This window comes from Monodelphis domestica, chromosome 1 (genome assembly GCF_027887165.1).
Source record: "Monodelphis domestica isolate mMonDom1 chromosome 1, mMonDom1.pri, whole genome shotgun sequence".
NCBI lineage: Eukaryota > Metazoa > Chordata > Mammalia > Didelphimorphia > Didelphidae > Monodelphis > Monodelphis domestica.
Genome location: NC_077227.1, coordinates 308166105 through 308282451, shown reverse-complemented (window position 1 = coordinate 308282451; position 116347 = coordinate 308166105). Strand labels below are relative to the sequence as shown.

The window sequence follows — 116347 nt, the reverse complement described above, 5'->3', positions numbered from 1 at the left end:
GACTTCGGTTTTTGGAGCAGAGGCGTCTCTTCCATGATGTGAGGTTATTTTGTCTAGGCCTCTGGCCTAGGCACATGTTTCTTACTTGTATATTCTTAATCTTTAACTTTAATAAACCTCTAAAAAATATATATTCCTTGCAGAGAGAAACTAATTTCTACCTGCCTCAGTCTCCCCCTCTCCCCTAAATTTTAATCTTTACATAAGTATTTACTAAAAGTTGCTTGTTGAAGGAATATTTAGAAGTGTAAAGGGTGAAATTATGGCTAAGACTGAATATATAATTAATTTAGGTCGCCAAGGATTTTATTTATAAAAATCCTAATGAAAAACCCAAATAATAAAATACCCAAGTCCACTGCCAAATTTTATGGTGATTTAATTGATATAGTAGAGAAAATTAAGAAGACGAGAGAAGGAAAGAAGGTTCCTTATATGTACGTTTTTACATCACTTTTCTGCGTCTCATCTGTACCAGTGAGGACTTAGCTTGACTTAGGACAGCCCAGAAGTCTGTTCTTTTTTTGCACATGTCTGTTGAAAGCCATCTCCTCATATAATTAAATCTTGAGTTTGATACAGACCTTAAAAATCTTATTGAGTAGGGTGGAGAATGTAGAGTTTCCAAGACCTGATTCTGTTATTCCAAGTATCTCTATTGTTACTGATTAGGAAATAGCTAAATCACATCTTCTAAAGAATGGTCTGATTAGGGTGGAATTGTTTTAAAATTCACAGAAGTAAAGGTTGAAGTGATTCGGTAAAAGCCATATTCTTTAGAGACTGGCAGCTTTCTGTCTTCAGTTCCCAAAGAAATCCAATTTTGGATGAAGCAGAGAAAAGCCTCCCATCTATGGACCTCTTAGGAGTAGGGGTAGCTGGTTAGCAGGAATTTATATGAATAAAGTATTTATTAAGTGTTTACTATGTGTAAAATTCTATGTTAAGAGCTGAGGGTACAAATACAAAAGTAAGGCAATCCCTGCTCACAAGGAGCATTCAAATGAGAGACAATATTTGTGGAACACTTCAGCTCCAAGTTATGGACAGGCCCTCCACTTGTTAGGGCAATGCAGATGGCAATGCTTCTTTTTAAATGTCATTTCAGCTGCTAAAGTCACATTGAACAGTGCCAAAGACTTTGGTGACATGAACTTTCTTTTGTCTGGGGACATTGGACTCACAGCACTGCTATTCCAAAGCCTCTTCTTTTCAGAGGTTAAGGAAGAACCCTCCTGGTGGAGGAGGCGGTTCTCCTAGGAGGGCCTGCCTGCTTGGGTGGGGGTGGGGGTGGGGGTGAGGGTGAGGTTGGAAGTAGTGGAGGGTGGGGCTGGGAGGTAGGCTGGGGTGGGGGGACTCCCTCCCTGCTGCTTCAGTTGAGGCTGCCTTGGAGGGTAGAAAACCAAAGTGGAAAGAGATTTATCCAGGTGAACCGAGGCCTCGCCCCCCCAGTCCTCAGCCCTTTCCCCCTCGACACCACACCGCCTCCTCGTGGCCATGCTTAATACTGTAAGAGCTCGATCCCTTGTGCTACCGTGATATCAGGCGCTGCGACCGAAGCCACTCACTTTCATTGTGCTCACAAGCCAAGAGTGGGCTTAAATAAACACGTTCTTTACCTGGCAGGGATTTCCCCCACCACCACACCCAAGATGGCGGCTGGGGATACCGGCCAGCCGACTTCAAGATGGCCGCTAGTTCTGTCAGCCCCTCCCCTCGCTTTCCTCTTGGAGGCTTCAGAGCGAGCTCGGGTTTAGAGCCCTATGATGCGGCCGCGCCTGCGCATTGGTTGATCAGTGTGGCGGCTGCGCGGCGCCGCCGCTATGCGGCTCCTCCTGTGGTGGTTTCTGTTGCTGGGGGTTTTGTTCCCTGAGACACTCGGCTTAGTTGGTGAGTTCCAACGGAGAGCTGGGCAGAGGTCTGGGAATAAGAAGCAGTTTGTCCTTGGGAGGGAAGTCAGCGGCCGGGGCCAGGGTCGGTGTTCCCTCGCCGTCTAGTCTTCGAGCAATGGCTCTTGAGCGACTGGGAGGAAGCCGCGGCCAAGCTTGCTTGGGGCACTTCCGCTGAACTCAGTTTCTCCAAATGTCCAATGAGGGCTTTGGACTGGGAGACTCCGCGACTTCACCCAGGCTTAAGCGCCCTCAGATATGAGCGGGATGGAAGCTGGTGCCGGGTCCCTGCCCCCGCCCCCTGCTCCTGGCTCCTTGGCCTTTATTTGGAATTGCTTCTAGACGGTTCTGCTAGTTCAAATACAGCCACGGATTCAGCTAAGTTAGAGAATTTAAAATACAGAAACGCTAACATGTTTGTTGTTGCTGCTATAAGTAGGAAAGGTGGTTTCCACAATCACACTAGGGATCGAACAGCATTTGAGAATAGGATCATAGAGTATAGAGTTGAAAGTAACTTAAGTAATCATCTAGTACTATTAGCTTAGGTGAATTTTTTTTTTAAGTTTAAATTACTTATACAAGGTCGACTTTAAGTCATTAGCTTTGAACTTTACAGCAAATCCAAATTTCAACCATATGGATTTCCCTGAGTAGATTGCCCCTTCTCCACATAGCTTGGTGTGTAAAGTACTGGATTTGGAGTCATGGAACCAGAGTCCTGACCTTGTCACCTTAATATTAAACTTTGGGCAAGTCCTCTTACTGGAGAAAGAGCACTGAGTAGGGAGCCAGATGACCTAGATTGAAGCCTCATCTCTGAATCAACTACCCTGGGGACCTGAGTCACAGTTTCTTTATTTGTGAAATAAGGAATTTGAATTAGATGGCCTCAAAGTATTTTTCCAATTCTGGGTCTAAGCCATTTAAATGTTTCTTTTTCTTCGTTTGTAAAATGAAAAGCTGGGGGAGTTTGGAATAGATAACCCATAAGGTTTCTTCCTAATCACATTTTTTTCATCATTTCTGGATGGAGACCCTTATGTGTAAAAGACCTCATCTGTGAAATAGATGGTGGGGATTGAGATAAATGATCTCTCTGATCTCTTCCAGGTCTAAATTCTATGATTCATGAATCTTCTGAGCTACTGCATTAATATTTGGAGGCTCTTGGCTTGTAGAAGTAGAAACTTCTACCACTGTTGAAGATGAACATTTCCTTTGTAACGTCCTTCATCTATGCAGATGGGCATCCTGTTAGAGAAATGCCTGAGTCTCTGAAAGATTAAGTGATTTTCTTATGGTCACATGTGACAAAGGCATGTCTTAAACCCACCTGTTCAATACTCCAGTGTTAACACTTTCTCCACTATGCTTGGTGTAAAATATTCAACACTGTTAGCAGTCAAACAAGAATCACTTTAACCAGGGCAGAATACAGACTCTTGGTGCCTTAGTAATCTCACAGCAAGGTGCCTTGAATGCCAAACTTTCTATTTTGAAATGTTTTGTTTATTTTTGATAAGTGCAAAAACAGTTTATGATTTTGAATTTTAGAACTATGCTTATTTATGGTTAACATTTTTCCAGTGAGAATTTAGGTAAATTAAAATGCTCTCAAAGAAAATTTATTGCTCTGAACCCAGGAGGGGGAAATGATCAATTTTAAGTTCATATGGGAATAGAATTTGTTATTTATTTTTAAATCATCAAAACCCTGGGGAATCAGACTAGGGCTGGGACATTATGTGTAGAAATTGTGAAATATAAGCATTTTTTTTGTTGGTTTCCCTCAACTTCTCCAAATGTTTTGGCACTGTGATTATTGCTTCTGTGGAATAGGAAAGAAAAATGACCTTTGTGTTTGAGTTGATGAGAAGTAAGAAGAATTAGAGAACATAAAGCTTAAAAGCTTTAAATGACAAGACAAGTAACAGTTATCTTCAGACCTTATTCCATATTTTTGCTATAAATTATCAGTTGCTGATTTTAAAGATTTGTTACCTGAAATTTTCTTTACTTTGTAATAGCAACTGAATTAGAGACTTAGGTAACATCTTTTTAAAAATGCAGCTATTTCTGAGAAGCTTCTACTCATCTATAATATTGTATAAATTAGTTTTACTCTGTGGCTTTTTTTCCCTCTGAAACTTGGGCAGTACCATTGAACTGATAGGCTAGTCACTTTAGAAAGGAAATGAGAATGCTTGAGTATTACTGCTCAGAAAGATAGGTCTCTGGGCAGCTCCGGGGCAGCTACTAAAATATGGTAAAAACATGAGGGACAAGAAAGATGAGGCCTTAAACTCTCTATGTTAGGATCTTGAAGGAGGTTGAAACTTATTTAAAACAGTATTTTCATGTATTTATCTCTTTAAAAAGCAGATAGTATAGTGGACCTGTATTCAAAACCTGTCTTTGATGTGTCACTGTAATTTTTGATAAGTCACTTAACAAGGTCCCTTCAAGTTCCAAATCTGATCTTAGAATGAAAAGAGCATAGGATTAGTAGTCAGAGTAGGGATCTGGGTGTAACTCTTCTACTTATCATGCAACCCTTGGGAAGTCAATCTTTATGTAAAACATCTGGACATACCTTAGAAATGATCTAGTCCAATTTCTTCATTTTATAGATGAGAAGATCGAAGCCTGGAGGGCAAAACAACTTGTCGAAGGTCACATAGCAAGTTAGTATTAGAACTACTATACATGTCATCCATTTGTCCAGTGTTCTTTCTCATAATTCTATTATCTTTTTACTTTTCTCCTCTTTCAAATGGAAATAATCTTTACTTTTCTGTCTGCTTCACAAGGTTTTTGAGGGGATCAAGCAATACAGTATTTGAAAATGCTTTCTTGGAATGTAATGATTTTATTGGTACTAATTTTATTTATTAAAAATCTAATTAAAAACTGATAATGAAGTATTAAGTAATGGGTATTTTTTCTATTTGGATAATGAACAACTATGAAATGTCCTTTAATCAGAAAGCAGGGTATATATATTATCTCATTTGATCTTTACAATAATCCTGTGAGGTGGTTGCTGTTATTATTTCCATTGTTCAGATGAGGAAACTCAATCATTTAAAGAAAAATAATTTAGTTTTATGTTTTTTCCATATTACATATCAATACAATTTTAATAGTTAATTTTCTGACATTTTGCAATCCATGTTCTCTTCCTCTCTTAGAGGACAGGGAATATGATCTAGGTTATACATTCAGTACATATTTTCCATGTTCATCATGTTGTGAAAGAAGACATCACTTACAAGAAAAAAACTCATGAAGGAGATAAAATGAAAAATGGTATGCTTCAATCTGCATTCAGATTCTCAATCAATTCCTTCTGTGGTGGTGGATAGCTTTTTTTGTCATGAGTCTTTTAGAATTGTCTTGGATCCTTGCATTGCTGATAATAGTTAAGTAATTCACAGTTGATTATCATACATTATTGCTATTACTGTGTATAGTGTTCTCTTGATTCTATTTACTTACTATGCATCACTTCATATAAGTCTTTCCAAGTTAAAAAAAATTTTGTAAAAACAATTGTCCTGTTTTTCATTTTTCATTTCATTTCATTTTGTATGGCATAATAGTATTCCATTACAATCATATACCACAATTGTTCAGTCATTCCCCAAATGATGAACATCCCTTTAGTTTCTAATTCATTGCCACTACAAAACGAGCTGTTATAAATATCTTTGTACAGATTGGTCCTTTTCCCCTATCTTTGATTTCTTTGGGATACAGACTTAGTAGTGGTATTATTGGGTCAAAGGCTATACTCAGTTTTGTGGCCCTTTGGGCATGGTTCCATCAACTCACAGTTCTACCAATAGTATATTAGTGTTCCAATTTTCCCACATCCCCTCCAACATTTATCATTTCCCTTTTTTGTCATATTAGCCAGTCTGACAGTTGTGAGGTGGTATCTCAGGATTTTAATTTGCATTTCTCCAACTAATAGTGATTTGGAACATTTTTTCATATGAGTAAAGATAGTTTTATTTCTTCTTCTGAAAACTGCCTATTCACATCTCTTGACTTTCACTTGAGGAATGACTTGTACTCTTATAAATTTGGTTCCATTCTTTGTATATTTGAGACATGAGGCCTTTGTCAAAGATACTTTTTATATTTTCTCCCGTTTGTTGTTTCCCCTTTAATCTTAGTTGCATTGGTTTTGTTTGTGCAAAGCTTTTAAATTTAATGTAGTCAAAATTGCCCATTTTACATCTCTTATTGTTCTCTATGTCTTACTTGATTATAAATTCTTCCCTTATCCATAGGTCTGACAGGTATTTGGGCTGTACTGATTTGTTCATGGTATCACCTTTTATTTCTAAATCATGTATCCATTTTGAGTTTATCTTGGTATATATGAGAAGTTTGTCATGACTAGATTCTTTAGTCTGTTTTATCGTTTTTGTTGAATAGTAAGTTTTTTTTTCCAGAAGCTTAGATTTGGGGGTTTGTCAGATACTAGTTTGAGTTAAATTACTTGCCTATGGTCCCACAGCTAGTAGGTGTTTGATATAGGATTTGAACTTAGATCTCCTTGACTCCATGTCTAGCACTGTATCCTCTATGACAAATAATATGAATATATTTGGAACTCATTTATTTATAATTACATTTTCATTGTAAATGTAAATTTTTGTTGTTGCAGAGGAGAATGAAGGCTCACTGTCTGAAAATCACAGACACACTGAAACTGAAGTACCTCTTGGTCCAGAGGCTGTCTATTTAAGTAATGAACAACATGATCTTGGACAGACAGAACTGTACAACACTGGTGAAGCAGTTTATGCAGCCCTGGGAAATGAAGTGAATGGTGATCATTTAATGTCTGTGTTTCCAGAAGAGACAAAAGACATGCAAATTTCAGACCTCAATGCTGGCAGTTGTGATGCTGGAGTTGAAGGCTCTAAATGCAATATCCAAGAGAGTCTTTTTTCTTTAACTACATCTGGAACAAATATTCCTGATAAGGGAGAAGAATATAATTTGGTTCTTGAAGCTGTGCCCACAAGCCCATCATCTAAAGAAGACTCTAATAGTACAGACAATGTAAAGACTCCAAAGGTGAATTGTGAGGAGAGAAATGTTACTGGCTTAGAAAGTTTCACTTTACAAATTCTAAATGTTTCACAGGTAAGTAGCATATTGTTTTAACCTTCGTTTTGCTTCTCCCATCCCCCAAGTTTTCTTTTTTTACTTGACTAGTAGTCATGAAGAAAATGCTTTATTCTTGATTTTTAAGTGTATTGAGCGCTAATTGCACCTGTGTACATATGAAGAAGGAGGAATGAAGCCACTTAATTGAATCTGAATTATAATATTAGATAAAAAGTCAGGGAAAAAACTCAACCAAAAAAAAATCTGTTCTCTGAATCTAGCCACTTTAAGGTGACAAGGTGAAATAGTATTATATCCTAGATAACCACTTAGTCTAACACTTTTATTTTATTTTATTTTTTTTTAATTATATTTTATTTGAAACACTTTTATTTTTAAAAAATGGAAACATGAGATACTTCCTAGCTAGGTGACTGTGGGTAAGTCACTTAATCCCCATTGCCTCGCCCTTATTGCTCTTCAGCCTTGGAATCAATGCTCAGTGTCAATTCTAAGACAGAAAGTTAGCGTTTAAAAAAAAAAGAAAAAGAGGAAACATTTAAGAGATTTGCCAAAATGATAAACCAAGTAAATGGCAAAGCTAGGATTTGCCTCAATATCCTCAGACACGTATCTCTTTCACTATACCTTGATGCCTGTGTCAAATTATAGATAAGTTGTCAGCATCAGAATTATACTAGGAATAAGTTCTCTTCCCAGCTGACTGAATTTTTTGAAATATTTGGCATTACAAAAGAGCCATAATTATAACCCATTTACACTATTAATAGATAGTTTTCATGAGTTGCTGTGTTAAAATATTAATCACCTTTTAGCCAGTCACCTAGTGATGAGCATTTCTATATGAACTGTACAGATATATAGTTCATCATTGAGCTGGTATTTGAAACATTTTGAGCTTGGGGAAGATCTGCCAGAAGTCAAGCACAGAGATTCACCTCCAAATCCCAAGGCATAGGAAAATGTTTTTAATGAAGGCCTGAATTCTTTCCATTTTAACATGTCTCATTCATACATGTTAACATGGCATAATTAATCTCAGGGGAAATAACATCTCTCTCTACATTTTTCACAGAGTATCAGAACAAATATTCCATTTATAGTGGTAGGTTAAGATTATGTAAGATAATTGTTTAGAACATATCTGTGTTATTGGTGAACCTAGACTTGTGGAAAGTAATGATTCTAAAGAGAAAATCAGCTAGTAGTTTATATAAGAATTTTTTATTTTGATGCTTTAAAAAGAGTTAAGAGCTGGATATAAAAATGAACTAATTTCAAAGGCTATTCTCAGCTGATATAAAGGTGAATGGGAGAGTACATTGCTTTATATTTTCCACTGTGTGGATTAGTAGGGACATATTCCATCTGCTACATGACAAGGAAAAATTCTGTTTTATTTGATGACTCTTAGTAGCCAGAAAGAATAGTGCAATGTGGATACGGATGGGATATAAAAATTTTACTGTCTTATCTGAATGATTTCAGGGCTCCTGGATTGGAATAAATTTTTATCAAAATAATCTTTAGTAAGATGATCACCTTCTCTATCCATATCAGCTCAGATCACCTGCTATTGAATCTGAGAATTGATTAAGTGCACATTAATTTTGGTGGTTAGGATTATATAATCTGAAAATAGATCTCTATAGTCTGGAAATGGATATTGATGGATTTATGCAAAATTCCAGAATAACTTAATTGGAAAAGGCTTAAAAGGAAGGTAGGTGTATCATTTGCATTCTACAGCTGACCTTTCTTACCAAATCCTTTATACATATATTTTCTCTTGTCATAGGACCTGATGGAGTTTTTAAACCCAAACAGTAGTGATTGTACATTAGTCTTATTTTATACTCCTTGGTGTCGCTTCTCTGCCAGTCTGGCCCCACATTTTAATTCTTTACCACGAGCATTTCCGTCTCTTCATTTTTTGGCATTGGATGCTTCTCAGCACAGCAGGTAATCTTTTATCAAGTGCTTTTTATATTTTATGAATTAAGCTGATAAAGACAGTTTGTCTTAGTGACAGAGAAATGGCTTTGGAGTCAGGAAGACCTGGGTTTAAGTTCTGATTCTGATACATCCTTGCTCTGTGACTCTGGGCATGTTTCTTTACCTCTCAGTGCCACAGACAACTTCAAACTCCTAAGTTATAGAACAGTTGTCAACAGTAGTAGAGGGAGTTATTGAGTATTCTATGTCATACGAATAATAGATCTAACACCCTCACCCTTCTACCTGTTCTTCCTAAAAAAAGTTTGCTTTAATGATTATATAAAGGATATTAACTGGTTAAGGACAGAGAAAAAAGACATGGATATAAGTTGTAGCATAAGGTATAATAGAGAACCAAGTTTACATTTTTTGGGTTGAATTTGTGAATTAATTGGTGTAGGAAACTTCTGGTTGAGAAAATCTCCACCCAAGCAGATCAGTAACTTAGAGCCTTGGAGTGTTGTCTGGAGCATTTGTGAAATTAAAATATTTTCCCAAGGTGCAGTATTGTCAGAGGTGAGATTTGAACTTAGGTCAGATTGACTGAGTAAGGCTCAATTTTTCATTTTAATATTGAAGGTTGTTGAATATTGAAAAGGTTAATTAAGAGATTTTACTCTTTTTGATGCCATTTAAAGCTGTAATTTCTCATCTGTATGTTATCCTTTTAAGTTCTTTCAAGACTTAATTTAAGAAATAATTAGAAATGTGTCATCTCTTATAGTTGAAAAATTGAACCTAAAAATATCTATTTGTTAATATTTGGATGCCATAACTACAGAGATATCTAATAAAATATGTATTTAGTAGATTTTTACATAGATTATCTTTAATTCTGTCCCCTTTCCCCTAAATTCTAGCATTTTGGGTGTATTTCATATTGCTTTGATTTTTCAAAGAATAAAATATTCAACTGCTCAATAGTCATTGCATTTTTGACTTAATAAAATACATGATTAACTTTTCAAGTGTTAATATATTTTTCCTTAAAATTTTTGAATTAACAGAACTGTTATTTTATAAGTATAAATAGTATAATCTCCTGATGAATAAACTTTCTCTACCAAAGCAAATCAGCACCTGTTGTGTAATTCATTGCCTGGGGACCCTGATAAGTGAAGTGACTTATCTGACTAGGTAGGGTTAAATAGCTAGAATGTAGCAGAGGGAAGCTTTAAACCTAGGTCTTTCTGACTTATAGGCTGGCATTCTAGCCACTATACTGCCTTTCACACTGATGATAGCTGACATTTATAAAGCTCTTTAAGTTTTACAAAGTGCTTTGAAATTCACGTCTCTAAGGTCTAGTGATAAAGCATTTTGAAAACTAGAAAGGGTGACAAAACTTTGCTAATTTGATTGTACTAGTTCTGAATTTGTTATTAAGCTTGGGCTGAAGTTTGTCTTATACTATGAATGAAGAAGAAGATTCTTAAATAATGAATTAAACAAAAATGCAGATTAAATATTTGGCTTTAAAAGATGAAACTAATTTTGAAAATCTGTTCACATTAGTTGTTAATGTATACAAATAAATCTTTATTTTTATTTCAAAGATATTTTCTTAATTACATACATAATAATTTTCAACATACATTTTCCAAAATTATAAGATCCAAATCATCTCTTTCCCCTTCTCTCTCCTCACTTGGAGCAAGTTGGGCAAGCAACTCAATCTGGGCCATACATTGTAATAATAGATCTTTAACAACTTATTAAGAAACATTAAATGCTTACTGTGTATTAGTGCTTTAGTACTAGAATTGGGTTATATAAAATTAGATAAGACATATTCCTTGTCTTTGTGGATCTCCTAGTCTAGCAGGTGGATAAAAAAATATACAGATAATTGTAATGCACAATAATACATGAGAAATACATTAGAGATATAGAAAACAAAGTGCTTATTGATGAGGATTAGAGAATATGTAAGAAAATTTGAGTCCGAGACTTTTTAGAGTTCATTTAAGAGTTGGAAGAGACTCAAAGGTGTCAAACTCCCCATGGCCAGCAAAACTCCCAAATGAGGCCCAAATTAGATTAAAATTGGTAAGGAGGGGAGGAAAGGGAAGCAAAGTTGCACAGTGGATAGAGAGCTAGGCTTGGAGATAGGAAATCCTGAGTTCAAATATGGCCAATGACACTTTCTAGCTCTGTGGCCCTGTACAAATTACTTAACCCAAATTGCCAAGCCCCTTCTATTCTTCTGCCTTGGAACTAATACTTAATATGGATTCTAAGACAGAAGGTAAATTTTTTAAAAATGTTACTGGGAAATGTTTAACAAAATAAATAAAAATATAGTTAAAGAAAGAAGATAATGTTAATTTTTGGTTTTCTGAATATGTGGCCCGTAGGAGTCAGTTTCTAATTGAGTTTGACACCCCTGATCTAGTCTTTATCTCCTCATTTTTACAGATGAGGAAATGAAAGCTTGGAGAAGTTAAGTGTTTACTCAGGGTCATAAGGTAGGTAGATCTTAAGGGACTTAAAGCAAGTTTTAAAGAGGTTGTTGATTGGTGGATTGGTAGAGAAATGAGCTGCAGTGATAAAGTCCCTCATTGGAAGCTCCCTAAAAGAAAATAAAAGCTTCGATCTATACTTGATAATACTTTTGTTTGTAATTATTGCCAGTTACATTCTGACTTGAAAAGAGAGGAAGGTAGATTTCTTGTAAAATATTCCATAATGAAAGTTTTTTTACTAATTCATACTAGCCTATTTAAAAATTGATTTTTAATGAGCATTATTTAATGAGATTATTAAAGTAAAATGTAATTTAACCATGCCATTGCCAGTTCTGCAAGAGTTGTGAGTTAACACCTTTATTTCAGTATCTTGAGTTTTGATTCCTGCACTATTTAGTATATTACTATTTGCTTTTAGTTATCAAATTCTTAAATAACAAAAGAATTCTTGTAACTGAAGGAGTCAGCAATTAAGATGATGAGTTTGGTGATAAGTGTATATATGATATTTAAGTTGCCACAACTGATGCCTCAAAGAGCCTATACATTTATAAATTGAATGGAATGAATTTCCTTTATCAGAGGAAACTAATTCTACTTCTTTTGGGGGGTAGATGGATCTAGACCAGTGTTGGCGAACATTTTTGAGTTTGAGTGCCCAAACTGCAACTTCAGGGCTGCCTATGAGCCCTGCTCCTGCATTACCCCAGAGAGAGGAGAGAGGAGGGAGGAAGGGCTCACTTTGGGCAGCTGGACAGAAGGGTGGGGCATGTAAAAATTGTCCTTGGGCCTTGGGAATAGGGGAAATTGAGCAGCTTCTCCCCATGTGCCAGCCTGACACACGTGCCAATACTTTGCTAATGCTGGTCTAGACTTTTGATAGTAGGGAATTCCAGGTGGGGAAAAATCCCTCCACCAATAAAGATCAATGATTCATATGTAACTTATTCATAGTCAAGGCAACACGCATTTGTTCTAGGTACTATGTTAAAGTATATAGAGAAGGCAAAAACAATCCTTGCCCTCAAGGAGCTCACAGTCTAATTGTCACACAGTCATAAATATGAGAGATAAGACTTGATACATTCTTATTCCAAGAATGATCTTCTATCCACTACTCTAAAACAATGGTTATGGACTGCATATGATCCACAACACTCCTGACTGTGGCTTCAGATTAAAATGTAATTGGGAAATACTTAACAATAAATGAATGAAATACATGAACAAATGTATTTATATATTGATTGAATGAATGAAAATACAATAAAATTAATGAAATACATGAATGAATGAAATAAATGAATATGAATGAAATGAATAATAAATTAATGAAATACATGAAAATACAATAAAATATAGATAATGTTAATATGTGGTTTTCTAAGTCAGTTTGAACTTGTAGAAATCCTTAGAATGTTTTTATGGCTCCCATTTTTATTTAAATTTGACACCAATGTACTTAGCCTTTTTACCTCCTCTTTATTTCCATCAGATTCTTGAGATCGTATTTGTAAAGTCCATTATTCATTCTTCTTTGTGAAATAATCCTTTTTTAAAAATAGTCTGTCTACCCGGTTTGGTACTGTGGCTGTTCCCAACATCTTGCTATTTCAAGGAGCTAAACCAATGGCGAGATTTAATCATACAGATCGGACTCTGGAAACTCTAAAAGCCTTCATTTTTAATCAGACAGGTATGTAAGAATAATGTATTCTAGATAAATCTCTTTAATGACTGGTTTCTGCCTCCTTTGCTCAACCTTTCTTTTTAAAGGCTTTGTTGAATTATTTTTTGAAAATATTTAGTTTTCAAATCCTTTAACAATTAAAATTTTCAAAACTCTTGTAATTTGGATTCCTCTTATGATCTCCTTTTACAGACAAGCTCCTGGGGATGTGGTTAATAGAGCCTTTAAATCCGAGAACAATGCTCATTTAGAAAACTTCACTGCCTGTGTATAATCATAGTCATCATTTAAAGAGGGTGTCCCAAAAGTTTTAGTTCAGTTTTAAGCTGTTAAAGCTTAAAGTTGGGGATGGAGTCAAGGTGATGGAATAGTAAGAAACAGTACAGATGAGCTCTTCTCCATAAAACTCCAAACAAATCTAGAAAATATAATAAGACTGAATCTTGATGGGGGAAATTCAGAAAACATCACAGTGAATCTAGCCTAGTTCAGCATAGGCAGATAGAGGTTTGTAGATGCTAGACAGGTTGGACTAGGAGCACTTTAGCACCCAGATTGTACACCAGAGCAAGGGGAAGACTTAGACTTATCCTGTGATACCACTAGACTGATACCCTTCTGAGGCAGATGCCAACTGGCAATTTTGTTCACCATCCAGTTTCAGGTCATAGATTCAGGGTTAATTTAGAAGGTGACCTGTACACAGAGGCATCCTTCCTGGATAGAGAGATCCTGGATCAATGGATCATGCACCAAGAAAGGAGGAAGTTCAGAAGCAAGCAGCAGCAATGAGCAAGCTTAGAATAATCAAGCAGCTTAGAGTCCAGGAGCAAAGTGCCATTGGTCTCAGTTCCAGCATCTAGCCCAGTCTGCAGAGGAGTTAACTAGGTCAGGAGGCTTGGACTAGTGGAGCTTCCCATTTGGCTGATAGGGATGGAGTGCAGCAGTAGTTCTAAGGTTGCACAGACTGAAACCCAGGTCAGGAACTTGTAGATCTTAAGGTCTAAAAAAGAGGGATGGGGAAGGGGAGCAATCATACTGTGCCTTGGATCAGACCACTTTTGGAGCACTGAATTTTTGCAGAGCTCCTTCTTGTCCTTGGGGTCCTGGAATAACTCAAAACTCAGTATCAGAAGAAAGCAGTTTCAGGATGAACCTAGAACTAATCTTCAGAAGTGCAGAACCTAGCCCTAATATCAAGTCCAAAGTCAGAAAGTAGGCTGGAAGAAAAAGTTTGGAGAATCAGTATTACTGAGATATTCAAAGAATTTGCTCTACTGTTTCATGCTCCTCTACAACGGAGATGTTTCACTTTTTGTTTTTATATTCTTTTTGCCAAGTACAGTTCCTAGTACACTGTGAACACTTTAAAAATAGCTTATCAAAGGAGTTGTCTTGATGGTGACCTTTTTGTAAATGCTTATTATGAGCATTGTAATACAAGGTAATCAGGTGTCTTGTGAAATATTTCTTGCTGCTGTTTTATATGTAAAAGAAATGCCAAATCCTTTCTTTGTTTCTAAGGAGTACTCTTGATTTAAAAATTATTTTATTTGGTCAATTTCAAACATTATTCATTGAATACAAAAATCATTTTCTTTTCCTCCCTTCCCTCCCGCCACCCCTTCCATAGCCGACGATAGTCGACACATAGTTCCACTGGATATCACATGTGTCCTTGTTCTGAACCCATTTCCATGTTGTTGGTATTTGTGCTAGGATGTTCATTTAGAGTCTCCATCCCCAATCATGTCCCCTTGGTCCCTGTATTTGAAGCAGTTGCCTTTCTTCGGTATTTTTGTTCCCAGTTTTTCCTCTGAATGTGTATAGTGTTCTTTCTCATAGATCCCTCCAAGTTGTTCAGGATCACTGCCTTGCCCCTAATGGATAAGTCCATCACCTTTGATTGTACCACAGTGTATCAGTCTCTGTGTACAATGTTTTCCTGGTTCTGCTCCTTTTGCTCTGCATCACTTCCTGGAGGTCATTCCAGTTCCCATGGAATTCCTCCACTTTATTGTTCCTTTGAGCACAATAGTATTCCATCACCAACATATACCACAATTTGTTCAGCCATTCCCCAATTGAAAGGCATCCCCTCATTTTCCAGTTTTTTTCCACCACAAAGAGTGCAGCTATGAATATTCTTGTACAGGTCTTTTTCCTTATTATCTCTTTGGGGTACAAACCTAGCAATGCTATGGCTGGATCAAAGGGGGGGGCAGACAGTCTTTTATCGCCCTTTGGACATAGTTCCAGATTGCCCTCCAGAATGGTTGGATCAATTCACAACTCCACCAGCAATGCATTAATGTCCCAACTTTGCCACATCCCCTCCAGCACTCATTAGACAACTTTGTTGTCATGTTAGCCAATCTGATAGGTGTGAGGTGATACCTCAGAGTTGTTTTGATTTGCATCTCTGATTATCAGAGCTAAGGAATACTCTTGAACTGTCCTTTTGTTTCCTTTCATTTCCTTTTGTGTTCTGGTTCATTTATAATAAGAATATGAGAGCCATAAAATTACCTTTTTCCAGTTGAATGCCTACTATATAAATGTCTCATATTTATATTGACAACAGTTTAGCTAATGCTTATAGGTAGTCTAAAAATTCTGCACCCTCTGCCCACTTGTCTTCCATTCTGTGACATTCTATACATACCATGTAGGAAGAAACTATGTTTTTTAATTCATGGATTTAATTTTGGATTTAATTCAGTAACCATTTTCCTTCTACTAATTAATTTTTCTGTACAAAGCTAGGCTTGTCCTTGTTCAGTTACTGCAGCTTTCCAGACGACTCGACTCTGGGCCAGTCTGCTCCTACTGCAGATAAAAAGAAAGCTAGTGACCATTGTGGCAAAAGGCGACCAGGGAGCCACCATATCTACTGTGGGAGGAGAAAGAGAAAGAGGAGGATTTTTTTTTTAAACCCTTACCTTCTGTCTTGGAGCCAATACTGTGTAAAGAGTGGTAAGGGCTAGGCAATGGGGGTCAAGTGACTTGCCCAGGGTCACACAGCTGGGAAGTGTCTGAGGTCAGATTTGAACCTAGGACCTCCCGTCTCTAGGCCTGGCTCTCAATCCACTGAGCCACCGAACTGCCCCCTAAGCAGTCTCCTATCAGGACTATACTTAATCCTTCCAGTATCATAGAACCTGTCAGGCCACAAATTTAATTAGTGTTGTCTTCTAGAATGTTAGGGTCATTTCTATGCCACAGTAAAGAATTGGAGTAGGACTTTGTTGGGGTGGTAGTAGATAGTTTTAGTCTAGTGGTTATGATGGAGAACCAATTGAAAATTTTTTCTTTTTTCTTTGATATTACATCACATTAATTTCTAGTATATTTCCTCCTCACCTTCCCTTGTAATAAAGATTAAAAAGGAAAGAAAAAAAAAGAGTTCAGCAAAACTGACCAACATATTACCCTATGGGACATTATGGTATTTTACAGTTATGGTCCCTTGCCTCTACAGTGAAGAGAGGGACATAATTTTTTTTCCTTTCTTCCCCTTCTCCCCAATTTTATCTTCTTTTTTTATTCTGAACACCACCAAATAAAATGAATATTTTCATATACGTTATGACATATAGGAAGACGATTATACATGAAACTGCCAATTCTATTATGCAAAGTTCACTTTTCTTTTAAATTAGAAAATAGATTCGACATGTAACTTTCAAAGCTGCACTACATGTTTATGATTTTTTCTGATCTTCTATTTTCTTATTTTGGTGGAGGGAGACAGGAAGATCCTATTCCTATCTCCCCCACATGACTCCTATTTAAAAGAAAAAAAAAATCCTCATTATATGTGTAGTTGAGCAAAACAAATTACTGCATTGTTCTTGTCCAAAAACATATGTTTTGTTATCTTAAATCCATTACCTTTTAGGAGGTGGGTAGCAGAGATAATATCAGCTCTGTGGATTCATGGTTGGTCATTGCACTGATCATAGTTCTTAAATCTTTCAGAGATGTTTATGTTCACAATGTTGTAATGTAAATTATTCTCCTGGTTTTGCTTACTTCAGTTGTATTTGTTCATATATAAATCTTTCTAGGTTTCTCTAAGACTGTCTCAATTAGTAATTTTTTAAGCACAATGTTTCATTATATTCAATATACATAATTTGTTCAGTCATTTGTGAGTTAATGGGTACCCTCTTGATTTTTAGTTTCTTGCCCCTACAAAAACTACCACTTTAAATATTTTTGTCTCTAAGGATCCTTTTCCTTTTTTGGAATATAGTCCTACTTATATATGTATATATAGTTTATGTAGATTATTGACTTTTGAGCATAGTTCCAAATTGTTTGCCAGTATGAATAGACAGGCCTATCAACAGTGTACATTAATTGCCCATGTTTCCCTTGCACATTTGTTATCTTTGCCAATCTGAGGGGTGAGAAGGAACCTTAGAGGAGCTTTAGTTTGCATTTCTCTGTGATGTTGCAGCATCTTATCATTTATTGTGTCTCTTCCTTTGAAAACTTTCTGCTCATATTCTTTAGTCATTTATTTACTGGAGAAAAGCTTGTGTGGAAACATGATTATAAGGGTGGAGAACTGAAAGGTTGAGGAGGAAGTGGGCAGTGAAACATGAGAAAAGAAAATATCCCCTGGAGAATATTCCCAGAGTTCTGTGGTGGCCAGAAGATAGGTGAACTGACCCGGGATGATAGGATTATAGCTTTAGAACCAAAAGGACCCTTAGAAATCATCTACTAAAATCTTTCATAATTGGTAGATTACAAAATTGAAATTTTCATTGAAAAAATAACATTTTTTATTAATAGGAATGTCATATACTTTCTAAGCTTTAATATGATTATGTCTGGCACTTAAAAATTTTTTTTTATTATTTTATTCTTTCCCATTTGAATTAGTTTAGTCAATTTAGAACATTATTCCATTACAATAATCACATTATTTACCTCCCTCCTCTCCACCCACCCTTTCCGCAGCCAATGCACAATTTCATTGGGTATTACTTGTGTCCTTGATCAGAACCCATTTCCATGTTGTTGATGTTTGCACTAGGATGTTCATTTAGAGTCTACATCCCCAACCATATCCCCTTGACCCATGTAATCAAGCAGTTGTTTTTTCTTCTGTGTTTCTACTCCCATAGTTTTTCCTCTGAATGTGGCTGGTGCATTTTCTTGTAGATCCCTGCAAGTTTCACTGCATTGCCAGTAAGGGAGAAGTCCATTACATTCGATTGTACCACAGTGTACAATGTTCTCCTAGTTCTGCTCCTTTTGCTCTGCATCACTTGCTGGAGGTTGTTCCAGTCCCCATGGAATTCCTCCCTTTTATTAGTCCTTTGAGCACAATAGTATTCTATCACCAACATATACCACAATTTGTTCAGCCATTCCCCAATTGAAGGGCATCCCCTCATTTCCCAATTTTTTGCCACCACAAAGAGTGCAGCTATGAATATTTTTGTACATGTCTTTTTCCTTATTATCTCTTTGGGGTACAAACCCAGTAGTGCTATGGCTGGATCAAAGGGCAGATAGTCTTTTAGCACCCTTTGGGCATAGTTCCAGATTGCCCTCCAGAATGGTTGGATCAATTCACAACTCTACCAACAATGCATTAATGTCCCTACTTTGCCACATCCCCTCCAGCACTCATTAGTTTCCTTTGCTGTCATGTTCGCCACTCTGCTAGGTGTAAGGTGATACCTCAGAGTTGTTTCAATTTGCTTTTTTCTGATTATTAGAGATTTAGAACACCTTTTCATGTGCCTATTAATAATTTTGATTTCTTTAACTGAAAATTGCCTATTCGTGTCCTTTGCCCATTTATCAATTGGAGAATGGCTTGATTTTTTGTACAATTGGTTCAGCTCTATAAATTTGAGTAATTAGACCTTTGTCAGAAGTTTTTATAATGAAGATTGTTTCCCAGTTTGTTGCTTCCCTTCTAATTTTGGATGCATTAGTTTTGTTTGTACAAAACCTTTTTAATTTGATGTAATTAAAATTACTGATTTTACATTTTGTGATTTTTTTCCTAGCTCTTGCTTGGTTTTAAAGTCTTTCCCAAAGATCTGACAAGTATACTATTCTGTGTTCACCTAATTTGCTTATAGTTTCCTTTTTTATATTCAGGTCATTCACCTGTTCTGAGTTTATCTTGGTGTAGTGTAGTAGTCTGGCATTTTTATCATATGCTTTATATGAATATCAGAGCCTCATTTTTATACCTGACCTTCAATGTTTTGGTACACAAATTTCAGCAATTCTGTCCTTAAGAAAGATGTCTTGATTCCCCGTGCCCCAAGAAGATTTTAATTCCTCAATATCACAAAGCTAATAATTCTTAAAAAAATTTTTTTTCAATTCTACATTTCACTCTGATATTCCTTCCCTATCTCTCCCTTCGTTGCGGGTTAGGGAAAGAAAACAAAACCCTCGTAATAAATAAGTACGGTCAAAGCAAAACAAATATTGATCATGTCCAAAAATATGTATTTTATTTTACACAGTAGTCTATCACCACTCAGGACTTTTTGATCCTCTGGAATCACTGCATTTATTTCCCCTTGATTCTTTATGAAAAGAGTACACATGTTAGATTCTTAGAACTTTGTATGTCTAACTGAAGAATGAAGAACTGAGTTTTGCCTTTTTTGGAATTACAATGTTTATTTGTAGGCTTTTAAAAATATCATACATACTAATCCTTGAGAACTTGACTTTTGGGCTTAAATGGAGAAAAAAACCTTACAAGTGTTGTTCAAAAGTTTGAAAACACTCAGAACACAGTTGTGAGAATAGAGAATCCTACAGGGCTAGCAGACTAGTCTAGCTGAAGCAGCAAGCTACTCTGAGGAGGCAAATGAGCCAGGCAAGTCAAACTCTGGATACCAACTCTACTACCACCTCTTCTCAAACTCCAGTGGAGATTGTCCAAGACTCCAAGAGCTTTGGAATATCAGTCTTACTTACAGTCTTGAGCACCTCTAGCAATCTGGAGAAGGGGGTCATTTTCCTTGCCACCATACCATCAACTTCCAAGCAGATGACCAAGAGGCTAGGAATGGCAGTCCCCAAGACCATTAGTCCTGCTTTTCCAGCCTAACCCTCAAAGCTAAGGAAGCAACCCCAGTAGAAGTATGTCCTGGCAAATGCTTCTCTGTGTACTGTAGCTCCTTCCTCCTTGGCAGCCACAGCTAGTAAGGATTTGGTAAATAAAGTTCTTGGTACTGTTGGGTCAGAATCAGAAACATCAGCAATAGAAATGATATTAAAGAACATGCATTGGTATCTGTTTTTGCTGCCACATACTAAGGACCATAGGATAGGATCTTTGCCTCTGACTTGTAGCTGAAGTTTTGTGGTGGTGTTTTGCCCATTAGAATATGAGGGCTCTTTGTGAGCAGGTACTTTCCATATACTCTTTATATCCCCTGAACATTGTTTGGGACATAGCAAGTGCATATTAAATGTTTTTTCATTGATTCATTCATGAATACCTTAGAAGTCATCTGATTTGACAGTCTTCCATCCCTATGCTGTCCCCCCTCTTCCCCCCCCCCCCCCCCCGTCCCAGAATTATGCTTAGGAATACAGATGAAAAGTTTAAAGTCTTCTGGGAAATTCATTTAAAAAAAAACAACCTTTATCACCTTTCTTAAAATCGATATAAGGTATTAGTACCAAAGTAAAAAAAAACAGTAAGAGCTAGGCAATTGGGGTTAACTGACTTGCTCATGATCACAGAGTTAGAAATGTCTGAGGTCAAATTTGAACCCAGAGCTTTCCATCTCCATCCACTGAGCCATCTTAACTGCTTTGCAAATTCACTTAAAAAAAAAAAGAACTTACATATTTGCTCAAAAAGTGAAAAAAATGATATTTTTTTTGAGAAGTTGAATTCATACATAGATTTATTCATTAATTATGCATTAAAGAGAAAGGATAGTTACTCTAATGGAAGTTTTAAGAATCACAGAAACAAGAAAGGAAATTATGTTTTGTCTTTTTTTTTAAAGACAGTCTTTCTTTTTTTGTGTTTTTTTTTTGCATTGTTGGTGGAATTCAGTTATGGGTATTGTTTTCATCTGTCAAATACTGACTTACTGATTTTGCTTTCAGGGATAGAAGCCAGAAATGATGTGGTAGTGACTGAAGATGACCAAATAGGCCCTCTTCCCAGCACCTTGGTGAAAAGTGTGGATTGGTTGCTTGTATTTTCTTTATTCTTTTTAATTAGTTTTATTATGTATGCTACTGTTCGGACTGAAAGTATTCGATGGCTCATTCCAGGACAAGAACATGAACATCCTGAGTAATAATAGGCTGGAAGGTGAAATTGGAAAGATTAATTTCAATCTTTGTCTTCAGAAACCTGTATTGTTTTCCCCAGAGATATAGTATATTTTAACTTAGGTTAAAATAATTTTGCATTTGAGCTACTGAATGTGCAGAAAAAATCATACACTAGTGTTGTATATGAGTGTTTCAATAAATATGAAAGATTCAGAAAATGTATTATTATTTTCAGTGCTTGCACTTAAAATTTCAAAGAACTGTTTTAAAATGTGAAAAATGTATGTATGCAGATTCAAATGAGTACAGTGTTTGATAAACACAAAGATTCCAGCTATTGGGGCAAGAACTCACTACTTGGCAAAAATATTGGGAAAACTGGAAAATTCTCTGGCAGAAGTGAGTCATAGACTGATATATCATACTGTATCAAAGTAAGCTCAAAATGGTCATGATATAGATATATCAGAAGAAATGGATTATGGAAGAAATTACCTGTCAGATCTGTGTATAGGGGAAGATTTTATGACCAAAGAAGAGGTAGAGGGTTTCAAGGAACTCATAGGAGGTAAAATGCATAATTTTGATTACATAAAATTAAAAAGATTTTGCACAAACAAAACAAATGTTGTAAAAATTATAAGCAAAGCATCTTGGTAGCAAGTTTCTCTCATAAAGATCTCATTTCTAAAATATGTAAGGAACTGAGCCAAATTTGTTAGAATTAAAGCCATTCCCCATTGACAAATTATTAAAGTATATAAATAGGCAATGTTCAGAGGGAAGAAATCCAAGTTATCAGTAACCATATGAAAAAACTAATAGAGAAATGCAAATTAAAACAGTTCTGATGTTACCATCTCATACCCATCAGATTGGCTAAGGTGATAGAAAAGGAAAATTACAAATGTTGGAGGGGATGTGGGAAAACAGACACTAGTATACTGCTGGTGGAGCTGCAAATTAATCCAACCATTCAATTTTTTTTTAAACCTTTACCTTCTTTCTGTCTTAGAATAAATACTGTGTATTGGCTCCAGGGCAGAAGAGTGGTAAGCGCTAGGCAATGGGGGTTATGTGACTTACCCAGGGACATAGCTAGGAAGTGTCTGAGGCCAGATTTGAATCTAGGACCGCCTGTCTCCAGGCCTGGCTCTCAATCTACTGTACCACCCAGCTGGCCTCCCCACCCCCCCAAACTATTCTTGAAAATAATTTGGAATGATTTCTCAAAGCTCTCAAAACCAAATAGATCAAAGAAAAAGGAAAAGGATCCACATGTTTATAGTAGCTCCCTTTGTGGTGACAAGGATTTGGAAACTCAGGGATGCCCATCAATTGGAGAATGGCTAAACATATTATGGTATATGAATGTGATGGAGTACTATTATGCTGTAAAAAAATGAAAGGGTTGAGAGGGGGTGGTTTAAAAACAACCCCGAGATTTGTTTAAACTGGTACAAAGGTTAAGTGAGCAGATCCAAGAGAACAATTTATACAGTAATAGCAATATTGTAAAAATAAAAAACTTTGAAAGACTTAGCAACTCTGACAATGGCCAATCATACAATGCCATAGAATTCATGATAAAACATGCAATCTGCCTCCAAATAGACAAGTGATGGACTCAAGAGTACAAAATTGAAGCAAACTTTTTAAAAAAAATATAACTAATGTGGAAATTTGTTTTGCATGATTACATGACTAAATATTTGTAATGGGTATTACATGACTAAATATTTGTAATGGGTTTTATTTTTCTTCTCAATATATAGGGAAGGAAGGAGGGAGAAAATTCAGAACTGAAAATAAAGGTGAATTGAAAAAAATTTGAAACAAATGAGTTAATGAAAAAATTCCTAATGTCTGTCTTTTTTTAAACCCTTACCCTCTTTTCTTAAAAGCAATACTTGGTATTGTTTCTAAGGCAGAAGAGTGGTAAGGGCTAAACAATTGAGGTTAAGTGACTTGCCCAGAATCACACAGCTGGGAAGTGTCTGAAGCTAAATTTGAACTGAGGGCCTCCAATCTCCAGCCCTGGCTTTTTCTACTAAGCCACCTAGCTAGCTACTCTGACAATGTATTTTACTGGTAAAAATTCTATGGCATGGTTTAAGAAAATTTATGATTCTAAGAATTTAGATTTTCTGTCCTTTTAATTTCTCTTTTAAAACAATTTCAAAGTCCACAATTGGAGAGCTTTTTTTTTTTAATGATAGAATTTACCAGGGTTGGAAACCTAATTGTAATTTCCCAAGTAGCATTGTATTGTTTCATGTCTTTCCTTCGGGAACAATAAAGAGTTAATTATGTCCTGATTGTGTCCTTTTCTTTTTGTCATCATTTTTCAAGTTCAGTTGTTAGTATTCATCTGCTGAAAAATAAAACAAAAAGTTAGGAGAATTTCTTTGGGGAACGCAAAAGAGTAAACATCTGATCTTCATTGCCAGATCATATTTATTATTAATTTTCAAACATGATAAAGTAAATTAAATCACCAGAACCCCTTCTTTGTGCTAGTACTAATTCTAGTAGTTTAGTTTCATGATTTAGCTTTGGTACATGGGCTCCATGATTTTGTAGAAGTGGGTAGTCTGTCCCATGCAAGCTTTAGTTCTGCATCTCCTTTGAGATATCGGATATATTGGTCAGGTCATTTGTCTTGTTGCTTTTTACTTTCTAGTTGACCAAACCAACTTTATTTTTTGACTTGCATGATTTAGCAACCTAATGAACTAACATATGGTTAAGGAGAAAAGTAAACTAAAAATAATTGTTAAAGATGATGAGCCAATAATTTAGGATCATAAGATTTACAATTGGATGGGACTTCTTTAGAGGCTATATTTCCCTACTCCCTCATTAGGGGGACTAGAGAGGTTAACTATCCCAAGGTCATAGTGATAGTTTAGATTTGAGCCTAGATGCCCTGAATAGATCCAGCATACTTTCTACTGCCTTCCACATTGCCTCTTTTAACTCATCTGTACAAGCTTTATAGTAAGACCACGTGGTAACAGATGGGTAGTCGATATTGCCCTGGTTTCCATGAAATATTAAAAATCAGTGGAAAGTTCTGTAGGGGAAGGGGGAGAATTCCAAGTTTCAGAGAGACGGCCAGGTTCTCCTGCCCATTGCTCAATTCTCAGTGGCAAATGCTTTCTAAGTGAATAGTTATGTGGCAAGCATTACCTTAGTACTATTTTTAAGGTTAAAATGAAACAATGCATATTCATTCCACTGGGATATATTGAAGGATTTTGTAGCTTATTAGATTTCTTATGGAAAGCAAGTGAAGGGAATTTAAATGCACACTGGGAAGGTGCTGCCTGATTCAGTTGAACTAATATTAAGTGCCTACTATGTGCCAGGCCTTGCAAAGTACTTGGGATATTAAAGGAAGCAAAAATTAATAAAGGAACTCACTTTCTAGTAGAGGAGACAATGTGCAAACAACTGGACAAACATAAGGGTTAAAATGAGACAGTGCCTGAGGGAAGGCATTAACGTTAAAGAGAACTAGGAGAACTTTCCCACAAAAGGTGTGACTTGACCTGAAACTTAAAAACTAGGAGGCAGGGAAGAAGGAAAATGTACCTGGCATGAGAGACAGCCAGCAGGGATGCATGGAGTTGGGTTGAGCCAGAATGGCAAAGCAGTAGGAAGAAATGCTGAGCTCCACCCCCAACCTCCAAACAGATCTAGAAAACAGATTATACTGTATGCTAATGGGGAAATCGGGGGAAAGCCACAGTCATTTCCCTACACCAGGTTGGCACAGGGATTAGACAGGTTTGTTTGTGGACTGGGAGGACAAGACTCAGCCAGGAGCACATCATGTAGAGTTCCAGGGCAGAGAGGGGCTGTGCACCATGACAAGAAGGGGTCCAGATCCATCCCAGAGGGCCCAAGATGTCAGCTCTATTCATATCCAATTCAGGATTACAGATCAGGGCTGATAGAAGAGACCTGTGTCTAGGTATGGCTTTCCTGGATGAGGAACAGCATGCTCTGTGTACCAAGAAGGAAGCAAGTATCTTTTTGTGTTGGCAAAGAATTGGGAACTGATGTCCATCAATTGGGGAATGGCTAAATAAGTTGTACTATGTGATTGTATAATTAGGATCTGTACCCTAAAACTACAACTTCCAGGACCCCACTCTCCTCACATTATGTGGTGATATAGGAAGGATATAAATTTTGTGTAGCCCTGTCTCTTGCTCTCTGCTTCCTCTAGTTGGAGTGGCTGCCAGTGGTTCTTTTAAACAGGCAAGGAGAGCTTGGTCACATGGTCTTATTTTGTTAGACAATTACCTTTTTATTCCTTTGCTTCTAGTGATTATGAATAAACTTTATAAAATATAATACTTGCAGTATTGGACATTAATTTAAATCCTACATTATAACTGAATGCTATTGTGCCATAAGAAATGACAAGATCACAAAAATTCCTGTGATGAAAAGTGAGCTGAGCAGAACCAGGGGATGTAACAATAATGTATTGATTGGCTGTGAATGACTTAACTATTTTCAAACAAAGCAAGGATCCAGGATAACTCCAAGGGACTCATGATGAAAAAGGATATCCACCATCATAGAAGGAATTGATGGAATTTAAATGCAGATTGAAACATACCATTCTTCACTTTGTTTCCTCCATGAATTTTTCTCTAGTGTCTTTTTTTCCAGCACAAACAGGGATATATATATATATATGTATATATATATATATATACACATATATACATATATATAAAATGTAATAATATATTTACAGCCTGTATAATATTATTGGCCTTGGGGAGAGGGGAAGGGTGAGAGGGTGAAAAAAAAAAGAATGAGACATAGATTTTTGGACATAAGCTAATGTGAGAACTTGTTTCTCTTCAATAAGCATATTTATTATAATGGATATATTATAATAAATGAATTAGGTTTTCCTAAGGAACATATTAATAGAACACTAGAAGAAAGTTTACATAGTGAGATGTTTATTGCAAAAGAATTATTTTCTTTTACCTTTTCTCTTCATAAAGGACAGTGATTCATATTATATGTTAATTTGAAAGCATAAACAAAAACTGTGTTTGAAAAACCCCAAAGTAACAGCTGTGTGGCTTGGACTCTAAGAACAGCATAGTCTCAGTTTTAGTTTCTAGGCAAGTCTAAGCCTTCAATGCAACACCCAGGGGAAGCCTTGCAGGTCAAAGGGAAGCCTATTGTTCTGTAATTTTGAGCTATGAGAGCTTTCTAGTTGTCTGATAGGGCCTGAATGAGTCTAGTAGCAGTCTACTGTTGATCAGATCTAAACCCAGATCAGGAACTTGGAGAGCTCAGACCATGCGGCTAGTGATCAGACTTTGCCTTAGATCTGAACACTGAAAGCTTGCAGGTCCCCAGATTGATCTGTTCCTGAGAGCCTGGAATAGCACAATACTTAATAACCCCAAGAAAGTAGCAGCAGATCCAGTCTAGACATTCCCTCCAGAAGTAAAGCAATGAAGTCCAATGTAGGCTAGAAAAATAAGGAAATTTTAAAAAGCATCCCAATATAAAAATCTATCATGGTAAGAGGGACACTTAAGACAAAATCTTTAAGAGAATGACTCTATGTGTATATATACACACACACACACACACATGTAAAACCTTCAGAAAAAATATACAACTTGAGAATAACTAGATTTCCTGAAAGAGATGAAGAGTTTAAGAATTAAAATAATTTTTAATAAATGAACAAACTAAAGAAATTAGAAAAATAAATAAAAGCTATAATATACATATATAATCTATAACATTATATATATGTATGTATATATATATATGTGTGGATATATATATATATATATATATATATATATATATATATATATATATATATAATAAAAAACACTGGGGACAACTAGGTGGCAAATTTGGCCTTAAATACTTCTAGCTGTATGACCTTGGGCAAGTATTTGGTCCCCATTATCCATCCCTTACTGCTTTTCTGCCCTGGAACTGATACTTAGTATCCTAAATCAGAAGGTAAGAAAGAAGAAAGAAATTGGAAAGAGAATTAACAGCTTGGCACAAGTGGTATGAAGATTTGTCCAAACAAATTTCCTGAAATATTAGGATGGACCAAATAGAAGCTAATGATTACATCAGCAAACAAGAAATATGAAATAGAAAGTTTGAAAAAATCAACAGATAATATTATAAGGCAGAGGTGTCAAACTTATGGCCTGTGGTCTGCAAAATTCTAGAGTATAGCTTGAACCAGATTTCAATGTCACTGAATAATTATTTAAGAAAGTAAAAAAATATAATATTGATAATAATAATTTGTGAATTTCTAAGTAAGTACTGAAATAGGTGGGTAATATGTATGGAAAAGGTTGCATAGGTGATGTATCAAGTTTGGATACACCACTCAGAGGGTTGGCCTGACAGGGACTGTGTAGGCCAAAAATGCTATCTGACTATTTGAAAATTGGTAAAAACATTAAAGATGAGATTTATTAATATTCATATAGAAGAGAAGAGGACGAGGAACCAAGGAGTCCCTAGCTATAAAGTCTGGATACTCCACCCTCCCCTTTCTATGGGTCTTGTAGGAGACAGTCTTCAAAGATCTTCTGGCTGCCTTTCACTATTCTCTCTATCTATAAACTCAACACTATCTAGCTTTCTGACTTAACTGGTCTTCCAAATTAAAGGTAGACAAGTTTTATAGTTCATCAAAATTATGACAGCTCTGTACTCTTGGTGAGTTCACCTAGGCCCAAGCCAAAGATTGCTCATGGCCTTTCACATAGATAGACTTTACTGGGTACTGGTAGTTCTCTTTTAGCAGGCAGGAAACACTCAGGACATAGGATCTCACAGATGAAAATGTGGAGAGAAGGTTGATTGGATCTCAGGATAACAGGAAAGCAGGAACTTCAGCTTCCCAGGGACAGGTAGGCCAACTCCCACTAGGCTCAGACAAAACCAAGTCAGGGTAAGTAACCTCTCCAATTCCCTTGAAAGATAGAAACAATGGCTTCCCAACTATCTCTTTGTGCCTGGTTTTATCCCTTCCTCAGGCTCTAGAATACAGTCCATAAAAGTTTTGTGCATGTGGCAAGACCCTCTTTGTAAACTTTTGTATTGTTATTTCTTTTGCAAAGTCTTTTTCACAGTATGCAGGATTCTGTTTCTCTTTGAATTTGACACTACTGATAGAAAGTATCTCATAGAAAAGACTGACCTAAAAACAGAACAACAGGATAAGAATCATTGAACTGCCTAACAAACTTTAACCCCAAAATGAACTGACATGATATTTCAATAAATTTTAAAAGAAAATTGCCCAGATATCTTAGAACTAGAGGGCAAAATAAAAATAGAATCCACCAGTCATCTCAAAGAATGAAATCTCCAGGGACCATTACAGCCAAAATCCAAAGCTTCCAGATCAAAGAAAAAAACTATAAGCAGACAGAAAGAAAGAATTTCAAAACAATATTGTATAGCCAGGATCAAACACAATTTAGCAGCTGCCATTATAAAGAAATGGAGAGTATGGCATAGGACATTCCAGGAGACAAAAGGCCTAGGCTTACAACCAAGAATAATATACCCAGTATAACTAAATATAATGCTACAGGGGGAAAAAAGTAGATCTTTAATAAAATAGATTTCCAAGCATTCCTGGTGAAAATACCAGAGCTGTGTGGAAAGTTCGAGGTGCAAATACCAAAGTTAAGAGAAACATATAAAGGTAATTTGTTGTCCAGTCATTTCAGACTCTTTATGACCCTATTTGGGGTTTTCTTAGCAAAGAAAATGGAATGGTTTACCATTTCCTTCTACAGCTCACTTTACAGATGAGGCACTGAAGTAAATGGGGCAATAGGAACTTAGGCAAACAAATGTCAGACCAGATTTGAACTCGGGAAGATGAGTCTTATAGACTTCAGGCTCAGTACTTTATCTACTGGACTACTTAGCTGACCCATAAAAATGTAAACATTGAAAGAATAAGTGCAAAAGACTAATAAATAAGGATAAACTATTCACATTCTAATATAGGGACATAATAGATGTGTTGTTCCCCTCTGAGTCTTATAGTCATCCCAAGTCATAGAGGGAATCTAATTAGAAGACCTGGGAGCATTTCCGTTTTCTCCTGATAATCTAAAAACAATAGAAGGAAGTTGAGGAATAAACTGAGGGAGAGGAGAGGAGGGAAATGAAAATTGGGGAAAATTACCTCATGTAATTGGAGAATAAGGAGGAAAGCTAACACTGACTGGTCAGAAGAGGGAAGAATATTTTACCATACAGTTGAATTTATTTTACTCAACAGGGAAATAGGAGATGAGAAAAGGAAAGGAGCATTTAGAGGAAGCATAAAGGAGGGATTAGTCCTAAGCAAAATGAACTCTAAGGATATATAAACATATTTATAGTTATTTTTTGGTTGCAAAGAATTGCAATCTGAGGGAATTCTATCAGAAATGGCTGAACTGGTTATGGCAAAGAAATGTGACGCAATATTATGGAGCTGAAGAATTGATGAAGGAGGTGGTCTCAGGGAAATCTGGGAAGACTTGGCTTAACTGATATAAAGTGAGAAACAGAGAATAATTTGTAAATGACAATAATATGGTAAAGACAGACAATTCTGAAAGATGACTTAGGAATTCTTATCTGTATAACCAATCAAAATTCCTGAATAAATGCCAAAATATGTTATTGACCTCCTGAGAGATGAGACTCAGAGTGAAGAACAAGCCATGTGTGTTTGTTGGTATATGTGCCTATATGTGTGTGTGTGCATGCATTTAAATACTGAACATGTTTTGCTTGCATCTATCTTTGCAAAAGGTGCTTTATTTTTCTTTTATTCTGGAGTAGGAGGGAGATTGAGTGGAAGAGAAGTCAGATTTTTGGTGATTGAAAAAAACAAATTGTATTAAAAATTCATGGAGTCAGGAAATGGAATGTTTTGTATTGAAGGAACAGTAAGGAGGCCAGTGTCACTGGACACAAAGTGCATAGGGGTAAGTAGAGTGAGAAGACAAGACAGGTAGGGGCATCCTCAATTTATCAAGGGCTTTAATAGAGAAACAGAAGATTTTATATTTCATTTTGGAGGCAATTACAGAGCTATTGGAATTTGTTGAGTAAAGGGGTGACCTAGTCAGACCTGAATTTTTGGAAGATCAGTTTGACAGCTGGTTGGAGGATGGATAAGAGTGAAAAGAATTTTGAAGCATAAAGAGAAAATCTGCAAGCTATTGCAATAGACATGGTATAAGGCAAGTTTCATTTTCTTTGTCAGATTTTTCCATGATAATATAAATGTTTTGGGAAAGCCTATTCAAACTTTTGTAAAAGGTTTATTGTAATCTTTTTTTGCTTGCATGTTAACAATTTTCTTTGAATTACAGCCAGTGATAGCTTTCCAAGTTTGCATTTTGGAAATTCAACATTTTCCCTTATACAAAACTTATACAAAAAGTTTTATCCTTTTCCACTCTAAAATAACTAGCTCCTGTCATGGTCATTCTCAGGGTATTTACTGGTATCCATTATAAGCTGGTCAGACCACTTATTCTGATATATCTACTAACTGGCAATGCCAATGATTATATATAACACCTGTGGCTTAATAATAAGAATCAGCCAATTATAAATGAACTCTTTTGGAAAACAGGAACCTATGTGTAAGGATGACTAAGGGCTTTTATGGTTAGTCTTCCTGCTTCAAGTCTTTCCTCATTCCAGTCCATCTCACTCAATGCCACTTGGTTGCCAAAGTGATTTTCCTAAACCCTCTGTCTAAATTTGTCATATATCCCTTAATAAACTCCAGTGTTTCCCTAGTATATCTAGGATTGAATCTCATCCACTGCTGGGCATTTAACCCTTCACAACCTTGTTCCTTCCCATCTTTTCTGTCTTTTTATATTTTTTTATATTTTATTCCTCTCCACATATTACAATCTGGCAATACCATATGTCACAATGCACTACACACCCATCTCTTTTCAGTTTCTCAGACTGGAATTTTCTCCCTCCTCAACTCTGCCTTCTTGATTCTCTTGCTTTCAACATTCAGCTCAAGTCCCACCTTCTGCAGGAGAACTTTTGAGGTTTCCCTCACTGCTAATGCTTTTCCTCTGAGACTACCTTCTATTTACACTGTATGTTATTTGCACATAGTTGTATATTATGTTCTCCATTAGACTGTGGGCTCCTTGAGGAAAGAGACCCTCCTGTTCTTGCCTTTCTTGGTATCTCCAGCATTTAAAGCACAGTTAAAGTTTAAGGAATGCAAGTCAAATCTATATAAGTTTATGTTTATATAGTATACTGTGGAGGAGAGAAATTATAAAGCATGCAAAAGGACAAGAAGCTGGAGATTGATCAGCTGTCAATCAAAGGAAGATTCCATTTGGAATGTTACCTGGAAACAGTTGAAGGCCAACTGTTAACTGGATTTTCTGGGCTTTTGGCTGATGGTGGTGACTTTGAAAGAAGAAGCTGGGTTTATCTCTGGGATTTGGGATAATCAAGTTGGAGGTGGCCTGGCTGATTTGAAGGCAGAAGAACAATAGTCCATATATCTCTCTCTGACTTGCTCTGTTTCATGGCAGTGATTGAATTGCCATTTCTCTCAATATCCTCCAACCTAAGGCTCCCGGTAGATAATAGGGAAATCCCAAACCTCTTACCTCCATTCTCCATCTTGTCCTGTTTCCCCCAATAGACCCTTACCTGAGATAAAGATGAGAAAATAATATTTCCTCTGAGACATCATAGCTCACCCTGAGTGACTTAGAAGGAGGCTGAAGAAGAAGGAGGAAGGGGAAACGGAAGGGAAGTATAAAAGGGAGGAGGGTAGGCAAAAGAAGATAACTAGCTGATCCATTAGTTATCATTTATCCATCTAATATAACCCCCTCCAAGATTGTCTATTACATATACTTTATATACATGGAATTCCATAAAAGTATATTTTCTATATAAACACAAGTATATTAAGAATATCTATCAGTATATGTAGTATAAGTATAGAATTCTACATAAGCATATTTTACAATAGTATATTTATATAGGTACATATAGGGCATACTATATGAGTATATGACTATAAAATACATATTTCTATAGAAACGTTTAGAATACACATATGCACGTATTTTATACAAGACTATATATGCAAGCATATATTATATATATATAAATAATTTTATAAAAGGATACATAGATTAACCATAAAGAGAATAAACACAAATATACACCAAGTATTTCATTATACACCAAGTGACACTCTACTCCTAGACCTGAATGAACCCAGACCGAATCCTTAAACAATTTTTCTAGGGCCGAGTTGTGGTGCAAGTAGGAGAAGAGAGTGAGAAAAAGAGCCTTCTGGGACTCCGCAGGTGCAGTGTGCGGGATCGGTACGTGGCACTTCGAGACTGTAGCGGTTCTTTAGGTCCAGAGATAGACACGCTTGCCCACTCGCCCAGCAGAGACCTTGTTACTGAAGAGCACTGGTTTTTCCTGAATTGTCAATAAAGTTATTTCTATCCGTGGTCTCTGCCCCCGAAGGGTCCTTCTTCAGGGTCCTTCTTCTGCCGCCAGGGCCTCTAGGCCTGAGCAGAGTCCAGGGACCCGCGGCTCAGCTCGAGCGGGCCTGGCGGCGGGAGACCTGCAAGGGCTCGGGGAGCGGGGCCAACCCGGCGAGGCGTAGCGCTAGGGGCTCTGGTTGTGGGCACAAGGGGTTAGGGACGGTGCCGGCGGCAGCGGCGGCTCAGGCACTGCCGAAGCTGCCTTGGAGCCGTGTGGGGCGGGGCTGAGAGAACTCATGTCTGCGGCGGGGTCAGTGGCGGCGGTGGTGCTGCGATTCCGGGGCCGGCTTATCCCCGCGCTCCTTGGGTCGCCTTGGGTCGCTCCGGGCAAAAGCCGGAGCCTGTCTGTCATGGTGCGTGAGTGAGGCAGCGAGGGCGGGGGAAGGGGGACCGGCTTCCGGGTGAGCTCGCTTTGGGTGCGGGCGTGTCTGGAGGGTCGGCTCTATCTTCCCAGAAATCCTCCGGGAATAGAGCTCCGGTCCCCTCCAGCGGAGCCCCGGAATGTCAGGCGCGCGAGGCGCCGCCCATATTAGTACTGATTTACTCCTGACGGCGGATAGCAGGACCTAAGATTGCCGGACTTGGAGAAAGCAGAGACCCGGGTTTGAATCCCACATTGTCCTAGGGCCTCTAGGGCTGCATCAGCCGAATTTCACTGGGCAGTTACCGAGGTCAGGTCAGAAATGATTTATCAAAGTCTACTGGGCCCTGCAAACTCCCCTCTCCCTAATCAAATTCAAGGAGTTTTGAAGGGTAATTCATTTTAGATGTGGGCGTTTTGAAGCACTTGCTATGAAATTGTTTCGGAAACATATTTTTCATCAGTTTTGCTTATCTTTTTGTGCAAAATTACAAATTAGAAAACGCCATGTCAAGATTTATGCCTTATAAAAGCAAGAACTTTCTAAGGAGTCTTAAGTATTTGGACATTAGAGATCATTCATTACGGTTAAATTCACTTGTGTTTTTTAAAGCATTACCTGGGAAGTAATATAAATATTGTTTAAATGATATTTATACACATTACCTATCCTTACATTTCTGTCTACGTACTTTCAGTTATCTAAAGCTGTTCTTAAAAATTTCCTGTTAATCAGTTAAATAACTGTTAAACAAATAAAGCTTTAGCTTATACCACCACCTAGTGGTGATAAATAACTTATACATCGCCTATTTCGTGCTATCAGTTTCAGAAACTATTCTACAAACTTTTTACACAGCAGATAGAAAGGTAGCGAGAATGTAAGATTCTATTATGCTTATTGATTGTTAATTGTAAAAACGCATTCCCCTGTTTAGAACAAAGTGCCAACATGCCTCATATGTGTTACACATGTTAAAATTATATATCTTGAAAGATGTATTTGAAGCCAGGGACACATGTGCTTGCCACTGTCAAAGAGAATATCCTTTAGAGTCCAAATGGAAAGAGATTAACTAGAGATGGTTGGTTAGTTGGTGGTTCTTTTTCAGACTAAAAGAAGACCAAAATTACATAACTGGTGATGTCTTGACCCCAGGATAAATGGGATTTAAATGAGGCAGAGTTGCACAAAGTCTGCAGCCTCACTATTGGTTTCCAGAGTCATCAAAGTCCAGTGGCAAGCCAAGATAATTGGTGATGCTTCAGAATGCAGTGGATGATCTTGGCTTCTTTGATGTCTAACCACAGCACCTGCTTCAGCCCTTCTTCATGGCTATTAGAACAAATTGTTCTCATTAACCCTGTCCACTACAGGAAATTTTCACATGCTTAGGGTAGACTTCTTCCACTCCCTTCTTCCCCCCAAACTCATGAATGAGTTTGAGGCCTGTTGATTGTCCTCAACCTAGTTTGTTGAGCTAGTTTTATCAGGGTGTGCCTATTGTGCAAGCTACAGCTTCTTGGAGTCACAGCTGGGTAGCAGGTGAACACCAAAAGAGGGAAAGCAGCCCTGAAAAGGTTCCTGAAACCCTCACACCACAGGTACTAGTCTTCCCTTAACACCCTGAACACTGGAGGTGGTGAGGTGTTACAGATATACCTATTTTGAGATCACATTGTGCTGGTTATATCAAGCACCAGAAAATTGCAGAACTTCATAATTAAAATCATAATATCTTAAGAGAGTTTGGCTTAACTATCTCAGGAAAAAACAAGAGTATGAAGAGTTGTTTTTGTCTAGACTATGATAAAAAATTAAATAACCCAGTTCTTGTTAAATGGAAAACCCATTAGTTGGACAGACACTATTTAAATAATAAACTGGGCCCAGAATCAAAGAGAAGCAGAGGGATTGAAGGTCAGTCCTTTAAAAATTTTTTAAAAGATTATTTAATAAGATTTTTTTCATGTCATTTGTCTTGCCTAGATCCTCTCAATGCACTTATCCTTACTTCCTCCCAGTTAGTCAGTAAGCATTTATTAAATGTCTTCTATGAGCTAGGCACTGTGTTAAGCCCTGGAGATAAAAAGATAGACCTTGCTCTAAAAGCTCACAGTTCAATATATAGGGTAGATAACATGCAAATAGATCAGTTTATTAAAAAAAAAATTTACTATATGTAAGGTCTCTCACTTGTGTATTCTCTCACCTCTGCAAAGGAGTGAGAGGGAGATTCTTTTCTTTGGGGTCAAGTTTGTTTTTTTAAATTTTGCAACATTCATTTTTGATTATTTTGTTATTCTTTCCATTTACATTGTTATAATCTTGTATATTTCCTGGCTCTGCTTACTTCACTTACTATCAATATTCATGTAAATCTTTCCATGCTTCTCAATAGTAATTGTTTCTTATAGGAAAGTAATATTCCATTGCATTCATATACTGTCACAGTTTTTTAGCCATTCCATAATCAATGGGCATCTACTTTGTTTCCAGTTGCACAGTTGCTTTTTTTTTTTAACCCTTACCTATCATCTTGGAGTCAATACTGTGTATTGGTTCCAAGGCAGAACAGCAGTAAGGGCTAGGCAATAGGGGTTAAGCAACTTGCCCAGGGTCATACAGCTGGGAAGTGTCTGAGGTCATATTTGAATCCAGGACCTCCCACCCATGGGCCTGGCTCTCAATCCACTGTGTCACCTAGCTGCCCCTGAAGACTGGTATTCTTTATTCTGCCACAACTGCCTTTCGCGGGCTTTAATAAAAATAATTACTAAACATTTGGTAAAGTGTTATTTGTTACTGGGCATACTACTGCTATTCTAGTTAAGCTTCTATGTAAACTTTTAGCTTTAGATGGGGGGAATCTGTCTGTCAACAAACATTTATTAGTCACTTAGTAAATGCCAGGGATCAGAACAAGTTCTGGGAATTCAGAGAAAGGCAAAAATATAATCACTGCTCTCAGTGAACTCAAATTCTAATGGGGAGATAATATATAAACACTTATGTGCATACAACATATATACAGTGAAAATGGATTGTAATTTAAAGGGAAGACGCTATGGCAGTGGAGGGAGTGACTAGAAAAAGACCTCTTGCAGGAGGTGGGGTTTGAGCATACTGTAAAAGGAAGCCAGAATCCAGAAGGCAGAAGTGAGGAGTATAAACATTCTAGGCATGAGGGATGGCTAGTGAACAGGCATGGAGATGGGAGAGAGAGTGTAGTGAACAAAGATCGGCAATTGCATGGAACAGCATTGTAGATTATGTGGACAGGAGCAAAGTTTAAGATAACTGGAAAGCTAGGAAGGGGCTTCAGAGCTTAATAAGAGATTTTCTATTTTATCCTGAGGTAATAGGAAGCCACTAGAATTTATGTAATAGGGAAGTGACATGATAAGACCTGTGCTTTAGGAAGTAGTTGGGAGAGATGAGGCAGGGAGACCAACAGCTTATTGCTGTTAGTACAGGCATGATTTGAGGAAGACCTGCACCATAGTGGCGGTGATATGAATGGAAAGAAGACAATACTTGGCAAAAGATATGGATATGTGTGATGAATGTAAGAGAGGAGTTGAGGATGAAATTGAATTTGGGAGCTGAAATTAGTGATGCCAACCTCAAATAGAAACAGGGGCCATTAAACTGTACATAAAGGCCCCTGAGGCTGTATATTTACTTTAAAAATCACATATTAATTTTATCCATGCTATATTATTTTTCTTTATTTTGTTAACTATTTCTTATATTTAAATCTGATTGGGGCATGTTTGACACCTCTGGCCTGGATGACTGGGAGAATCATGATGCTCTAGGAACTGGGAAGAGAAGAAGGTTTCCAAGGAAAGATAATAGATCCGGTCTTAATATGTTGATTTTGAGATGTCTATGGGACATCAAATTTGAGAGAAGGATCACTGATTTCTGCCACAGTGGTATCCCTAACATTGAGTGGCATCTAGAAAGTACACACCACTCCTGGCAGTGCACAAGGGTCTAATGGAATATATTCATCCCCATGCCAGGAAAACCAATTAAAAATATGTATTTTGATGAGAATAGATATTAAGCATTATATACTAAGAATAGCACATTTATTAAAGAAACATGTAACTTTTGAAAGACTGATTTAAGTTTTAGCCGCTTCAAACTTGAATATGCATCATTTCCCAATACTTTTAACATTTAAAAAATAGGCTTTTATTGATAACTTTTATTTTTACATCACTTACATTTCTTCCTTTCCCCTCTTGCTCCTCTCCCCAAATGATTTTTTCAAAAAAAGCAGAAGACAAAATTAAGCAAAACCAGTCAACACATTGCAAAACTTCACTTTATATTGGGACTTTATATGTTCCACAGCTGTGGACTCTCATCTCTGTACAGGATCAAGGGACAGGAGAGAAATATTTTCCTAGAGCTCTTCTTCAGAGCCAAGCTTGTTCTTTATAATTTTTGTGCTATTTAGTTTCATTGTGGTTGCTATTTCCAATTACATTGTTGTAATCATTGTATCCATTGTTTCCCTGGTTCTTATTCACTTTGCATCATTTCATGTGTTTTTCCATGCTTCTCTATTCATTGTATTTTTCATTTCATATAGCACAGGAATGTTCTGTTTCATTCTTGTACCACAGTTTGTTTAGCTTTTCCTCAATTGAAGCTCATTTACATTTCTAGTTCTTTGCTACCACAAAAAGCAGCACCATTAATATTGAACCAAATGTTGGAACTTTATTATGTTTACTGTCATATTGTTTTTATTTGATAAACCACCTTGATGTATCTTTAAAAATTTTATTTATTTAATTGATTAATTTAGAATATTTTTCCATGGTTACATGATTCATGTTCTTTCCCTTCCCTTCTTCCTCTCCCCTCCCATAGCCAGTGAACAATTCCACTGGGTTTTTTACATGTATCATTGTTGATGTATTTTTATATATATATATTTTCCCCCTTATTTACTTGCTCTGAAGAAAGGACAGGAGAAAATCATTTTTTTGAGGTATGGATGATTGATTTGAATTTAAAGGAAAAGTCTCCATTGTGGAATGTCACTCATCATTGTATAGGTAGAAGAGTAATTATTGTGAGTAGAAAGGTCTTTTGGAGCACCTTTGAAATTGTGCCAATTGGGGAGTGCTTAATTTGCCAATAGAAGGCCATACAATCACGTATAAATGTATCTTACTTTTGACCTGTATACTTTTTAGAGGAGTGCTGAATGCTTGTGAAAGAGGAAATTACTAAGAATTATTTTCATGAATATTCTATTCTTTTGTACATTAGAGGATACTATTCTTTTAAGGCTTCTCAGCTAATTGGAAATGAATTTTTGAAAAAAACTTCTTTGTAATGTCAATACAAAATGTTATAAATTTGACTAGTAAATTAAAGACATGTCTGAGTGTTCATTTGTTCATATTTATTCTCTCCTAATAGTCTGCAGAATCTCATTGGTTAACAACAGAAGAAAGGAATCAAGTTATACATGACCTCAAAGCCTCAGGATGGTCAGAATTAAATGAAAGAGATGCTATATATAAAGAATTCTGTTTCAAAAATTTTAATCAGGTAAGTCTTGGTGTTATGTTTTTGTCATTTTGTACTGTAAAACTTTCAAATGCCATTGCTCTTCACCATATATCAGTGGAGATAGAGTTGGGAAATCTCCTCCTGAGGATTGGGTCAGAATTGGTCTTTTTAAAAATTTAACCTCTTACCTTCTGCCTTAGAATTGGTATTGAGTATCAGTTCTAAGGCAGAAGAATGGAAAGGGCTAGACAATTAGGGTTAAGTGACTTGCCCAGGGTCACACAGCTAGGAAGTATCCTATTTCAGATTTGAACTCAGGACCTCCCATCTCCAGGGCTGCAGAGTTGTTCAGTCAGGATGAAATCAAAGCTGGACAGGGTCAGTTTTCTGGAGTACTACAATCCAGGGAAATGAACCTACTGGGAAACAAGAAGCAAGCTGGGGAGGTAATTTAGGCCCTAAGGAATGTTGAAGATTTGACTCTTTGTCTTAGCTAAAGCCTTTTTTGGTGACTGTGTTCCTTTCCTGATCTACGCTGACTTGTTAGCATTTTTCTTAGCTGAAAACATATTCCTTCTTGAATCATTTGTTTATCAGGCACTTAGTAAGTGCTTATTGTGTGTTCTAGACACAGTGGGGCCTTGTTTTATGTGACCAATAGGTTCCAAACCCTTTGCATTACTTGAAAATTCCTTATAATAGCAAATCCCATTATTTAATAAATATTTCTTATATGAACATACCTAGGTACCTTATAAAATGTTCTTAGGCTTATTAGAGCTATCAGCCTTATTACTCTTGTTCTTTGGGGCCATTATTAATAACTAAATAGTGAAACAAAGAGAAGCACTGCTCTGATGCAGACATGACTTGTTATAAATGAGGACTCTGGGCAAAGATTGTTGCAGGAGATAATGTTTGGCACAAAACAATAACTTATACTCATGTTTCTCAGAGAAATGAGCATGATTGGGCAAATTGCTGTGAAACATGCAGTTACCTGAATTCATATATGTTGAGTTTGGCTAAAATGAGGTCATATTGTATTAGATATATGGAGACAAATCATCATTGTCCTCAAGGGACTTATGTTAGATTTTCTTATTCATAGATAAGTAAATATAAAAAAATATGGAGAGTAAATTGCAAATAGTTGATTGGTTAGTCTGTGGGCTCAGTTGCCTGGCCTCCCATTTCTTCTTTCCAGAGTCAGTATCTTTTCTTCAAAACCCTGTTCTGGGGGGGAGCTGGGTGGCTCAGAGGATTGAGAGTCAGACCCAGAGATGAGAGGTGCTGGGTTCAAATTTGGCCTCAGACACTTCCTGGCTATGTGACCCAGGGCAAGTCCCCATTGCCTAGCCCTTACTTACCACTTTTCTGCCTTAGAACCAATACACAGTATTGATTCTAAGATGGAAGGTAAGGGTTAAAAAAATTTTTTTTAAAAACCCTATTCCAGACTCATCTGAGTTCTTCGCTTCCATTGTATCTTATTGTCATTTCTGCTTTTCCTATTTGTTCAAATTTCCCTTCATAAAATTTTTCCTTTACCATTTCTTAGTCTTCTTCCAGATTTTATTGTTATTAGAATTTCCTTGTCCTTCCAAATTCAAAAATTCCGTCTTGAGTAGTTCTTTAAACCCTCTATCTCTGATTAGTTAACTAGATGACACAGTGTATAGAGTGCTGCGTCTGGAGTCAGGAAGACTTGAGTCCAAATTTGTTTTTTCCTGTCTGATCCTGGACAAGTTACTTAACCTTTATTTGTATCAGAGTTCCCTCAACTGTAAAATGGGAATACTAATAGCATCTACCTCCCAATGTTGTTGTGAGGATAAAATGAGAAAATGATTGTGAAATGCTTAGCACAATACTGGGTACATAGTAAGAGCTATATACTGTAGTAAGAGCTATATTAATGTTAACTATTACTACTATTATTTTTAAAATTTATTTTTAAAAGATATTTTATTTTCCCAATTACATGTAATAAGAATTTTCTACATATGTTTTCTGAAGTTATAGGATCCAAATTATCTTCCTCCTTTCCTTCTCTCCTTCCTTATGGTAAGTAATTTGATCTGGATTATGTATGTATTATTATGCAAAACATTTCCATATTGTTCATTGTTGTAAGAGAATTTTTATATAAAACTAAAACCCCCAAATAAAAACATAAATAAACTAAAGTGGAAAAAATAGTATGTCTTGATTTGCATTTTGACTCCAACAGTTCTTTCTCTGGATGTGGATACCATTCTTTGTCATAAGGTCCTCAGAATTGCCCTGGATCATTGTATTATTAAGAATAGCAAAGACAATCACAGTTGATTTTTCCACAACATTGCTACTACTGTGTACAGTTTTCTTCTGGTTTTGCTTTTCTGAAATCCTGTTCATCATTTCTTATACTAGTATTTTTATGATGATGATGATGATGATTTTTGGGGACAGTTTTTTGCTCTTTATCTCTTTGGATTTGTAACCTTTATAATTGAGCCTTTACTGAGCCCATAAAGCATAGAGTAAATATAGTTATGAACTTTATTACATATCTGCTTAGTGATTTTTATGTCTTTTTAACACAGAAACAAAGAAAAATATTTGTGTAAGTTGAGGTCAAGGATTTCATTCATTTAAGTCACAATGTAATTCATGATGCTACCAGGTAAAAAGTAAGAAAAATATCCTTGATGAAGATAGTATTTAGTGGTATCTCCTTTAAAAGTATACTGTTATTATATTTCCCCCAATTTTATCATTTCATCTTCCTGGAACTTATTTGGATAAGCTACAAAATAGATCTTAACTATGTCTTGCTCTTGGCTTTTTGTTGTGAGATTTGGCTATTGAAGTTGCTACTGATTTGTGTTATCAGGAGTGTTTGGCAATGTCATGGAACTGGAATCAGGCCACAGTGAACATCAGCAGTAAAAGGAGTTGGGTGTTGCATTTTCAAAGTTTATTAGCATTTGCATGTACTTGCATCATGATGAGTTTTGAATGGACTTGAACATGTGACAGTGCATTTGGGAAGTTGTGGTCCAAGGTGTCTGTTGGTAAGTTACTGCTTTTGCACAACTTTTCAGCTTGTGCTAAGTTTTAAAAAAGCCTAAAGAATAAAAAGCAAAGTAAAACTTCCTTTAACCAGAATCCAACAAAGTGGAACACTTAATCAGACAGAATTTTTTTCTTTACTGGACTTTTAGGGAAAAAAGGCAAACTCTAAGAATACAAACTGAGATTAGGAATATAGTAAGTAAACTTCCCAGAGTTACCTCATTTAACAAATTTTTTTTTAAGACAAAAAAAGGAATAGGAAAAAAATCAGCATAACTGATCACTACAGATACATAGAAAAAGCCTGAAAATGTGTGCAAACCTTGCACCTCTGTAGAGTGAAGGGGCTGAAGTTGTCTTCTCATGTTTCTTCATTCGAATCATGATTATTCTTTGTAATTTGGCAGCATTTACTTATTTTTATTTTTTTGTGGTGGTTTTGTGGTGGTTTTTTAATTTTTTTGTGTGGTTTATTTTTTTATTTACATTGTTGTAGTTACTGGGCATGTTTTTTCTTGTCTTTGCTTACTTCATTCTGCATTAGTTCATATAAATCTTTTCATGTTTCTCTGTATTTATTACGTTCCATCATTTCTTATAGCACAGTGGTAATTTGTACCATATTGTGTTTAAGCATTTCTCAGTCAATGGGTGTCTACTTTATCTCCAATTCTTTGATATTATAATGTTACATAAAGTACTTTTGCAAATATTTTGGCATATATTAGAACTTTGTTCTCATCAGTAGAGTCCTTGGGGTATAAGCCTAATAATGGAATCTCTGGGTCAAAGGGAATGGGCATTTTATTTGCATTATATTTACATATTTTCAAATTCACAGCCCTACCACAAAGTCATTAGTGGCTCCTAACATTGATTCTTTCCTCTATTGTCATTTTTGCCAATTTGCTAAGTGTGAAGTGAAACCTTTGAGTTGTTTTCCTTTGCATTACTTTTATTAGTAATTTGGAGTATTCTTTGATAGCATTGCCAATACTCTATCATCCTTTTAAGAACAATTTTTTTAGATAATTTTTGATAGTTAATATGGATTTGGTTTTCTTTTGGAAAGTTTTGGTCTCTGATGTTATTTTTAGAGGCTTTATGTTTACTTTGAAGATTAGATAAGGACAATTACCTGGTGCATTTGTGAATTGAAATCTGGATATAAATTCCAATTATAACTATATGGAATAGTCTATGTACTTTAAGCATTTCCTATTAACTTTTGTTGTTAATACTAGTGCAGTGAATTGTGCAAAATTATACTGTATTTTGGGAACAGCAAAGAGCATAGCATATCATTAGTAAAAATAAAACATTGTGATTTCATTGATGTGGTACTTGGTAGTTGAAATGCTTAGAATGCCTGATCTCAAAGGTGCTTGGTATTTGTAAATGAATTTGGGTTTTCTGGTTTAGACATATATAAAGAATCATTGTATAAATCTCCTTTTAAGATTGGACAAATTGTGGTGGTCATGGGCTTATCAGGATTGAAAGTGACTGCCATTTCATAGCAACACTTTGAAACACTAATACTGGTAATTAACATGTCAAAAGTTGGTTATCTTTAAAAGTAGTGGACATCCCTGAAACACTTATCAGAATTAATTGATGTTTCTGTTTTGGCCTTATTTCATATATGTAAAATCTCTCTTTAATATTAGAAATAGAATATAGAATGTGAATGAAATTCCACTGGAAATGGAAAATGTTAAAAAAGAAGGGTGAGACATTGGATTTTAAGTATAAAAAATAAGATAAGGAATTCTGACCTCATGCCTTATATAACATTATCATGCATATAAAATGTAGTTTAGCATGTCTATGTGTACCAGACAAAACTAATATTTGTACTTTAGCAGATACTATTATCTCACTCCCCCCTCCCCCGAAACTGTTGTGGAATATGACACTTCCTATTGTTCTATCATTAAAGAAAAGATAGATTTTAATTATTGTTTTATTGTAGATGTTAAATTTTTTCATATAGTCTACATAACCAAAATGTGATTGTTGAATAGAACATCTGAGAGATATTATCTTTTACTTTCATAAGTTTGAGAAGTAATACAGTTTTAGACACAATTTAAGAGAAGTTCCATCATTTTCATCATTTTCCTCTACTCCCTCAACATTCTCTCTAGGAACTCATAGTAAAATTCAGACTGGTGGATACATTGGTGAGCTATTATTCTCTGAGGCTCCAGTGGGACTCTTAGGTACGATAGGACCCATCTGGAGCTCTGCAGCTGGAGTTTGGTGTATCAGTGTCTGTGTCCTCTGGGGAATGGCAGTATTCAGGAAGAAATGAAGGCTAAAAGCATTATCATTTTTATTCATTTTACTCTACCCTGTTTATATACTACTCAAGTTGTAGATCTGACGTGTACTTTCAAAAACATATGCATTGCATAGACTTTGGGAAATGTAAAACAGGTGCCAGAAATGCAAATATGAAACCACACTGCAGTGTGAAATTGTTGTGGTCATTATACTGTTCTTTAATAAAAATGGACTTTTAACTGCATCATTTTTTCTTAGTTGTGTTGTAAATCTTCTGTTTACAGGATTTTGTCTGAGTATTTAGTAGAAGTCCAAAAGTTATGAAGTATAATTTCCTTAGTGGTCTTTGTCTTGCCCTTTTACAGATGGTGTAAAATCAGGTGTGTAAAAAATAAAAAGCAGTTGAGTTGACGTGAAAGATATTTCAGATTTATGCATTGCAGATGATATTGTGTGATTAATGCATTCATTGCTTTTTATTGCTTTTTACAGATAATGCTCTTGATGCATGAAAAATTATGTGGGTTAAATCTGTGCCAGGTTTTAGAGATTTTGAATATCCACAGATGTTATCATATAAGTACTATAATTATTTTAAGATCAAGAAATGTTTATGAAATGCAAAGACATAAATTTCATTTATGTAAATTTCCATCATTAATAAGAAACTTTAGTGTGAGTGGTTTATTTACCTTAAATTTAAATGACAAGAAAAATAGTACTTGAGTTATATTGCTCAAGCACTGCATTGCTTGTGCTGTATACATATGTTTAATGTGAATTGATAATGATGAACTGTTGGCCTATTATTTATAGAAAACAGTCTGGTAATGGAAAAGTTAAAATTAATTGTTTCTTTGCTCTTCTCAGTTCTTCAAATTTATTCTGTTGCACTAGCTCTTCTGCTTTAGCAGAGCTATTACTGACATTTTTGGTTTGCACAGTAGAAGTTTTACACAATTTTTTTTATACAAGTATGTTTGAATTTTTGTTTTTTGATTAGCTCAAAACACAGTCATAAATAATAGGTGGTTTGGCATTATCTTCAGTGGTGAAAGACATCATTACTGTTTTTTCCTTAACATCAGACTCGCCAAGGGCTGAATTTTTTTCTCTTCTCTTAAGCTCTGTAAATTGTTTGTAAGGAAGATTTCTTTTTTAGTGTTTGTGTCCTTTTGTTTGTTTAATAGAGTGCCTTCTACATTGTAAGTGCTTAATTAATTCTTGCAGGGGGATTTCATTGCTTATCTTTAACCCAGTAGTTTTCTACACTCAGAAACAAAGTAACCGAGCATATGTACATTTGTTCCTTCTACCTAGTCCTTAGATGTATAATTATCTTAACTCTTTTTGTTCTCAAATAAGATTAATTACTAGCACTTTTCCCCTTCCCCACAAGGAGATAATATTTTTTAGTTCTTCTTCCCCTTCCTCCCCTAAAACCCTTACCTTCTGCTTTAGAACTGATACTAAGTATCAGTCCCAAGGCAGGTAAGGGCTCTGCATTTAGGATTAATTGATTTGTCTAGGGTCACATAGTAGGAAGCACCTGAGTCTGGATTTGAACCCAGGACCTTAAATCTCCAGACCCAACTCTATTCACTGAACCACCTAGCTGCTCTTAAATAGTTCTTAAAATGTCTTCCTCAGGTAGGTCAGATAGATAAGTACTAATCAAGTAGGAAATAAGCATTTGTTAGTCACCTCCTTTGTACCAAGCACTGTGCTAAGTTCAAAAAGAGACAAAAGATAGTCTCTACCCTCAAGGAGCTCACAGTTTACTGGGGGGATAACAAGCAAACAAATAAGTACAAACCAGGTAAATAAGAAATAATTAAAAGAAGAAAGGAAATAGAATTAAGAAGGATTGGGAAAACTTCTTGTAGAAGATGGGATTTTAGTTAGAACATAAAAAAAGCCAGGGAAGCCAAAGGTAGAAATGAAGAGGGAGATTATCTTGTTCATCGAACTGTAAGAAGTCCAGTTGTCATTGGGTTGAAGAGTTCATGGCAGGAAGCAAGTTGTAAGAAGATTAAAAAGGTAGAAGGAGGCCAGTTTATGAAGAACTTTGAATGCCAAACTGAGAACTTTGTATTTGATCCTGGAGGTGATAATGAGCCATTGGAGTGATTGTGTAAGTGTGTGTATGTGACATGATCTGACCCGCACTTTAAGAAAATTACTTTGATGGCAAAATAGAGGCTGGATTAGAGTGGGGAGAGACTAGATAGATGGAGCCACTGTCAGGCTATTGTAATCTATGATAGCAGTAGATAGTTTTTAGAAATAGGGAAATGGGAAACAAAGCCCAGGATTTCTGGATAACCCACAATGATTCTGATACTATAGTATAGAGAAGCTTGTTTAGAAGATCTGCTGTGTTCAAGGACACATATTATGTCACTTTTCCATGTGTAATCTGCAAAAATAAACCAAGCTACTTTACTTTGGAAGTTACTTGTATGCTGCTGTTGAGTAAACATATGTCCTTTCCCTGTATTGTTAAACCAATTGTAACTAATCAGGAAATACTGCTAATGAATTTCCATTATGCAGCTTTACTGACAGCCAGTAAAGTATAACTGAGCCAGCTTGCCATGTCATTTTCAATCAACTGCAAATATCATGCCTCCTAAATAAACTAGGAATGTGGATATGCAACAGATGCCTAGACCTAATCTGTTTAACCCTAGATCCAAAAGCAGCACATTCTTATCACTGTGATCCCTTGTGCTGTCATCATGTTATAACTAGTGTTGCTATTGGTGTTGGTGATGTAAAGAAGTCATATTTAATGTTTTACCTCTTACAGAGGGCTTTCCTCACACCTTTTTTAGATAAATAGTGAGAATATTCAAATCACCTTTTATAGATGAGGAAACTTGGGCACAAAAACATGAAATAACCTGGAACTAGGATCTGAACCAAGGGCTATTGATACCAAGCCCAGTGGTCAAATGCAAAAACAAATGAAGCTGTGGTTTTTATATTTCTTGACTTGACTTGATGTCTTTGAATTGAGCTTCCCTCAAAGTTCTCTTAGTGACTACAAATGAAGTATGTGACTTGCTCCCTACTTTAAAGGATATACTTGGGGAGACAGGGCACAGGAAAGAATTTTTAATAAACACAGGTAAAAGTGGATGCTAAATAAGCATGGTACATAGAAATATGTCCTAAAGATGATCGGAAATTAGTTAAAAGGTCATTATGGTTGAACTTAATTAGGGAAAGCACTCTTCAGGAGGTAAGATTAGAACTGGGCTATGAGGGTTACATAGAATTTGGAGAAGAGCATAAGCAATTATATATAAGCAGGTGAAGAGTGAGAGTAGTGAAGCCAGAGGACAGTGAGGTGATTGACCTGACTGAAGTAGAGATTATTTATTGGGAATTATGGAATTGGATAGGTGTGGTAGGGATATGCAAGAGGTAGGAAGGGGCGTTGACAATTGTGAAATTCCTCTGATGAACTCTACCTTTTGGTAAGTATACACTGTGATTTCAAAATCAATATGGAGTCTTTTGCATTCCCAATCCAAACTGGTCTCTTCTTGATTTCCTCATTTTTATCAGTATACCTCTGTTCTTCCAAGTCATTCAGTTTTGAAAACTCAAAATCCCATTGTATTTTCTTTTTTAGTTATAAAGTCTGTTTATGAACTATCATTTATTTCCTTATGAGAAGATATGAACTGGTGGTGGGATGGAGGGGGAGAGATAGAAACATGGAGTGTGGGAACAGGTATCTGTGGGGAGGGGATGGGAAAGTGAGAATCTGGAGGATGAAAATCGAGAGGTTGGAGTGAGGATTTAGGGGCTTCATTGATGAGATCACGAATCCATTGAAGTTCTTAAGTAAAACATGGTTTTCTTTTTCAAACTACACTTTTGTTATACCACTCTAGATGCACATTGCCCAGTCTTTCCCTGACTCATCCTATAATTATTAATAAGTTAATATCTTTATAGTACTCTTTCATAGCTTCACTATCTGCTTATAATCCCTGAATGGCTCCTTGGTTTTTAGAAGTTAGGACTAATTAGCTTTCATTCAAGGTCTTTCACTATTTGACCTCAATCCATATTTCAATTTTATCTACTTATATGAACCCTCTTTTTGAGCCAATTTTACTTGTTGTTGCTCATGTTGCTTCTGCTTTTTCCTCTTCACCTAGCACAATTCACAGTCATATCTTTATTTTCTGAACTTATTGTTTCCATCATTCATTTGTGGCTTAACACTGCTTTATGTCATTATTTGTATTATTATTTTACATTATTATCTTTTTTGTTAAACTTCTTAAAGAAAGATATTTTATATATATATATATTTTTTTTTTCTTTCCCTCATCATTCAGCATTGTAAATAAAGTCAACTGGTAAGCTGCTGCCTAAATATTTGTAAAGCTGTTGAATACCAGAGATAATTCCTATTAATGTTTTTTCAGAGTAACATCTTTGTTTTTAATTTTCAGCAAATTACATAAAGACCTTTCTTTCCCTTTGGTTTACATCTTCCCATTTCTTAGACCAGGGATTGTTTTTTTTTTAAACTCTTACCTTCCATCTTAGAATCAATACTATGTATTGGTTCTAAGGCAGAAGAGTGGTAAGGGCTAGGCAATGGGGGTCAAGTGACTTATCCAGGGTCACACAGCTAGGAAGTGTCCGAGGCCAGATTTGAACCTAGGATCTCCCATTTCTAGGCCTGACTCTTAATCTACTGAGCTATCCAGATGCCCCTAGACCAAGGATTTTTAACATGGCTGGGGTCTAGGGCAAGTTTTCAAGGTGGAAAAAAATTAAATCTTTATTTTAGTATACTTTATTTGCTTTATAATCCTATGTATCTTATTTTATGCATTCTGAGAAGGGGTCCATGGGCATCACCAGATTGCTGATGGTATCTATAACACAAAAAAGGTTTGTCTGTTTTCTTCTAGTTAAAATTAAATAGTCCATGACTATTGTATAATCTGATGACATGTGACATTAGGAATATAATTTTTAATTGTTAGTACAATATGTGCAAGATTTAGAACAAATTCATTGATTATGCTCCAGAGAGACAGCTTTGATGGTGTTACTTTAGTATCCTATTTAGAAGAAGGCTGTAGGACAGTTTAGGCTATTTTAGCAATAGCACTCAGTTTATATGAAGTAAAATTCTTTGTAAGTGCTTTTTGCCAGAAAGATCTCATGCTATGATTTATACAGAGATGTCATGCTTAGGAGCTTATTCTTGTTAAGCAAAATTAACTTGGTACAAATGTTTATCTTTAGATCCTATTAATTGTGGTTATTTTACATTGCTTCCTTTTTCTTTTAATGTAGCATCATAGAAGCTCCTCTATGACTTTGGCATCTTTTGGCTAATTTCTGGTATATTTGGTGATCTGGATGTACAGATTAAAAAAGTTTTTGATGCATTTTTAAAAATTATTACAAGCTTACAATCCTATTGCTTTAGTTATTCTTTATGCAGAACCTGGATCAATATGAGGTTCATTTGTTAAGCACACCTGTATGGAATTGAGGGCTAAGATTTGCAATTTTGTGATTAGATGTTGAGAATGATGATGTTTTTGAATAGACCAAACTTACCCCTGCCAGGGTATAGAGGTAGAGTAAACTCAAGATGTCGATTACAGTATTGGAATGGAACAGACACTAAATAATGTCAACTTTTGGATGACTTTCTCCTTTTTCTAAGTGGAAGACAGCAACAATAGTTAAGAAATGTTCGAGAGCTCCCAAATCTATTTCCATATGAAATGTGGAACCTAATGAGAGCTTTTCAGCACAAATATCATTTTACCTTAAAGAAATGCTGTTCAAAATCTAGTCCTAAGTTATTTTTTCACTTTTTTCAGAAAAGAGATAGGCTTTAAAAAGGATTTAAGGAAAGCTGTATTCTTTGGAGGTTTTTATGAAACTATCAACAGTCTCACAGGACATGAGGAGATGCCATTCAATAAATTAAAACAGAAAAAAAAATTACTAAATCCTTTGTGGCCTGAAAGAGTTAATGTTAAGTTCTAAAGTATTTCCTCCAGTTACTAAATACTTTATAGATTTGTTTGGCATCCTAGAAATAGATAGGTCTATGGTTGGCCTTTAAGATGAAATGTCTTGCAAGAGATTGATACCTAGAAATTGAACTGGAACTGGAACTCTTTAGAAAAGGTGGCTTTTTTTTTTTTTGCTCTGAAAGAGCCCATTAGTCACTGAATGTGAAGAAACAGATACAAAGAGCATCCATGATAAACTGAATATGTCAGTGAATAAGGGTCTGTTGCATAAACTATACTCCCTCAATTCTTTCTTCCTATTTTTTTAAGCTGCATGCTTTCACTAAGTTTAACTTTTGAGTGATTGCTCACATGTTACAGGAATCAAATTAGGTCTCTCAACAATACTAATACCATTATATTCATCTGATCTTATTTTTAAATTAACATATGAAGGATCTAGAATAAACATCACTCTTAGTAAAGAACCACAGAGTGTCTTCATGGCCATATGTAGTAGAAGTTCTAATTTTTACAGTGTCATTTAAAAGTTAGGAGAGAATTTTATAGAATGGAATTTGCCTGTCTTAGAAAAATGGACAGGCTGAATTGATCCTAGTAAATCAGACCCTTTAAATTATTCTAGGAAGTAAGAAAGAAAAAATAAATGTGATTAGAAGGCACTAAGATCTAAAAATAGAAACAATGGTATGGAGAATATTTTCATAGAAATGAATCTTAGAAATTTGCTTCAGGTAAAGGAATTTTTTCAACTTAAGAGTTTTTTCATTGTAAATTAAATATTTGTAAAGCCTTCATCACATTTATACACTTTCCAAATTCTTTCCCTTTTTTGGCAAATTCTGGTAACATAGGAACTGTAACTTAAATCTTTTTTGTCTTTTAAAAAAATAATTTGGGCAGTTTAGAACATTTTTTCTTATTTGTTTTTTTGTAGAGTAACAAGTGGTTGTCACTGGATATCAAATTTAAATAGTGATAATATGCTATAATCTCTTTTAAGACATTTGTCTGGTGAGTCATTTAATGTAAGTTTTCTTTAGGAAATTTTGCTGTGATAAATGACCCCAAAGAGCTTTAAAAAACATGCCTAATGACACTAAGCTGAGTTGTGGAAGAACTGCTTTTTATTAATTAATTTGTGCTGTATTATACAATTGTGCTGAGTTGTTGTCTTGGTTTGGAGCACAGTGCAGTATCTGATATTATGGCATGCTTATGAATCCCCACAATGCTTTCTTTCAAGTCTTAGAGCATCACTTTTTTTCCTACATTGATCAAAGGTTAGAAAACTGTTTTATATGTGTAGCCAGGATATTTCATAGCTGTCTTACATTCTTAATCTTTTGGCTATTTGGTTGAAATATATCCACGCCTCTTAAATATTGAAAACATAATATCCTTTAAACTACAACAGCAGAGTTAAAATGAATTTTATGTGAAATATTCAGTTGTGGATCACATCTTCAGCTTTTTATATGCCACAGTGGTCTTGTTTTTTCCTTTCCATTGTCTGATAGTGAGGTCATTTTCAGTCCTCTGAGAAATTCTATTCCCAGCCAGATGCGGCCCATATATTAAAAATAGCACCTGTGGCTAATATCACAGCAGCTTACCATAAATTTACATGGTAACTAGGATTATATCTGTCATGACTGCTAAAAAATGTCTAGATTTAATTTGATTTCCAGTATTGTAGAAGCTATCCAACATTTTGCTTCATAACTATATTTTAAAAGTTAAAAATCACTCCATTGTTAAGTTTTATAGCACTCCTAGTGCCCATTAAGTTGATTTGTTCAATGGAGGTCAGAGTAAAGCAACTTGGCTACATTAAGATCGGAAACCAACCCATTTGTGACAAATTTAGTCCTCGAGTGTGAATCTTCTCAACGTCTCTGCACTGATTGGATTCAGGTGTAGCTTATGTCAGTAGCATTTAACCTCAAAAGAATGAGCAACATGATTTGCTTGTTATAAGTTACAAAATATTTTGCATTTGTTCGTTTTAATGTAACTGTTGACTACATGGACCTGTGTCTGACTGCTATACTCTGCCTGAAAGAATTGATTTTAAAGTCTAGGGTAGGCTAGGTTGGTGCTGTCTCTCCCTCCCCCCTTTTTATATGGTCCATACTAAAATTGTTTCATTTCCCATTATCCTTTGAGTCATCTCCCACATGTTATGATTTGTGCACCTGCATAGTTCTAAAATTATTTTGGGGTGTCATTTTATCATGTTATTCACTAACTTCCTAGCATTTATGAATATAATAAGTGATTCACAGTAAATCAAAATAATTTAAAAGAGTTGGATAATGAATTCCTACAGTATCTACCAGTTTGACATGTGTCGTTGTTAGAAGCTGGTAGTAAATTTTCATGCCATGAGAAAATTAATTCAGAGTCCAGAAGTGAATTTGAAGTACTAGCTCAAATACCCAGAAATTTAACATCTTTTTCTGCATACATTGTTGATTAACATGTTCTTTAATTTGTACTTTTAATTGACTTAGCAACAATCTCATTTCTGAGTTAGGAGGTTGCAAGGTCAAGTTTTGGTATAACAGTCAGGAAATATTCCAGCTGCCTGGAACAGGATCTGTATGTGTGTGTTACCCTCTTTTTTAGGTGGGAATACAAAGAGGGAGGCAAGTTCTTTCCTGTTGATTTTTCAAGTGGAAGTTTAAAATATCCTTTTAACAAACCTAAGGAAGAAGAGTAACTGCCAGGACACAAGAGGATATGTGTCCATTAGTATACATACTTAACTGATAGCAGTAGTCATGATGATTTGAAGTGGAAGAAATATTAAATTTGTGTTGCAAATTCTATGTATCTAGTATTCTATCAGATAGTAATAAACCTTATACTATTGGGAGTTAGAGAATATTGTTAATGACAAATTCAAACTCTCATAAAATAATAATGTCTTGTACTCTAATATAAAGATCTTACACAATTGACTAATAAGGAATTAAAATACTTTTATCTCTACTTGCTTACTAATGATTTAAGAACTAGATGAATGAGCTCTATGTGCACACAAGGAATACGACATATCTTCTGACTTCATTAATTTCTTGGAAGTCTTAGAAAGAGAGAGATGCATAATATATTGCTGGACTCTTGTCTTGCAACAGCGTCAAGAGATGCAGTATTGGGGAAATTCTAGCTCTCTTGAAAACTAATTGAGTTCTTTGATTTATCTATAGGAATAATAGAGTCAGAACGTGTTTAACTTGCTTCCTTTGAAAGCTAAACATGACTAGGACTTTCCTGAAAATGTTATATCAGTGTTTTTCTCATGAGTTCAAGGAAATAGACTTTCAAAAAGGAAAGGAATTATGTGGTTGCATCTGTTCTTCACCACATAGATTTATTCTGGATCTAAGTTAGATTATAAAAAGGCCCAAAAATGATCTGTTGTGAAGCCAGCATTTGTAAATACAACTATTTAAAAATGATGCATTTTTCAATATGTAACTATACCTTATCTTAGAAAATCTTGTTAGTGACAGAGTTTTCTACATTTCTCTTCAGCTCAAAACTGAAATGCTTAAATATTACTTGGAGTGAAACACAAAACATATTGCTATTATGAACCAGTAATGTCATTTTTTTTACCTGGGCTTTGTATATGTATCTGTAGATAAGGTTTCTTAGAGAGAAACAAAAAACATTATTAGACTTTTGTTTTAAACTATTTAATTAGTTAACTTGAGAATGGCATAATTATTTTCCTATTTTTAATATTTGAGTTGTACATTGTTATCAGCTTTTGAAAGCATCTTGGTCTATAGTTATTTAAAACTTTCACAAGGGAGAATGAAACTCTATCTGTAGATTTTGGTTGCCATATTTCTTAGATTCATTTTTGGATAACCATGGTATGCCATTTTCAAAAGAATTGTGACTCCTTTTTTTTAGCTAATATGCACATGACTTTATCTGGTTAAATGAATAAATTATTTTAAAGGTAAATTGCTTTGAAAAAGAACAAAGAACTCCCACAAAATTGCTTTCTAATAATTTTTTTCAAATCACCAAAATTATGTTTTAAATATTTTGTGATATGATATTTTTGTGTCTTTAATTAAGAATGGACTGGCTGGTAAAAGTTGGGAAAAAGAAAAGGAAAAGATTACAATGGACCTATTTAAAAATTAACCATTACTTGCCAAAAGCCCATCAGAGCCACATAGCGGACATCCGTTAATCCAGTGGTTAGCTGTTTCAGGCTTTAATGCACACTGTTTTACACGTTAACGGTTTTGAAGTTCCAGGCCAGAGCTGACCTTTCACATCTGCTCCTTTCACAGTAGGAATCTCCACTTACTGCATCCTGTCAGAATGGATTAGAATGACAAAGCACAGGACTCGCTTTGGCTGCAATTTAGTTTTTGATCAGAATTATTTCTTTCACAAACAATCACATTTGCTAAAATGTTACATCTGCTATGAAAACCACTGGCAGTTCCTCAGTTTATCAATATGATGTGAGTATAATTTTTCATTTGTTTTTTATAAAATGGCAAACCAGCTTTTTTTTTTGGTGATATATGCGTGTATATTGGGTTTCTGCCTTTTATTTCTTTGGACTCGGAAGGAAATTTGCTTATATCTTTAAATTAACATGAAGTTGACTGAAGACATGGGGATTTAAGTAAAATTGTTTATATTGTAGAACACAATTGTTCATTTGGATGCCAAGACTCTAATATTATTTCCCCAAACTGTTAGAAGTGGTTGTGTTTCTCACACAAGGAAATTCTTTTCCTTTCTTAGTGTCTGTATAGTTTTCATTGGGTGAACTGGAATCTCTATCTCAGTTTTACCCTGCTCTCTTGTCTTAATGATGTAAACATTTTCTATTCCTGTTGCACATCCCCAAATCCATCACTACTTTTGTGAGATATTTGGGGCATGGAAAACTTTAGAACCCTTGAAAAGGAAATGCTTTCTCAAGTGGCAGTAGAGGCAGAGATATTTATTGAAAATTTTTTTAGTGAGAAGCTATAACCAGATGGAAGGTTGTCCCAGGCAGGAAAATCTGGGTTCAAGTCCTGCTTTTGATCCATGCTGGCTTTGTTACTGTGGACACTTTCCCTCCTAGTCTTTCAGGGTCCCAGACAACTCTTTAAGTTGATAAGTTATAGGGGAGGAGCTAACCTGCATTTGTAGAGGCAGTTTCTACCCTGAGAGTTCCCTATACTGATGAACTATGTGAATAGGCCACGTCTCTTTAGGGCAGATAGATGGTAAAATGGTTTAAATATCTGGCCTGGAGTCAGGAAGAACTCAGTTCAAATTCTGCCCCAGACTCTTCCTAGCTGTATGACCCATGGCACTTAACCTTGTTTGCTTCAGTTTCTTCATCTATAAAATGAACTGGAGAAGGAAATGGCAAAGCACTCCAAACCTTAAATGAGATCATGACTGAAACAACCAAACAACAACATCTCCTTAGCACACAGGATACATTTTATTTCCTGGTCTTTAGGCAAAGACTGAATTTTAAGTAAAGATTGGTTTTAAGCAAATGCTTGTTGGGTATGATGGCTGAAGGGATTCTTTTTCAGAGAATAACTGATTGTATTTGGTGGGTATTGATGTCCCTTCCAATTGTAGAAGAGCATATTCTTCCCCTCATGGCATACAGTCCATGTTGGGTGCTCTGAGGCTGTGCCCACAGAAAGCAAAGTCTAGCAGGAGAGCGTGAATGACCTGCCCTTTTTACAACTTAATTTGGGGAGGCTCATTCCTCACCAGTGAATTGGCCACCAGGGGATACATTGTTTTGTCCTTCAACTAGGTAAACTAGTAGAATCAGAATGGGGCCTAGAAAAATGGCTTACTCCGAGTCATTCAAAACTTTTTTGTTCTTTCTAAGAAAAGATATTTTGGGGGCAGCTGGGTAGCTCAGTGGATTGAGAGCCAGGCCTAGAGATGGGAGGTCCTCGGTTCAAATATGACCTCAGACACTTCCCAGCTGTGTGACCCTGGGCAAGTCACTTGACCCCCATTGCCTAGCCCTTACCACTCTTCTGTCTTGAAGCCAATACACAGTATTGACTCCAAGATGGAAGGTAAGGGTTTAAAAAATAAAAAGAAAGAAAAGAAAAGATATTTTGAGACATGCCAAATTTGGTTGACCTCAGAGAGGTTGTGATGTACTAGAGAGTATATGCTTTGTGTTCCTAATGCTAAACAAATTAAATTTGTTCTTTGCTATTGACAGAATATTCCGGACTAAAGTAAGTAGAGCAGTCATTCTGAATGAACTAAATCATTATTGCTGTTGGCCTCACATATCTAGAAGAGGTTTTAAGTTGTATTTGCACAAGATGGATTTTGCCAATGGGGGGATAGAGGGTTTTGCACAAGATTTTGTAGACATTTTCATGCCATTCCATAGGATTTATCATCTTGCACAAAAAATTGCTGAGAGTTGTTAGAGAATCTGGACATATTCACTGCATAGTGGGAAGAGAAAGAGAAACATTTTATTAGTGAAGCCTCTCTCTCCTCGGTGCCAGATTGTATCAGAGCTTTATTATAATAGAACCTCAGGTGGATAGGGCTAAGAAATCAGAAAAAATACCCAAATAGGTATTTGAATTAATTTATGTTTACATTCTGACTCTCTTTGACAGTCCTATCAAGGAGGTAGGCTAGCCAGATGTCATGAACTTGTGACAGGCAAGTAGGAAAACTGAAGCGCAGAAAGCTTAAGTATTTGGCTACAAGACTAGAAAGAAATTCAGGCCTGACTTCCTAGACCAGCAAATGTTTCATTGTACTGCATTGCTGGTCCTGCACATGTAAGCATGCTCTTTGAGGCATTTATTACAGTATTTCCACTGTTTTTCTTTGGTGGCTAGAACATTTATTTTAACTGGTCCAATTATCATTGTTCTTTGCACAGCAGAGTTTATTATTTTAAGTGACTGATTGCTTTAACAGGTGCTCAGCAAGTGAGGGCTTCATTGTATTATTTAATGTTTTGGTTGGATGAAAAAATGCATAAAAAATATAACCAGGATTTTTGTTTGGTGCAGCACCTCTAAGTTATACCATTTCCATTGCCATTTTTATCCATGAAACTCTTTACTAGAATATGTTGGATAAAGGAATTACACTACTAAGAAAGAGACCTTACATTCTTACAAGTTTTTTCTTTCGCTTAATTGAACAATTATGAAAAAGCTACTAAAAGCAGAAATGAGAATTTTGGGTGGTTCATTTAGCTTTTAGAGAAAGGATGCAAATGATAAGATTATAGTTCTGTATCAGGAATTATTGCTATTAAAAAATTTCCCTGAATTTTTCTTAGGCATAATACCTCTTCTCCTGCCATCTATTAGATAAGAATTGGTGTTTATTTAGAATGATGACCTTGAGGTGCTGTTATGATCCTCGAGTCAGTGAAGTAATTTATTTCATTTGAACAATGCAGGAAAGATTTTTGCTGATGGATTTTTAGAAAGATTTTTCAGTGTTAAGGTTTGAAATAAAGAATTTTCTGCTTACTTCTCAGTTAATCAGAACATTCAGTTAATTTTAGTCTTGGTGAGAGCATTTCACTTAATTGAGATTTTACTGTTTTCATTTAATTCTTTAGGGGACTATATATTGTAATTGAAAAAATATAGGGCATTATTGAGAAGTGAAGGTGATATAAAAACAGAAGATAGTAATACATGGTATACAAAGTCTAGGGTAGATACATGGTAACTCAAAAGCATGTATTTAAGCATGTATTTATAGAACAGACATCTTTAAATTATTTTTTGTAGATTGAATATAGTTTAAGTCTACCAAGGGAGCTTGATATTTATTTCATAGTAAACTTATGAATCCTTTTGTAAAGTGAATGACAAAAACTTAATTCCTTTTTTTGGGGTAAGCCTTAAGTTTTCACATATTAGGTTTGCTGAAGGTATTTCTCTTGTGTGATTCAAGTTAATAAATCAGAAAGAGAAGTTGAGTGATTCAGAGGTCAATGCTTAGTGACAATACTTGACAGATGATATTGCTGTTTAATAGAAAAAGGTGTGTCATTTGATGTCTCTACCCATGATGCTTAATGTAACACATGATAATGTAAGCTTTCTTGATTTTAAAGCTTTAAAGTTTAAAGTTGATTTTGAAGTGGCTCTAGAAATCTGAGAACTTGTTTGAGGCATATAAAATGTGCTGAAATTAATTTGTAACTTAGGTCTGACTGAACAGAAAATATTTTTAGGGAAAAAAGACACTCCAACCCCAATTAAAATTTATTCACATCAATAATTTCCAAATTCACCAAATTTTATTATAGATTCTCATAGACTTTCAGTATGTTTTTTACTACTATGCAGATAGTACATTATCAAATGTAAGTTGTGAAATCTCATTTTTATGTTGGCTTCTTGGTTTTTGAAAATAGATGCTTCATGATGTATTTTTCTACCATTCAGTTTCCAAAATAAAAACTTATCATCTCGTGAAGAAATAGGAACATTTCCTCTACAGATCCTTTGAAAGAATGGTGATGTTGGTCTTGCTTTTACTCATTCAGGAATAGTCATTGGAACTGTGTTGGGATTATTGCAGTAGACTTCAGAGTAGATAGTCCTGGATAACAGAGGCCTGTTGGAGATCTGTGGTAGGTAGCTCTCTCACATTCATCAAGTTGTGATTTAGTAATCCTGCTCTTTTTGGGTGGAAATCTTATTTTACACAGGTCTTTATGGACAAAATTATTAAATATATTTGTCTATGTAAGCAAACTGATAAATTTGTAATAAAGTGTATCAGACCATTTACTTGGCAGGGACAGAACAACTTGTGAAAGCAGAGCTGTTTCCAATGGAGCATGTAGAGCTTTGAAAATTCTCAGCCACAGCATAAAGTGGTATTTCAAATCACCCTTAAACAATTGTTTGTTTTCCTGTTCCCAACCAAGTTTATAAAAATTTGGTCAGACAGGCATTTTATTTTGATTTAAAATATTTTTTAGTGAATAATTATCTGCTAAATGTACATATGGTCCTGAACTTTCTTATTATTATCAGGAAGGATGGATCCTGGAAGTTAAGGGGTTTCTTACAGATCCAATCCAGTTACTGATTGGCACAGGAGGATTTACTTGCTCTTTTTCTGACCTGGGCTCAGTTGCCCCTCCTTAGGCAGTCTGGTGGCCCATACCATCCTCCTTGGGGCTCACTCTATTGATGTGGGATTTTGTATGGACATGTGATCCTCAAAGTCCTCTGCAGCTCAGATCTCCTGAGCTTGAGAGGCCTGCTAGTCTCAACCTCCCTTTAACTGGGGTTATAGGCATGGGCAGCCATTCCTGGCAGCCAGGCAGGCATTCTTGAAACTTGAAACTTTTAGTTCTCCTAAGAAGTACCTCCCCGCCCCACATATTTTTGGTATTTGAATAGGATAAAGTAAGGGATTTGGGATAGAGTGAAACTTGAGTACTCACTGTGTGCAAGGCAGTGGAAATAAAAGGACAAAAATGAAGCACTCTGCTCTCAGTGGGCTTACTGTCTATCGGAGGTGATGTTGTATAACTGGAATAGAGGTGGAAGATGGTTAGGAAAGTCCTAGATGTGAGCCTTGAGTTGAGCTTTGCAGGGAAGTCAGATATTCTACAAGGGGAGGTGAGGAGAGAGAGCATTTCAGGTGTACTGAACCACTGGGCCAAAGACGAGAAGAAGGCCAAAGGCAAGAGAACACATGTGAATCAGTCAGACATAGTGCCTATTAAGTTCCAGGCATTGTTCCAGGCACTGAAGATCCAAGATCAGAAATGAAAAAGTCCTAGCCTTTGTAGACAGGGAAGAGCCAGCAGGAGAGAGACAGAGACAGAGAAAGAAAGAGAGACAGACTCGAGAGAGAGAGAGAAAGAAAGAAAGGGCACACATAGGAAATGAGCTTTCACAGTAAGGGTGCCCACTACTTGCTTATGCTCCCTCCACTCCCAACACATACTGTTTCATTTTGAGGTTCAATTTGGTTAATCAGATCATTTCTGATATTGAGGGCACAATTGCCTCCCTCCTTATAAGCATGAAAACACCCATGATTGAGGCATTTACAGAATTTGGCTCATACATAAGGCTCTATAATTTGTTTTAAAGAATTACTTTTTTAGTGACATCAAAAAATGTGTAGTTTATAAAAACCACACCTGGTCCCGATTGTCCAGGATGAGTACATATTTGCTTCACTGCAAATGATTTTGAAGATGGAATTCTTGAATTGTTTTCTGTCTCCTGGAGCCCTTGACATTGTACCGCTACCTGTGTGTGCAAATTTCCTGACATTAGAAAGGCTCTGCCTTCAACTGAAATGCAGGTTGGCTGCATTTATTTTTCATGTTCCTAAAATTAGGAAATGATATGACAATAAACAGAAATGCCCTCAGTGAAGAGAGAAGGGAAACTGTTGTTTATCTGGTCAGGTGGTTTAGATTAGCAGTGATGCTGTTCTGTATTATGTTACTTTAAATCATTGTGTCCCAACAGGACATAAATTACGAAGATTGTTACAGTATGTTTCATCCTATGTAAGATCAACAAATTGGAATAATTTTTATAGGAAAATCACAGTGCTTTTGGCAAGGTTATTGAAGAATTTATTTTTATTTGAGTGCCTCTTATGTTATTTCTTAATATCTAAAATACTATTTGTATAATATAGAAAGTATAAACTTTAAAAGAAAAAAGCAATAATTCTTTTTAGCAATTACTTTAAGTGGCAAAGTACTTCAAATATATCAGTGTTTGTGTGCTTTTTCTGTCAAAATGTTTTAGATAGAGCCAGCACTGTTAGTTTCCTTGTTGATAGAACTGTAAACAAGCATTGCAGTTCTTGTGTGAAGAAACATAGTCTTGCTTCAACAAGTAGATTTTCTGATAGACATAACCCGCACCAAAGAATTTATTATTCCAATATGGATACTCATAGAAATTTATTTTAGTTAAGAAATAAAGAAAAGTAGAGCCTTTCCAATTTGCATAAATTTAATTTCTTATTTTGCTCTTCTTGGTGAGCTCTTTTGAAATATGATAAAACTAGATTAGTAGCTGCAATTAAAGTGATTTTTGTATTTTTCAAGCTAGACCCACAGTTTTATGTTGTTTTAGGGAAAAGTGCTTGTTCCCATGAATATTTGTTATTTTTAAGTCCTTGTCATTTCATTGCAATATTCCCAGTGATCAATATTTACTTTATTTTCAGCACATAGGCACGTAAGTTGTTATTCACAATCAGCTGATGAACAACTTTATTATATGACTACATAAAATAGATTTTAGAGATTTTAAGAAATCTTACATAACTATCTTTTGTAGGATTGATGCAAGTTGGGAAAAATTGATTCTATTAAAATATAATGCCATTTAGGAACTGCCTCTCCAAAGCATTTTACAATTTTGAGGACAATAGGTAATAGTTTCTTAGGTTCATAAGTGAAGTAATTGAGATAAGAGAGGCTAAGTGACTTGACCAAGACCACTTATAGAGTCAGATGTCCTATAACTCTGAAGTTTTTTATTTATTGCAGTGTGATGGCCCTACTTGGTTTTCTTAAGACTAAAGTAAAGCCATCGTTTTTGAAGATAGTGTCTGTGTCCAGTTTTTTACTAGTCCAAATTCCCAAGATTGTCCTTTTGCTAATATTGTTTAAAATAAAAATCTGTTTTTCATAGTGGTGAAGATAAGTTTTTCCTTGAACCTTATAGCAAGTTTGGAATAAATAATATATTTGTGATTTGCTTCATATGAATCCAGGAACACTTTAACCAGACCAGAGATCTTTTCAAGTTTATAACCTGGGCACTTTTGAAACTCATAAATAAAAAAGACTTTTTAAATTGGTGAGTTCTTTGAAGTTATTTCTTTTTGGACTAGTGTCATCTTTTAAGTAGTATAATGGTAGACTATTTTGTTCTAAAGATACATTGTAGTATTCTATTACCAGGATCTCTTAGTATTGTTTTGGTGATATATTAGTTATCAAAATAATATTGGAATATTAATCAGAAATTGTGTTTAGAAATGTGTTTCAGTTTAAGATATTAGAGGAGAAAGACAAGTACCAATCAGTTGAAAAATGTATAGACCTCTTAGATCTATTGACTAGATTGTGTTGTGAAAGATGAAATTTACAGAATATGCTTGACACTTACAGGAGATCTATATACTATTCTGTGAATAAAATTTGGTGTGGTATAGGGGCATATACTTTCTCCTTAGTTTGCTTGGCCATTTTTCTACTCTTTGACCTAAATGTCTTTATTGTGGTAAAGCTGAAGTGGGGTATATAGTATCTTTGCTATCATTTTAATACTGACTCAGTCTGAGAATCAGTATTACATTTTTGGAGGAAGGAGTGATACTCAAACTTTGAATTTTTATGGAATAGGGCATGCCAGAAACTGTATTTACAATTTATATATGGGAGCATCCCTCATCATAGGGCCAATTCCCTGTTTCCTTGTTTTTATTGTTCATTATTTATCTTTATTAAAATGATTTTGTTAATTTAAGAGATCTCACATTCAATTTAGTCAAACTATGAGTATGGAAAGGCAGCATGGAATGGTAGAAGGAGATCTGGCCTTAGCTAGGAAATCTTTTTTTCAAGTTCCCTCTCTGACACCTATTCTCAGGATGAACCTAGGTGGGCACTTAGCCTTTCAATACTCTAGGCCAGTGGCATCATACTCAAATAGAAACAGGTCCCTGCTGGCATACTGACATAGAAAACCATAAATTAACATTATCTGTGTTGTGTTATATTTTTATTTAATTTATCAAGCATTTTCCAATTACATGTTAATTGATACCTCTTCTGTGAAGGTTATGATTTTTATGGGTAGAAGGAATTTCTTCACCCAGGAATTCCCAGTATGAATGAAATCATGAGTCTAGTCCCTATATCTATAATTGGAACAATTATGACCCATATATAACTTGCTAAAAAGTGCAAAAAAAATTCCAGAGTAAATTGTCATTATTAGAAGACTATAAGGTTCACGATTTGTGTATATTATTAAGTGTAAAATCTCAGTCATTATCTGAAGGATAATTACTATCCCACCTTGAGGTCAAGAAAGAATGTGTGCTATTAATGAAGCCAGGATCAAGAGTCACATAAGAAAGTTTTGATAGCAAATGGCAATGCAAAATGCTACTCTTTTTAGATAGGGCCAATTTTATTTGTGGAAAGGTACAGAAACAAGGACAGTTCTGAGAGAACTTCTGAGAAAGCAGTCTCTCAAAGAAAAGTACTTGGGGAGAAGTACAGTTCTAAGAGGATCCATGAGCAAACAGATTCTATAAAAAAGAACTTACTGAAGATAAAGATGTCCAAAATTTTTTGCTTGCCAGCACCTATTTTACATATGTCTATTATGAGTACTTTGAGGTTGATGGCTCTGTTTACTCTAACTTTGGTGACTATAGGATAATTGTATTTTGCCTATTTATGGCATTATTGGAAAAATTGTGGATTTAGGTTTCTTACTCAAAGATAGAGGTGAGTCATTACCTATAAAGATATGTTCCTTCAAGCAAGAGGCAGTGATTGAAGAAGCAGAGCAGAGACAGAAGCAAAGTAGAGACAAGTAGAGTGGAGATGGTTTTCTGATGCTTGAGAGGAACTGAGCCTGCCAATCCAGCTGAGCAGATGGCTCATAGAAAAGCAGCTGAACTGAGAGTTTGGAGCTGAACTGAGAGTTTGGAGAATAGCTTAGAGCCTGCATTGTTCCATGTCTGAACTGAGTGGACAATTATTATTATTACATATAATATAAGCATCTAGAGAGCAGGAATTATTTTTTACTTTTCTTTGTATTCCTGGTTCTTAGCACAGTGCCTATGCCTTAGCATAGTGGGCATTTAACAAATGTTTATTGATTGATTGTATTGGTCTTGTATCTGCTGTTGGGAGCTAAGCCAATTCAAGGAATAAACTTTGCTATTAGGAGCTTACTAGAGAAAGAAAAAAAAATTTCTTGTTTCTTAACAGAGTTGATTGAGGAAAGGGAAGGCTTATTTGCCTTACCTTTTACTATTTCATAGTGCTTGATGCTTTCAGGAAAACCCCTCAAAGCCCAGCCAAGAGAGGAGACCTGAATAATTGCACATCCTAGGTTTAGGGGAATTTCTTTTAGCCAAAACGCTTATTAGTCCCTTGTATTATATAGCTAAATAACAATTTGAAAAGAGTAGTCAGCAAACAAGAACTTTCTCAGCAGTCAACTTTTGGTGTATATTGTTCCTGTGCTGAGATCAAAGACATCCAAGTCTACAGTTGAGAATAGTGTGTTGCCCTGGGCCATAGATTTCCTTATTCATATACATATACACATACATGTGATTACTCCTTTTCAAGGACACTGTACATTGATGGGAGAATGTGACCCAGGTTTATAGTTGGATTGCAATGATCATTCTTATTTTGTATTGTTTAATAAATATTCAATGAATCAATAATTGAGCTAATGTTGCTATTTTAGCTTATTTGTTTAAATGAGAATCAGAGAACTATCAAGAATCATAGACAGATAGCTCCCCCAAATTGTATTATGTCTAGGCTAGTATATATAAGTGCAGGTCTGGGTGAGTGAGCAAGGCTAGATAGAGAAGAGAGATGAATTGTGGGTGGTGGTAGATATACATATCCGCATATCCATCAGCAAATCAATTTATCAGTAGAGAACTATTATAGTAAAAGCTAGTCAAATCTCTGAGGGATAAATATTTTAACAGTTTTTAAACATTTGGAGTACAAAGTGGGTAATAAGTAATGAAATTTTATTGATTCCAAGGCTAGCATAAATTGAAGGATTGTTTGAGTAATTCAAGAAGGCTATAATTAAGTTGAGAGATGGGACTGCCAACTAGTGGGTAGTGATGCAAATGGAGAAATGTAATAGAAAATGTATTTGTGCCGGAGAAATCAGAAATAAACAGTGCTTTCTCAGGAAAAAGACAGTTTCAACCTGCATTTTTAGCCAAAATATCTATTCTTTATGCAGCCGTTAAGTACAACACCTAGGCTGATTTCTAGCAAAATGAGGAGACCTTATGTTAAACTGTATTCATACATGGCCATTTTGTATTGAGACCATGATTCATGGAAAAAAAAAAGACACAAAATATTGTCAGTGGGAATGTACTATTATGGTCAATTATACTGAGATTTCACAGCCTGCGCAAAGAATAGAAGAGGAATTGATAAAATAATAAAAATATCCTCTACCACAAATTTACTTTGTAAAACTTAAGTAAAACTTTCTAAAAAATGTAATGAGAGTTGTCATACTCACTATTGCTGCCAAAATGTAAAATTTAAACTCTTTTTAAAAAAAGAAAACTATGCCAAGAATCTGGGGTGGAAGTGGGGGAACTTTAAAAAGGGCAGTGTTTCCAGCTTTGGAAGCTTGTATATTTATAGTCTTAGCAGAGATAGTCTAGCATGGGACAGGAGAAAGGAAGATAGCAGTAAGTGCCTACTATGTGCTGACTACTCCTAGATGTTTTATAAATATTACTTCATTTGTTTCTCACAACAACTGTGGAAGGTAGGAAATATTCTGATCCTCATTTTCAGTTGAGGAAACTGAAACAGACAGAAGTTAAGTGAGATATTAAACCTAATATTAGAACAAGCAAGAATAGGTTGTTTTAGGACCAAGAATTTGGGTAAGGTCTCTTGTCTCTGCTAACTAGTGGGAGAATTTGCCTACCAGTGTCTCTTATGCTTTACTCTTAAGTGATCACTGGTAAATGACTTAGTTCTCTAGTGGGATTTGTACCTTCAAGGCAAAAAACAAACAAAAACAATGTTAAAAACCCAAATATATCATTGTAGAACTTTTTGAATAATTTTTGGCTGACCCTTCCAAAAGTGAATTTCAGTTGTTCTCAAACTGGTTCTTCACAAAAGTCAGGAAGAATTACCCTTATCAGCCACAGAACTAGCATTGGATTATTGATGCTTATGGGGAAAAAAAATCATCATAGAGTGAATGAGACCTAGGTTTGGTTTGTCTCTAACAATTCCTGTGTTCTTAGCTGTTCTAAATTTTGTGGCATTGTTTACAAATTAAGATCTTATATTCTTCTAAGGTTGATATTGTAGCTGTGAACAAAGAGTATATCTATGTAAATAAAGGCCATAGTGTGATGTATAATTTCATTCTGACTCAAACATTTTGCTGACTCTTGATGCATAAAGAATGTTTATCTGTTGGTAAGCCACTAGTACCAAGTAAAGGTCCTGTCATATGACACACATGTGCTTGGCAATGATCTTGCCCTGCAGACTGCTTAATAATTTTCATTATTTTTAATTAAAGTTGAAGAAGTGCAGACTCTAGCTGAAATTAAGGTAGGTTGTGTTGCCGGAATCTGGTAATTACTTTAATTGATCACAAGATAGTTTCCTTGATCACCAATTAGACCAAATTGCCGATCATGTTTCAAGACGTGAAGAAATGCCCAAGCTGATTTATGTAATAGTGTTTTCATTTCTAATCAGACATAAATATCATTTCCTTCCATAGCAATTGTATTTTATAAAAGTAGGGTTATAGGCCCTCAAACACAAAGGTGATTCATAAACAATAGAGTTCTAATTCATCAAATTAGTAAAGGAAGTATTTAGAGGCTTAATGGAGATTGCATTGGGGAAATGACTTTGGAGTAGTTGGTGTTCATTTTCTTAGAGGGAGATGTTCTTTTTTAGTGCATAATTAAAATAGTCTATAATCAAAATATAAAAGACCACAGCAGATTTAAAAATTTTTTTATATAAAGACAAGAAGCTGAGACTTAGAACTTTTATAAATCTTCAGTGATATTCCATTTTTATATTCAGGATGCTCAGATTATACAGGCCTTTTCAGGGGTTCTGTTTTTGTCAGAGTTTCATAGTTTTGTGAGTATAATTATTCACATTGACAAAAATAAATCAAAAGGAATTTTAAGGAAAATGAAAGCTCCAGAGAAGAGTTGATTTAAGGTTCATGGAAAAACCTTTTAATTGCTGATGGCTTGGAGATTTCCAAATGACAAACTTCATTGATCTGATTTACCATGATGGTAACACTAACATTCCTAAGAATGGCCATATGACTTAAAAAGTCATACTTCATCATGCATTCATTGATTTGTTCTTAAAATGTTTGTAATTTGCCATTGAGGAAAGACTGAAGCTATTATCAACCATTATATGTTCTTTGTTGACCATATGTGTGTTTGAAATGACTGGGGCTCAATAGATCATGGAGCATATACAAAGTGTGCTTCAAACTGGTACTAAAAAATCTACCTCAACAGGTAGGCATATGTCAAGAAGTTACTATGAGCCAAAATATTTTAATATGAACCAGCTTACATGCATTTTGAACTATGCAGGATCATTTTACAGTGGAGGCTTCATTTGCATGTATTGTTCAATTCAGGCATTCAAGGCAGTCTTTACCTTCTAAGATAATGTGTGATTACTCTTTTCAGGAACTTGATACTTTAATTTTGGCTACTCTTAGAAGCCCTCAGAATTTGTTTTTCTTCCTATTTACAGCTTTTTCTCTTAAGTAGCAGACCTAACAATATTTTTTCATGAGTGTTTGTGTTTCAGATTTTAGTTGTGTTCTGTTAAGCTAAAATAATTTTTCCTTTTTGCTGAACTTGAGTCCCTATAGTCTCTTAAAGGTCGTCAGAAGACTGATCGCTATGATTACTCTTAATTCATTTTAACTCATCTAAGGCCCGTGAAAAGTTATTTTATTTTAATTGAAAAGTTATGTGTCATTGAGAATGCTTTTCATTTGAGAATTGTTTGTTTTTCCATAACTGTTTTGTGCTGCTGAAGAGAGTTGGCTCGGTAGCTTTCTGTTATCAATATAGGTTAACTGTTCTTTTCTAAAGAATATTTTAGAAGTGAATGCTGTTTTAATGACTGATACTTTTGTGATAATATTGCTTAAGTAAAAAATATTAAGTTAATGTTGAAGGAGAGCCTTTTAAACTAGGGAAACTCCAAATTTGGGGTCCCTCATAGTGTATTAACTTACTTTTTTTTTTAAAACCTTACTTTCCATCTTAGAATCAATACTTTGTATTGGTTCCAAGGCAGAAGAGTGGTAAGGGCTAAGCAGTGGGGGTTAAATGAATTGCCCCGGGTCACAGAACTAGGAAGTATCTGAAGCCAGATTTGAACCTAAGACCTCCTGTCTCTAGGCCTGGCTCTCAATCCACTGAGCCACCCAGCTGCCCTCTGTTAATTTACTTTTTAAAGTTTCATTATATTGGTGTGTCTTTTTTTGAAAGTAGACCGTATCAATGGATGATTGTTTTTGTATTCTTTTTAGTTAACTGTTCTATATCATGGAATGAGCTGCTGGGCAAAGTCCTCCTTACATTTTTTTTACATACCTGTGATACCTTTGGCAAGCCTTTTACCTTTTATGGGCCTTAGTTTTGCTCATCTATAAAATTAGGGGATCAAATTTGTTGGTCTCTAAAATCCCTTCCAGCTTTGAATTAATGATCTTTAGTCCTAAGTCTGATTTACCAAAGTTTTGGGAAACCAAAAGTTTTTAAAGCTTTTTTTGACTTTAAAGTAATTCATAGTATTCTCAAAGATTAAGAATGTTAAGGGAAAGAAAACATCACTTGTGTAGGGAATGAGCTTTCCTTTGAAATTTCTGATTTTACCCAAATTAATTGCAACAAAATTATTCTTATTGACCAATGTCTGTGTGTCTATATTGCTGCTAATAACATGAGGGGGGGAAAAGCATTCTAGGAATTAGGAGCTTTCTTAGACCTTATATTATAGAGAGCAAAGATAGTATCTGTCAGATTGACATTTTATAGATACTTGTGCAGATAGGTTTTTGCTAAATTCCTTTGATAATGAGTTTATGATGAGAATGAAAGCTGAACAGAGCTTAATCTTTCAAAATGCTATGAAGATAGAGTACTAAATATGTTAAATTGTTGTGATTTCAAATAACTAAAAATGGCCTTTACATTCAATTTCATTCTTTCTTCCTGGCAAATACCTTCCCTCCCTCTTCAGTAAATGAGTTAAATTATATTATAACAGTGGAGAGAATGTATTTTCTCTACTTGGATGTAGCTTATTAAATGGATTTAGTTAGAATTTTAACCTTGACTAACATGGAAAGCTTTTGGAGCTTAAGATTAATGATAGAAATTAATTATAGAACTTTTTTTACATAGTTTATCTTTCCAGATGACATGGAGTAGTATTGAAAAATGGCATGTCTCTTACTTGTCATCATTAATAGGTATGTTTGCTGACATAAGTGCCTTCAGTTCAGAAACTCAAATGTAAAATTCCAAGATTTTAAAGACTATGTTGTTTTTTCTTCTTGGGATAAATGAAGTTAAATATTTATTTATATGGATGTAAGAGGTTCTACTATGGGAATTCTACTCTAAAGTGCCACCATAATCAAGTCTTACCAAGTCTGTGGCTTTCAGACATACTAAAGATAAATTTCACTGTTGTTTATATTACTTTCTTAAAATTTCAAAAGCAAGCCTTTTCTCTCAAGCCAAGTTTGCTCTCCCTTTAGCAAATATCCCCCGCCCCCTTTTTTTCAAATGATGCTGAGGCAAAATCAGCTGTTTCTTTCCCTATACATCCTCTGTGATGGGAATCTGTGGTTTAAGAAGTCCAACTCTCTTCTCCTTGAATTTCTTCTGTATAAAAGATCCTATTGCTTTTAAATAACTGCAGCCATGCATGGGCAGGAAGGACTCAATTAGGCAGTTAAATGTCTTGGGCTAAGTAAGATCCTTTGTTTATGCATAATAAACTGTATTTTTTGGGGTGGCAGAGGAAAGATCCATTACTTTTTTCTTAAAATAAATTTTTATTGATATCTTTTTATTATCACCTACATTTCCCAGTGTATTCCTTGCTCCCGCCCCCTATGTCTTTCCAGAGACCTTTCCCTTATAACAATAATAAAAAGAGAAAAACACAATAAAGTAAACTAATATATTGAAAAAAATATGACATTTTATGAAAACTAATACTACATCCATAGTCCACATATTTTCAAAGAATCTTGAGACCAAGATTGGTTATATTACTTATTGCAGATCTCAGTTTCTTTTTTATTTTATTATTATTTTCTTTGTGTATACATTGTTGTATGTCTAGCTCTTAGCATAATGCCTTGTACATAATAGGTGCTTACTAAATATTTATTATTAATTTTGTTTTTCTGATTCTGATCCTTTATCTTCCCATGCTTCCCTATAGTCTTTAGCATAGCACCAGGCACATGGAAAACTCTTGATAAATGCTTAGTGATTCTGTTGCATTAATTTACCATATCGTGTTTAGCCATTCCCTAGTGGATGGGCTTCTATTTCGTTTCCCATTTTTTTGTTCCCTCAAAAAGTGCTGCTATAAATATTTTGGTTTATATGGGGCCTTTTGATATTGATCTCTTGGGAAGACATATGTCTAGCAGTGCTGTCTCTATGTCAAAAGGTATATGGACATTTAAATTACTTTCTTTGCATAATTCCAAATTACTTTCTACAATCGTTGGGCTAGTTAACACAGCTCTGTGAACAGTGCATTGTTTTACTGACTATTTCTAATTTTTGCTGCCTCTGCCAGTTTTTTGGATATAAGGTAGAATCTTTAGAGTTGCTTGGATTTGCAGTTCTTTCATTATTAGTGGTCTGGAGCATTCTTTCCTATTGTTATTAATAGTTTACAATTCTTTTGGGAATGTTGTTGAGAAATTGCTTGCTTTTTTTGGGTTTCGGTAATTGCTTTATCAGCTATTTGAAACAATTTTTTTTTCTCCAGTCAACTACTTTCCTTTCTAAAGAATTTTAAAAATTGATTTATTTTCTGTTTACATTGCCTTAATATTGTAACCTCCCCTACCTCCTCACAAAGAGCCATTTTTTTTGGTGGTTCAGTCATTTCAGTTGTACCTTGGGACAAAGAATTTTCCACTTCTGATTCTTGTGACATGCAGTTTTTATTCATGCAGAAGCCTTCCAATTTAATGAAATAAAAATTATTCAATATTTGGAATTGTCTCTTTCTCTTATATAGTTAAGGATTTACCCTCTCTTCATAGCTGCACTAATTTTGTTCTAATCTTTTAATGATTTTTAATCTTTAACTTCTTATTTAAATCGTTAGTATCTAAATCACATCCATTTTGAATGTCCTATGGTATTAGGTGGCTATAATTTCTGCCAGGCTTCTTTTCAGCTTACTCAGCAAATTTTTGTAAGTGAAGGAGATTTTTCTTTAGTGATTTGTGTATTTTGTTTTATTGAACTCTAGGCTTTTAGATCTAGTTATTTCCTACTCCCTTACCTAGTTGCATTGATCTACTTCTCTACATTTTAACTAGTAGAAAATAGTTTTGGTGATTATTACCTTATAGTTTGATTTCTGTAAGTGCTTTCCTATTTTCCTGCCTTATTTTTTCATTATTTCTCTTCATATTGCGGACCTTTTGTTCTTCCAAATGAATTTTTAATTTTTTGTTTCGTGTTGTAAAGTATCTCTTTTATAGTCTGATTTAGCACTAAATCTGTAAAGTAACTTCAAGAGTATTGTCATTTTGATTATGTTGGTATGGTCCAATCATGAGAACTGACCGTCTCTCCAGTTATTTACTTTGTTCTTTATTTCTTTAAGGAGCATCTTGTAAGTATGGCCGTGCAGGAATTGTGTATGCTTCAGTGGATAGACTTGTAGATATTGTATGCATTTAAAAATTTTATTAATAGAATGTATCTCCAGGTATCTTGGTCCCTTCCTCCCTTTCCCATAGTATAGAAGGCATCATCTGGCATGTTGTATACATTTTGAATGAAAATTTATTATTCCTTTATAGAAATGCTTTTGATTTGGGGGGCTTTACTCTGCTTACAGACTCTTCTGAAGATATTAATCATCTCTGTTAATTTCTTTGCTGATTCCCTATGATTTTTGTCAGCAAATTATTATGTGGTCATCAATTGGAGATAGTTTTGTCTTCTTCATGCTTTCATTTTCTTTTTATTTTTCTTGTGCTATTGCTACTGCAACCATTTCTAGAAATATATCAAATAATAGTGAGAAACAGGTGGCCATGCCTTCATTCCTTTATTTATTCTATTGTTTTCTATTGCTTTTAATGTTAACTTTTGATTTTAGATAAATACTTTTTTTTATCATTTTAAAAAAGATCCTTTTGTGTCCATGTTTTGTAAGGTTTTCAACATAAATGAAATATATTTTGTTAAAAGCATTTTCTTTATTTTTTGATATAATCAATTCTGCTGGTTCAGCTCCTGCCTCTGATCACTTCTTTTTTACTAGTTCATTATCCTCATTATGCCCCTTAATTTTGTGTGTTTCCCAAGAGTCTATTTTGGACCTCTTCTCCCTGTACTCTTTCTTGATAACCTCATTAGATTCCATGGGTTTAACTTTTCAAACTATGTCGATGGTTCCTAGATCTTTCCCTTGAACTTCATCTGGATATTTTGGAGACATTATGAACTCATCATGTCTAAACATACTTCTCTCTTCCAAAACTCCCTGTTTCTGTTGAAGGCACCACCATCCTTCCAGCATCTTAGATTCATGATCTATTACTATCCTGAACTCTTCATTTTCCCTTACTCCAAATTTCCAATTAGTTGTTATTTCTACTTTCTCAACATCACTAACATTTGTCACCTTCTCTACAGGCATAGTATAGTGGTAGTCTCTCGGTGACCGAGAATGACAATTGTCTTTGTGCTGTTTCATCTACGGTGTACCCTCATGTGGCTTTGGAGTCCAAAGGCTGAGGCGCAGAGTTTGTGGCACATGGGGCATGGAACGCCAGTTGTTATGGGAGGTGCGGTTGTGGCCTGGTATCGGCGTTCATGCGCAGCGGCAAGACATCGACGTCGTTCCATCTTCAAAGGTGGTGGCGGCATGGTGAATGTGGGTTCACCAGCTGCTTCTGTCAGAGGCAGCAAGTTCTAGTTGCTTTGGTGTAATGCCAGCCCACTTCAAGTTTGACTTTAGCTGATCCTTGAATCTTTTCTTTGGTTGGCCTTGTTTCCTGAGTACAGCTGATAGTTCACCATAGAATCCCTGTCATGGTATTCGCTGTGGGTCCATGTGGATGACGTGTCCAGACCATCGTAGCTGGGTTTTGAGGACCATGACTTCGATGCTGGTGGAGTTGGCTCTGTAGAGGACTTCCTGATTGGTGATTCGGTCCTGCCATCGGATCTTCATGATTGACCAGAGAGAGCGTTGGTGGAATTGCTCCAGTTGCTTCATGTGCTTCCGATACAGTGTCCATGTCTCGCAACCGTACCAGGAGCGAGCTGAGGACCACTGCATTATACACTTTGAGCTTCATCGCAGTGCTTACACCTCTGTGTTGGAGGACTTTGCAGCGCAGCCGCGCGAGTGCCTGGCTGGCCTTTTGGATCCTGGCATTGATTTCGTGGTCTAAGGACCCATCGTTGGTGATGGTGCTGCCCAGGTACTTGAAAGTGTTGACATTAGAAAGCTGCGTGCCGTCGATTGTAATGCACGGCTGGTTCGTTGGCCTCCCTGGTGCAGGTTGGAACAGCACCTCTGTTTTGCTGAGGCTGATAGTCAGGCCAAACAGTTTTGTTGCGGTGGAGAACCTGTCCACTATGGTTTGGAGATGATTTTCTTGGTGGGCCATGAGAGCACAGTCATCTGCAAAGAGAACTTCCAGGATGAGTCTCTCTGTTGTCTTTGTTTTTGTAGTCAGGCGGCGAAGGTCGAATAGTGAGCCATCCAGTCGGTATTTGATGTAGACACCCAGGTCTAGATCCATCACAGCATGTCGTAATACTTGGGTGAAAAATAGGTTGAATAGTACCAGAGCGAGGACACAGCCTTGTTTCACACCATTGGAGATGTTGACGTGATTGGAAGTCTCTCCACCAGATAGGACTTCCCCTGTCATGTCAACATGAAAGAGCTGGATCAGTTTGATGAATTTTGCTGGGCAACCGAGCTTGCTGAGGATCACCCACAATGTGTCCCTGTTCACTGTGTCGAACGCCTTTGTTAGGTCTATGAAGACAATGTAGAGACTTAGGTTCTGCTCAAGGCATTTTTCCTGCATTTGCCTCACCGTGAAGACCATGTCGATGGTGCTGTGATCTGGTTGGAAGCCACATTGTGATTCAGGCAGGTTCTGCTCCAAAACAAATGACAGGAGTCTGTTGAGTATAACACGGGTGAGGATCTTTCTGGCAGTGGAGAGTAGTGAGATGCCTCTGTAATTGTCACAGGCTGCTCGTGAGCCTTTGTTCTTGTATAGGGCTACGATGGAGGCATCTCTGAGTTCTGGGGGCATGTCTTCCTCTTCCCACTATGTGGAATGCCTGGAGCGCCTTTCCATTTAAGGCCTTGTATACCTCGGTTGGGATCCCGTCTTTACCGGGTGCCTTGCCTGCACTCATTTGTTGAATGGCTTTTTGGACTTCCTCTATTGAAGGAGGGACATCAAGTTGTTCAATGGTGCAGTTTTGGGGGATCTGGTCAAGGGCGCTTTGGTCGACTGAAGAGGGTCAGTTGAGAAGCTGACTGAAGTGTTCTTTCCACCTGTTGCTGATGCCTTTTTTATCTTTTATGAGAGTGTCACCATCAGAGGATAGCAAAGGAGTGGTGGTGGGTTTTAATGGCCCATAGACAGTCTTGAGGGCACTGAAAAATTGTTTGTAGTTTTTCTTATCAGCAAAATGCTGGATTTCTTCTGCCTTTTTTTCCCACCATCGGTCTTGCATCTTCCTGATCTCACGCTGCGCCGTGGCTTGGAGAGACTTGAACCTGTCCTTTTTAGGAGCAGAGTTTGGGTTATTTTGCCACTCCATAAAGGCTTTGTTCTTTTTGCTCAACAGGTCTTCAATAGCAGTGTTGTTCTCCTTGAACCAGTCCTGGTGGTTGCGTTGTTTGGGGCCTAGGACTGCCTTTGATGTTTCCTTCACTGCATCTCTGAACTGTTTCCATTTCTCGGTTGAGCTTCCATTGAGTGGTCCCTTGGCAGACAGCTTGTCGTCTAGGCAGTACTGGAATGTTTGCAAATAAGCTGGATCTCTAAGACGACTCACCTTGTAAAATGGGTGAACTGTCTGGGCGCGTTTTGGATGGCGAGGCTCAATGCGCATTTGAAGAGTTGCTCTAACCAATCGGTGGTCTGTCCAGCATTCAGCTCCTCTCATGGCTCTGGTGATCTGTACATCCTGGATGTCTTGCCGGCGTACAATGATGTAGTCAATGAGATGCCACTGTTTTGATCGTGGGTGCATCCATGTTGTTTTATATTTGTTCGCCATTCTGAACACAGTGTTCGTGATGGTGAGGTCGAACTCTGAGCATTTGCTGAGTAGCAGTAGGCATACAATTACTAATTCAGTTCAACTCTCTCTCTTCTCCTGTCCATCCTATGTACTATTGACAAATCTGACCACATGATTCCCTTACTTAACTAACTCCAGTGGTTTTCTAATGCCTTTATGATAAAACATAAACTCCCCTGTTTAGCTTTTAAAGCCTTAAATACTTTGACCCCAAATTATCTTTCCAGGCTATAGATTGCTCTCCCTACTGCACTTCTTGCATCTAGCCACAATGTTCTTCACACATGACAATCCATCTTCCATATTTACGACTTTGCAGTGGTTGTCCCCATGCTTGGAATATGTTCTTTCCTTGCCTCAGAGTTCCCCTCTTTTTAAAAATGTAACTTATACATCATCTTTTGTATGAAACCTTTTTTATTTGCTTATTTTCCCTTCTAGTTTTGTGTTTTTAGTTTATTTCTTCCCTTCTTTTGTCTTTTTCTTTGCTTCCTCACTTCTTGTCCCACTCCAACTTAAGTTTGATAATTTTCTTTCTTCCTGCACCTTTTTCTAAGAAGTTTTTCTTTTTTGTTGCTTTCTTCCTTAATTTTCTGTCTATACTAAAATTTTCTTCATGAACTATGCCTTTTTTAAACCAAATCACAGAGTTCTAGAATCCTAAATGAATAAATTAAAAAGCATTAATTAACTGCTTACCATTTGTTAAGCATTCGGCTAAGAACTGGTGATTTAAAAAAAATTGATACAGAATAGAAGCAGCACCATGTTGTAGAATTTATCCTATAGCCCAAATTGTGGGGCCCAATTCTAACTTCATCTTTCCCTGATTATTCTCCTCAAAGGCCATGTCATCCTTGGGTCCTTGGCCCCTGTCTCCTTTTGGGGTACTAGCTGTACAAAAGGTACTACCTTTTGCCTGGCAGGTTGTAGGCACAATACTATCTCAGAAAAGGTTGTTGCTCTATGTACCAGTTACCCTAGGTTAAACTCATATGAAAGCTGCATCTCTCATTCCAGGTATTTTCCCTCATGGAATTCCTCTTTCCCCACTGGCTTGTGATTCTCTAATCTTTTAGTCTTACATACTCAATCCCTTCCATCTGATGCCTCTTCTGTTTGCTTTTAGAGAAAATAGGAATCATTATCCCTTTATCATTGTCCTATTTGGTTGGAATAGGTGCATCCTTCATTTACTTTGCCCCCTTTATGCATCTTTCCTTTGCTTCTCCATTCTGTAAAGGGGTGGTGAGGTTTAGGCCATGGTGCTTCAGTTCTGCTCTCCCACTTTTACTTATTTTATTTCAATAACTTCTATTAATTGTTTCACCAATAAATTATGATCTGTCAAGGCTTACAGCCATAGTAACACTTTAAACATCCAATATTGGAAGAAACTGCTTTTCAGATCTGTGGATAATGGAAGAGTTTATGATCAAACAATCATTAGAGAGGAGCACAGAAGAGAAAGTGGACAATTTTATTTACATAAAATATAGACTTTTTTACCCAAACAAAACCAACATAGCTAAAATTAGAAGGGAAACAGGTAATTGGGAGAGAAAATAGAGAAATACAAATTAATGTAGCTTCGTGGTTCTATTTACCACATATCAGATTGCCAAAGTTAACAAAAAGTAAGATGATAAATAATTATTGAAACCAAGGGTGTACCTATACATTTTGAAATAATTAAACAAATTATAGAAATGAATATGAAGGATGTTACCTATCTCCTGATAGAGAGATAATGGATTAAATATCACAGATGAGATACATGGTCAATGTGATTGTTTATTTGTTACAAGGGCTATTCTCCCTGATCCACCCCACCCCCCACCCAAGTGAGAGAAAGAAAATAAGTAAACAAACATTTATTAAGCACTTATGTGCCAGGCATTGTGCTATGGGCTGAGACTACAAATATAAGCAGAAGAAAAAATAGTTCCTGAATTCAATGAGCTTACATTCTTTTTTTTTAACTTGTTACCGTCCATCTTGGAATCAATACTGTGTATTGGTTCCAAGGCAGAAGAGTGGTAAGGGCTAGGCAATGGGGATCAAGTGACTTGCCCAGGGTCACACAGCTGGGAAGTGTCTGAGGCCAGATTTGTACCTAGGACCTCCTGTCTTGAAGCCTTACTCTCAATCTACTGAGCCATCCAGCTATCCTCATTGAGCTTGCAGTCTAATGGGAAAAGGCAACACATAAAAGGAAGCTGAAAAGCTGGACAGCCCCCATAAAGCAGAGAGATAGAGATAATAGTAGTGGAGCCTGTAGAGGAATAAAAGTTTGACTGGCCTTTATATTTCCTTTAAATTGGAGGTTCTGGAAGGAACCAGCCAATCAGAGGAAGAGACTTTTGGGGCAGAGTATACTTCCAATGTGATAAATCCAGGGGGAGAATGAACTTGTAATTTGAGAAGGGTTCTGGTCTTAGCAGGCAAAGTCCAGAGAGTGAGGAGGGGAATCTGAAGAATGATGGTGAAATGAAGAGGAATAAATGCTCATTAACTGAAATGTTTTTTGATGGTAATAAAGTTCTGCTTATATCTTCTTGTATGTTTTTTATGCCTTAATTAACTCTTAAAAAAAACTCTGTAGATCAGTCTTTCTCTTAAGAATATATAATATCTAATGATGAAATAATTTCCTTCTTTATTCCTTAATATTTTAACTTATTTGCCTTATTTTTTCTGTTGTTTGGGGTGTTTGCAAGTTGAATATTCTGTTCATACTCTCCCCCTTTTCCCCTGCAATTGCCTTGTTCAGTTGTTTATCTTGTATTGTTGATGCTTAAGCTCAGATTTTCCAAGTATTCCATTTTGGGAAGTGACTTAAGCTCCTTTGCTTTTCAGAATATACTCTTTCATTTCTCTGTAATTTCTCTTTGTTGACAAATAATCTTGTGTTATTCAAATTTCCTTTCTGTTATATCTGAGTCTTTCCCTTATCTGCTTGCAGAATTTGTTGCTTGTCATTGAAATTTTTAACCACTGATTGTCTTGGGTTTTAAAATAATGCATTTAGGGTTCTAAGTTGTGTTATATTAATTTCTTATATTTAATTTAGTTTTAATTTTAATTTTGAACCATTCTGAAATTTTTTGTTCTTATGCTATATTCTTATAAGAGTTCAAAAAGGTTATTTCATCAGACACTGAATCATTTTTATTTGCCTTAAAATATTTGTTGAGAGTACTAGAAATTTCTTTGAAGAGGTTATACTCTTTTGTTTTTGCATCTCCTGGATTTAGTTGCCTTATTCTCTGGACTTTTTTAAAAAATATTTTTTCCTCCCCAAATATTTAGGGTTTCAGACCACTTTTCTTGCATTCACCCACCATTTTTGAACTCCTTCCCCTTTGTTGATTGGTATTGCCTCAAGATTAGGCCACAGATTTTGTCTTAGCCTACTCACAGGTTGAAGGATATATTTTCTAGTCTAAGTTGCTAGCTTTAGTGGCCCATGGGGAAACAGGACTAGCATTAGCTGGATTTTAAGTTTCATTTCATTTAGGCCCAGAATAGCCAGACATGATGACTTTCTACTCCAATTTATCTCTTGGCTCTCATCTTTCCCTTCTCATGACATAGCTGAAACATCTGCAGGGTGGGAATAGGGCTTAAATACCCACTCTGCTTAGGCTGGGCCAAAGGCCCAAGGCCTTGGATAGCCGAGGCAAAGAAAAGAGATCAGTCCCTATCACTCATGTGACCAAAATGGAGAAACAGTCTGAGGGCCTCCACTGCAAGCACCGGGCTCCAACAACCTCCTTTCCTCCACACAGGAAGTCCCCAGAACTCCTCAGCTGTCCTCTACCTCACTTCCTGTGTCTCACCTGTACCAATGGTGGCTCTAGCTTAACCCAGGACCTCCCAGAGGTCTGTCCCCTTTGCACATGTCTGTTGAAGGTCACATTCTCAAATAATTAAATCTTGAGCTTTGCTGCAGCCCTTCCTAAATCCTGTTACCCTGAGTAGGGTCGAGATTGTAGTTTCCAAGACCTGATTCTGTCATTCCAAGTATCTCTATTGTTATTGATCAGGAAATAGCCAAATCCCATCCTCTAAAGAATGGTTTGAACAGGGTTGAGTAGTTTTGAAATTCACAAATCTAGGGCTAGGCCACCCTGCAGAAGAGAACATATTTTCATCTTCTTCCTCCTCCAGGATTGGGTAGTATTTGTATTTGCTTCTTGTTGCCATCTGAGAACATTCTGGGAGAATGTTTTGGAACCTTGAGGTTGGTGAGGGAAGGGCTGATTGAGCAGTCACTTAAAAGATTAGAATTCTCCCCTATTGGAGTACTCTTTTCTTTGTCCTAAAAATTTAGCTGAATTGCTTTATGTCTGGTGCATAACTTTTTTTCCTGGAGGGTTAGAGGGTGAAAGGAACATGGAGAATATGCCATTTTTCAGTTCACATTGTTGAAATAATTAAAAGAAACTTTCTTCCTATCACAATAACATTATTAAGAGAGGTTGGTAGTTAGATGGGGAAGTATTCTCTTTCACAACTGGCATTTTACATTTAGACTTATTGGAAAGGCTTAATGGTTTTAGTTTAGTAATTGATAACTGAAAGAAAAATACCTGTAACATACAGAAAAATAATTCTTTTAGGTGCCTAACCAGAAAGTGATGAAAGCCGCAGTGGTTACAGATTTAAGGCACAAAAGCAAGCACTGCTTGCTTTTGGAAAGTTGCAGCTACATTATTTTTGAGTATGTCATTCTATAGACAATTAAAATGTCCAGGTCAGAAAATTGAGTGAGAAAAGGTTTTTGGCTTGTGACTTTCATCAGTTAAAATCTCTCTTTATCCTTATGAGCCTCATCTCACCATAGCCCTGAGAAGATAACTTGGGTTTTTTTTTTTTGTTTGTTTGTTTCCTTTGAGGTTTTGTGAGGGTTTTTAGTACTATATTTTATCTGGTTAAATTTCTTTTACACATCTGATTCAGTGCTGTAGAAAATATGAATAGTTAATTGTTTTTGTCTCTTTCTAGGCTTTTGGATTTATGTCCCGAGTTGCACTACAAGCAGAAAAGATGAATCACCACCCTGAATGGTTTAATGTATATAACAAGGTCAGTTCATTGGTTTATATTTTGGTGATCATAAATACATATTTTAAGCAATCTGTTTCTCTTACATTGATTTATTTTACCTGACATGGATCAGTATATCTGGTACCTTAGAAAGCATTTTCTATTATTTTTCTTTTTTAAAATGTGTGATAGCAGTCAAAGTATATATATATTATAAATGTGCATATGTAGATGTTTATGTATATACACATACATAATACATCTTTGCATGAACACAGAATAAACATGAAATTATTTCCAATAATCCAAAGTCTATTAGGTCCTTTGACAGCAGGCATATACACTTTTTTTTTTAACAGATAGAAGATTCCATAACTAGAGTATAACACATAACTGTGTCATGAAGACCTGAATGAGTGCAAATATAGTCACAGACACTTAACCTTGAATAAGTCACTTAACTTGTTTCAATTTCCTTAACTGTAAAATGGGGATAAATTATGGTACCTACTTCCTAGAGTTGTTGTGAGGGTAAAATAATATTTATAAAGTACTTTGTAAAGTATAGTTCATGTGTATTATTTCAATTTCATACCATTTTCCTTTATTTTATGTTTTTCCTCTGGAATTAATATAAATCAAGTGTATTCTAATTAGGTCCCACTATGGGAATGTCTGATTTACAAGTCATCTTTCTTTATCTCTTATTTCTTGAAAGGCTAAAGACCCGAGTAAGAGAGAAATTTCATAATGTAATTGGCTTGAATTACTGCACAGAAGATATCTTCTATCAAGTGACATTGTGGGGGTGTGGGGTGTGGGAGGGTTATGATTAAAAGTAATTAAAATAAAAACTATTTCCTGTCCTTGAAAGTGATTTCAATTGGAATGCCTTATATCTTTTAAGATTTTTAAGGTATTTTGTTTACCCTATCATTTCTGTAAAATGAGAGAAAATTTAGCATATAGGTAAATTCTCTAGATGGCACATTGGATAGAACATTGGGTTTGGAATGAGGAAGACCCAAGTTCATATCTGTCCTCCCACACTTACTAACAGATATGACTGAGGTATTCATTTTCTCACTTTCTCCTCCTTCTCCTCCCTCCCTCTGCCTCATGGTTTGTTAGAAGGTAAGTGGTAAGGGCTAGGTAATAGGAGTTAAGTGACTTGTCCAGGGTCACACAGGTAGGAACTGAGACAAGATTTGAACACATGACCTTCTGTTTCTAGGCCTGTCTCTCAAAGCACAGAGCCACTTAGCTGCATGCACCCTCAATTTCTTCAAATGTAAAATGGGGATCATGATAGCAGCTACTTCCCAGAGTTGTTGTGAGGAACAAATGAGATTATATTTATAAAGCACTTAGCAAAATGCCTAGGCATATAATAAATCTTTTTCTTTCCTCATTCACTTTCTTCTCTTCTTCCTTTTCCCTGGGTCAGAGTATATTGAGGACAGTCCCCTCCTTTGGAGAGACCAGTTGGGGTTGAGGGAGGGACCACAGGTATTGGACCTTTGCATGAGAGAGTTGGAGATCAAGTGATGGGAAGACATTGATGTTCATCTTTTTTGACCCTGGGATGGAAGGATTAATTGGAGGGTGAGGTGGGGAGTAGGGGAAGGCTATAACAGTTAGGGTCTTCTGCTATGCCACCAAGTCTGGCTTCTTAGATTTAATATTTGAGAATTAGTTGAGATAATTTGGACCCCAAGACCTCTATTCCTTTAGTTTATAAAAGATGGCAGGAGTAACTGAAAATCAGCTAATAGTACCCTGTTCCTCAAACCTCATCACATAGAGGAGAGTGCCCACTATCCTAAAGGAAACTAGAGGTAACCACTCTTAGAGGATTCTCTTAGCCTTTCACCCCTGTACCTATGTCATGATGATAGAACTCCTCTGTGGATCTCTGCTAGTTCTCTCTGGCTTTACTTTGCTTGGATAGATTTCACTATCTTTCTGGTCTTCATTTGCTCATGCACTGCTTTCTGTGCCTCCATTCATCCTTTCTGGACCTTGGGACCCCATCTTACTTTCACCGATCCACTCTGGTGGCTTTTGTGTAAGTCTCTGACCCATACTCGAATGAGGATCTGTTGTCCATATTTGAAGAGCAGTTAGGTGGGGATGCTGACATTACTTTACTCAGGTGTCCCTTGGGTGGTGAGGATATGTATGTTCATGTCTGGGGAGGAGGAGTGAGAATTCCTGCCTCTTTCTTAGCTGTGGCCTGCTGCAGCTTCTTTGGGACCATGGCCACCACTCACCCAGTGTGTCTGCACATTGGGCTGCTGGGCTGAGAACTATTCAGGCATCATATTGAAGAGTCAGCACAGGGTATAGTGCAGAGCCAGAAGTAGCCAGGAAATTTGTTATCCCAAAGGAGCCAAGTGCTGAGTCACATGTAAGTAGGCAGGGCATGATCTGCTTATGATCTGTACTACCTATATTATGCTGGAGCACACACATACAAACACAGAGGGAGTTGGAGAGAGCAAGAGTTTATTATAGCTGTATTCTGAGGTAGACTATTCTCCTAGATATCTCTGCTAATGGAACAAATTCTATTTTGTTTATCAACTAGTTTACTCTTTACTGTCCAAAATGGGATTCCAACATAAAAATAATTAAGATGCTATGTTTTAAATTCCCCTTAGTGGCCTAATTAAACTTAGAATTTAAACTAATTAAACTGAAACCTCATTTAAATAATTATTTTTTTCTCGTGGGGAAAGGTTGAGACTATGGCAACTAAATTACTTTATATTTGAAAGGGGGTTTTCATCCTAAGACAACTGTTAACATGGTAGAATTCACATTATAATGAAATTTCCTTCTTTGGTTTTGTTGTATTTAGGAATTATAGGTATTTTCACATAAAACAAATTTGTTGTTCTGTCATTTTTTTAGTTGTGTCTGATTCTTCGTGAACCAACTTAGGATTTTCTTGGCAAAAATACTGGAGTGCTTTGTAATTTCCTTCTCCAGATCATTTTATGGATACTGAAACTGAGGCACATAGGGTTAAGGGATTTGCCCAGGGTTACATAGCTAGTAAATGTCTGAGGCCAGATTTGAACTCAGAAAGCTGAGTCTTCCTGACTCCAAATCTGAATCCAAATCCACTGTGCCACCTTAGCTGCCCATAAAGCAATTTCTTACTAAGCTTCTTTAAATTGTGATGTGAATATTTAATATTAGATCAATGATCTTCCCTATTCAAAGACAGTAAAGAGTTTTTTTTTCTTTAGTAAGTTGTTTTCTTTCCTTTAGGTCCAGATAACTCTCATTTCACACGACTGTGGTGGACTGACCAAGAGAGACGTAAAACTGGCACAATTTATTGAGAAAGCTGCTGCTTCTGTTTAATGCCATTCAAACTACATCTTGACCACGTCTTGACTACAAAAGATGTTGAAAACAACCTACATGACCAATTAACTTCTAAATTTCTAATTTACTCTGTATTAAGATAAAGAAGATCTTAACTATTAAAATGATTTGAACTTTTATCTGGATCCATTTCAATCATGTATTAAAAATATAGGTAAACCAACTAACTTCAGTACCTTAATAACAAAGTAGAAAAACTATTACCTTGAATATCCAAAATAATTTTTGGAAACTTCAAATATTATATCTGGCAAATTGAACATTAGAAACTCAAGCCAGAAGTTTGACTTTTGCAAATACATGGGTATGCTAGAAAACATTGTATAAAATTTGAAAAGATTTGTGATAATTTTATATAATAATTTTTATAAATTTTCAAATAAGTTTTATCAATGTTTTCATTACAGTTTTAATAAAGTTGAAAAATCTTCCATGAATGGAAATTATCCTCATCCAAATAACTAATGATAAATATCTCCTATGACCATAACATAATTTACCTTCATATTTGATAATTTCTTTTATTAACCCCTTTATTGTTGCTGTCACTGAGATATCCTTTTTTAAAAAATGTCATTGTTGATACTTAAGTTTGCATTAAGAATTATACATTCTACATGATAATTTTGAATTAACATTTATGTTTTGTAAGTTACACTAGTATTGTCTTAAACATAGGTTCGTGGTTAGAAAACTAAGACCTAGTTTCAAATCTCACCTCTAACACATATTAGATATATGATGACCCTTAGGTCAAAATCTCTAAATCTCTCAGTACTCTAGCCAGAGGAGCCAAACTGACTTTTTCAAAACTCCCAAGTGCAAGAACCACTTAATGTAATTGGGAAATGCTTAACAAAATAACAATATACTGTAAAATAATGTTAATTTGTGGTTTTCTAAGTCAGTATGTGGCTAGCAGAAACTAAGTTTCCATTTGAATTTCACATGACGACTCTAGGCACCTTCTAAGACTATCAGAAGATGCCAACATGCGTTGACAGGAATTTTCCCACTTGGGAATTTCCTATATTAATGAAATCAAAGGTCTTGTCTGTAATCTATCTTGGTATTATCATACCCCTTTTACAGAAAGTGAGTCCTGGCATAAATGAACTTGTCGGTAGGCACACAAACTTAAAATAAAAGAATTATTAGTCACAGTAACCAACTTTCTGGTTCCTTATTTGGCTTTCTGAATTAAGCGTGATTTATAGTAGGTTGGATTTTTTTTGTTATTTGGATATTATGGTTCACAAACCAAAATATTCCATGGACTTAGCCACAGATTTTAAATCCGAAGCTAAATTACATCCTCTTTGCCAATGATATACTAAGGAGTAAAAATATACAATGTATAGTAAAAAAGATTTTATGAATATTTACAATAATTAGGAAAAGGGATGTAGAACTTAAATTAATATTCAACACTCCAAGTGTTATATTTTGTGAAGTTTATTAATAATCACTAGAAGTAAAGGAATAAAAAGGTAATTATCTAACAAAAATAAGACCACATGATCAAACTCTTCTTGCCTGTTTAAAAGAACTGCTCCACCAAAGCCACATCTGGAAGAGAAGAGTGAGAGATGGGGCCACACCAAATTTATATCCTCCCTACATTAGCATGTAACATGAGGAGAGGAATTGTAGTTTTTAGGGTAACAGTTTCTAATTACATAATCTTCCTGTGATCCTTTGGGAGACTAGTCTCCCCCGTGGATCATTTAAACATAAGTATTTTATACCTCTAAAGATCTAAGCAAAGGTGCATACAGTTTAGTATGTTCTAAGAGGAAACTACAATAGTTAGAGATAAGAGGGAAATAGGAGAGAGAGGAAAACCAGTGTTTGCTAGGCATGTTGACAAAAAGCCAATTGGGGGCAGTCCCCTTTGGCATAAGAGTTTATATTTAAAATAAATGCGTTCAGCCCCCCACAGTTCAATTTCACTACATCCTAAAATTCATTCTGGACCTTTTGGTTCGGTGTGTAGTTTTTGCAGGCAGTTCACTTTCTTTATCTGAGGAGGTAACAAGTTTCTTATCCTAAAATTACTCTCAAACAAGAAAAAATTTTATAAAACTAGAATTTTATGATAATTATACAATCCTCCCTGAGAAGGGTTTTGACAAACACACGGATCACCCAGAAATACATGGCTAAGTTATGAGGTATGTGAATCAATTATTAAAAGGAAATAAAAAACATAAAAAATCCAAATAGATAAAAAGTAACTTCTGGATGAAATACAAAATATAAAAATCTTATGTGTAAAAATTCTAAGTAAGGAAAAATAAATTTTTAATAGGTCCTTGAATTGGGGCCCAATTAAAGTGATTTATGTCCCACAAGTAGCAATTATGCACTTACCCAATCAGCAGCCAGGACTTCAGAAAATTGCCACACTTATGAAAGACAGAAAAGGGACTAGATTTTAGCAGCAAATGGGAAATAGTATTCCCTTGTCTGATTTTACCTTTGCTCTCAGGGATATGGGAGCCAAGATGTCAGTCAAATTTAGGTACTTGTTGGAATGTTGCATGGGGAAGACCTGCGTCTGATGTATGTCAAACAGCTACAACCTCAAACAAGTCCTCTGTCTTGGTGCAGATCCTTGTCAATCCCTCTGGGATTGGTTGGTCTCCTTTGACCTTATGCTTCTTGGCACTATATAATGATTCTTTTGTGGTCTCTTCTGGAATCAGACACAATCATTATTCAAAGTCCCATAATATTTAACAATCAATGGCAGATTTCCATAGTCTAAAGCTTTTGGGTATGCAGTAATATTAGGGCTAATGACTATTATAAACTTATATTAGTGCAAAATAAAAAAAAAAACATTAATACTGGTAATGTGCTTCAAGTACAAAAAATGAGAGAAAAAAAGAAAATTCAAATACTCTATTGCACATACAAGGAAAACAATAATAAAAAAAAAGTTTAAGTATATAGTTCATAATCAGTGATATACTGTTTGCCCAGAAGAGGAGAATTACAAAAGTTTCTCACCCAAAAATGTGATCCATTTCCTTTATGATCCACAGTGTGAGTGTACATAATTTTCACTAAGAAAACAGCTTTATTAAAAAACAGACAGTAGTATAGCAGCTAATGCACATTCAAGAAGTAAGAGCACATTTAAATGACAATAGCAAACCTGCTATTATTTGGATTTACATGAGTCTCTATAGCCACTGAAGCTCATGGATACCTGTCACAAGTTCTCCAAATCTAACTTGGCTGAGATATTTTTAACAAAGTCTATTACTGCCATCATTCCAAAATTTGACAGAAGAGCCCAGAAAAAAACAAGTCTGTGGGCAATCAGCAGTGGGAGGTAGCAATAGGAGAAAAGAGGCATGGACAGCAGAAGCAGTGGGAAGTGGCAGGAGATGGTGGGGCTCCTAAAGCTTTATAGTCTTAGACCAATAGCTGTGGCCTTGAAGCTAATCTGTCCTGCTCTACTCATTTAGAGAGGGGTTAGGGTCCTAAACTCCAGACTTCGGTTGCCAAAAATGTAAGATTTAAATTAATGTTAATAACTCCAAGTATTATATCTTATAAAGTTTATTAATAATCACTTGAAGTAGAAGGAATAAAAAGGATATAGAAGTAAAAAACTCGAACAAAATTAAGACCACGTGACTAAGCTCTCTTTGTTTGTTTAAAAGTCCCACTCTACCAAAGCTGCTTTAGGAAGACAACAGAGTGAGAGGTGGGACTACACCAAATTTATATTCTCCCTATGTCAGCACATAATGTGAGGAGAGTGGGGTGCTGGGAATTGTAGTTTTTAGGGTAACATTCTAATTACACAGGGACATTACAATGACAATAGTCTATTCAGCAAGACAGCTTACACCAAAACCCTAAATGATACGCAGATAAATTAGGTTGTGTCTATAAAGCACAGCAGCCCTTCTTAGATTTTTGAAGTTTATAGTAGAACAAGGTGCTATATATATCATCCAAGCACAGTATTACAGACTATCCTTTTAAAATAAAAGCCAGAAGAATCACTTGGAAGACTATATTCCAGACTTTGAATTTTGCATATTGGGAAGCTGAAAATCAGAGAAAGGAAGTCCATTCTTATATGTACCTCATTAATGCTCCTAGTTCAGTGCTTTATGCTACTCTACTTCTGCTTAGAATTTATCAAATAAGAAAGGAAAGACACTTTAATAAGCATATTCTGAGTCATGGAGTGATAAAAGGCCACTTGAATAGTTCCTGGAGATCTCTAAATTATATGAAACTTGATATCCTTGAAAAGACACAAGTGAGAAACTCATGAAAGCATGAGTAGGTCAAGAACCAAAGATCTATAGCAATGATCCTACAGGGACAGCTTTTAGTGATCCTTCAGCAAAGGGAAAAATGGCAAGGAACTTTTCTTCCTTACCAAAGCTAGTAAGTCAGTGTAATTCTTTAAAACTTTTATTATCAAAACTGTCCATCTAACTCAGTTTGAAATCTTCTTTTACTCGCCCCATGAGGAAAGCAGTATCTAAATACCTGGATTTCCAGTTTCATGTTTTCTTATGTTCAATAGTGAATCCATAAGAGGCAGCATAGTCAAATGATTAGGCTGCCAGACTTGGAATCAGGAAGACTTGAACACAGGTCCTATCCCTGACAGGGCAGTTTCCCCAGGCAATGATCCATAAGACTTCAGGTGCAGAGGAGTTGTGGTGACTGTTGGTGAAAGGAATTTCCATTCCAGTCAGTTTTCACTCTGTTCAGATCATGTTTTTGCATCCCTCCCTCTAAATGAAACAAAACAAAAAAATCAGTGGAGCTAAGTGAATGTTTTATGTAGTTATAGTCATTAGGACTTGATAATTAACAGTTAATGACATAACAATTCAATGTGGATTTTACAAAAGATGATGTTAAAATGCTCTTATCTGTGTCAATCCTTAAAATGACTACTATAAAGAAATCAGAAGTCACAGATCAAATGTAAGGGAATATTCTGTGTAGTTACTTTTGAATTCTTCAAATTTTGTTTCACATTAATTAAAATTAAAACTTAGAAGATATATAATCAAAGTTGAGTGCCTCTGGGTTCCATTCTTTTTTGAATTGGACTCTTCTCTTTTATAAAGATTTTTCTAATATGGTATGTTTTGGTTTCTCCTCTCAACCTTTCCCTTCCCCACTCTTATTTCTTTTTAAATGCTGAATCAGAGAAAGGTAAGCAAAAGTAAACTGTGACCTCTTATATGACCTAACAGGTAAACAAACCAAAGGTAACATGTTTGACATTGTCCTCTTTTTTAAATAGAATTGAGAAAGAGAACTCTGAAGACAGTTATTTTTGAGAATGTACTGTTTTAGGAAAACTTTGGGTAAATCCAATAAATGTGATTCTTTTATATTTTTCCTTAATATTTTGTATTTATTCAATTAAATTATTCAAATGTAAAAAATTAAGTATCCAACTATCATCACATCATAATGATTCCTTTTGAATAAATAATCATCTACTATATGACAAATAAGAAACTTAGAATCTGTATACAAAGTCAATAGCTGCCTATGATATAAAAAGGGTATTTATAGTAATCTTTTAGAAGGAAAATAGTTACTTGCCACTTGGTTAAGAGAGATCAGAATATTTATGTGCTGATAAAATAATATAAATTTATCATTTTTCATTTACATTCTTTCCACGTACCATCTCACACCCATGATGTGCTTAATATATATTTCTCTGCTGTACATATAGCATTCTATACCTTTAGTTTTCTTATGAGATTATCTTAATCTGCCCGATTTTTAGTTTGAGTAACAAACTCATTGCCTGGATCCAAGTCTTCTATAACCCTACAATCATTGCATTACTATATATTCTGTGTTTTTTTTTCTGGGCCTGATCTGGCACACGATTTGATATTTTGAAAATTTACCAGCTTCAGCTGATTTTAAAACAGTATCTGTTCCTATAGGGTAAAATCAACTACACTCTGTTTCACTTGGGCATATTTTATTATCAGTTTTAATATTGATCATTATAAATATATCTGAATCTTTCATTTTGAGGTACAGGTTGGATTTTATAACTTTCAGTGAATAGAATCACTGCTAAGAAGCATGCACTACAAATAGGTTTTATCTTTAATATGTTCTCTTTTTATTTAAATGCTGATAACTTAGAAATTTTTGGGAAGTGAATTGGCCTCCAGAGAGACTAAGTTTGCTGCTACTCATACTGTAAATGATATAAATTTCTGAATGCTCAAGGTCGGATAATTTTCTCTGATTTCTTGTACTTGTTTTCTTGTCAGTTTCCTATTTTTGGGTGATTTGGTGTTATCATATCTTTATTGCATAAACTTGAAACCCAAATTCAATTCTGCTTTGTTTTTCAAACTGGCAAGTTATTTTAGAGCAAGAAATTTTTCAGAATTTGTCATTCTTCACCTCCTCTAAACACACCCCCTTCCCTTTCCCTACTAGCATTTGAAAAGTTTCCTTACATTTGTGAATTTATATTAAAAAAAATACATCAACCTTTTCTGAGCTCTCCTCCTCCTCCCCCTCTCACACTTCTACCTAATTTACCATTTAAACTGAAAGGACCACCACTCCTTTCTAAGGTAAAACACAGTGGAATATCAGTTTTGAATTTTGAATTACTTTGGGGAAAAGCCCACAACTGTTCTCACTTGTAGGAAAACAAGACATTCTTCCATTGGTTGTTTTAAAAAAATTTAATCCTTTAAATGGTGGAGGAAAAATTAAGGGGAATGGCTATGCTAAACCTGAATAATTGGAAAGGGCTAAATGTTTTATAGTTCAAGTATAGGGAAGGAAGAGAAAAAAGTTGTCCCTTCAGAACCTTTGTATCTTCAGAAGGCTAAAGGAAGTTAAATAAGAAAACCAAGGGGCTTGAAGAGGGATAAATTAGTTCTGTTCTGGGGGTTTTAAAATGGGAAAGAGAAGATAAAGTTTTTGGAAAAATTCATTAGTGTGGGAAAGTAGAATAAGATAGTATTTCTTATAATTGGGAGAATATATAAACCTAGAGAAAGGGATGAGAAGGATGAGAGTCAGATGAACTTCATATGAAATGGACAAAGAAGGATTGAGCATAGATACAAACGGAATGGTTGTTGAAGTATGTCAACCTTAAAAAGTTATGGGTAGGAGAGCTGAGGATAATATTGGACAGGAAGTAGTCACAAATTAAAAAAAAACTTTCTGATCTTAAAGGGAGGAAATAAAGACCTCTAGAATTTAAGAAGGGGTACCTATCAACTGGGGAATAACTGAATAAATTATAGTATATGGTATGTAATGAAATATTTGTTCAGACATTTCAGTTTTTCTGACTCTTTGTGACCTGAGTTGGCAAAGATTCTGGAGTGGTCTGCCATTTCTTTCTCCAGCTCATTTTAGAGATGAGGAAACTGAGGCAAACAAGGCAAAGTGACCTGTCCAGGGTCACACAACCAGTAAGTGAGTCAGATTTGAACTCAGGAAAATGATTCTTCCTGACTTCAGGCCTGACACTATGCCACATAGCTGCCTTAATGAAATATTACTATGTGAAAAGAAATTACAAATTGTTGTAAAGAATCCTGGATAATATGAACTGATGCAGAATGAAGTAAACTGGAAGCATTTTATATATACTGGATCTTTAGAGGCCACCAAATCCAACCTTTTAACTTGATAGATGAATTTCAAAGGATTAAGTGATTTGCTCTGGGTCATATAAGCAGTAAGTGTCTAAGGCAGGATTAAATTTTTTTTTAAATTTAAATTTTGATTTTGATTCTACCCACGTTTGTTGGCATCATAAAAGCAAGATACAAATATAGATGTATTATGTATCTGTGGAATCAAAGAAACTGAACTTGAGGTATTCTAAATGGAGAAATTGATGTTGGGTTGAAATGTTGGTGCCCTCATTTCTCAGGTACTTTCTATGCCTGCATTTTCCTATTAGGGTTGGTTCTGAAATAATGCCTGCAAATTTTCCCCCAAGAAATAGTCTTTTCCCCAATTTTCTATTTTTAAATAAGGCCTCATGAATCTCTCTCTCTTTTTTTTTTTACTTAGATAAAAAGCATCATTGTGGGACAATCAAAGGTAACTGACTTTGCTACTAATAATAAGGCAATTTCCAGGACAATTCTGCAGGACTTACGAGAAAGAATGTTGAGAGAAAACTGAGGGAGTAAGAATGCAGAAGAAAAATATATATTTATCGCTTGTTTATATGGATACGTGATTTGAGGTTTTGGTTTTAGAGGATTTCTCTTTTACAAAAATGAATAATATGGAAATGCGTTCAAATGCTAATAAATATGTATAACCCAGTTGAATTACTTGTCAACTGGTGGGGGGAGGAGGGAGAAAACATGAATCATGTAACCATGGAAAACCTTTTAAAATAATAATAATAAATAAATAAAAACAAACTTTTAAAAAATAAGTGTTTTAGCCAAGATGTAGGTCAGGATGTTGAAATTTGGCACTGGAACTTTCACCACAGGCAGAGAACTAAAAGGAACTCTGGTTCTTTAGCATGGGGAATAGAAGAGGAACATTTGGCACTTCAAGTACTTGTTCTCCTTGTTCTCCTTGACATCAGGAAGTAGAATAAAGAGCAATTATTAGACATTATAAAGTGTTACAAGTAAAGAAAAACTTCTTTAGACATCGAGCTGTCCAGAAGGGATTAGACTTTCCATAACTGGAAATCTTCAGTCAGAGGTTAGAAGCCTACTTGTTAGTGTAGTGGGTATTCTTTCTTAGGTGTAAGTTGAATTAGAGATCCTCTGAAGTACTTTTCCAAGTTTGAGATCCAGTAATTAAAATTTTCACACTGTAATAACATCCCTCTCACACCATTTCATCCCTTGCACCATTCTTCAGTTTCACTGAAGTACATTCTTGAACAGCTTATAGTCTAATTGTGTAGATAAGGCATATATGTGTGAAGCAGTAGGAGAATGATAGTAAAACAGTGCCTTTCAACAAGTTTGAAAGAATGTGCTTCAGAAATATTAGAATATCTTGGACATGACTTTGTAAAGTGAATGTTCATCCTGAACATTCCTGTGCTGTCCTTTGAACTATACCGGATCTTTGGAAAAATCCCAAAGTATATAGTTGAAAATGAGAAGTTGGAAGGCTGATATGGTAATTTACCTGTGTTTTTCTCCTATGAACATATCAAAGAGATTTCTAGTTCAGTTTAAAATCTTGTAGCCCCCAGTAATGAGAGTGGACCCCAGGAAAATCAAAGCCATGGTCTGTCCAGAATCACTCCTCACAGGAGAGCCCCCAAACCCCTTCTCCCCACTGTACTTTGTAGAAACTATATTCTTCCAAGAAATTACTGATGCAGGAATTCTATGAGAAGCTTGGCTAGATGGTTAAATATTTACCTGTAATTTATTATCCTATAGAAAACTCTGTAAGCTTCAGTGAGGTAAACTAAGTCTTGTAAAAGAATGATGAATTATCTACATTCATTGTGTATGTGAAAAGTTTACCTAATCCCTTAGCTTACGTCATTTTCTCTATAAAATACTAGCTGTATCATTAAACTTTGTCACTGATCAGCAAGAGACCTTGAGTCTGTTTGTAAGTCTGTCTGTGATCCTCCTGATCCCAACTTCCTTCCTCTTCCAACTTCATTCCTCTTATCCTGTTCCATGACTCACAAATAATTTGTTAAGCTGGACTCTACAAAATATGAGTTCTGCTGGGTTTTGGTCAATAACATAATTTCACATTGTAATAACATCCCTCTCACACTGGGTTTTGGTCAAGAAAAAAAAATTACAAGTGACTTTTCATTATGTGTCTGTATTAGGGCTAATATAAAATTATGTTCCTAAATTATATCTGATAACAGATTCTGATTCAGCTTAAAATTCAGTCACATGTTTTTTTAAACATATAAACAAACTAAATAATTGACTTTGTGTTGTCAAGTTGACCATCTAAAAGTTTATTTTTAGAGGAGGTGCAGCAGAAAAGGGTAAATAGACCTCATCTCTGATTAGGTTAAAATTAAAACAAACTCTCCCAGTCCCCAAGAAAAATAAAGTGAGAAAATTATGCTTTAATTTGCACTTAGACTTTATCAGTTCTTTTTCTGGGGGTAGATAACATTTTTAAAGACTGATTTTCAGCTAAGATCTTTTGATTTTCCTTTTCAGTTTGGTCTAACTTACTTTTCATGGCTTCTAGCAGGCCAATTCTGGTCTCCAGTTTGCTTGTTACTGCAGGTGATTTCTGTGTTTCTTTTTCCAAGTGGGAGATTCTGTCTTTTATTTTTATTTTATTTGGTCAATTTCAAACATTATTCTTTGGTTACAAAAACCATATTCTATTTCTCCCTCCCCTCCCCCCCACCCTTCCTGTTGTTGATGCTCAATTCTACTGGGTATTACATGTATCCTTGATCAGAACATATTTCTATGCTGTTGATGTTTGCACTAGGATGTTCTTTTAGGGTCTATATCCCCAATCATATTCCCTTCAACCCATGTAATCAAGCAGTTGTTTTTCTTTGGTGTTTTTACTCCCACAGTTTTTTCCTCTGAATGTAGATAGTGTTCTTTCTCAAACTCTGGGTTGTTCATGATCACCGCATTGCCACTAATGTAGAAGTCCACTACATTCAATTGTACCACAGTGTATCAGTCTCTGTGTACAATGTTCTTCTGGTTCTACTCCTTTCGCTCTGCATCAATTATTGGAGGTCATTCCAGTTCACATGGAATTCCTCCATTTTATTATTCCTTTGAGCACAATAGTATTCCATCACCAACATACACCACAATTTGTTCAGCCATTCCCCAATTGAAGGGCATCCCTTCATTTTCCATTTTTTTTTGCCACCACAAAGAGTGCAGCTATGGATATTCTTGTACATGTTTTTTTCCTTATTATCTCTTTGGGGTACAAACCCAGCAGTACTATGATTGGATCAAAGGGAAGACAGTCTTTTAGCACCCTTTGGGCATAGTTCCAAATTGCCCTCCAGAATGGTTGGATCAATTCACAACTCCACCAATAATGCATTAATGTCTCAACTTTGCCACATCCACTCCAGCATTCATTATTTTCCGTTGCTGTCATATTAGCTAATCTTCTATGTGTGAGGTGATACCTCAGAGTTGTTTTGATTTGCATCTCTCTGATTATAAGAGATGTAGAATACTTTTTCATGTGCTTATTAATAGTTTTGATTCCTTTGGCTGAAAATTGCCTATTCATGTCCCTTGCCCATTTATCGATTGGAGAATGGCTTGATTTTTTTGTACACTTGATTTAATTCTTTGTAAATTTGAGTAATTAGACCTTTGTCAGAGGTTTTTGTTATGAATTGTTTCCCAATTTGTTACTTCCCTTCTAATTTTGATTACATTGGTTTTGTTTGTACAAAACCTTTTTAATTTGATGTATTCAAAATTATTGATTTTACATTTTGCGACTTTTTCTAAGTCTTGCTTGGTTTTAAAACCTTTCCTTTCCCAAAGGTCTGACATGTATACTATTCTGTGTTCACCTAATTTACTTATAGTTTCCTTCTTTATGTTCAAGTCATTGAGCCATTCTGAGTTTATCTATAAATTGTGATAGATATAAGAGAGGGTGAGTAAATTTGACCGCAGAAATATGTTTCACTACAGTGTCTTGGGTTTTAAAATCAAATATAAGTTGGTCTCCAGGGAAATATTCCCAATTATTCAAATACCCAAGTCAATTGGGTTTTATAGAGATTTTAATTAACAATACAATGAGTATTCAAAGAAAGAGAGAGTAAGAAAGGAATAAGTATGAAGGGCCTCAAGCCAATATGGCCTAGACCTGAGTCTTAAAAGAGAAATCAGTCAGTTTTTTAACACTCACCACAAGGTCTGACTAAACAAGGATACTAGTGACACCAGGCCAGCGCCCTTCCTCAAAGAGTCTTCCAGCCAGAGATTGTTTCAAAGGGCTTCTCTCAAGAGCCTCCAGAGCTCCTACCCCAGAGGGACAGAGCCCTTCAGAGGAGCTCCTCAAGGAGCTCTCCTTCAGAATGAGATTTCCTCCAAGAGCACTTCTCCTCAAAGAGATCTATCTCCAAGGAAAGAGCCCTCAAGCATCAGTCCTCAAGGAAATGAGTCTCTCAGAATGAGATCCTCCAGAATGAGAATCAGAAATCGAGATTTTTGAATGAGATCCAAACTCTTATTTTTAAGGGCAAAATTTCCTCTGTCACCTCCCCTAAGTCCTTACATCTACCAATCACTGTAGATGTTTCTAAAGGACCACCCATTTTGAATTCACAGCTGAGTAGTTTTAATCTCTTTAGTAAGTCAGAAAAAAATGCTGCTGTCTGGACAAATTTCATTAAGAAAAAACCTCTGAATAAGTTATCACCCTTTTAGGTTTAAGTAGTTTACAAGTTGCCTCACCTATATGGGTACCTAGCATCCCATTGTATCAATTTTAAAAACAGTCATGATTCAAAGAACTTCCTGTCCTTTCCATAAGCATGGGTCAAAGCACTTTCATTGTTCAGCAAGGAGTTTTCTGTCCTAAAGCAGTCTTAAGTAGGGTGGAGTAGGGATATTCCCAAGGCAAGGAGTTTTCACATTCAAGTAGAATTCTTTTTTTTTTTTTAAACCCTTACCTTCCGTCTTGGAGTCAATACTGTGTATTGGCTCCAAGGCAGAAGAGTGGTAAGGGCTAGGCAATGGGGGTCAAGTGACTTGCCCAGGGTCACACAGCTAGGAAGTGGCTGAGGCCAGATTTGAACCTAGGACCTCCCATCTCTAGGCCTGGCTCTCAATCCACTGAGCTACCCAGCTGCCCCCTCAAGTAGAATTCTAACTATTTGCTAGGATATTTTTTTAAGTAGAAGATTCCCCAATGGGGAAATTTCCAACATTCATAAGTCTGAGAAATTTTAAGGTTTACAGGTGTGAGGTATTGATCCAAACCTAATCTCTCCCACACTGTCTTCCAATTTTCCCAGAAGTTTTTATCAAATAGTGGATTTTGGTCCCAAAAGCTGGGATCTTTGGGCTTATCATAGACTGTCTTGCTGAGGTCACTTACCCCAAGTCTATTCCACTGGTCCTCCTTTCTGTCTCTTAGCCAGTACCAAATTTTTTTGATGACCACTGCTTTATAGTATAGTTTGAGATCTGGTACTGCAAGGCCACCTTCCTTTGAATTTTTTTTTCATGATTTCCCTGATCTTTTGTTCTTCCAAATGAACTTTGTTATGGTTTTTTCTAATTCAGTAAAAAAGTTTTTTGGTAGTTCAATGGGTATAGCACTAAATAAGTTTGGGTAGGATGGTCATTTTTATTATGTTAGCTCGTCCTACCCATGAGCAGTTGATGTTTTTCCAATTGTTTAGATCTAGTTTTAATTGTGTGGAAAGTGTTTTGTAGTTGTGTTCATATAGTTCCTGTGTTTGTCCCAGCAGATAGATTCCTAAGTATTTTATATTGTCTAGGGTGATTTTTAAATGGAATTTCTCTTTCTAATTCTTGCTGCTGAGATGTGTTGGAGATATATAGAAATGCTGATGATTAATGTGGGTTTATTTTGTACTCTGCAACTTTGCTAAAGTTGTTGATTATTCCCATGAGCTTTTTAGTTGATTCTCTAATATTCTTTAAGTATACCATCATATCATCCACAAATAGTGATAACTTGGTCTCTTCATTGCCAATTTTAATACCTTCAATTTCTTTTTCTTCTCTAATTGCTATAGCTAGTATTTCTAGTACAATGTTAAATAATAGAGGTTTCACTCCTGATCTTATTGGGAAGGCAGATGATGTTCGCTGATGGTTTTAGATAAATACTGTTTATTCTTTTTAGGAAAGACCCTTCCATTCCTATACTTTCTAGTGTTTTCAAAAGAAATGAGTGTTGTATTTTGTCAAAGGCTTTTTCTGCTTCTATTGAAATAATCATGTGATTTTTGTTGGTTTGCTTGTTAATATGGTCAATTATGTGGATGGTTTTCCTAATGTTGAACCATCCTTGCATTCCTGATATATATCCTACCTGATCATAGTGAATAACCCTCATGATCACTTACTGGAGTCTTTTTGCTAGTATCTTATTTAAGATTTTTGCATTATGTTCATTAAGGAGATTGGTCTATAGTTTTCTTTCTCCGTTTTTGACCTGCCTAGCTTTGGAATCAGCACCATATTTGTGTTGTAAAAGGAATTTGGTAGAACTCCCTCTTTGCTTATTATGTCATATAGTTTGTATAGTATTAGAATTAGCTGTTCTTTGAATGTTTGATAGAATTCACTTGTGAATCCATCAGGTCCTGGGGATTTTTTTTGTTAGGTAGTTCTTTGATGGCTTGTTCAATTTCTTTTTTTGATAAGTAATTATTTAAGAATTCTATTTCTTCTTCAGTTAATCTAGGCAGTTTATATTTTTGTAAATATTCATCCATATCACCTAGATTGGCATATTTATTGCCATATAATTGGGCACAATAGTTTTTAATGATTACCTTAATTTCCTCTTCATTGGAGGTGAGGTCTCCCTTTTCATCTATGATACTGTTAATTTGGTTTTCTTTCCTTTTTTTTTTAAAATTAGATTGACCAGTACTTTGTCTATTTTGTTTGTTTTTTCAAAATACCAGTTTCTAGTCTTATTTATTAGTTCAATAGTTCTTTCACTTTTGATTTTATTAATTTATCCCTTAATTTTTAGGATCTCTAATTAGTTTTCTTCTGGGGATTTTTAATTTGTTCACTTTCAAGTTTTTTGATTTGCATGTCCAATTCATTGACCTTTGCCCTCCATAATTTGTTAATATAGAAACTCAAGGATATAAATTTCCCCCCGAGTACTGCTTTGTCTGCAGCCCATAGATTTTGAAAGGACATCTCATCATTGTCATTTTCTTCAATGAAATTATTGTTTCTATGATTTTTTCTCTAACTGATGTTGGAGAATCATATTATTTAATTTCCAATTAATTTTTTATTTGGCTCTCTATGTACCTTTACTGATCATTATTTTTATTGAGTTATGATCTGAAAAGTTTGCATTTAGTATTTCTGATTTTCTGTATTTGTTTGCCATGCTTTTATGACCTAGTACATGGTCAATCTTTGTGAATGTGCCATGTGCTGCTGAAAAGAAGGTGTATTCCTTTTTGTCCCTATTTATTTTTTTCCATATATCTATTAACTCTAATTTTCCTAAGATTTCATTCACATATTTTACCTCTTTCTTATTTATTTTTTGATTTTATTTATCTAAATTTGATAGTAGTAGGTTCAGGTCTCCCACTAGTGTAATTTTACTATCTATTTCCTCCTTCAATTCCACTAGTTTCTCCTTTAGAAATTTGGATGCTATACCAGAGATTCTGTCTTTTAAACTGAAATTTTCTTTTTAAATTACTTGCATTTCTATTTCCCATTTTTCTTTCTAAGTTTCTTCTATTTTTTTTAAACCCTTACCTTCTGCCTTGGAACCAATATTGGTTCCAAGGCAGAAGAGTGGTAAGGGCTAGGCAATGGGGGTCAAGTGACTTGCCCAGGGTCACACAGCTAGGAAGTGTCTGAGGCCAGATTTGAACCTAGGACCTCCCATCTCTAAGTCTGGCCCTCAATCCACTGAGCCACCCAGGTGCCCCCTCTTCTGTCTTTGTTCCTTGGTTCTTGAACTCCATTTTGAGTTCCTCGAGAGCTTGTGACCAATTTCCATTTTTTTGGGAAAGTTTGGATGTGTTTGCTTGTTTGTCACTCTTTGCTCTCACCTCTGTACTCTGCTCCTTTTCTCCATTGAAGTTATCCAATATCAGAGGCTTTCTCTGTTGTATCTTATTTCTTTGGGTACTTGTGGATTGTAGTTTGTGGATATTGGTGGCCATTGCTGTGTTAGTTTTTTCTTCCCTTCCCAGCCAGAAGTCTGAGTGAGGAGGACAGGAAGCTCTCTGTGTATTGAGCTACAAAGTGGGTTTTGCCGAGGCTATTTCCCACTTCTTGGCTTCCACTGTGGGTAGCCAGTCTCTGCTCTGTCTCCTCTCCTGTGTTCTGCATTCTTCAGCTTCAGGTCCCAAGTCTTGCTGCCAAGGCTTTGCATTGTCCTCAGGGATAAGATTGTGGTGCCCTCAGCCAACCCCTGAGAATTTAGAGATTGCCCTAGCCCTTGCTCTGACTCTAGTGTGGTAGGTAGTGTAGGGGAGGGGTGATCAGCTCAAGCTTTGGTAGGTGTAATTTTACACCCTTTATAGTATGGAAATGCCCAAACCCTGCCTACCTTTAAGGCTGCACCACATGGCAGAGCCCCTTCAGTCTCTGATTTTGATTTTTGTTCTTTTGAGATGCTTTGTTGTGATCAGTAATAGGGAGAGTCATGAAGTTCCTTCAACTCTGTGGCTACCTTAACCCAGAAGATGATCATTCAGATTTTGATCTAAGACCATTGTTAGGATGTGTTTCTTTTATATCAAGATTTAAATTACCTCTGAGACTTTTACCCTCTTTTTTGAATTATTTCCTATGCAACCAAGAAGAAAAGGCCTAATCTTTTTTTGAGGCAACACAGAGTAGTAAGCTAGCATATTGGACTTTCACTGTCATTTATAAAATCCCACCTAAATAATGGGAATACAAAGGAAGGCAAAAGATGATCCCTGCTTTCAAGAAACTTATAGCTGAAATAGGGGAGACAGCATGCAAACAACTATGCACAAACAAGATAAGATACCAGGAAAATGAGCAGGTAGTCAGTCTCAGAGAGAAGGAATCTAGATTAAGAAGGACAGAGAGAGGCTTCTTGTAGGGAAGCTAAAAGGTAGAGATGAGGAGGGAGAACATTCCAAGCACTGGGGACAGCCAATGAAAATGCTCAGAGTAGGAACTTATCAAGTTCAACCCCCTCATTTTATAGATAAGAAAATTGAGTCTCAGAGAGCTTAAGAGACTTAACTAGGGTCATATAGCTCTAGAAAGCATAAGAATCTGAAGAAGGATTTGAACCCAGGTCTTCATGGTTCCAAGTTCAGCATTCTACTCATCATACCATGCTATCACAATTCATTATGATAATGATGTGATTTCTTAAGTCCCTTGACCATCTTGGTTTCCCTGCCTCTGGACACACTTTTGCTTTATCAAAGTTTTTGACTAAAATGTGATGCCCAAACTCAACACATTATTTTAGATATGATATAGTCTGACAAATATGAAGTATAGTGTGATGATTCTTTACTTAGTATTTGATATTAGGCTTTACCTAATGTAGTTTAAGATTGTATTAGCTTTTTTTGACTGCCTTATTATATTACTTACTCATACTTATGCTCCAGTCTTCTAAAATCCCAGTTCTTTTTTATATCTTCTGCCATTTTGTAGTTTGCAAAGTTGATTTTTTAACCCAAGTATGACTTTATAGTTATCATTTTTCAACTTTGTATTATTAGATTCCATCTAGGATTCTAGTTTGTCACAATTTTTTGGATCCTGACCCTGGCTTTCCCTGTCTAGTGTTTCTTCCAACTTTGTTTCATTGTCAAATTTGGCAAGTATGCCTTCCTTCTGTGTCTTTAGGTCACAGATAAAGATTCTAAACAAATAGGGCCAAGGGCAGACTTCTAGTGACACTCCTGGAAATTTTCTTTCAAGTTCAAGTTCTCAATGACACTTTAATTAGATTGGCATGACCTCTTCTTGACTTGGCCCAAATCTAGCACTGATTACATGGAAATCATTTTACCTCATTCAACTGATTTCCTCATCTGTAAAATGTTGATAATGTAGCCCCAGCTTTCTAGGATTCCTGGTAGGACTAGAGTAAAAAAAAAATCATACAGGAATATGTTTCTAGAGATCTGAGTTTTGTTTTGTTTTGTTTTGTTGTCATTTACTTGAGTCTTCCATGCTGTCTGATAGTGTTAATAAATCATGTGACCATTTACAATGAATTGTCCAACCATATGAAATAGAACTCCAAATCACTAATAATATAAACTCCTCTGTTTAGCTTGATTTTTTGAAACTTTAATTTAAAAAACTAATGAGCACTTATTCATCTTTCCCCAACTGAGAGGAAAAAGCAAAACAGAAACAAAAACACTGTAACAAATCCATATATATATGTAGTTAAGCAAAGCAAATTTCCATATTTGTCATGCCCTATAATATATATCTATTTCTTCATGTCAAGTCCATCAGCTCTCTATTAAGAGGCACATAGTCTTCAGTCTTTTGGTATTTAGGTTGGTCACTGCATTAATGAGAATTTGGAAGTCTTTCAGAATTGTTTGTCTTTTCAGTGTGATTGTTATGTAAATTGTTCTCTTGGTTTTGTTAAATTCACTCCAAATCAATTCACACAAATCTTTATGTCAGTCTGAAAATGACTCTTTTATAATTTCTTATGGTGCAGTAGTATTACATGGCATTTCTATTCCATAATTTGTTTAGTCATTTCCCATGTCTGAACCCACTCATTTTGCTGCTATAAATATTTTTGTACATATTTGTACATATCCTTTTTCTCTTTCTTTGATCTCTTAGGAGAAGTGTTATAGCTAAATTATAGTTTAGTGACTTTTTGGACTTGGTTCAAAATTACTTTCCAAAATGGATGAACCAATTTATATTTTTTTCCCTTTGATTTTAGAGAGTTTCTCATTGAGATTTTCTAAAGGGAAAAAAGAAGTGTTTCCAAAGCCTCCAGGCTTTTGCTTTTTGGCAAGGAGCAAAGGATTAAGGGCTAGGTTTCACAGTGAATAGAGTGCCAGGCCTGGAGTAGGAAGACACCTTTAGGAATTCAAATTCAGACTCAGACACTTATTAGTTGTGTCACCCTAGGTAAGTCCCTCAACCTTTTTTGCCTTAGTTTATGAGATGAAGAAGGAAATGGCAAGTCACTCCAGTTATCTTTGCAAGAAAACCCCAAAAGGGGTAATGAAGAGTCAGATACAACTGAAAGAGACTGAACAACAAGAGGATGAAGGCACTGCTCTTTGAAGTTGGAACCAGGATGAATGCAAAGTGTGACCAGAAGATGATTTCAGAAAGAGCTAGAAAGATCTACATGAACTGATGCAGAGTGAAATAAGCAGAACACAGTGACAGCAATATTCTGGAATGATCAAATTGATAGACTTTTCTACTAATAGTGTAGAGTAAGGAGGAGAGACTCTACATTTGAGAAGTCAGGCTGATTGACAGATTCAGCCTGAAGAGCAATGGAGGAGGGGTGAAAAGAATGCTGACAGTCCTGAGGAGCCAACTGTCAGGACTTACTTCCAGCCTGGGAAATGAAGGAAGATGGTGGATATTCTGGAAGCTGAACCAAGAGCCCATCCAGTTGGGACCCCAAAATACCTCCACTGAGACTCTTTAACACCAGTTGCCTGAATTCTCTCTCTCTCTCTCTCTCTCTCTCTCTCTCTCTCTCTCTCTCTCTCTCTCTCTCTCTCTCTCTCTCTCTCTCTCTCTCTCTCTCTCTCTCTCTCTCTCTCTCCTGTTCCCCTGTTCCTTGAACTGTACTTAGGATTTATTTAGCTTAAAGAGTAGGATTAAGAAACAGTTGGCAAAAAAAGAGACCAGGGCCCAGAAGGCTCTGGCTTCCAGACTCTGAAGGCTAATCTGCAAGAGGGGCAACCCTTAGGCCTCCCCTTCACGCACTACCTTCCCCCCCCCCCATATCTATGTCATTACTTGCCTCATTTAGCCCCAAATACATCATTTAGAAATATTTGGACTTTGGGTTTGGGCCTGCCTTAGATATCTAACAAGGGGATTAGGTTAAAATAATTTGAGACAGGATTTCAAGCTGAAATCTTGTCCTTACCGGTGACAACCCAAAACTCTGGCCTTGTCATATTTCTCACAAGGAAGGAGTTTATTCCAAACCCCTGTGACTCAATATCTCTAATCAAGGAAACTGCCATTCTTTCCTTGATAGTTGGCCATACACAAAACCCCAAGGGTTGACAGTTGATGTCCCCTTGGGAGGTAAAAATGACAAGGGGTCATCTTGCCTCACAGAGACAGATTTTAACTCAGCTCCCTAAGCTCCTTTGAGGGAGACATAGTGCCACCTCATTGAATCAATCCCTCTCCAGTCTCCTGTCCTCCATATCTCAAGACAACATCTCATTGGAGTCACATCCTTTCAAGGGGAGAGTACCTGGCTTACCTCTCCCCATAAGTAATGGAGGAGAGAAACAATCCCTTCACTCTCTCCTCTCTTTCCCTCCTTCCTTTATCTCCTCCATTACAATTGGCAGCCTCGATTGATTAGGACAAGAACCATCATTGTCAGTTAGTGGCAGTTAGAAGAAGATGGGAGGAGGGCTAGCCATCTTGGGACACAGAATAATCCTGTCAGCAGTACTGTCTACTGCAAGGGGGAAAGTGCTTAAAGGACTGTTTTAAAAGGCAACTTTTTTACTGTGGGAGGCTTTTGAGGAAAAAGGGTGGAAATTCAGGGTATATATAAACAAAACATGTACCAAAGAATAGTTATCTGTGCCGTGCTGCTCATGCTGGCACAGCTATATTTTTGGCTATATGGTATGATAGCCAATATTATTTTTGACTTTATCTGGCCAGTGGTCAATATAACAAAAATCTGGGACCAAATGTCTTTTGATATTGAGAAACTGTGGCCAATGTTCCCTGCCATATATGGAACAACATTGATGGCATGGCAAATCTTTAACACTGTGAGAAAGGGAATCAAAGTGATTTTGGGCAAAAATAATAACAATGACCCTACTTTAGTAATGGTTCTCAATCAAATGGTCACCATGACTGAGATGTACCAAGGGCTTATAACTAAAATTGACAAGCAGGACAATTCTGAGGGACTTATGACAAAGAATGTTATCCACCTGTGGAGAAAGAACTGTTGGAGTCGAAATGCAGATGAAAGCATATGATTTATCAGTTGTTTATTTAGGTAAATGATCTGGTGTTTTGGTTTTCTAAGATTATTCACTTATAAAAATCAACAATATGGAAATCTATTTTGTGTGATAATACATGTATAACCCAGATTGAATTGCTAGCCAACTCTGAGAGGGGAAGGGAAGAAGGGAGGGAAACAATTTGGATCATATAACTGGAAAACTTATATGGGAATTTGTTATTAAAATAAAAAAAGAAAATGGAAAAAAAGTATGATCTGTAAAAGCTTTGTGGAACCACAAAGGTGACAAATGAAAGCAAACATATGGTTCTGTCTAAACAGGGAGCAGACTGAAGACCACTTGGGGAGGTGGGGCATGTAGATTGGATCAGGTTGAAATGAGCAGTTACCATGGATGAGAACAATTAGAATTTCAGTTCACAGCTTCTTCCTTCCCTTGTTTACAGAGCCCTTTGATGAGGAATCTTGGGATAATTTTATCAAACTCTTTTTATTCCATTCCTATCAGGCCAGAAGAGGGGTAGGGGGAAAAAGAAAACACTGATGTTATCACAGCTCATTATTTTTTTTTGGTGGGGGGACGTGGAATTCCTTGAATAACTATTGTTGGGAACTTAATAACTCTAGCTTGAGAGCTTTGGGTAGTGATAGCTAAAGATGATCTCTTTCCCCTCTTCTTCCTAATAGCACCCCAACATCCTGACTTAAAAAGTGATCTAATATTAATAGCTCACATTTCTATAGCACCTTGTAAAAGTTATAATACCAATATTATTCCCATCTTTAGGTGAGGAAATTGAGACTCCGAGAAGAACAATGACCTACCTCTGGTCACATGAGGAAGAAGAGGCAGAGCCTGGAATCATACGTAAATCATACAATTTCAGAGTTAGATGAGAGCAAAGGTCCTCCAGTTTAGTGTATTGGATTTTAGGAGTTAGACCTGAGAGATATTTTAGAGATTATTGAGTCCAGGCTTCCTGTTTTGCAGATGAGGAATCTGAGGTCCAGAAAATTTATGCAACAGATTTGAAATCATCTAAATTGTCGTAGAGCGAAGATTCAAATCCATATCTTTAGATACTAAATCCAATATTCTTCAATGTCACCTTCATCTGTTTGTTAGACTAATAGTTCTATATCATATTTGTGATGTCGAAAGGAAAGTCATGGTTTCCCTGAGGCATACTGTGATATTGGGAGAACTCTGGAAGAACTGGATGTTGGTAGAACCTTACTCTCATTGGAATTGGTTCAAAGCAAGAATATATACACACACTCAGTTGCATATAGAATTCTAATTTGCCCTTTGGGAAATAGGAGTGGAAGGTTAAATAAGAAAGAAAGGGATGAAAGGAGGTAAGAGACTGAAGGAGGCAGAATAGACTTTTGAGAAAGCACAGGATAAAAAAAGAGAGGAGAAACAAGAGGGAATTGGGATGGAGGGAAATACAGTTATTACAACCTCTCACAATCCTTGTCTCTCCATAATACCTATGGGCTGGACTGCTACAGTTATCATAGCTATGAATGTGAATGATATGAACTCACCCATAATGGATTAGAAACCAGGATCAAATAGTATGTTATTTATAGGCGACACCTGAGGAAGACACACTGAGTTAAAATAAAGGGCTGGAGCAGAATGCTTCAGCTAAAAGAGGGGCAGGGGCAGCAACATTATTATTATTGTTTGTTTTGATGCTTTGACTTTTGTACGAATTGTATTTACATGAAGCAGAGTTTCACAAGGTCATCAGCCTCATTGCCTTTTCTAGAATCATCAAAGTCCAGTGGCAAATGTAAGAAGGAAATTTAATTAAGCATTCTCTTTTGTATTAGCTTAAGAATTCCTTTAGTTTGAAACTTTATAGCTGTATGATTTGTAGTAAGAATATGGTCCCAGACAAGACTGTGTATGCAGCCAGATTAAGAATGTAGCCACAGGGTAGTAGTACCTCAGGTATAATTTTAAGTGTGTATGTGACTACATTAATCATGTGAGCTACTATGTTAATGCTAGGTGTGTGAATCTATTTTATACTGTACCTTATGCCAAACTAATTAAAGTAAAAGGCTACAGGGACCCAAATATCGCCCAAAGGTCATGGAAGGCAGGCAGGAGCTCTCAGAGGGCACAGTCTTTTGGAGGCTCATGGAGGCTGGGAATTTTGGAGATTTCCTGTTACATCAACAATGACTTCTGTAAGTCTCCTCCCCTACCCCCACTTTGTATTTTTGCCTTTAAAAACCTATCAATGTCAATGATCAGGGTCTCAGATTCACCTGAGGACCTCTGACTCGTTTGCCTTGCCCACCAAATAAAGTCAGACTTTTCTCAGAGACTACTTTTCCTAGTCCTTTTTTTTCTTTCACAAAATGAAACTCAGGATAACTGGAGATGGCCTGGATGCAGCCAATGACCTTGGCATCTTTGAGGTCTGGCCAAACTCTAGGCACTCCACAGCACCCACTGCAGCCACCTTCATTAGAACAAATTATTCTCATCTGCCCATCCTGCTAGGGGATGTCTTCATGTGCTTGGGGGTAGGCATCCCCCTAAGTCAGTGACAGGTTTGAGGACCATCAGCTACCTTCTAGTTTAGCTCACCAGCAAAAACCGTTTTATCACGGTGTGACTGCTATGCATGCTTCTTGGAGTCACAGATGAGAGCTGGGTGGCAGGGAAAGGGCTCTGGAAAGGGCTTGGCAAGTCCTCATACCAGAAGTTCTAGCCTTCTCTGAACACGCTAGACCAGTGATGGCAAATCTTTTAGAGATGGAATGCCAGACTTTGCCCCTACCCCATCCCCTAGACTGAGTGCTATGCCACCCCCCTTACACACACACAGGAGAGGGAGGAAGCGCTCCCATTGGGATGCTGGGTAGAGGAGTGGCTGAAGTGAGGCATATCTTCAGTGAGTGTAGAAAGGGGGAGGGGAGTGGTCTGAGTCCTCTGCTCCTCTCCAGCTCTGCTGCCTGTGAGCCCCCTACCTTACCCCTTCTATGCTCCCATTGGGCTGCTGGGCAAAGGGGTGGGAGATGTGAAAAAATGTCATTAGGCATGGTGGAGAGGGGGAGGGGAGCAGCTCCACCAGAGTCTCTCTGCTTCTCTAGTAACAAACTCTGGAGGTAGGGGGTGGGGAGGGAGAGTGTCTGAGTGTCCATAGAGAGTGCCATCTTTGGCATCCGTACCATAGATTCACTATCATTGCCCTAGACACTTTAGCCTCACAAAGCTTATAAATCTGAGGCTAGATCTGAACTCAGATTTTCCTGACTACATGTTATTCACTAATTCAACTAGCTACCTCTTTTAATTTTTTTATGCAGGCAGAATTTAGGACTTTATTTCCTTTTTGTTTTATTTTTTTTAAGTAGCTCTTAACCTTGTAATATAAATTAGGAAAAAGAATATTTTATTTAATTTATTTTTATTATATAAAGATATTTTATTTATAATTACAATATAGTAAATATAGCAATTACATATATTACATATAGTTACATATAGTAACAATTTTCCACATAAGTTTTCCAAAGTTATATCATCCAAATTGTCTCCCTCCCTCCTCTTCCCTCCCTCCTTCTAGAGATGGCAAAATTTGATCTGAGTTATGAATGTATTATCAAAGCTACCTCTTTTACAATAATTTTTTTCAACCTATTTTCTGGGTCAGTTGTTTTTGATGTATTTATTACATTTTCTTATTTTTTCCAAAAATTTTTATTTTGCTCTAATATTTCATTTTTGCTTTATCTCTCTTAGTTTTCAGGGATTCCAATTCCTGGGTAAGGTTTATATGTTTTCTTCTAAGCAATTCTCTTTCTAATTCTTTCCTCAGTAATTAAATTTTTTTATATCCTATTTCACTTCTTCTTGGTATTCACATAGTTTTTTGGGAAATCATTTTTTTCTTTGAGTTTTCTTTGAGCTTTCCATTGACATGGAGTTAGATTTGCAAAATTTTTTTTATATTAGTTGATATTTTTTTGGCCTAATGTTCTCTTCAGTTTTAGTTCTGGGTCTAGGCTTTGTGCCAGGATCTGGTTCCACCTCCTTTTATACTATTTTGGGTGAGGTGGTCAGCCTTACTTGGTCTTGTTCTCAGTCCCCTGAGTTCTCTTTTGACTTCTTATCTCCTGAAGCCATATTCCTTCCTGATGTCTTAGGACAGAGTGTGAGGAACATCACATCTCCTGGGCTTAGACTGTCCTGAATGCTTTTGGCATGGTGCAAGTTACTACCCACTGCTGCTCTCAGTTGCTTTCATGGTCCCAACTCTGAGATTTTCCACATTCATCTGGGCTTTCTCAGGGGAATCTTTTGCTCTTTCTGCCTCCAGATACAGTTTTGAAGGCTACATGTGTAGCCTTCTCTGTCTTTGTCTCTGATTTTCCTATCACGTACTTAGCCTTTTGCCCATGAGTTTCTAGCCGATCTCTTGTGCAATTCTGGGGTGGAAGAAGTCACTGTAATTTCTCATTTGGATTTAAAATTCATTATTTGACTTATCATAAACTTCAAGTTTTCAATGGAGTAGGTATGGGGGAGCAGGAGGGCTCACCTTCCATTTCATAAGCAAGTGTATCACTTGTAATGGTTTTAAATCATTTGAGTAGGAAACTTGTAGTCATTTTCTACTGTAGGTGATTTAACTATCATCAGGAGATTGAAGGGATAATGAATACAAGATACCTTAGAAAGTATCCAGTTTAACCCTATAATTTTACAGATGGAGAAACTGAGGCCTAAAGAGGTGCCTAAAAGTCAGAAGACCTAGGTTCTAGTCCTAGCTCATCCACAAACTTCTATAGAACCTTAGGTGAATCATTTTCCTTCTCTGGGATTCAGTCTTGCCATTTATAAAATGAGGGAATAGGCTAAATAATATTTGTAAAGTTCTTTACAGCATCAATGTTTTGAGATTTTTTGACTTAATGGTGAAGCTGGATTTGAAATCAGGACTCTTTACTTTTACAAACCAACACTCTTTCCCTAATACTAGATACTTGCAAGCATTAAGGGTGAGCATCCCATCTCCTTTGGAAAATGGTACATATCCATAGTCTCTCTCTTTGTCTCTCTGTCTCTGTCTCTGTCTCTGTCTCTCTCTGTCTCTCTCTGTCTCTCTGTCTCTGTCTCTGTCTCTCTCTGTCTGTCTCTGTTTTAAATCAAACCTAATGAAAAAATTTAAAAAGGAATCATGTTCCCTCTTCTGGTCTTTAGCACATTATCAAGGAAAGGACATCTGCCTGTCTTCTCACACTCTCCCAAAGCTGGAAGCAGCTATAAGGGAGATGGGATTTCATTTGGCTGAGCTTTTAGCCCATCTCTCCTTGACCCACCAAAGTTCTGTGCCTGCCTTTCTGTTGGACTGCTTGGCCTCTCATTTATTTCTCCTACCTATAGGGAGCTTGCCTGGGTTCCAAGCATTAAAGTCTGAACATTGGCTTGTAATTAATGGATGGCTCTGTTTTCTAAAGAGGGACACTTCAGGATCCAGGTCAGGGAATGATGCTGATCCTTCTCCTTATAGTCTGCTTGCTTTGTAGCCCTTGGGAAGCCAGCCATCAGCTTCAGACGCTGATGTGCCAATTACTCAAGGGTACTAATACTACTTTGGGTTAAAAACACTCTTTGAATCATTTGCTGTTATTCACAACAGCCAGGGAGGCTGGAGGTGTGGGAGGTGGTGGGGCCTAAGCATTTATTATAATTATATTAATTGAAGTTTAAATTAGTCCTTAACAGGGAAGTAGTCTTTAGTGCTGAGAACCCCAGCATGCAGTGCATTCTTGGCTTCCTTCCCTTTATTAATTAAAAACTCCTTTACAACACTCTGCCTTCCACCTAAATGCAGTAAATCTCCACCTTAAGGAAATAATTTCCTTGTGTATTTTGTACAGAGAGGTCCTGTTAGCTGACGGCCATGCTGTCTCCATTCATCTGCATTTTCATTTGGAAAACAAACTTTCAAACTTCAGGTTGCTTTAAGGCAGGGGTTCTTAACCTTTTTTGTGTAGACATGGATACAAGGGCCTAGTAAAGGCTATAGACCTCTAAGAATGATTTGCTTTCATTAAAAATGTTTTTACTTTATATTACAATAGAAGAAAATGTCAAATTTCAGTTAGAGGTTAATGAAAATAAAGATGCAATTTTTTTCCCCATCCAAGGTCACAATCTGGCATTATTAGAATTTTCTTTGAAATTATTTATTGTTTCTTTGAGTTGTTCTTTGATTAAGCATTTCTTTAGCAATAAATTATTTCATTTCAATCTTTTCTTTAAATGCCCATTATTGATGATTATTTTTGTTGTCTTATGGTCAGTAAAGGACATATTTAATATTTCTGCTTTTTCATATTTGCTCATGAGGTTTTTCTGCCTTAGAAGAATTTTTTTGTAAAGGTGCCATGTAAAGCAGATATATATATATACATATATATGTATATTTGTGAATATGTATATGTATATATTTTAGTATTTGTTTGTTTCAATTCTGTCCAACTTTTTGTCACCTCAACTCTGTTGATTTGCGTTTTTTTGGTAAAGATACTGGAGTGGTTTTTCATTTCCTTCTCCAGTTTATTTTACAGATGAGGAAATTGAGGCAAACAGGGTTGTGACTTCCCAGGATCACAGAGCTAATAAATATCTGAAGGTGGATTTGAACTCAGGTATTCTTGAATCCTGGGAATCTATTTGCCAAAACAAGCACAGGGATTATATGAATACAATTACAAAACACTTTTCACACAAAGTAAGTTTCACACAAATCTAAAGGATTGGAAAAACATTAATTGATCCTGGTCAGGCCAATTTAATATAAAAAAGTTATACACTTACCTAAATTAATTTACTTATTCAGTGTCATACCAATAAAATTGCCAAAAAAGTATTTTATAGAACTAGAAAAATAATAAAGTTCATTTGGAGAATAAAAGATCAAGAATATCAAGAGAACTAATTTTAAAAAATGTGAATTGGTCTAGCAGTACCAGATTTCAAACTGTACAGCTCAAACTGTAAGCAATAATCATCAAAACAATCTGGTTCTGGCTAAGAAATAGAATGGTGGATCAATGGAATATAGATTAGAAGTAAATGAGCTAGTAATCTTGTGTATGATAAAGCCAAAGACCCCAGCTTTTGGGATAAGAACTGGCTATTTGAAAAAACTTCTGGGAAAATTGGAAAACAGTATGATAGAAACTAGGTATAGACCAATATTTCACATTTATGCCAAGATAATGTCAAAATGGGGATATGATTTAGACATAAAGGGTGATACTATAAGAAAATTAGGGGGACATAGAATAGTTTACCTGTTAGATCTATGAAGGAGGGAAGAATTTATGATCAAACAAGAAAGAACTTTATAAGATGTAAATTGTAAATTGTAATGTAAATTGACCATTAAATTAAAAAGTTTCTGTACAAACAAAACCAATGTAATCAAGATAAGAAGGGAAACAACAAACTAGGGAAAATTTTTTCTTACAAATCTAAATTTCTCTGATAAACGTCTCATATCTTAAATTTATGAAGAATTAAGTCACATTTATAAGAATACAAGTCATTCCCCAATTGACAAATGGTCAAAGGCTATGAATAGGCAGTTTTCAGATGAAGAAATCAAAGCCGTCAATAATCATTTGAAAAAATGTTCTAACATCACTCTTGATTAGAGCAATGCAAATTAAAACAACACCTATCAGATTGGCCAACATGACAGTAAAGGAAAGTGATAAATGTTGGAGAGGATGGAGCAAAATTGGGACATTAATGCATTGTTGGTGGAGTTGTGAACTGATCCAACCATTCTAGAGGGTAATTTGGAATTATGCTCAAAGGGCTATAAAAGACTGTCTGCCCTTTGATCCAGTAGTACCACTGCTAGGTCTGTATCCCAAAGAGATTTTTAAAAAGGGGGGAGGGGAGGACCTACTTGTACAAAAATATTTATAACTTCTCTTTTTGTGGTGGCAAAGAATTGGAAATTGAAGGGATGTCCCTTAATTGGGGAATGGCTGAACAAATTGTAGTATATGAAGGTGATGGAATACTGCAGAAAGAGCTGGAAAGATCTTCATGAACTGATGTAGAGTTAAATGAGCAGAAGCAGGAAAACATTGTACACAGTTAACAGCAGTATTGTGTCAATGTTTTATCAAATGTTTGCTACTAACTTTGCAATAAAATGATCCAGAACAATTCAGAGGAGCTTATGAAAAAGAATGCTATCCTCCCCCAGAGAAAGAACTGTTGGAGTAGGAATGCAGATGAAAGTTTATGATTTATCACTTGTTTATTTGGGTATATGTTTTGGGGGTTTGATTTTATAAGATTATTCATTTACAGAAATGAATAATATGGAAATGTTTTACATGCTAATACATGTATAACACAGATTGAATTGCTTTTCAGCTCCAGGAGTGGGGAGGGAAGAAAGGAGGGAGACAGTTTGGATTATATAACTTCAGAAACCTTATGTGGAAATTTGTTATTAAAATAAAAAAAATGATAAAGTAAAAAAAAGAAGTCAAAGGGAAGTCAAGAAGTCGATAGAATTTTAGATAATCTAAATATGATAGATATCTGGAGAGAACTGAATTGGAATAGAAAGGAATATACCTTCTCAGAAGTACATTATCTAATTTGATTCTCACAATAGCTCTGAAAGATAGGCACTATTGTTATTCTCATTTTACAGTTGAGGAAACTGATACTAACAAAGGTCAAGTGACAAAGATCACTTAATCAGTAAGTATATGAGGCTGGATTTGAATTCAGATCTTCCTTCAGGTCTTTACTGGGCCACTTAACTATGAACACCTACTATATATGCCTAGTTCTGTGTTTAGCTACTCTATAAAAGAGCAGGCATTCTCTCTAACCTCAGAGAAGTTTCAATTTAACCAGAAGGAACAGATTCTAACTTGACACAACAGTAATTATTTACTAGTATGATACCAGGCGAGAGAAATGGAGAAAGTTGAAGCCCACAAAGGGGAGGTGATTCATCCAAGGGTACACAAGTATACATTTGAACTTAGGTTATCCAATTCCAAATCAAACATCCTTTCCATGAAACTATGACTGTTGAAGTAAAATGGCTTAAGTCATTTTAGTATAAGTTGTGGTTCAACTTTAGACCACCTCAGATTCTCTCAGTAGATATTCACAGGCTGATTAAGAAGTAGAGTGCTCTAACTTTTATTTAACTTTTTTCAATTAACTTTAATTTTTTTCAATTATTTTTCTTTCTGTCCTACCCCCCCCCCCCTGCCCTGACTGATGATAAAGAAAAAAAAAAACCCTTGTAACAAATATTCATAGTGAAAGAAAACACATTTTCTCATTGGTCATGATCAGAAATGTCTCATTTTTCATTTTGAGTAAATCACCTTTCTGACAGGAGGTGAATACTTCATGCTTCAACAATGCTCTGGAATTGTTGTTGGCCATTGCCCTGATAAAGTGCTTAAATCTTTCTAATGATTTAATTTTATTAAAGTATTTGTCTCTATGTTGTTTTTTCAAAAAATCTTTTATTTTTTCCAATTCCATGTAAAAATAACTTTAACGTTCATTAAAAAAATTGTGAGTTCCAGATTCTCTCCCTCTGCTCCCCTACATCCTTCTTCAGAAAGGAAGCAATTTGATACAGGCTATACATGTGCATCCATGGAAAAATGTTTCTATATTAGTCATATTAAAAAGAAAACTCTGCCCTGCCCCCCCTAAAGTAAAAAAAAAAGTATGTTTGATCTCCTTTCAAACTCTATAAACTCTTTCTCTAGAGGTGGATAGCATTTGTCATAAATCCTTTGGAATTGTCTTGCATTGTTGTACTGCTGAGAATAATTAAGTCATTGGTTTTCATTTCAATATTGCTGTTAGTGTGTGTAATTTCTCCTGGTTCTACTCACTTTGCTTCAGTTCATGTAAATCTTTCCAAGTTTTTCTGAAAACATTCTACTCATCATTTCTTTTAAAAAATATTTTCCCCAGTTACATACAAAAACAATTTACTATTCTTTTAAAAAGTTTGGAGTTCCAAATTCTTTCCCTCTTCTCTACTCCCTCCTTCCCTTGCTCCCTGAGGCAGTAAGCAAGCTAATACAGATTTTACATGTACAATCATGTAAAACATTTCCCCATATCAGTAATTTTGTGGGAGAAATATTAAACAAACAAAAAGAAGGACAAAAAGGTGAAATATATTATGTTTCAGGGTGCATTCACACGTTATCAGTTCTTTCTCAGAAGATGACATTTTTCATCATGGGTCTCTTGGATTGTCTTGGGAATTGAGGAGAATAAGTAGGACATTTACAGTTGTTCAAGAAATGTTGCTGTCACTGTGTACAATGTTCTGATTCTGCTCATTTCTCTAATCAATATGAATTAAGAACAGTTTTTCCTCTGACTATATATAACTTTGGTTTCTTTATCTGAAAACTATCTGTTCATTCCTCTGATCATTTGTCAATTGGGGAATGACTTGCATTCTTATAAATTTGGCACAGTTTTCTATATATTTGAGATATGAAGCCTTCATCAGAGAAACTTGCTGTAAATGATTACACTGTTACCTGATTAGGCTTATCCCAAGAATTGAGGATTGGTTCAATATCAAGAAAACTATAATATTATTGATGATATTAACAAAAAGAACAACAAAATCATATGATTATATCAGCAGATGTAGAAAAAAGTTTTGACAAACTACATTATAGTAGCTTGGAACCCAGGCAAACATTATAAAATATAGGAATAAATTGAATCTTTCCAAAATATGTAGTATCAATTTAAAATCAAGAGCCTGTAGGTGATGGGGATAAACAAGAGACCTTTACAATAAAATCCAATATGTTGGGATGTTCATTATCTTTGTATGTTACAAGAATATTCATCATCATCATCATCATCATTATTATTTTTTTAAACCCTTACCTTCCGTCTTGGAGTCAGTACTGTGTATTGGCTCCAAGGCAGAAGAGTGGTAAGGGCTAGGCAATGGGGGTCAAGTGACTTGCCCAGGGTCACACAGCTGGGAAGTATCTGAGGCCAGATTTGAACCTAGGACCTCCCGTCTCTAGGCCTGGCTCTCAATCCACTGAGCTACCCAGCTGCCCCCATCACTATTATTATTTGATAGTGTTAG

At 36.0% G+C, this 116347-nt stretch overlaps 2 protein-coding genes across 7 annotated transcripts; both read left to right on the top strand.

Annotated features, from left to right (window-relative positions):
- The first annotated feature begins 1648 nt into the window (after window positions 1-1648).
- TXNDC15 (thioredoxin domain containing 15) lies at window positions 1649-23809 on the top strand. Of its 4 annotated transcripts, none has more exons than XM_007473368.3 (6): window positions 1649-1890; window positions 4523-4576; window positions 6571-7055; window positions 8839-9002; window positions 13072-13202; window positions 21318-23809. In XM_007473368.3, the coding sequence occupies exons 1-6, from the start codon at window positions 1824-1826 to the stop codon at window positions 21512-21514; spliced, it is 1098 nt and encodes a 365-aa protein (XP_007473430.1). In that variant the 5' UTR covers window positions 1649-1823; the 3' UTR covers window positions 21515-23809. The 4 variants fall into 4 exon arrangements, with proteins under 4 accessions (XP_007473430.1, XP_007473431.1, XP_007473432.1 ...); XM_007473370.3 differs by lacking the exon at window positions 1649-1890 and adding an exon at window positions 5084-5201 and having other exon boundaries at window positions 4547-4576; XM_007473369.3 differs by lacking the exon at window positions 4523-4576 and having other exon boundaries at window positions 1761-1890.
- Window positions 23810-30356: 6547 nt separating this feature from the next.
- On the top strand, window positions 30357-85424 carry PCBD2 (pterin-4 alpha-carbinolamine dehydratase 2). Of its 3 annotated transcripts, none has more exons than XM_007473363.3 (4): window positions 30357-33456; window positions 38917-39048; window positions 80817-80897; window positions 84138-85424. In XM_007473363.3, the coding sequence occupies exons 1-4, from the start codon at window positions 33340-33342 to the stop codon at window positions 84231-84233; spliced, it is 426 nt and encodes a 141-aa protein (XP_007473425.1). In that variant the 5' UTR covers window positions 30357-33339; the 3' UTR covers window positions 84234-85424. The 3 variants fall into 3 exon arrangements, with proteins under 3 accessions (XP_007473425.1, XP_007473427.1, XP_007473428.1); XM_007473365.3 differs by having other exon boundaries at window positions 33301-33456; window positions 81577-84376; XM_007473366.3 differs by lacking the exon at window positions 30357-33456 and adding an exon at window positions 54716-54892.
- The last annotated feature ends 30923 nt before the right edge of the window (window positions 85425-116347 follow it).

What these genes read in the sequence shown, in the direction of transcription:
- PCBD2 (XM_007473363.3), top strand. Translation starts at nt 33,340, where the DNA reads ATGTCTGCGGCGGGGTCAGTGGCGGCGGTGGTGCTGCGATTCCGGGGC. An exon ending in GCCGGAGCCTGTCTGTCATG is followed by an intron (nt 33,457 to 38,916) that starts GTGCGTGAGTGA and finishes CTCTCCTAATAG; the next exon opens with TCTGCAGAATCTCATTGGTT. An exon ending in GGTTTAATGTATATAACAAG is followed by an intron (nt 80,898 to 84,137) that starts GTCAGTTCATTG and finishes TCTTTCCTTTAG; the next exon opens with GTCCAGATAACTCTCATTTC.
- TXNDC15 (XM_007473368.3), top strand. Translation starts at nt 1,824, where the DNA reads ATGCGGCTCCTCCTGTGGTGGTTTCTGTTGCTGGGGGTTTTGTTCCCT. An exon ending in TGAGACACTCGGCTTAGTTG is followed by an intron (nt 1,891 to 4,522) that starts GTGAGTTCCAAC and finishes TTCATTTTATAG; the next exon opens with ATGAGAAGATCGAAGCCTGG. An exon ending in TGTCGAAGGTCACATAGCAA is followed by an intron (nt 4,577 to 6,570) that starts GTTAGTATTAGA and finishes TTGTTGTTGCAG; the next exon opens with AGGAGAATGAAGGCTCACTG.